This window comes from Neophocaena asiaeorientalis, unplaced genomic scaffold (genome assembly GCF_003031525.2).
Source record: "Neophocaena asiaeorientalis asiaeorientalis breed wild unplaced genomic scaffold, Neophocaena_asiaeorientalis_V1.1 scaffold132, whole genome shotgun sequence".
Taxonomy (NCBI): Eukaryota; Metazoa; Chordata; class Mammalia; order Artiodactyla; family Phocoenidae; genus Neophocaena; species Neophocaena asiaeorientalis.
In genome coordinates, this window is record NW_020173393.1 from 2,972,258 (window position 1) to 3,116,436 (window position 144,179).

General features: G+C 47.9%; 1 protein-coding gene across 2 annotated transcripts; it reads right to left on the bottom strand.

Moving 5' to 3' along the window:
* Positions 1–15,399: 15,399 nt before the first annotated feature.
* TOX2 (TOX high mobility group box family member 2) lies at positions 15,400–97,419 on the bottom strand. Of its 2 annotated transcripts, XM_024746905.1 has the most exons (8): positions 97,357–97,419; positions 61,592–61,837; positions 22,393–22,632; positions 19,794–20,021; positions 19,249–19,329; positions 18,033–18,428; positions 17,206–17,333; positions 15,400–16,382 (listed from the first exon to the last, which is right to left on the bottom strand). In XM_024746905.1, the coding sequence occupies exons 1-8, from the start codon at positions 97,393–97,395 to the stop codon at positions 16,346–16,348; spliced, it is 1,395 nt and encodes a 464-aa protein (XP_024602673.1). In that variant the 5' UTR covers positions 97,396–97,419; the 3' UTR covers positions 15,400–16,345. The 2 variants fall into 2 exon arrangements, with proteins under 2 accessions (XP_024602673.1, XP_024602672.1); XM_024746904.1 differs by lacking the exon at positions 15,400–16,382 and having other exon boundaries at positions 16,907–17,333.
* Positions 97,420–144,179: the final 46,760 nt, after the last annotated feature.

The following is a 144,179-nucleotide window of genomic DNA, read 5'->3' on the forward strand; positions in this document are numbered from 1 at the left end:
CCACTGGACTGCCAGGGAAGTCCCCAAAGAGCCTGCCTTTTGAGATTGGCCTCCCTGGGCTCTAGTCCTGCTCAGCGTACTTATTTCACTTCTCTGAGCCTCAGTTTCCTCATCTATAACATGGGGAAAATAATAATACTACCTCCTGGGGTTGTAGCGAGGATAACGTTAAATGTTGAAGCTTATGTAAAGCCCAGCTGTTGAGAGCAGTGAGAAGTGCAGACTTTCCATTTTGGGATCCTTATTGCTTTTGCACGAAAGTGCTGTCATCAGTCCTCTCACAAGCCTTTTGCATTTTGATAGAGACCCCAGAAGCCCCAAGGGAGTGGAGATGATTCACGCCCCCGTCAGAGAGTCACAGAATGTCTCAGTCAGAGGGGGGACCCAGAGACCATCTTCATACTCTACAGAGGCTCAGAGAGGAGAAGAGACTTGCCCAAGGTCACACAGCAAGTCAAGGGCAGGAAAGCAGTTATCTTGTTTGTGGATAAGTATTAAGGTTCTCTCAAAGCCAGGAGCCCCCAGTGAGATGGTTGGAGGGGAGGGTCCCTCGCCCATCAACTGGCTTGAGTGCAGGCAGGTCCCGGGGTGCTTTGGCGATCAGGAGCCCTGGCTTTCTGCCCAGTGTCACCACTGACTTGCTGGGTGCCAGTCAGCCCCTCTTTCTGGGTGTCAGCTTCCTCTTTTGCCAAGGAGACCATCGTTCCTGCCCTGTTGCCTTCTTCACAGGCAGTGCAGTTGTAAGAATCAAATGAGGTAGATTATGGGTGGTAAAGAGATTGTCAAAACCCTGGAATAATCCAGGGATCCCCAGGAAGAAGGATGGGTTTGGAGGGACTACGGGATGGATGGAGGGAGTGGGAGTGAGTGGTAATCTGCAGAGGTTTGGGTAAAATCCACCAAGAGAAGGGGTGTGGGGTAGGGTGGCAGGGCAAGTGGGCAGCCAGCCCAGTTGACTAGTCTGTAGACTGGATGTGTGTGTGTGTAAAGTGGGAGTGTGGGGTGGAGAGCAGGAAGACGGCTGCATTAGAATCACCTGGAATGGTTTGGAAAGAAAGCTCATTCCCGAGCCCCACTTTGGAACTTCCGAGTCAGGTAAGGTTGGTCGGAGTCGGGCGCCCCCTGGTGGCGAATCACAGCTTACAGCCTGGCTGGTCCCTTTTTCAGCCTTGGCCACTGGCAGCTCTAGAAGTTTGTCGTGTCCTCTGCCAGGTCCAGGATCCGGTTAAGGTGTCTTGTGCCATAGGGGAACTTAAAACCACCGCCAGGGTCTGTGATCACTGACCACTGCCTTGGGGTCTTGGCAGGACTCTTCCAGGGCAGAAAAAGGGAGGGGGCCTGGGAGCTGTGGGATTCAGACTGGGGATTTGTGGCAAGATGGGAATTTCCTTTTTTTTTTTAAGATGGGAATTTTCATAATTTCTGACGAACGCACAAAGGATCCGGCTGCGCTGGGAGAGATGCAGGCCCAGACTACGACCTATGGAGGCCTCAAGCCTGAAAAAGTTATATGGAGGACCTTCAAATAAGTAGCTCAAAATAAAAGCAATACCAAAAGTGTAAAACACAAAACTTGTATGTATGCTGAAATTAAAATAGCTCTTCATTTTTTTCTTTGTCCAAAATTCTGACTGTGTTTATGGAGGCTGAATTTCTCCCTCCCTCCCTCTCTCTCCAGTCCACCCGGGGAGGGAAACCCCACATTCAATGGGGTTCACTTACTCTATCCAGTGACAGAACAGCTGTGTGATTTAGTGCAATAACTCTGAAGTTAGGCTGCTGGTCTGAATCCTGGCCCCATCCCTTGACATCTCAAATCTTCTTGACTTCCTTTTCCAAGATGATGGTTATGCTACCACCTGCCTCTTAAGATTAAAACTATGAATGAAGCCCCGAGAACAGTGCCCAGCATGGGCTGAGCCCATGAGAAATGTACCCTTATTCAATTTTCACAACGACTCCACGATGTAGATATGTCTCTCCATTTTACAGATGAGGAAACTGAGGCTTGGAGAGATGGAGTTACTGGTTCAGGGTATCGCAGGGAGGGAAGGGCAGAGGCTGTGCTCTTTCCACGGAACTGCACTGCTTCCCACAGCAAAGGAGTGAGCTTCCCGTCACTGTGGATAAGCCAGCTAAGAGCAGATGGCTACCGCACAGGGATATGGCCAAGGGGATTCATATATCGGAAATGGGTGGGTGAGATAATTCACAGTTTCTTGAGAGACCTCGGGCACAGAAGGAAAGGTTCCCTTAAGAAGCTCGAGGAAACGACTTCCAAGGTGGCAGAGGTGGAAGGTCTAAGAGATCAGCTGATCTGGCGCCCTCACTTGTCATAGGGGAAAACAGGCTGGAGAGAGGCCGGTGACTTGCCAGGACCATACAGCAGGTCAGTGACAGACCAGGACGGAGGGGACAGTGACCCCTTGCTCACAGGCTGACTGTAGGTGGGACCCTCCTGCCAGGAGAGCACATGCCAGGCTCCTCCATGTGTCAGGTCATTTACCTGCCCACTTTTTAGCGATCTTTTAGAGATATTCATGCCCTAGGGCCGTGGGGTCAGCAGAGGGTACCATCCTGAGCTTTGTTTCCCACTTTCTCCATGAACCCAGCATTGCCATAGTAACCACTCTCTGGGGATGAGTTTGTTGATCATGTGAGGGAAGCCATGGTATTCATTATTTTCATTTTACAGATGAGCGGATGGTGGCTCAGAGTGGTGAAGCGACTTGCCCCTGGACACACAGGGCCAAAGGTGGGACTGGACCCCGAGTAGGCTGACTCTAAACCCGGGCTCTTCACCACCTTACACTTAACTGCCTTTCCATGATTGTGAGTGTATAACAAGGCTGGGAGACAGAACAACGGGGGCTGGACAATTGGGGATAGGAGGAGGGGTGACTTGGAAGCAGGGCATGTGAGCTGAGAGGAGGTGGTCCTGGAAAGGGGCTGGTGGGTCTAGGAACTAGAGCTGAAAGTGACAACTCGAGAGGATGTGGGACTTCCATGAGGCAATTAAAACCGTTGGAGACCTAGCCTTGACTGGGAGAGAGAGGAACTTACAGGGGATGGCACATGGGGACCAAACAGATGGGCCTGTCAACCCAGCCCTTGGGGGAAGCAGAGGTCCGCTCTGGCAGTAATGGAGGCCTTTGCCTATGGCCCTCTTGGAGCTTCTGGAGCCCCTTTGCAGAGGAGTTGAATTGGAATTAATGACTAAAATAATCCAAACCAAGTTACTTAGCAACTGTGTTTGATTTCTTGATTCATAAAGGCTTTATGTTACCTCACTTTTTAAAATAAGGGTTTCATGATCAGATGTAATGATACTGAAAAGTCCATGTCAAATAGAGATGCAATAGGGAGCTTCTAGCAAATCCAACAGGAGAATCACAGCACAGACCTTTGAGTTTTGGAGCAAAGTCATGCCTTCTTCCCCAGGGAAAAATATCAGGACTTGCTGTTGGGTCCTGTTGGAGACGAAACGCCTGGCTCTCAGGCCGCCAAGCCAGACATCTGGGCAGGTACGGTTGCAATCCATCATCGGGGGAGCTGGCACGTACAAGGCCAGGCTCAAGTTGGTCCTCAAGATGTAAGTTACATGAGCAGAAGTGTAGACTCCTGGGGCTCTTGCTTCTGTGGCTTTGCTGCCTGTCCGTCACTGCACAGGATGGGCTCAAGAAGAGTTCCAGCTGACTGAAGAAGAAAAAACGTGAACCCGTTTGCCGAGAGGGATAATTCCAGGAGGCCTGGAATTAGCCTGTTGTTTTGCTGAAGCAAGAGATGTACCTGCACAGGGCTGACCCCTGCTCAAGGCATGAAATGGACTGATTAACTGTGATGCTTTATAACCATGGGTTCAAGGTGAGCTTGGGGGCAGTTTATAACAGCTTGTCAGCATGGTTTATTGATAACAGTGAGACTGATGATTTGCACCTGGTCTCCCTGAGGCCCCTAGAAGGCTCTGCTATGGGGGCTGGTTACATAGCAAGAATGTGCCCATGTGACCAGCAGGGTACAAGACTCTATCTTAGGCTCCCTGATCCAAGAGAGAAAGCACAGCTAGTAGGACCCTGCAGAGGGGAGGATGGTTGGAGCTCACAAACAGCCTTCGGGACCTGGTTACGAGGCAGTCTTTGTCTGTGATGACTCTCTGTACTGTAGGGCAGTTGCTATATTGAATTCTTTTCTTGCAATGAACCTTAGATTATAGGTATTGTCATCTGGGGTCCTGTGAGTTTTCTTTAGCAATCGAGCCCTAACTGCCGTCGTCCGTGCAACCTGGTTTGCAGGTTGTATTCATTTTCCGTTGCTGTGTAACAATTACCCCAGACACAGGGGCTGAAGACAACCACCTGTCTCCCGTCTCAGCTTCTGTGGCTCAGGGGTCTGGCCCATTTTAACTGGGTCCTCTGCTCAAGGGCTCACGCGTCTGAAATCATGGTGTTGGCTAGCTGCATCCCCGTCTGGAGGCTCAGCTAGAGAAAGATCTGCTTCCAAGCTCCGTTGGGTTGTTGGCAGAATTCATTTTTGTGGGTGTAGGACTGAGGTCCCCGTTTCTGACTACCTCTTATCCAGGGACCTCTCTTAGCAACGAGACCTCATTAGTGCTTCTTGGCCATGCGGCACCTCCTCTGAGAACAGAACAGGTTACTTCCTTCGAGGTCAGCTTCGTCAGCGTGAGCTGTTACCCTGTTCTTATTTCGCCACCTGGCAGCGGGACAGGGTGCTCAGGGAGCAGGTGGAGGCCCCTCTTCCCAGGTTTCCAGACAGAAGGGGCTTGTAAGGAGGTGTGGGCAGGCTATGGGAAGATGGGCAAGGCTGACGTGTGGGGAGCTGGGGTGAGGGAGACCCTGTAGTCTGAGCCCAGGCATGGCCTCGGGTCTTCCATCTTGGGGCAGGGGAGGGGGGAGCTGGAGGGCAGTTCTCCCAGCCGAGGCTCTTCCTTCCCTCCTGGCCTCCGAGAAGAAAGGAAGTCCCCTCTCTAGGCAGAACAGCAAGTGGGGCAGAGGGTGGGTGTGGAGTGAGGGGTCTGGCTGGAGATAACGACCACACAGAGTGTCTCCCAGGCCCCTCCAGCCTGGGAGGAAAGCAGCTGATACACTCATTGTCACCTGGGCATTTGACACGAATAGTCATCCTTCCAGGGGAGTTTTCACTTGAAAAGAGAAGCCTGGAGAGAGCAATGCATGATCCAAAGGAATATTTTACTCTAGAAAAATTTCAGTTATCCGCAGGGGAGCTGTTTTTTGGCCAGGTGCGCCAAGCCAAAGTAACCCTTCCTCACCCCCACCCAAAAGAAGAAAAAATAAATAATCATACACCTGTTTCCCTGCTCACACGAGGAAGGATATTAGCAATGTGGGGCGCTAGGGTCATAGCCATCACTTATTCAGAGCTATTCATATCACTTGCATGCCAGTGATATTATATTGTCTCATTAAGCTGTCAGAGCCACTCCATGGGATCGTAATTGTTGGGAGCAGGAGATGCAGGGTAAGGGTGGAGGTGAATGACCCATGTTACTTACTTGTATCTGGCAGAACTGGATTCAAATTCACTGTCTATTTGACACTAAAGCCCACCTTGGCTACTACCCATGCTGTTAGGCCTGCAGTTCTTGAAAATGACCACCAGGAGGCGCCACCACTCCACACATGAATGTGCTCAAGAGAAGGCTGCTTTTATTAAGAAAATTCAGCGCCTTTGGACTCCCCTGGTGGCGCAGTAGTTAAGAATCCGCCTGCTAATGACAGGGCACACGGGTTCGAGCCCTGGTCCGGGAAGATCCCACATGCCATGGAGCAACTAAGCCTGTGTGACGCAACTACTGAGCCCGTGTGCTGCAACTACTGAAGCCTGCACAGCTAGAGGCTGTGCTCTGCAACAAGAGAAGCCACCACAATGAGAAGCCCGTGCACCACAGTGAAGAATAGCCCCCACTCGCCTCAACTAGAGAAAGCCCGCGCGCAGCAATGAAGACCCAACGCAGTCAAAAATAAATAAAATTTTCAAAAATTTCATTGTCACCATTGCTATTCTCTGATTCACCATAATAATAAAATCTACTATAAATTAAGCACTTACTGTATGCCAGGCCCTGCACAAGTACGCTACATGCATTATTTCATACATTCCTCACAACAGCTCTGTGTTTTCAAAGGCCATTGTGTTTTGCAGATTAGAAGCTAAGATTTAAACCTCGGTCTGTCTGTCTGTCTTCAACACCCATACTCTTAACCATACCCTCAATGGAAGGCACAAACTAGATGCTTGGAGGGTGCATTTGGCTGGCAAACTTGTCTTGTTTGGGCCAGCTTGGTGTTTTAAAACACATTGAATTTAAATGCTTTAAAACACATTGAATTTAAATGCTTTTTGGCAGGGCATCAGTCTCCGCTTAGCCACGGTCCTCACCATAGCCTGTCAAACTGTCGTTTCTTTCCTTTTTTGGTCTTATCTGCCCAACTCCGACGCCATTTGAATTTGCAACTTCATTTATGCCAATGACAGTGTGTTGACTCCCTTTATTCCAATAACATTTTGTGGACTGAAAAAAAAAAAAAAAACTACTGGGGGAGCTTGGAGGTTTAGGAAGGCAGAGATGACAAATGGTTGTGGCCCAATGTCATTCCAGAGACATGGGAGGCAGCCCTGTCTTTCAGTGCTGTCCCCTGACATGTTAGTAAATGTTCTTTGAGTAATTGCAGTGTGCATGGCACCACGTCAGATGTGTGGGTTTCCTGTGACAGACGATGGTGAGCTGGAGGTGGATGTTACACGTCTGGACTTCACAGCATCCTCCCAAGGGGGGTCATCAGAGTGATCAGCTACTTCATGGACCCATGCAGAATTTTTCCTGATTTGTGTGTCTTTTCTGATTTCCTTTTGCTTGGCCCATGAACCGGTAGTTGGACTTAACCAGCACTGTGGGGTTACTAATTAACATCAACCACCTCGTCTGTTAAGGAGTGAGTTGTGTCTCCCCTAAAATTTATGTGTTGAAGTCCTACCCTCCAGTACCAAAGAATGTGACTGTATTTAGAGACAGGGCCTTTAAAGAGGCAATTAAGTTTAAACGAGGCCATTATGGTGGGTCCTCAGCCAATTTGACTGGTGTCCTTATAAGAAGAGGAAATCTGGACATACAGGAGGGGGGACACGAGGAACTCTTACGCACAGAAGAAAGACCATGTAAGGACACGGAGAGAAGGTGGGCATCTGCAAGCCAAGGAGAGAAGACTCAGAAGAAACCAGTCCTCCCGACACTTTGACCTTGGACATCCAGCCTCCAGAACTGTTTAAGCCACTCAGCCTGCGGCATTTTGTTACGGCAGTCCAAGCTGACTAATACACTATCTTCATCAAAGGTGGTCTGGGTGGGGCTTTAGCAGGGCTGACTGAGCTCAGGATGTAAGTCTGTGGCCTAGAGCCAGGCTGGGAGAGAAGAGGAAGGAGCTCCAACACTCCCTGCCACGCCCCTCACCCCCGGCATGAGATGCCATGTGGAAGAATTAATTGGTGTGCTTTGTTCTTCACATTCTTCTCCTACTAGTCATTATAAGAGCACATCTTATCCTCATGGATAAGAGCACAGAGGAGCCAATCTCTTGCCTTCTAAGTTCAAACATATGGTCTAGGGCTAAGACAGAAGTAGTCGGTAGGGAGATGCCATCTAGCACTCTTCAGATTGGAAGAGTCTACCGAGCTTCGGACAATGAAAAAAGACCCACCTCAATGTACAGCATGGTGCCATCCCAAGACATACCAGACATAGAGAAAACCAAAAGCTACCAGAGAAGGGAGAAAATGCAAGCAACATATGAAGAAACGGGAAGCAGAATAACATTAGATTCTTCAACGGCAAACTGGTAGCTAGAAGGCAATGAAGCCACACCTTCAGAATTCACAGAGAAAGTTACTTTCAACCTTTACCCAGTTCAACTATCAATCAAGTGTGAGGGGAGAATAAAAACACTTGCAGAGCCCCAAATATATTTCCGATCTACCTTTTCTCAGAAAGCTACTGGCAGATGTGCTCCATCGCAACGAACATGCAAAACAAGAAAGGGGAATGAACAGAATCCAGAAGAACGAGGACCTTCATGGAGAAAAGCAAAGGGATTTGCTTCAGACGACAGCTGTGAGTCTGCCCGAAGAAGGAGAGAACACATTGGAACACCAAGTATCTGACCATATGCCGAACAGGTTCACATTCTGTGAGATTGGGGGAAAAGAGGGACAGAGGAAAATTAAGTACCCAAAGAACAAAACCCAAAAACAACGAAAATATTCGAGGAGAAGGTATAATTCAAATACACACCTTGGCCCATCAGTAAACATTTGTTCACATGATAGGATGAATATAAACGTGAAATGTTGATTTAACCACAATGATTATGGAGCTTCACGGGGAGGAGAGAGGAGGGGAGAGCAAAGATGGGGACATATGAGCACTAAATCCTTTTTTTTTTCCCCCACAGAAAGAGGTGAATAAATTCTTCAAGCTGATGTGTTAAAAATCTATGGCCTATGACCACATTCCCACCAGCTACACGCGGCCAGGGCCTGGAGCAGGCCAGCCCTGAGATTTGCAGGTTAAGACAAGATACAAATGGAGGCCCCACCCATAGCCCACCAGCCTTGTCTTCCCACCTCTGACAAGCAGCCTGCAGCAGAGGGGCCTGACATTTGTGTCCAGACCACCTAGTTCAAACGTCTGGCTCTGTCCACCTCCCTCCCCCGTCAATGACACACTGGGCCACCTCTCAGGGGTAGAAGCGCACAGTCTAACAGCCAGGAGAACTGGCCCTAAGCCCACTCAGGCCCTGGAAGATGGAACGTTGTTCAGAAAGGCGGAGGCTCTGGGTAGGCGTGTCTCCTTGGCTGCATGAACCTCTCACCCCATAGGGAGGGCAGTGGCCAGAGCGGGACCCTCAAAAGGCCAAGCCACCTAAGGCAGCACCGGTCCGCAGCAACCAGGAGACGAGCCCAAGTTTCCGATACATTGGTGGTTCTCAGCTGGGGGTGGTTTGGCCTCCCAGGGGTCATGGGCAGTGTCTGGGGGTATTTGGGGTTGCCATACATAAGGGAGAGGAGTGCTACTGGCATCTAGTGGGTACAGGTCCGGGATGCTGTCAAACATCCTGTGACGTACAGAACAGGACTCCTCCTCTGCTCCCCACTCCGGTCCCAAATATCAGGCCCCAAATGTCCACAGTGACACGGTGGAGAAACCCTATGACGCATGTGTGAATATTTCGGAGGCCACAGACTTGGGGTCCAAACCCTGACTCTGCCATGGACTTGTTCTGGATTCAATTATTGTTTTCCATCTCTCTAGGCCTCTGCTTTCTCAATTGTAAAATGGAGTTAATGGTAACTATTTCACAGGGATGCGTGAGAAATAAAACGGACTTTATATGTAAAATGCCTGGTACAGAGTAGGCCCCCAAAAGGTGTTGTAGGTGTTCTTAGATGGGGCAAAGACGAGAATAAATAATATTAAAAGTGGGTAAATCACGAAATAGCAGCGTATCTATCCATATTTATTTGTTGAGTCACAGAGGAAATACTAAAGGCATTGAGGGTCTGGAGGGAGGCAGTGGGAGGTGGACCTGGAAGGCGTGGAGAGCAGTGTTGTTAGAAGCTGTGTAGTGCAGTTTGACTTGTTAAGCTCCATACGTGTATGACTGGTTTAAAAGTTGAAGTTGAGGACCTTGAATATTAACATCCTTCCTTCCGCATCCCTGCTAATTGCTATTATAAGGTAGCATGAGATTACTGTGGGTGTCCCACAGGCGTGATTTCATGCCGCCCAGCCCGGCTTGGTCCTGCACGCTCCAAGCGCCGCGGGGTCCTGCCCCTGTTTTCTTGCCCCTCCAGAGTCCTTACTAATTCTCAGGGCATAGCGGTCAGCTTGGGCTGCCACGACAAGTACCACAGACTGGCGGGGGGGGGCTTCAACCACAGAAATTGATTTTTCTCACAGTTCTGGAGGCTGGATGTCCAAGATCAAGGTACCACCAGTGTCTGATGAGAGCTCTTTCTTCGGGGTGCAGATGGCTGCCTTCTCACTGTGATCTCACATGGCAGAGAAAGCGGGGGAGGGGAGGAGAGAGAGAGAGGGATGGGGGGAGACAGAGAGAGAGAAATTACTCCTCTCTGGGGTCTGTTCTTATAAAAGCACTAATCCCATCGTGGGGACCCCACCCACATGACCTCATATAAACCCAATCACCTCCAAGTACCATCACATTGGGGGTTACGCTTCAACATATGAATTTTGAGGGGACACAATTAAGTCCATACCCAAGAGCAGCAACCAAATGACAGGTGGCCTCGATGTCCCCTTCTCCCTCGACTGGAATGCCTTCATAGTGGTTTCTTTAACTGCTTCACGGCTGCAGTTTAGAAAGCTCTTTCCTGCCCGGTACTCTGTCTGATTCCCTTCCCACCCCTCAAAGGCGGTAAGAGTCCCATGTTACATGGTGGAACCGGCGAGTATATAGCAGGACAGAGACTGGGGCTGAGGTCCCTGCAGCCAGGGCTATGGACTCCTCGCCTGTGCTGCTTCTCTCGGCCAGCAGCTGTCCCTGTGCCACTGCACCTCGAGTCCCCGTCATTTCCAGCGACACAGTTCATCCGAGCCATCCGAGCGCATCCCTCTCCTCCACTGTCACCACCCTGTCTGGTGCCACCATCTTCTCTCCCCTGGATGACAGCACAGCCCCCTGACTCCTACTCTCCTCCCGACAGCCAGCGATATCTTGTGAAAATGCAATTGGGATTGTGTCCCTCCTTCACTTGAATGACTTCCTGCTGCCCTGACAACAAAGGCCAAACTCCCTACTGTGGCCTAGGAGTGCCCATCAGGCCGCTGGCAGCATCCTCAAACCCATCTCGTGCCACGCTCCCCTTTGATCACCCCCCAGCCACACTGCTTTCCTTGCTAAGTCTAAAACAAACCAGCTTCTTCCTGCCCCAGGGCCTCTCCATGAGCCTTTTCTTCTCTCAGGAACCCTGTCCTCTCAGATGTGGTCACTGCTGGTTCCTTTACCTCCTCAGGTAACCTCCATCCCCTTTCTGAAGTGGCCCCAAGCTCCCTCCACCCATCCCTCTCGTGTCATTCTATTACTTTGCCTTCTGAGCATTTGTCACCATCTCAAACTATCCTTCTTATTCATCAGTTATTTGTGTAAAAATATGTTGGCTGGAAGGAGCGGTTCCAATGGCCCAGTGCAGGTGACCAGGGCTGCCGCTGAGGTGTACGTGTTAGAGAAATTGATTCACAGTTGGGGCCAAATATCACCACCCCCAACACACTCATACCCAGAGCTCCCGAAGAGATGCGTGAAGCTGTGCCTCTCCACCGAGCCAGCGTCCTGGTGCCATCTACACCTGCGTCGCGTGGGAGGGGATGGTTGGAGCAGGGAAAGCCACCAGGATCCCTTCCTCAAGAGCCCTTCCTTCACCGCCTTCTCCCAATCTAACAGGGCCACCCGTTATTCTTGCTCAGAGCAACTATTTTGGGGCCCTTCTAAGCATCCTTCTCACTTGATGTCTTATATGTATTGGTGGGTATCCTTGTTTAATGCTTTATTTCTCCAAGAGGGTGGGGACCTGGCCTATCTTCTTCATCACTGTGTTGCAACACCACACACAGTGCCTGGCACTTAACAGGAGCTCGTTAAATATTTGTTGAACGAGTGCCGATTAACCCGCTTTGTGTTTAACAGGAACCTCTGGAGGGCAGCCTACCTCCACTGCAAAGCCTGGCTCCGACGGCAGAAGATCAAGCACGGTCAACGTCGGATGGGCAGAGATGGGCAGGTGGGCGGTGGGTAGGGGTGCCTTCTGGCAGCAGGAACACCCTCCCTCTGGAGAGGAGGGAGGATGGAGGCCCAGGTAACCCCTGCATGTGGCGTGAAACTGAGGCCAGACAGATGAAGGGCCATGGCATTGTGATGAGGGACAGCCTGCCTGGGAGAATCTTGGCTCTGCTTCCTGTGGGTCGCCTGACCTTGGGCAAGTTCCTTCCCCATTTCCTCATATGTGACTTGGAGTGAGTAAAAGTCTCCTCTTCCAAGAGTTGCTGTGAGTAATAAGGAGTTAATAAATACGTGTAAAGTTCTTCGAAATTATTATTATTGGTGTTATTTAATCTCTACACCGGAAGGTACAGTTTCCCGTATTATGTACTAGCCAGGATATAGTGGGGTGTGTGTGGGCATTGTGGGCGTGTGGTGTGTGACGTGTATGGCGTGTGTGCCCACGTGCTATGCATGTGTATATGTCTATATTCTTTTCCGTTATAGGGTATTACAAGATATTGAATACAGTTCCCTGTGCTCTACAGTAAATCCTTGCTGTTCATCTATTTTATATACATAGTGCGTATCTGTTAATCCCGTACTCTGAATGCAACCCTCCCCGCCCAGCTTCCCCTTTAGAGAATCACAGCCACAGGGCCAGCCTCTGGCGTCTGGGGTCAGGGAAGCATGGCACTCTCCAACCACGGGCCAGTCCTCCAGTTCAGTCCTGGTCACTGGGCAGGGCACAGCCCAGATGTCCCCTACCCGGGAAGCTTTGGCAGACGTCAGCCGGACTGGGGACCCCTCTTCTGCATTCTCCTGGCTCCCTCTTTTTGCACTGGCTACATAGTAGTTTTAATTTTATATTTTTGTGATTTATGAGATGAAATTATGACTTTACGATCAATTAAATATTACTGTTTTCCTCCTCTGCCTCCGCCGCTTGCCTTAAGCTCCTAGACTGGCAGAATCCGCGCTCGATTCCACTTGGCCTCCCTGGTGCTCAGCGAAGGGCCTGGCAGAGACTAACTCCTCGGTTATTTGCGTTCCTGCTGAATGAACACATCGAATTTTCGCATCCTGGACTCCGAAAGTTAATTGGAAGGCCCATCCGTGCCATGTTGCCCACAATCGGTCTAATGTGGAAATCTGTACGTAGCCCTGGAGGGAGGGGTTACCACTAGGCAATCTTAGGACCAGCCGTGCCTTCCTTCCGGGGTGGGAGGCTCGGCCTTTGGCCCCGCTGTGAGCCCTGCTAGGATTCCAGTGTGTTTGGGGGGCTGGGAGATGGATGCCGCTGAAGCAGGCACTTGGCACCAGGAAGGGCGAACGGTTTTGGTTCTGGGGCCAGTTTCACGGACAGGGGGTGGGCTGGGCGTGGAGGGTAGCTGCAGGCAGGAGCTGAGGGTCCTCACAGTGTCAGGGCCACTGCACTAGGGTCCAGGCGATAGCACGTGACCTCGAGGTACGGCTTGCCCAGGCCACAGACCGGCCTTGGCGTAGCGGGGGCGTAGTGGCTGCAGGGGTACCTGGTCTATTCTGAGGCTGCGGAGCCCGGGGTGCAGGTTTGGGAGCACAGGGTGAGGGCATCTGCGGCAGAGGCCTCAGTGCTTTCACGGCGGGTGAGGCATCGGGCTCCCGGGGACTCCGTGGGCTGTACCAACATCATCTCAGGACAGAGTTGGAAGAAGGCGGCAGACACTGCTTCCTGGGGAGAGGACTTCTTAGGGGAGAGGATTTCTTTGTGAGTATGTGGGAACCTAGATCCCCCCTTGCGCGAAGCTTCGGTTGGTTTCAGGGGCTGAAAGTCTTGCATTTGAAGGTAGGGCCGGAGCCAGTGAAAGACTCCGGAACTTTACTGGTGTGGCCTCACTGTGCTCAGCTAGGACGCGCAGGTCCATGGCCCGAGAAATAGAGCCTGAGGTGGGATCTCCGGGTCAAGAAGCTTACCAGGTGGGTGCTCTCAGAAGGGGGTGAGGCAAGCAGGGCAGGGCAGAGAAGCAGCTAAGCAAGGATGGAGACCTGCTGCGTCATGACCTGCCGGGAGCTCCGGAGCGTGAGTGGTACCAGGGAGCCGGCTGCTCCGTCATTCGGTCCCTAGCTGAGGATAGCTCTGGGGAACGGGGCATCCCCTCCTGGTCCAGGGCAATGACTGGGACAAAGGGGGCCGCTGAGAACTGTGAGTGGCCACCACTCAGGAGCTGGGAGATGGGTTCTGGCCCATAAAGCGATCTGGGGGAGGCACCAACAGCATCCACTGTAGTTAGCATCGTGGACTCCACGGCCCTGAAATCAGCCTTCTTGTACCTTCCACTGACCATTGGCCCTGTTTCCACTCTCTGGGGCCGCAGGACGCACCCGCTTGGCCACCTCCTGATATATGTAGGCAGAGTATTCAGACTCTCCTTGGGTGCCTCTGACTGTCCCTTGCAGCCGAGAGAGAGGCCAGCCTCGGCACGTGGATGTGTCCGAAGGGATCCTGAGCTCCTGGTGCAGCGATGGGCGGCGGGGCAGGTAGGAGCGTCCGCCTCGAGAGCAAGAACCCGATAGCCTTGCACTCTTGTTATCTGGGGTTGTCTGCACGGATCGCAATGATGCTGTTTTCTCCGATGTAGAAGCAAGAGTCGAATATTAAACTGTCATCGGTGTGTTCCTGACAAGCTCCACATGGGAAAGGAAATCGTGACCACATGAAATATTCATGCTTCACATTGCAATGATGCTACCGACATGACAGCGTGTTGTCTTTGTTTGGCTGGTTTTTCTTTTTTTCTTTTTCCAAAGTGGATTACAAAGTGCCCCCCTAGTGAGGAAACTGCCCACAGAGAAATTGTGCCTCATCCCGGGAGCTGTCGTCTGGGCGAAGCTGGGCTACGTGATTGGAGAACGAGGGGCCAGGCCCGTGGAGCCTCCTCTGTCTGGGTCATGGGCCTGGTTTGGGGTGCCAGCACCTGTCCCCCTCCTCAAAATAGCTGTGTCACGGGGCGCAAAAGCTGCAGTCTCCCCAGAGCTCCACGACACCAGCCATTGTGATTTTTCCGGATACAATTAAAGTAGTCACGTAATTATTACTTTTTTTGGAAGTATCACCCCCTAAAATCTGTCAGGAAACCTGGCTAGGAGCCTCTCCTTGTCTGGGATGCTGGCTACCCTCGGGCTTGGAGGAGTCCCTCTGCCCGCCCTGGGCTCCTGTTGCCCTGAACCCACCTCTCACTTCCACCAGACTGGAAGCTTCCAGAGGTCAGAGGCCCCATCGGTGGTGAGGAAGTGGTCAGTAGGGACTCACTGCGGTCACCTGCCCGTGAGGGCCCTTGCGTGGCCAGCACTTTATGCCAGAGTGCCTGGAATCATCATGAGAACCCTACGAGTTCACATCATCATTAACCCACTTCTACAGATGGGAAGACTGAGGCCAGCAGGGCTCTGTCACCCATAGAGACCCTTCGGGGTGGGGAAAGGGCAGGTGGGACTTTGCCCTCAATCTGACTGACACCAGGGGCTCTGTCCTGGTGAAGCCACCACCGAAGTCCACTCCAGAAGGTCTGGCCCTGGCTTACCAAGTGTAAGGAGAGACAGGCTTGTTGCCAACTTTTCAGAAGTTTTATTACAAAGAACTTCGAGAGAAGCACTGCACCGAGGCAGACATTTGCAGGGTCAGAAAACGGCTGCAAACATGAAGAACCCAGACCCAAACCAAGCCCCCAAAGCACGCACACTTTATGATAAACTGCAGTTTCGTTCTCAGTTGTTCCTTATAAATAGACAGAAGTCGTTGTTGGCCATTTTAAATAAACGTATGATCCAAAAAAAAAAAAGGAAAAAAAAAGCGCGACATCTCTGAGTGTGGCTATAAATTGTCCGGTTCCTGCTGTACAGACGATCAAACGGTTTGGCCGCTTCTTTCGTGCACATCTCCCTTAAGATAACACTTAAAAAAATGTGCTAAGGGTCATAGAAAATGCTTTTTACCTTAAAGGAATCTACTTTCCCCCCACCCCTGCCCACCCTGCAACAAAATAATCTTACAGGTGTCTTCAGCACAGTTTCTAAAACACTTGGTCAACTAGTACTTACATGGAGCCAACAGTTTATGTTTCATAATGTCTTGTTCGCACTGTAAAACCGTATTTGCACATCTGGGGCTGAGCTGGCCCCTGCCCTATGCATCTGGGGGCGGGTTTCTGCTGCAGTGATCCGTCCGGGGGCAGCTCACGTGACTTTGGGCTGGGGCCAGACGTCCCGACATGGGGTACGGTGGCAGGGAGAGGAGCAGGGTCCACGGTAACCCTGGAGCAAGCAGGTCAGGGGGCGGAAGGTTCCTGCAGGTTCTTTGGGCTGGCGGCGGGCGGTGCGCTGCCTCTGCAGAGTCTGGTGGGAGGTTGAGGAAGAGACTCAGCCCGGGGCTGTGGTCGTGTCACTGCTCTCTCTTCTCCGGCACCCTGCTTCCTGCCAAGGCCTCTTTTCTGCTGTCAGCCCTTCAGGCTCTGAGCAGTGCCCTTCCAGCAAGCCTCAGGGAGGAGAGGGAGGCGGGCTTAGGTGAGGTAGAGTGATTTATCCCTGGGGAGGAGGCTGGGGGAGAAAGGAGAGGCTGTCAGAGTGGATGTGACGCCTCCACCCCGCCCCAGGCGCCCCCCTGGCCCTCAAGGGCCTGGACACAAGGCCCGGGGCACGTCAGGACACCTGCTCCCTGGCCCTTCACGCCCTCCCTGGATTTGGCTGCCCCTCTGAGGATGAATGAGGGTCTGTCCTGGCCCCTCCCTGACTATCCACTGGGTAGAACCGAACACCCCTCTTGGAATCCTGGCAGGGGACCACCTGGTCCTCAGCGGATACAAAAAGCTCAAACCTCAAAATGAGACCAAGTCTGTGCTGTGATTGGTGCCCAGAGCTCCCATGGGATCGGGCTGAAGCCAGTCTCCAGCTGAGGCCACGCCCTCGCTAAGCTCCCTCCCTGCCCTGGTCTGCTTCCCTCCCCCACCCCGTATCCTGCAGGTTCTCCCTGAACACGTATACATCGTCGAGGACACCCAAATCCCTGCCTCAAGCTCTGCTTCTGAGGAAGCTGACTGAAGACAGATGGCTTAGCTACGAATGCCATGTCAAGCACTTGTGAAAAAAAAAAACAGGATATAAGGAAAAGCAGCAAGAGTGAAGACAGGCCTCAGTTTCCCCTGCGGGCCTGGCAGCAGACCAGCTGAGTCCCTCTGGGGCCTTGCTTTGGTCCTCTCCTGAGGACGACGGGCACCCGGTGCCCAAGAGGACCTCCTGCAGGGCTGACAGTGACCTGCGCTGTCCCCCTCGTCTTTTCCCACCCTGTCATCCCGTCCTCATGCTCCACGTGTAGGCAGGACAAGGGCAGCGCCGAGGGCGGGCGAGTGGGGTGAGGGCCGACCTGCAGGTGCCGATGCCACACTCCCCGCTGGGGTAGCTGCCGTCCCAGTCTCCGCTGCTCGTGGGGTTGGATGGGCCAGGGGAGCGGGATCCGGAACCACTGGGGAACTCAGAGATGTGAGGGAAGTCCTGCCGAGGTGGGGAGGAGGCGGTGAGCAAAGGAGAGAGAATGGGGTGCATCTCAGGCAGCAAGAGGGGACGGGGGCGTGTTCGCAGAGACACTTCCCCGGCTTATAAGAAATCTCCGCTCTGCCTCTCTGCCTGGACCGCTTCTTTCTTTTCCCTAGTAGAGCACGTTCTGGAAAATTCAACCCTTGTCTTAGCTACATGGGGGGGAGGGGGTGACGGACTTTCTTTTCCTGGACCTCAGTTTCCCACTCTGTAAAATGGATTTCTTGGGCTGAGTGACCTCCCAGGGCCAAGCAAGCCTTGTAATTACCAGTGTCTGTGGAGCAATTAGGGGGATCTGGCTTCAAAGGCTCTGGGGAGAGCCAGGAGCTAGGGTTGATCTAGCAGAAGCCACAGTGGCCTCAACCCCTCCGGCCAGAGAGCAGAAATGGACAGAGGCTGAGGGAGGAGGGTCTGAGATACCCTAAGAATCTGAAGAACCTGTCTGGCTACTTGCCAACTGTTCTCTGTAGCCAGAGCATCTCAGGCAAGGTGTACCGCCCCAATTCACAGTTGCAGTAACTGAGGCTCAGAGAGGTAAGGTGCTAAGGCTGAGGTCACACAGCCGGTGAGTAGCAGGGCCAGTATTTGGAACCCCAAGCTGCCTCCCCTTTCTGCAAGGGGTCCCCGAGGGGCACGTTCTCACTGGATCCTGCTTACCTGTGGCCCTGGAGGTGAGGGGCTCACGGCCAACTGCACCTGGAGTGCCATGGGAGCGGGCAGGATGGGAGGCTGGGGGGCTGGGGACATGCTGACAGGTGGGCTGAGGAGGGTGCCCTGGGTGTGGGGTGGCAGTGGCAGTTGCTGGTGCAGGGGGGTGCTGAGAGGGAAGGAGGGGGGCGGTGGCGGGGATGCGCTGAGGCCCGGCAGCAGTGACTTGGAGCCCAGCGTCCGGGCAAGGCTGGCGGGGGAGGCCCCGCTGCGGAAGGCCTGCAGGTCGGATGGCGTCAGGAAGGAGGCCAGGCCTGGCATGGCGTACATGGGCTGCTTGGGTGGGAGCATTTTGGCCGGTGGGTTCGCCTGAGTGTTCTTGGTCTCACCCTGGTCGGGGGAGCTCTGGAAGGAGACAGACACCAATCACTCCGGGGAAGGTGCATAAGCCAGAACTTGGGCCACGAGATCGTGTGGTTTTGTCACCCACTGGCGTGGCTCCTGGATGGCTCTCAGGCCCCTGGGGAAAGAGCTGGGGACTCACCAGAGATAATTCAGGGTCGAGCACACTTGGCTCTGACCATCCAACCACCCCTGCTTTAATCCCTGGGGGCTCCCCTGCCCACGGGAGAACCCATGCTTCTCAGCCTGACCCGAGAGGCCAGCACCGTCCAGCTGGGCTATCCTCTACTTAGGCTTCTCCCCAGCCTCTGTGCCTTAGTGTGGGCCGTTCCCTTGATTTGGGACACCCTCTTTGCTTGGCCCTTTATGGCCTAACCCAGAAGCCACGTCCTCTGTAGCAGCTTCCAGACCACCCGCTGCCCCCCGTGGACCACACAACCACTGCCAACGCTGAGCCTCCTGCAGTGCTGGTGCTGAGGAATGAGGCAGAGAGCGCAGGACGGGAGGAAAGGCCACATCTGAAGACTGGCAAAACTGGGCCTCAATCCTGGTACAGCCACCTAACAGGCTGGCTACTCGCAGGCAGGTCGCTTAACTCCGCCGTGTAACAGGTTCTTCTTGGAAGAATTAAATGAGATGCATGTATACTATGCATGTAAAGCATAAGCTTGGCACAGAGGCGGTGCACTGGAGAAGGGACCACATTGGTCTTATCCATCCCTTCCAAGACCTATGGTGTTGACCATTCCCGCCTTGGTTCTTGCTCTATCCCTCAAGTGGCCCCATTCTTATCAGGGCTGGGCCTAGGGATTCCAGGTGTTACCTTGGAGACAAGGCTGGCCCTGTAGGCTGCCAGAGCCTTCAGATACTCCTTCTTCGCTGCTTCGGTCTTCCTCTTGTAGGCCTGAAAGATCCAAGATGTGGGCAATATCGAGGAGAGGTCAGGTGGTCAGTCTGAGCTCACAGGGCTGGTAACTGGCATTTACCTCGGAGCTAGCTCTGCTCCTATTCTCCCTGCAGGCCCCTGAGAGGAGGCCACGGGCCTCTGGTCAGCGGATAAGAAAGCTCTGGCTTGGACCCCAGACTTTTAGAGTTGGAGGCCAAGATGGATGAAGACGCCTGTTCTCATTTAACAGATGAGGAAGCAGAGGTCCAGTTTTTTTCTCCACTTAACCAAGTGGCTAGTGAACGCAGCTACAAAACAGCCAAATCAGAAGGGTCCTACCTCCCCAGCTTACAGATGGGCAGACTGAGCCTAGCAAAGACCTCTGCAAGAGTCTCTAGTTCCAGAGGCTGGGCCTGGTTCCAGACCTTCCAAGTCTGACCTCAGAGGCTTGAGGGATGGCCCAGAAAGGGATGGAGGCTCACCTGCTTCTGCTCCTCTCCCAAGCTGTCCCACATGGAGGCCACGATTTTGGACACGTCCCCGAAGGTTGCACTGGGGTTCTGTCCCTTGATGGCGGCCTGAGTGTCTCTGAAGAAAAGCGCGTAGGCCGATACAGGCTTCTGTGGCTCGTTGGGGTCCTTCTTCTTCTTCTTCTTTGGGTTCTTGGCCTTTCTGCCAGGGTCGGCGGAGGGTCTCTTTTCTCCCGACATCTGCCCGGGTGAGAGGAGTCAGAAATCAGAGAAGCCTGGGACCTCCTGCCAAAGGGGACCCGACCCAGCCTCAGGCAGAGCTGGACTTTCCTCAGCTTTTCCCTGCCTGCCCAGCCTTGCTTATACACAGGCAGCACCTGCGGGCTGGCCACGCTCCCCCCGGGCTTGCACACACACACACACACACACGCACACATGCATGCACACATGTCCTGGGTATGAGCCCTGGGTTTTTCTGTTTTCTTTTTCTTTTTTTTAAATCTAGTACTGCATTTTTCATTTAACTCATCAATGAGAAGCAGCATGATGGTAAAGTTGATTCAAAGAAATACAAGAGAAAGAAACTGGTTAGTGCCCTGGAGAGCAATAAAGCTATCACCTCTGGGGCTTCTAGTCTTCTGTACCGGACAGAAGTCATTTGTGTCTCTACAGGGAAAAATTCATTTGCCTCGTAATCAGACAAAAATCGTTTACATCTTCATTGCTTTTCCTCCAAGTTAACATCTTCCTTTACAGAGTGTAAAACCCCCTAATCAATAATGAAGGAGGAATCAAAACAAAGGCACAATCTCCCAGAGAATCAGATAATTTTTGAGAGTCTGTTAGATGATGCTGTAATATGCCATTGAAAGAATGTGCATTTATCCGTTTTTGGACTATTTCCAAGTTTGGGACAGATATATTTTTCTTAACAGCTCTCCCTTCCTGTGATCACAAATAATCCCCAAAGATTATCCTTGATTACATAAGATCAGTCTCTTCTACCACATTTCAGCCGTGTGATTTGGGTCCAGTGGCTTAGTCCCCCTGACCCCCTTTGAAGTTGTTGGATGGAGTGAGGTTAATGGAACTGTCGCCAGGTGTGGCCTCACCCTGGACACCTGGCCTCTGATGCAGTCAGACGCCAGGACCACCATACTGTGAGCACCTCACTTAGGGCTTCCAGGATGCGGAGCGGATGGGAATACCCCCCCACAGACTAGGACTCCCAGGCCACCCAGGGACCAGGGATGTTGGTCAAAGGCCCTGGATCCTGCCATGGAGACCATGGCTCTATGCACCAAGGAAATGAAAGTGACACCATGAACTGATAAGGAAACTGTGGGCCAGTGGATAAGACTCAGGCCTGCACATCTGAGGGACGGGGAGAGGCAGTCTGTAGCCACATTGGTTCTGTTACTGAGTGTTTCTCTGCAGCCACTCACCTCCCCAAGCCTTAGTTCTGTCAGCACCGTGGCAAGGCTCTGACGGGATAGGAGATGCGGACGGATGCACCTTGTAATTGATGGAGAGCTGAGCAGATGAGGCACTGCAGGCGGTTAAGAGCACATATGCTGGAGCCAGATTGCAACCACCTTGGTTTAAATCCTGGTTCTGTGACACTTGATACATTACTTAACCTCTCTGTGCCTCAGTTTCCCCATCTGCCAATCGAAGATGATAAAGGCACCTACCACATAGGGTTGCGATGAAGATTACGTGGATTAATTCCTGTCGTGTCCTTAGAATAGTGTCTGGCCCGTGAAAGTGTTTTAGAAGGGTTTGTTAAATAAAAAGAAAATAAAATTAAAACCGCCCCCGCCTGGACTACAATAGAGACCAAGTTATCCTGAGGATGTAGCTGGACCAGGATCCAGAGGTGCCCACCCCAGCCTGGAGGTCAGGGTACCTGCAGGATGGCATGGGTGCCACGGTTACTGCCCAAGGCCTCTGCAGGGCCGCCACGTGGAAAGGGGTGAGAGGCCCTTAGGAAGAAGAAAGGGAGGGAGGTGTTGTGGAATCAAGCCTTGATTCTGCCGGCGACTCATTGGGAGGTTCCGGGCAAGCACATCCACCCTTGGCCTTTCGGGGCCTCTGTTTTTGTAAAAACAAGGTGCTCTACGACAGGGAGGGAGATCTAGAGTCAGTGCAAAGAAAGGATGGGAGCCTGGACACATGGTGAGTTCTCATCCCTGACGTGTTCTTGAAGAGGCAGCACCACACCTGGTTCCAGGGATACAGGGTGGGCCACGCCCCCAAGGGGGGGGGAGTCATTTTCCGTGCTCCATCCTGCAGTGCTGCCCAGAGCACTGCTGGACCACCCATCTTTGTGGTCCTCCAAAGTGGGCCAAAAAGGCCAAAGTGGTCATAGACATGGCCCTGAGGATCTTGCCAATGCCATCAATGCCACTGAAATGACCCATTGGCTATTCAGGAATAAGACGACATCACGTTTATCCAGAATTTTCCTCCTTTTTTTTTTTTCCAGCAAAGGGTATAGTTATACTCTTCTAGTCTTTTTTAGAAGTAGGTGATGACCATTTCCATGCAGGGCCTGTCCCCTTGCTGACAGGAGGGCACCTTAAGCCTTTGCATCTCCATCCCTACGTACCTTGAAATGCGCTTCCGACTCCTCCTCCTGAGTTGAACTGGAGGGAGACGGGGTTGCCGACTTGCTCCCTGGGGGTGACGGGGAGCTGTGGGCGATGCCACTCCGGACGCCCATCTGAGAAATGAGCTGGGACTGGCTGAGGGCGCTCATGTGGCTGGCCAGCATCGCTGGGCGGCCCAGCAGGGGCCCTGGTCGGCCCGAGTCATAGGCAGCAACCTCTGAGTGGACCATCTCCTGGATCTGAGAGAAGAGGAGATTGCATGTTGAGTTTGAAAGGACCAGCACATCTGCATGTGTATGTACCAGACTCAGAGGAGGGGGTCCCCTCTGAGTTGTGGCTTCCCCATGGATCACCCACAGGTGAGGGTCCATTCTATTCCGACCCCTGCACAATTAGATGCACCTCTGGGGGGTGCCATTCTGTTGATATTCACCCTGGACGGAGAGTCAGCATCTCAGCCCTTGCTAGAGAGCCCAGTCCAGCTGTGAAGAGATCATTTTATGATACTGGGTTTTCCTTCCTGGAACACGGTGTACCTTTGCATTTATTCACTATGCAGCGTGATAGCAAAGAGCATAGACGTTGGAAGCCGAGGGCATTTTGAATCCTGGTTCTGCTGCTTATACACTGGGTGACTTTGGCCAAGTTACTTAACCTCTTTGTGCCTCAGTTTCTTCACCTGAAAAATTTGGATAATGATTAAACTTATCTTCTAGGGTTGTTAAGGATTAAATCTGCCTGGCACATAGTAAGCCCTATCTTGTACAAGGGTTTGTTAAATACATAGAATAAATAAATCCCTTAATAAAGTTTGCACATTTTCCCCCCAGAGGTCAGTCGTTTTCTTATTATCTATTCCCCATGATATTTTCTAACTGGTTATTTTTAGAATATAAAGCAAGCTACTGATTTTTATATACAGGCATTTCTCATACTAAACACATTTAGAATAGTGTACCCTTTTTGCCTAAAAATTACATACACACACACACACTGTTCAGTGAGGCATGCCAATTTGCATAGTCTTACAATTATTTTTATTTCCTCTGAATTTGTGGTTAAATTCTAATTTTATTTATTTATTTATTGCGGTACGCGGGCCTCTCACTGTTGTGGCCTCTCCCGCTGCGGAGCACAGGCTCCGGACGCGCAGGCTCAGCAGCCATGGCTCACGGGCCCAGCCGCTCCGCGGCATGTGGGATCTTCCCGGACCGGGGTACGAACCCGTGTCCCCTGCATCGGCAGGCGGACTCTCAACCACTGCGCCACCAGGGAAGCCCTAAATTCTAACTTTTAATATCCAGTATCTGTGTTTTCCTTTACTTGTTCTTCGTTAGGGAGCCTCATCGGTTTTCTATTTTATTTTGTGGGATTTTTTTTTCCTCCTCAAAAGAATCAAATTTCAAATTTGTTTATCAGGTCTACTCCTCCGTTTTCTAATTCTTTAATATCTAATTTTATCTTTATTAATCTCTTCCTCTGATTTTTACATATTTATTAGTGTTGCTTCCCCCTCAATTTTGGGTCGCATTTTCAATTCAGTATTTTCATTCTCAATGTTTAGAAGTAGGTTTCATGCTATGAATTTTCCTCTGAACACGACCTTAACGTTTCTCAGACTTCATCACGTGAGATTTTCATTATTGTTCTTTTTGGTGTATTTATTTTTAAATTTCAGTTTTAATTTCCTCTCATCCAATCGATGTTTAAGAAGAGTTCTGAAATTTCTTTTTTTTTTAATTTAATATAATTAAAAAAAATTTTTGGCTGCATTGTTTCTTCGTTGCTGCACACAGGCTTTATCTAGTTGCAGCGAGCGGGGTCTACTCTTCATTGTGGTGCGCGGGCTTCTCATTGTGGCGGCTTCTCTTGTTGCGGAGCACGGGCTCTAGGCGCGTGGCCTTCAGCAGTTGCAGCACCCGGGCTCAGTAATTGTGGCTCGTGGGCTTAGTTGCTCTGCGGCATGTAGGATCCTCCCAGACCAGGGCTTGAACCTATGTCCCCCTGCACTGGCAGGCGGATTCTTAACCACTGTTAACCACTTGCCTGTGTCACCAGGGAAGTCCAAGTTCTGAAATTTCTAAGAGGTCAAAAATTTTTGTTGTTTCTTTTCCTTTTGCTCCTAATTTCTAGTAACAAACGTGATCTAAGAATATGATCTGTACTATTTGCACTTTTGAAAATTTATTGAGGTTTCCTTTAAGACCCACATATGTTTAAATTTTGTATGTATTTCACAGTATTTAAGGGCAAAGGGGAGCTGTGTTTGCAGAGTAATATAATAGTGTGACATTTCTCTGTCTTATCAGTGGTGATTATATTATTTCGATTCCTTTGGTTTGTCAAAGTTGCCTACAACTTTCTGCTTCCATCAAAATCTCCCTTTAATGCTTAAAGTTTTTGTTTTGGGAATTTGATGTTGGTTTTTATTGCAAAAAGAAAACTGGCAATTATATCTTCATAACGGATTAAACTTTAGTATTATTATAAAGTGTCTAATTTTTGCCTTGAATTCAGTGGAATCTGATATGAACATTGCTATCCTTGCCTGTATATATATTTGTTTGAATTTGTTTGGTGTTTCTTCATTTCTGAGGAACTTTCTTTTTTACGTGTCAGTTTCCATTCTTTTGGGTTATCTTTGTCAAATGTTGGTTTTTTTGTGTGATGGTCAGCTTTAGAAAAAGAACTGAGTTGTTTCTCTTTTTCATTATGTCCTGGAAGAGTATAAATAACAAAGAAATGATTATTTTCCTTAGAGAACTGAAAGAGTTTAGACATAAAAATATCTGAGGCCCAGGGCTTTTTGAAAGATTGATTTTCACAATATTTGCTATGGCTAATAGGTCTATTTTAGTTTCCACATTCTCTTGAGTTAGTTCGGTTTTATATATATATATATATATATATACACACATATATATATACACACACACATATATTTAGAAAATTGTATACTTCATCCAGATTTTAATACCAGTAGCATAAAATTAGGATAACATTACCATATTTTTAACCTACTCTATGGTTTTAAATCCCCATTCTCAATTGTAATACTGTGAATGCATGTTGCTTTCTAAAATTTTCCTTCTCAAAATTTATATATTTTTAACTGTCCAAAGAACCAGTTCTTATATTTAAACAAATTTATTTGACAACTTTTCTGATCATTATTAAATTTTGCTTTTCTCTCTATTAATATTAACTTCAGGTATCATGCTGCTTTTTATCTAGCTTTTCAAATTAAACAATTTACTTATTTTCACATTTTCTTTTTTAATAATAGATGTAGTAGGGCAGGGGTTCAAACAGGGACACTTTTGCCATGTAGGAGATGTTTTTGGTTTTTAACTGGGTGAGGGGGTGCTGCTACTGGTGTCTAGTGGGTCGAGGGGCCAGGGATTCTGCTCAATACCCTATAAAGCACAGAATGCTCCCCAACAAGAGTTATGTACCCAAAATGTCAACAGTGCTGAGGGCGAGAAGTCCAGCTCTGTAACCATGATTTTTTCCTCCTGAGGAGGACTGTAGCTGAATCACAGAAATATTTAAAAAATACTCTACAACTGAAGATTTGATTTTCCTTTTTACCCTAAAATTATTTGGAAAAGAATCTTTATTAATGTAGCCTTTTGTGACTGTGGCCAGGGAACATAACTCCTAGGATTTTATCTTTGTGGTACTGAAGTTTTCATTATGGCTTAAGATATGATCAATTTTTGTAAAACTTTCATGTGCCTCTGAGATAATGTTTACTCGGTAACATACACATTTCTCTATGTGTCTATTCAATAAACTGTTTTGACTACTTCAGCTGTGAAATCTCGAGAAAAATGAGTTTAAGCCTCCTACTACTATTGTGTTCCTATCAGCTTCGCTATAGAATTTAAACCAGTTTTCTTTATATTGATGTGGTTATTCATTCCCATATATGTCCCAGAATGCTATATTTTCACACGGCTTCTTGTTAATTTAAGAGTATGTTTGCCTCAATTAACGTTTCTATCTTAAATCCTAATTTATCTGTGGCAATTATCACTTTCTTGATTTCTCCACTGTTTTATTTACTATACTTCAATAAAAATTTTTTTTAAAAACCACAGTGAGATATCACCTCACATCTGTTAGAATGGATATTATCAAAAACACAAGAGATTACAAATGTTAGCAAGGGTGTGAGAAAAGGGAACCTTTGTATCCTGGTAGTGGGAATATAAATTGGTGTAGCCACTATGGAAAACAGTATGGAGGCTCCTCAAAAACTTAAAACTAGACTACCATACGATCCAGCAATCTCATCCCTGGGTATATATCCAGAAGAAATGAAATCACTACTTCGAAGAGATATCTGCACCCCATGTTTACTGCAGCAACATTTATAATAGCCAAGACATGGAAACAACGTAAATGTCCGTGAACAGATGAAGGGATAAAGAAAATATGGTACATTTTACAATGTTATTCAGCCATAGAAAAGAAGGAAACACTGCCTTTTGTGGCAGTGTGGACGGACCTTGAGAGCATTAGGCTAAGTGAGATGAGTGAGACAGAGAAAGACAAATACTTTATCTTCTCACTCATATGTGGGTTCTAAAAAAGCTGAACTCAAATAGAGAGTACAGTGGTGGTCGCCAGGGCCAGGGGGTTGGGGGAAATGGGTGAAGGTGGTCAAAGGGTACAAACTTCCAGCTGTATGATGAATAAATTCTAGGGATCTAATATACAGCATGGTGACTATAATCACCAATACTATATTATATAATTAAAAGTTGTTAAAAGAGTAGATCTTAAAAGTTACCACCACATACACACTTATTATGGTAATTATTTCACAGTATATACACGCATCAAATCATCACGTTGTATACCTTAAACTTAAATATGTTAAATCTCAATAATACCTCAATAAAGCTGGAAAAATTTTTGAACACTTTGAACAAAAGGTAGATTTTAAAATCTATTCTCTAAACATCCTTTACTATTCCAACATGTACACACTCCTTTTTCCATGAATCTTAAAGAAGGATCTGACGTTATTTCTTCAAGGGCAAATTGGCCTTGGGGCTCTGTGTTTAGGGCTTGTTTTTTCTTTTTCCTTCCCAGCTGCCTGTTTTAGAATTCTTCAATCAGGTATACCTGAACTCAGTAATTTAATATATGGCCAACACTTGATAATGGCAGATTTTGAATTTTTGCAAATCTGCTAAGTCTGAAATGCTCCCAAAGTTGTTCTAATTTGCACTGCCCTGTTTACTAGAGAAGTCAAACATTTTTTCATTCGTTTCCTGGACATTTGGGTTTCTGTTTATACTGCCGGTGGGAGTGTAAACTAGTAAGATACACATTTTAGGAAGAAATCTGATCATCCATATCCTATAACCTAGCAATTCTATACCAAGATATTTACTGTAAAGAACTTTCCCACATGCACAAGAAGACATATATACTGCAGGAAACTTTAAAGACTCTGAAATGGGCAAATGAATGTTCTTTCAATGGGTGTTGGCTAGTCGACCTCAGGGTTATCTGTTTCTATAGAAATGTGTGCCTTTGTCTTTGACTAGGCTATTTGACAACTTTGTAAGCTGTACAAAAATGATATTAGTGCAACTTATTGTTTTATCATTAAGTTTTTTTAAATTGTGGTAAAATACACATAAGATAGGATTTACCATCTTAACCATTTTAAAGTATTTCACGTTGTTGCGCTACCGTCACTACCATCCATCTCCAGAGCTCTTTTCATCCTGTAGAACTGAGACTTTGTATCTATTAAACCATAGCTTCCTGTTGCTTCCTCCCTGTGGCCCCTGGCAACCACCATTTTACTACTATGAAATTTGACTATTCTATGAATCTGACTGCTTTAGGTACCCTCCTGAAGTGGAATCATAGGGTATTTTTTCTTTTGTGTCTGGCTTATTTCACTTAGCATAATGTCCTTAATGTTCATCCACGTTGTAGCATGTATCAGAATTTCCTTCCTTTTAAAGGCTGAATGCAATTTCATTGTATGCATATAATGCATTTTGTTTATCCATTCATCTATCGATGGACACTTGGGTTGCTTCCATATTTTGGCTATTGTGAATAATGCTGCTGTGAACACAGATGTACAAAGATCTCTTCAAGACCCTGCTATCAACTCTTTTGGATATATACTCAGAAATAGAATTGCTGGATCATATAGTAATTCTGTTTTTACTTTTTGAGGAGCTGCCATATTGTTATCCATAGGGTCTACACCATTTTATATTCACAGCAACAGTGCACAATTTCTCCACATCCTTGCCAACTCTTGTTTTCTCTCTCTCACTCTCTCTCCCTCCCTCTTTTTCTTTTTTTTTGGATAGTAACCATCCTAATGGTTGTGAGGTGGAATGCAAATGATTCTTATCCATAAAAATGCAAAAAATGTTGTCTGGTAGAGGTACCAGTTGATCGCATCCTGTAGAAAAGAAGAACCCGAACACTGTATTCTTGCTCTATAGATATCAACCAGTTTTGCATTTATAAGAAAATTTATTTCAGCATTCTTTTTTTTTTTTTTTTTTTTTTTTTTTTTTTTTTACACACATTCTTGATTGCCTATATATGTACCTATTCATCAGATTGTTCTTTGAGCTGATTATAATACCTTACTGGCTTCCTCATTAGTGAATGAATTAAATAAATTGACATGTTTTCATTTTATATTTATATGAAAGTCATATTACCTTTCAAAAATTATATACTACAACAATGATCATTACAGCACTTTTTTTTTTAACTCCAGAAAAACTGGGAATAATCTAAATGTTTGCCAGTTGGGAAATGGTGGTAATCTGTGATCTATTCACAGAATGGAATTCTGTACAGAGTTGAAGTGAATGGCCTGGAGTCACACCTACCAATGAGGACGAACTCAAAACAATAATGAGTAAAGAGTTTCAGAAGGATACATACAGTAGAATACCTTTATGTACATGTTCAAAACATAAAACATTACTATAAAGTGTTTAAGTCCATATAAAAATGCAGTAAAATCATGAAACACCGATTACAGCCCCTTCCTCTGTCGTGCAGGCGTGCCCTGGGGCTCCCCAAGTCTCTGGCTGAGGTCACATCCTTGCTCAACTCCTTCCTCTGTGGACTCTGATTCCTTCTCCTTCGATAAACAGCATTCACAAGAATCTTCGTCTCAGGCTCTGCTTCTAGGAGCCTCACCTAAGTCTCTCTCCATCAGGTCAACGGGTCTCCCCTCTCCGTGGGCTGCACCCCACAAGCATCAAATCATGTTCACTTCTCTCCCGTCTTTACATGCAAAGCTCCCTTAGTTCCAAGTCTCCTAAAAACTGCTGTCCCAACTTTCTCCCCTGCACAGCCAATCTCCTGCAGAGAACTATCTATTCTCACTGTCACTAGGCGCCCCCCCCATCAGCAACTCATTTGGCGTGTACCCTCCTTACTACGTATACCACTTAAGCATCTCCATCATCCTCCCACCGTCTTCATCAGTAGGAAGAGGAGGGGAAAGTTTTATTAAGCATTTAATATGTGCCAGAAGCACTGCTAAGCTTTTCCATATATGGCCCATTTAATCGCCACAGCTACCATACCAGGTGGGTAACATAGTCATCCTCAGCTGAGGAAGCCAAGGCTCAGAGAGGTTCAGAGACTTGTCCATGATCGCACAGCTACTGCCGGTGAAGCTGGATTTCTACAGACCGTCATACTTCCTCACTAAGCTATGATGCCTTCCCCAAGACACCCCTTACTTAGTCCTTGACTCCAAGAATTACTGCCTTGCCCGACAGCCCTCTACCCTCCAGGGCCTGACTCCTGGCTGTCCAGCTACCTCACTAGTCACTCCTTCTTGGTCTTTTCCAGCCCACTCCTTCAACACTGGCATTCCTCCAGCTCTATCCAACTTTCCCTCCTTTCTTCCATGCCCCCTGGGTGAGTCGTGGCTTCTGCATGGATGCCTACAAATAGGGGGCATCCCCCACAGATGATTCCAAATTCCCATATCCCACCTAAGAAAGTGTTTTGTTGAAAGCCAATTTCAGGCTTTGAAAGAAAAATGGTGAGCTCACAGGAGCAGTACACAGAAGTGGTCAGACGTCAATCCCTCCACACATTCTAGAATTCTCTACCAGTTCACAGGGCCCCTTCCCCAATCAAAGTCCACCCTGCTCTGCCCAACACATTTGGCAACCATTGCCTTTTCTCCTAATGAGCTATAGCAGGTGCTGGCAGGGGTCAGCCCGCTTGCCCTTGGCCTACGTTGGAGGTCCCCCCGACACCACCAGTCCAAGGGTTATCGCCCCTGTTGCTGGTTTCCTGCATCTCCCTGCCTGACAGCATTCTCTGTCCAAGGAGGCTGGAAGTGCTGAGCCCTAGAAGTGGCCCTCTATCTCTGAGGGGCTGCAGTTTGTGGATAAAACCCCGGCTTCCCCTCCCCTCAAGAGGACAATTCTGAGTCTCATTCCATACGCCTCTTGGAGGGTCCACAACAGGCTTCCAGTTGGTCCAGGTGGCTACAGCTCATCACCCTGCCCTTTACTGGCTTTCTTCCCTTCCTGTCCCTCTTCCCTTCTTCCTTCCCAGACATCCTGGGATCACCCCTAAACAAACTACTTGCCCCGAAACCTTTGTGTCAGAGTCTGCTTTAAGGGGGATCCCAATTTAAGACACCAGCCCTCCTCTCGGCCCCCAGCATGGCTTCCTCAAGCCCAGGTGCTCTGCTGGCCACCACAGTGACCCTTCAGGAACATAATATGTCTCCTCCCTCCTCAGAAGCTTTTAATAGCTCCCCCATGACCCACTAGCCCAGTCCTGGCCTTGTAGGAGCCCACAAAGATCTGCACCATCTCTTTCCTGCCGACCTCTCCAGATCCTTCCCAGAGCTTCCCAGGACATGTGGGCTTCGAGCTGGAATGGATAGTTTCCCCTGTGGCTCACTGGTCTTTTCATCATCTTCAAGCTTACCTGAAATGCCACCTCCTCAAAGAAGACTTCCCTGACCTCTCCTCCCTCTTTTGGCCATGCCCTTTACCTGGGCCTTCCCCTGGGCTCACCCTGGTGGGTACGGAGCATCTGCTTATGTGCAGAGATATATAATGTGCTTCCCCAGCCCCAGGCAGGTGGCCCAGCCCTCAGCTGGCACTTATGAGGTGTCTGGTAACCAAATGAACCAAGCCTCCTACTTCTCTCATGGAAACATATGGTCACCTCCAGGAGCCTCTCCAGGAAGGATAAAACAGAGGAAATAGTAAGGGTGTCGCTGTGAACATAATTAGGTTCGCCTGGCTTAATAGATTCTCAGGGCTGCACACAAAGGTGTTTTTCTGCAGAGCAGCATTTGCGTTCTCTATGGAGAGTACCCCAGGTGCTGAGAGCAGCCCCACGCTGCAAGGAGAGAACAAGAAATCACACCCGTCTCCTTCCCACTTTCTGCTGATTCACAGAATGCACACCCACCCTGCTTCCTCTGAGGCAGGGACAAGGTGTCATTCAACACAGCCTCACGCTCTGCCCAGGGAATTGGAACTTTTTTTTTTCTGGAGGCAACAGCGGCTCCGCTCAATTCTCTCATTGAAGCCTCTGCCTCAGTTCCAGAGGGTCCAGAAACTTCTCCTTAAATTCCGAGCACAATCAAACCACAAAGGAAAATTAACAAGCCACTGACCAGCATTTTACAATCCCTTCCATAGCCTCGGAGCAGCTCTTTCTAACAGATAGTAATATTCCTGTTTTATAGAGGAATGGTAACCATAGTCACAGTGATACCATATACTTAACTATCATGTTTAGTGAGTACGCACTATGTCCCAGGAGCTTCATGAACAAACCTTTGACATAGACACTCTTATCATCCCCATTTTATAATAAAGACACTGAAACTCAGAGAGGGTAAGTGACTTCCCCAAGGTCACACAGCTAGGTAGTGGGAAAGTCAGAATTCTGGCAGTCTTCCAAGACTGAGATCTTTTTACTGCAGCCACAGACCTTAACGGCTCTAATATAGGTGGAGGGTAATGAACCTGCTCTCACAGGATAGCTGTAAGGATCAAATGAAAAAATGTTGTAGAGAACCTGGCACACAGTAGGTGTTCAACAGGAGAGGTTTCCTTTCCTTCATGCCCTCATGGACTTGCTCAGGGTATAACCTTGAACTGGATCTCAATTGGGCTAAGAGGTCAGAAACAATGGAAGTTTCTGGATTATGAAAGAAATATGAGAGAAGCCAAGAGGGAGGCTCTGATGACAATAAAAATAACAGCACAAGGCCTGGCAAAGGGGTGGTGCTTCAAAGATATTTGTTATATTTGTTAGATCAGGAGTTGGGACTTCTGTAAAAGGCCAAATATTAAATATTGTAGGCTTTTCAGACCAGAAGGTCTCTGTTGTAAGTACTCAATTCTGCCATTATAGCACAAAAAGCAGCAGTAGACAATATGTAAATGAATGGGGGTGGCCATGTTCCAATAAAACTTTATTTATAAAAACAAGCAGAGGGCCAGGTCTGGCTGATCGATAGCCATGGATTGCCAACCCCTTGAATATTGTTAAGTAAATAGAAATGGTGCTAGAAAAACTACCCTGTATTTGTCAGTTAACATCTGCCAGGCACTCACCTTCTGACTACATGTAATTCTCACCCAGTTGTGCGTGGGAGGAAGGTGTGTTTATCAGTAGCATGTTACCGATGAGGAAGCTGAGGCTCAGAAAAGTGCCCAAGGTCAGAAGTTGTAAGTGGTGGAGCTGGGATTCAAACCAAGGGCTGACTGGTTCCCAGGCCTGGGTCCTCAGGCACTACCCCACCCTCCTGCCCAGCCCTGCCCTAGGAAACAGCTGCTCGGTGTGCTGTCCTTGGGCACAACCCTGCCCTGGCCACCAGCTGGGCTCTTGCTCTGTCTGAGTCACATCACAGCCTCTCTTTCAAATCAGACAGACCTGGACTGGTGACAGAGGCCTGGTAGTTGGCCATTGTCCTCTGACTCTGAGCTTCCATGGCTTGTCTTGAGCCTCTTTCTCATGTCCTCAACTGGGCCTCTGCCTCCAGCTGCCCTCATGAGAACTACCTCTGTGGTCCTTTTACTTCTCGAGTCCTCCTCCTGTTATTCATTCAACAAACATTCTCTGAGGGCTTCTATGTCTGAGATCTTGGGAAGAAGCAGGACGAAAGAGCAAACTAAAAACACCCCATCTGGGGTGCACCGTCTGATGGCGGAGGCAGAGATGCAGCCACCCAGTTTCTTGTTTTTATAAATTTATTTATTTATTTACTTTTGGCTGTGTTGGGTCTTCATTGTTGCGCGTGGGCTTTCTCTAGTTGCGGCGAGCGGGGGCTACTCTTCGTTGCAGTGTGCGGGCTTCTCACTGCGGTGGCTTCTCTTGTTGCGGAGCAAGGGCTCTAGGTGCTCAGGCTTCGGTAGTTGTGGATGCAGGCTCAGTAGTTGGGGCTCACGGGCTCTACAGCGCAGGCTCGGTTGTTGTGGCGCACGGGCTTAGTTGCTCCACAGCATGTGGGATCTTCCCGGACCAGGGCTCGAACCCATGTTCCCTGCGTTGGCAGGCGGATTCTTAACCACTGCGCCACCAGGGAAGTCCCACCCAATTTGAACCAGTGCAAGAGCACAGGCGTGCAGTGGGATCTGGGGAGGGGGCTAGAGAAGGGCCCCTCCAACGGCTGGAGAGTTAGAAAGGCTTTCCACAGAAAAGACTCTGAGCTGGCTCTCGGAGGGGAAGTCTGCAGAAGACAAGGAGGGGGTGGAGGGCTTTCCCAGAAGCAGGAACAGCATGTGCGAGGGCGCAGAGGCATGCAGCAGTCTGATGGTTCATTTCCTGTGCCCACTTGACTGGGCTACAGAGTGCCCAGACATTTGGCCAAACATTATCCTGGATGTGTCTGTCAGGGTGTTCCTGGATGAGGTTAATATATGAGCTGGTAGACTGAGTAAAGCGGCTTGCCTTCCCCGATGTGGATGGGTATCATCTAATCAACTGCAGACGCAAATAGAACAAAAAGGCTGAGTAAGAGAGAACCTCGCCTCCTGACTGCTAGGACGTCGGTCTCCTCCTAGCCTGGAGCTACACCACCAGCTCTCCTGGGTCTCCAGTTTGCTGACTACAGATCTCGGGAAGAGCAGGAGATAAGGATAAAGGGGTAGCAGAGGCTAGGACGTGGAGGGCCGAGGTGGAGGACCATGCCTGCAGGTGCTAAGGCTTGAGGCAGAGGCGCGTCAGAAGCCAGGTCTGTGTGCCGACAGCCGCCAGGGAGTCCTGTGATTTGCAGCAGAACTGCTTTCCTGGGGGAAAGTTGTCCCAGGACTCAGAAGCAGCAGACACCCTGCATAGCAGTTTCCCATTGCTGCTGTAACAAATTACCACAGACCTGATGGCTTAAAAGAACACGAACTCATTACCTTACCGTTCTGGAGGCCAGAATCCATATCACTGTGCTAATGTCAAAGTATGGGCAGGGCTGGTTCCCTCTGGAGGCTCCAGGGGAGAATCTGTCTCCCTGCTTTTTTTTAGGATGGATGTGGTCCTTACTCCTTGGCTCATGGCCCCGCATCACACGGCCTTTTCTCTCTCTACTTCCATTTTCCCATTTTCCCAGCACTCCAGGTGTTGGACCCTCCTGCCCGGCTCTATAAGGACTCATGCTTACATCATGGGGTCCATTCAAATAATCCAGAATAATCTCCCCATTTCAAGATTTTAACTTAATCACATCTGCAAAATCCCTTTTGCTGTATAAGGTAACATACTCAAAGGCTCCGAAGATTAGGACACGGCCATCTTGAGGGGCATTCTTTAGTCTACCGCATCCGGGAATCAATGATGTGGGTGAGGCAGGAGATAGATGGGCCCAGGCTGAGCAGCTGAAGTTCGTCCCCTGTGGACAGATATTCCAAAATAGCAGGAGGGAGGAGAGGCTGGGCCCTCTTATCTTTGATAAAAGATAAAAGACTACATATTTCTCATTCTTGAAGTCAAGGGGACCTTCCTGACTATAAAGCTCCTTGGAGGTCAAAATGGGAGTGACATCAAGCTACCCATAGGCCTCTTTACTGGAATCCATCTTGGCTAAGAGATGCACAAGCACACATGGGAGGTTCCTGAGATATACCAAATATGGACTCAGAACCAGGCAAAGCAAGATGACTGGCCAAAGGACACCTGGGAGAAATGCCCCACAGAAGTGATTCAAACTACCACAAGGGCATGACTCTCTCTCTGAGCCCGCCCATATGTCTATCCACACGTACTCTTTTTCCTCCTAATAAACACTTTACTTGTTTCACTACTTTCCGTGCCTTTGTGGGAATTCATTTCTGCAAAGCCAAAGGGCCAGGGTCTTGTCACTAGATACTGGTGTGGCTAGGATTCAGCGCTCTCACTGCCACGGCCTGACTTCAATCTCTGGCCGGCAACCAAAACCCTGCTTCAAAAGCCAGTGCAGGCCGAGGCCACCCGAGATCAGGGGGAGTCACAACCAAAGCTCCCCCTATGCCAACCCTCCCAGGGATACACCACCCTCTGAAGTTTCCTCAGGCTTTAAGAGTCAAATATCGGAAGACTATTTTTTTTTAGGAAAATAACTCCAGCACAAAAGAGATAGAAAGCCATTAGGAAGCCTTCCCCAGTGCCTGCCTCTCGCCCCGAAGCCTCATAAGTAAGTATTTCTAATAAACTTTCATGCTTGGTGGGAGATCCCTTGCACACTGACACATTTCTCCTGAAATCTGAGATGTCTTGTTCAGAGTAATAGCTATAGTGCCCAGGTGCCCAGCTGCTATTGTAAAATCAGTAAGCATTTAATTGAAACAAATGACTATAATAATAGTACATTATCCCTGCAGGCTGAGCACCATCACAGTTTTAATTATTGAGTTAAGCGTCAGACTACTTTATCCTTGAGAGCAACAGCCCCATTACAGGTTACACTGATCATCCTGTATGACTATGAAGGCACCAGCAGGGAAGGATGTAAATGGAAAGCAATTTGTCCTCTTTGGGGCTGGTTTTGTCTTTGAAGAAAGGTTTGCAAACACAGGTTTCTGAGACACTGGGTCTGGGGTTGCCCTGCTGGGGTCGTGAAATTTCTGCTGGGTTGGGATGGCGGCGTGGTGGTCTTTAGGTTTCCCATCCCTGGGATGCGAGCTCTCACTTCTCTGCTTGGAGCCTGCACTAGACCCCGACTTCACTCTAAGTAAAGGCCTGAGTCTTTACCAAATCATACGCCCCTAGAACATCCCACAGCCACCGCCACTACCACCCAGACCTCTCTGGTCTTCTTCCCATTTTGCTTTCTCCCCATTCACTCCACTCCAGCACCCACACCTCCGGCCACCCCTCGCACACCCAAGCTGATGGCCCTCCTCTAGCTCTGTGTGATGCCCCCTAGTGGACAACAGGCAATATTTGGAGACATTTTCAGTTACAACTGGGAGATGCCACTGGCATCTAGTGGGCAGTAGGCCAGGGATGCTGCTAAACATCCTACTAGGCACGGGACAGACCCCCACCATGGTGAATTACCCAGCCCCAAATGTCAATAGTGCCAAGGGCAGGACGCCCTGCAAGTTAGCTGTTGCCTTTGAACGGGATGTTCCTCCCCACCCGCGGGGACACCTACCCGACTTATTCCCTCATCTCCTGTCAGTCTCTGTTCAAACCTCCCCTTACCTATGAGGCCTTCCCTGACCCTCCCACCTAATACTGCAACCTGCCCACGCCCCGCACCGCTCCTGCCTTCCCAAGCCCCTTCAGGCCACTGTTCTTTTTCTTCCTTCCAAAGCACTGATCACCTGTAAACACACCGTGTGACGTCTTTATTGTCTCTCATCTTGCCCTCCCTGCCAGGATGTAATTTCCACACGGGCAAAGATCTGTGTTTTGTTCACCATCATATTGCACCTGGAACAACGCGTGACACATAGAAGAACGTCTGTTGAATGATTTATCCGCCCAGACCCCTTCTTCCTTTTCCTCCCACACCTATTCTGCCTCTAGATCAGGCAAGGCCACCTCCTCGTGATCTCCCAAATCCACCCCTCTTGCCCAGGTTCAGAGCCTGCAACGATTAATTTCACGTGTCAACCTGGCTGGGCTAAGGGATGTCCAGATAGCTGGTAAAATGTTACTACTTCTGGGCATGTTTGTGAGGGTGTTTCCGGAAGTGATTAGCATGTGAAACCTGTCCACTGAGTAAAGAAGATGGCCCTCCCCAATGCAAGTGGGCATCAGCTGAGGACCCGAACAGAACAAAAAGGCAGAGAAAGGGCGAATTTTCTCTCTTCTTAAGCTGGGACATCCAACTTCTCTTGCCCTCAGTCATCGGAGCTCCTGGTTCCCTTTGGACTTGGACCAAATTATATCACCAGCTTCCCTGGTTCTTCAGCCAGTAGATGGCCGACTGTGGGCCTTCTATGTATCTATCGATATGCTATTGGTTGTGTTTCCCCGGAGAACCCTGACTAACACAGAGCCCATTTCTTTTTCCTGGACCGTGAAACGCCTCTTACTGGGCTGCTCAGAGGTCTCTCCAGCACGCGTTTTTGGGCTTACTCCCATGTGCCACATGGCACGTTCTCGGTTGCCTGAGGGCAGAAACCGAAGCCTGTGATCTGTCACAGTCCCAGGGCCCACACGGGACTGCCTATGAGCCACAGGCCCTGTCATTCAGGAAGGGCCACCACCTCCAGCAGGACGGACAAGTGAGCCAGCCATGTGAATACAGTGTGATGTGCTATGAATACACTCACCCGCTCCACAAATGCAATGTGTCCCCTGCGACCTGAGCTCCGGGGACACAAACTATCCCATCCCTGTGAACGGGTGAATGACGCACCACATGGACGCCCCGTTCAGTCACAGGTGATTCTTCCAGTGCATTAATATTTTGTGCCACCAAGGAACAGCCTGTCAATGCAGAGGACGCAAATCCAGATGAACTCAGCGAGCAGTGGAGGAATCGGCGCTATTCCCCTTGCCCATTCACCCCCCCTTCTTACCCTCATCCTGTCTGGCCACGTCTTGGCATGAAAGCGCTTTCCGCATGCTTCTCCCCAGTCTTCGTGCATTTTGCCATTGTCTCCGTAACCCAGCGGTGTTCCATCCCCTTCCATCAAGCTACTTTCCCAGTTCTTACTGAGAGTTTTTTCATTGTGCGGGAATATGCATTAGGATAGTTACAGTTTTCTGGCTACAAAGTTGCAGAGGTCTTGAGAGGTTTGCCCTAGCCCTATTTTTCCTATAAGCTCTGCTATATTTAGGATTTTGCAGCCATTTCAGGACTGTATCTCTCATATCACAGCAGAAACGTCTGTATTGATTAAGTATCTGCTATGTGCTCAGCCCTGTACTGGACACTGGAGATTCACAGTGACTAATATCGGTGGGGTCCCTGCCCCACGGAGCTGACAGTCTCATGGGGGAGACAGACATTGATCAATTCCACAACTGAATCAGTATGTAGTCACAATGGTGACGAGCGCTGAAAGGAAAGCCACAGGCCATGGGGAGGTTGTCAGAGGCAGACCGGGGATCCAGAGAAGCCTCTCTCTGGCTGCGGTGAAGGAGGTTGGGGAGGGGTGAGGAGGGCAGGGAAGGATGTCCTTGAGATGCAGGCAGGGGCCAGGCTGGGGTAGGACTTGAATGCCAGGTGAAGACGTTCGGATTTGATCCTGAGGGTCGCTGGGAACCCAGAAAGGCACATCAGCGACTTGAATTTTAGAAAGGCCAGCCCGGCAGGTACGCGGCAGGTGGCAGCTTCCAGGTAAAAAGTGACACCACCACCATCCCAGATTTGGGTAGATGGAAAGTAAGAGATGGCTGCGAGAGTTGCAAAGGGAGAGAGGCAGGATTTGGGACTGGTCATGGCATGGGGTCAAGGGTGGCACTGGATGGCCAATGAGGTTCACGGGCTGGTCAAGTGGGAGAAGAGGCAGGTCCAGCCAGGTGGGGAGGAGAGGTCAGCTGTGAACAGGTTGAGCTTGGGCCCAGCATCCTAGTGGGGTCTTCACATGGGGACGGTCGATTACATGGTCTGGTGCTTAGAGAAGGGGACCGAGCAGTGGAACGTGGCCTGGGGTCCTAGAGGTATCCAGCCACACGGAGAACCAGGTAGAGAGACAGAGAGAGAAAGAGAGAAAGAGAGAGAGAGAGAGAGAGAGAGAGCCTGCAGAGGAGGCCGGGGGGGCGCTCTGAGCAGTGAGGACCCCAGGAGCATCACCGTCACACTGAGGAAGCAGAGGAGGGGGAGGGTTTCAGGACAAAGGGGTGGCCAGTTGATCTAACACGGCTAAATGCCAAGTATGACAGAGGCAGAACATGCCCGATGACTTTGGCAACGTGGAGGCCCCCCCGGCCCCCCACGTGGACTCGTTTTGTAGTCAGGGGGGTTGGCAGAGGCCAGAGTAAATGCGAGGGGAGGGAATACAGACAACCAGGGCCGATGACTCCTTCTAAAAGCTCCGCTGGGACCACGAGGGGAGAGATGGGACAGCAGGCAGGTGTCGAAGGACGACTTTCTTTTAGATGCTGAAGTACAATTGTGGAGGATGGGTGCTCCTGTCACAGTAATGCCCCCATGGGGACCTTTACTGCAGAACTGATGGGCGAAAAACAAGGCTGGAGACGAAGTTTGGGGTCCAGAGTCAGCACGATGGTCACCCCTGGGCGCCAGGGGCCTGCTAGGACCCAGGTGCACCGGATTCAAGGCAGGGATAAAGCTGGGGGGCCCCCAGAGGACAGATCACAGGCAATGGGGGCTTGGTCCTGCAGGCAGTGGGAGCCTGGGTGGCTGTGAACAGCAGACGGCCCAACAGATTTCCTGCGCTCAGGTTAAGAGACCAGAGGCAGGATCACCAGGTACATGGGGCAGACGTCATGGACACGAGAGAGCTGAGGAAGGAGCCACCACCCTAGGTCACAGGAGGCGGATAACCTGTCGAGGCTGTGAAGCCTCCATCTTCCTGAATTTGATCTTCAGCTCCTCTTGGAAGGGGGCCTGGTGCTGCCTGGGGCTGAGCCACATTCTGGGAAGGTGCATCTGCTTAGCTGGCAGGCAGCCTCCGCTTCCCCAGCTGAGTGGCAGGAAGGGTGTAGTTTACGTCCTTATCTCCTTGTCTGTCTGTCTACCCCACAGGAATGTAAGCTCCATGAATCAGGGATTGTCATCTGCTCAGGGCTTGGGAGAGTGCCTGGTACACAGTAAGGGCTCAATAAAAGTTTACAGAATGAATGAAAAAGTACAGGAATGAATCCTGGTGAAGGGAAGCTGAGCAATTGCCTACGTCTTGTTTGAAGTCCTGCAGCTTTAAGCACCAGAGTCAAATTTAGGACTGGAAAAGGGGGTTATTTCTTTCCAGCAATGAGTTCCTTTTCTCATTCCCAGTCCAGCCTCCATCACTATAACCAGTCCAGTCCCACCCCCAGCCCAGACCACTGCCAGGGACTCCGCCAGACCACCGTCCTCAGTGCCTCCCTCTGGGGATGGGGCAGCTCTGATGCCCTGCAGGCCCAGCTCCCTCTGCCTGGAACCCAATTTGCCTCCCTTCTCAGGACTCCGCTCAAATGTCAGCACCTCCAGGGAGGCCTTCTCGGGCTCTCCCACCTCAACCAGGGTCCCCAGGTGACTGTCTCTCATGTACTTTGTTATTTTTTCCATTTGCCTTGCCATACTTGTAATCATACATTCACCAGCGTGTGGACGCTGTTCTGGTAGTGTGCTCCATCCATGAAGGGCGGGGACCGTGGCTGCTTTGCTCGGAGCTGTTTCCCCGGTGCCCAGCCCCAGGCCTGGCACACAGCAGCCACTCAGTAAATGTTGAAGGAGGGATCCAGGTAGCCCTGGAAGCTCTGGGCTCCAAGGCGGCAGCCTCCCGAAGCTCCAGGCCAGCCCCATGGAGACTGAACCCTCAGTGGGACCCGCCTCCCACGTCTTCCCTCTCCAGAGCATGGAGGTGCGTCACAGCTAGGTCCCCGCTTCCTTCAAGCCTCTCCCCACCCTGCTCCCCACTGGCAGTCCCCACACCACAGGTTCTTGCCTCTTTGCCGTTGTTTATCCTCTTCCTTCAGCCATTGATGCCTCTCCCATCCCCACACGTCTAGAGATTGGCTGAAGTCAGCTGGTCCTGGTGTGCCCCTTGGGACCCATGTGATTGACTGATTGATTACCCATTCCCTCTCTCTGGGCTTCCTCAATTGAGGGGCTCTAGGGACTCCCCTGGCACTCCAGTGGTTAAGACTTCCACTTCCACTACAGGGGGCACGGGTTTGATCCCTGGTCAGGGAACTAAGATCCCACATGCCGCGCAGCACCGCCAAAAAAACAAAGACAGAAAACAAAAACCAACCAAAGAAAAAAACAAAACAAAACCCAAAAGCAAACAAAAATAAAAACGAGGGGCTCTAAAGGTGGCCGAAGTGGAATCAGATTTGCATTTCAGAAAGCTACACTAGCTGACCCGGTGGGGACGAACCAGCTCATGAGTGAACCAGCGGGGGGGAAAGGCAGACGCAGGGAGACAAGTTCAGAGGCTTTGCACCAGCGCAGGCCATGACAGGGGATGCTGAGCTGGGGTTCGGCAGTGGGCCTGAAGCTGGGGGCAGTGGAAGTACGAGGGCTTCGGGAGGTGGGCTCAGCATGGCTCAGAGATTTCTGGCAGGTGGCGGGACCCCACAGAAGAGGGAAACACAAGGAAACAGAAGGGTTACTCACCTCCCTCCTCCTTAACGCTTAACATTCTACATTCAGAATTAGCACATGTGCTAATTAAAACCATCTTTCTGAAGAATTTATTATAGGATACTCCAAGCTAATTATAAATTCTCTGTAGCCGATCCTAAGTGGTGTTCTAATGAGGTGTTGAACTCTCTTTGGCCATGCTCCTTTCAATTATTCATCAGGTCCTGCAACAGCTGTGAACTGTAATTTAAACAGTCAGCTCATGAATATTCAATCAACACAACAAACACTGGCATGTTTTACTGCCTTGCCGCTCAATATTTTGTATCCTCACCCGTGTTTACATGTTTTTATGAACTCTCGAGAAAAGTGCTGCCTGTTGAAGTCCCTGGTTAAGTGGAGACTGAAACGCTGGGGAGGGCGCAGGAGGCAGCAGGCATTGCTTCTGACAACCTTTCTCAAAAGAGTTGTGGGTGATCAGGCTGGAAGGGGCCTGATCAGCTTCCAGATGGGAGGCCCAGAGAGGGCAAGGACTGGCCCTGAGGTCACACAGTAGATCCAAGGCACAGATAGGACTTGGAGTTCAGAGGTGGTTCCCACTGCCTAATCCAACACAAATTAATTGGCAAAGCGGGTCTGAGGACGTCTGTCTCTGAGTCAATGTTGGGAACGTAGAGGAGGCCAGGTCTTCCCTGCTCCCCAGCCATCTGAGGGCCATGGGCAGATGTTGCCAAATCAGGTACAGCCGTTCAGGGTAACAGGCTGTTTTAGAATCCAGGCTGGCTCCACCCTTGAAAATCAGGGCTCCCAGCCCCCTCCATGGCCAGGTCAGAGGACTATGTGCCTCCTCTCTCTGCCGTGAGCTTTAGGGCCCCTGCAACCGTAAATAGTTTTGAAGCTTCCATAAATGGCTTCCTCCTTTATCCTCACATCCTCCCATGAGGCAGGCACTATGGTGATTCCCATTTTTACAGATGAGAAGACCGAGGCTCAGAGGGCTTGCCCAGGGTAGAGCTCTCCTCTCCTCCCTCTCCTGAGACTGCACCCTCAAAAAATCATTTTCACAACTCCTAAGGAACCCATCCCAAGAGAGTTTCATAATAGAGAAAAGTCAGAAATAGCCTACATGTCTATCAGTAGATTACTGTTTACGCTCACAATGAGACAGCCATAAAATCAAATGTTATGCAGCCACTAAAAATAAGGGCACGACCTATCATTATGGTCATGGAAATACATCCATTACCTCCTGTTGCAGAAAATCAGCAGGTCGCAAAACAGCTCCGATAGAAGAGACTGGAAAGTACAGGAAAAGGCACCGTGTTATGGTCCCTTTTATGTAAATTATGTGTATAAATCACAAAGGTATGACTGAAAAGATACTTAGCAAACGGTCAGGCTAATAATGGTTATCTGTGGATGGTGCAGTTTTAATGATCTTTTATTTCTTCTTTGTATTTGCTTCTGTTTAATATTTTGACTGTGAACATGTGCCATCTTTAGAAAAATCAATAAAGCTATGTTTTTGAAAGAAAGAAGTTGAAGATCTAAGAACACTTCATTTCAAAATTTATAGGGTACAGCCAAAGCCACACTCAGGGAAAAGGCACAGCCGTAAAGCTTTTATTATTAAACAGTAAACAGTAAAAGCAAACGAACTAAAGGATCTAAAGTGAAAAATCTAAACATCCACAGGAAAAAAGGAAGAGGGATTAATACACATAAAAGGGAGGGATTAATACACATAAAAGGGAGGGATTAATACACATAAAAGGGAGGGATTAATACACATAAAAGGAAGGGATTAATACACATAAAAGGAAGGGATTAATACACATAAAAGGGGAAGTGAGTAAATGAAGAAAATTGAAACATAACTCTGATGGTTGGTTTTCTGAATAAAATGAATAAAACAAAGTTGACAAACCAATAACATGGTTAAGGATGAGCATAAAAAAAACCGGGAAACTACAATACACGACTTCAGGAATGTGACTGCGGTATAATCACAGGTACAAAGCCTATAAAAATTACATTATACTAAATACAATTCAATGGTGATAACTGTATAGATCTCAGTGTGATAAACTATTCATTTTCTGAAGATGGTATATAACCTGTATAGTGAATATATAGACTATACTATAGTCTGCATTTCAATACAGAAAAATGGCGAAGCTATCTCATAAAAAGAAAACTACAGAACCATTTCACTATTAAAAATATGTAAAAGAAACATCTTAAGTTACATAATAGGTACATTAAATCCAGCCTCATGTTAAAAAAATATATGTGTGCGTACATATGTTTAAATATGTATGTATACACGCATGCCATACCCAATTAGAATATATTAATATGTACTGGGAACCCCTTAATAAAATTTATTATCTCAGTATACTAGGAAAGAAAAACGTATATGATCATCTCAATACATATCTTGGAGCCATTTGATAAAACTCCACAAAAATTATGAGTAAGCTGAAAGATTAGAAATGTCTTTTAAAATATGCTAAAAAACTGACTTTATGCCAAGGGTGAATTTAATCCCCATTTAACTGGGGGAGAAAGCAAAGATCACTGGTCACTGATATCATCCCTATTAAGTGAAAGTTTGACCCAATGCAGTGAAACAAAAAGAAATGAGTTACAACCACTGGAAAGCATCTTCTCTGTAGATGTGATAGCATTTCTAGAAATCCTCAAAACTTCAAATTCTCAAGTTAGAATTTGAGACAGCCAGATAAAAGTAAATATAGGAAATACACTGCTTTCTTATTTACCCACAAAAACCCAGAAAACGTAATTGAAAAGTTCTAACCATAATAGCAGAAATATAAAATTCTAAAGAATGAAATTTATAAGAAATATGTTGGACCCATACATACGTATGTATATGCATATGGATATATACATAGATAAAACTATAAAGAAAGCAAAAATTATTGAAATAAATGGCGACTCACATTGTTCCTGAACGGGATAACTCAAGAGTATAATGATATAAAATCTCTCCATTTTAATTTGTGGATGTAATGAAATTCCAATGTAAAAATGTATATCCAGGATTAAACCCAAGCAAGACCAGAGGGCGTGAGTAAGTTGAATGGGAAACAGAAGACCACACATCATGTCACAAAACACAGTTGCACCAACATCTCAATTCACACCCGCGGCTGTGTTGGGGAGGGGGGAGTCCTGTACAACCTGCCGAAACGAGAAGGAAAGGACCAAGTACGACTTACAGATGCGCCAGTTCCCTATGTGGGTACACACCAAAAGTGGGTGATGACTCTCTTTTAGCAACATTCGCGGCAGGTCTTGAAAGAGAAGAGAGCGGTAAAATCTTCCCAGGGGATGGAATGTGAGCAATTGCACCCCATCATCCACTTTGTGCGGCAGGAGAGGTGGCTGAGGTGAGACTATACAGTCCATTCTCATAACTCATGGTGGTTCTGTTCTATAAAGCCACCTCCAACACTGAATCAGTGAATAGTGAACCACCACTCCTGGGAGAAATAAGGGATTAGGTTCCTGTGAGCCTCTGGTCACAGGAAAAGATGATATTCTCATCAACCTATCAATATACAACCTTGTTTTATGTGTGTTTCTGTTTAAAAACATCTCATCTGGTATGTATCGTTGACTCATTAATATTGAATTCCAGGCACTGTCACTCATGTCTGAACACACCCATTTTCTCTGTAAATAAATCACAGCCTTCCTGAGCTTAGGGACACCAGGCAGCACTTCGGCACTACAATTGGGGGCCACTTTAAACAGTGAAATCAGCCACAAAAGGCAAGAAAATGTGAAAAATGTGGCACTCAATAGACCTTGAAAAGGAGACTTGTTTACAGCATGAAAGCTGAAACAAGAAGGCAGAACATCAGCCCCTGTGACCTCAGCAGGGAATGTGAGATTTGGATTACAAAGTACCATGAGCATTGATTTGGGGGTTCTAAATGAATTTTGGCAAGTAGATGAGTTGGCAAACACAGAAATCTGCCAATAATGAGAATCAAGTGTATACAGAGTCACAGCAGGAGCCCATGGCCTGGCTGGCTGGTCAGAGGCCTGGATGGCAAGGAGCTGTGAGCTTTGGGGCCAGTTGTCTGGGGTAGAGGCATATGGATGGAGTTATGGGAGTGGGCACAAAGTGCGATTTTTGAATCACATTTTTGCCAACCAGAAGGCATTCACCACGGGAGAGGCACTGAATGATCACGTAGACAAGATGGTGCCCCCGATGCCTTAACCAGTCTTCATCACCAGCCACCGCAGAGCCGGCACTGGGCACGTGGATGGAATAGCCCAGGTGCAGAGATGAGGCTATACATGGAGCCGATGACATGAACTCCCATGGACCAAGGCCAGTTTAGCTGCTGCTGCCTCTGACTACCCACCCTCTCAGCCACAGAGACCAGTGCTGAGCCCCCAGCGTGGCACTAGTCCTTGGAGAGGTCACCCAGTCCTGGATGGTAAGTTGATTACATTGGGCCTCTTCCATCTTGGAAGAGCCAGTTCATCCTCTCAGGGACAGATATTTTGGGCACAGTCTGCCTCTCCTATCTGCAGTGCCTCAGCCAGCCCTCTGGGGGCTGACAGAAAGCCTGGTTCACAGGCTTGGAATCACATATGGCATAGCATCCCACCAGGGGGCCCACTTCACAAAGACAGAGGCATGGGGATGGGCCTGTCACCGCGGGATCTATGGGTCCCATCACATATCTCCCCAGGATCTGGCCTCTAGAATGCAGGAATGGCCTTCTACAGGAGCAGATGAAGCACTAGCTTGGGGATAACACTCTGAAAGGATGGGGTGCTGACCTTGAGGACGTGGTTCCTGCATTAAATTGGAGACCTCCACGTGGTTCTGTGCAGAATACGTGGGTCCAGGAACCAAGGGGTGGAAGCAGGAGTGGTCCTACTCTTCATCACTCCCAATGACCCACTAGGGGATCTTATGCTTCCTGGTCCAGTAATTCTGGGCTCTGCCCAGTTGGAGAACCTGGTCCCCAGAGGGGGACACAACAGATCCGGCTGCTGCCGGGGCCCTTTGGACTTCTTATATCTAGGGACGAGGAGGAGAGAGGGGAACTCACCATCGTGGCAGGAACTGGCCCTGCCTGGCGGGAGAAGGGAGGCCTGCCCTGTGGGTGCAGGGAGGAATATACATGTATCCCAGGTGACCCACTCGGTGCCTCTCACCCCTCCCTTCCCCACTGCGACTGTACATGGACAGGTGCAGCAACCCGGACCTGAGATGTGTATGTGTGAGGAAACAGACCTCTCGGGAGCAGATAAGACATGTAAGCCACCAGATCAGCGGGGTTGATAGAGGGGAATTGAACCAAGGACGGCACTGGAGGATGAGTACTGATCACATTTCCAAGAGCAGAGGCAGCAAGGAAGGCTGTCACTAGTTCCACTACATCTCCTTCAGGAACCGGGGTCCAGGGAACCGTGGAGATCCCGCTCCCTTGCCTGCACGGAGAAGCAGATCTGTGTGGCACAAGGAGTGGACTGTGGTGGCCACGGAAACGCACCACTCAGCTCTCCTGCTGTGAGAACCCAGCTGCTGCTCTTCTGGCTCCAAGAACGTGCTCTCGCCAAGGCCACGCTTTCCATGGGCCACCCCAAGCCAGTGACTGAGCACATGGGGGTACTGAGGCAGGGCCATCTGGTGAGACATGCAGCTCCTCCAATGGGGGTTTTGGTTCAAGGATCCCCCCTTGGCCTGGCCAAACCTTTCTTGAAACTATGCTGCTACCCAAGACTCTTCCTGCCCAATCCCTCTTCCTCCCGCCCTCCCTCTCTCCCTTCCTTCCTTCCATAGGTATAAAACCTGCATCACAGTCTGGAATTCCCCCCACCTCCCACCTTCTCTTTCTCCCTCTTCAACAAACCTCTTCCATGTCTAATCCTGTCTAGCGCTGCTTCTTGGTGGAGTCGAACTAATGCAACCAGAATCCCTGTTTGGGAGAAAACTGTACTTCTTTTGACTTGTATTGAGAAATATACCAATACCTTGCTCAGGGTGGAGGGTGGACCCAAGGATGCTCAGTTTAAACCAAAGGGGCCCTAGAGTAACCTCTAAGGAAGGCAGGTCCTATTCACGGAGGAGCCTTCATTCAGCTGAGCTCAGAGGTACGTCTACATCTGTAGGTCTGGGGACCGATGCTGAACTTGAGGGGATTATGGTGTGAGACCGAACCAAGAGGATCCTGACGCCGAACACGCCATGGGGGCAGGGATGAGACAGAGAGGTCATCACAGTGTCAGTGTGGCCAAGAGGGGACTCGGGAGCACAGACATGTGTCAACATGATGGGTACCCCCAGAAGACCCCCAGGGAAGCAACTTTCTCTACCAGTATTTGGGCAGGTAGATTTCTTGGGGGAAACTAGAAAGGATACAGAGTCCTCCGTGTGGGTTGGCAGGGAAGAAAAACAGCTCATACATGAAGTGCTTAGAGACAAATAATAGCATTGTTATGGCTACCATGCTGAGCATTTTATAAGCATTATAGCATTTAATTTTCAAAATAACCCCATAAGGTAAGGGTTATTAACATATCCATTTTATGCATAAGAAAGCCAATGATCAGAGGGGGTGGGTAACTTGCTCAACACAGCAAGCAGCTGGAGGGACTCAGATTTAAATCCAGGTCTCCGGAAGTCCAAAGCCAGTGATATTAATTTTTGCAAATTACTAACCCCTTTTCAGCAGTCACAGAGACACGGTGTGAGTATCCAGGGTAAGGGGCCGTAGCAGAGGCTAAGCTCCTATTCCCAGAGGACAGTTTTGTTTCTGGTGTCATTGGCTGGCCTTTGGTCACCTGCACTGTGGATACCTGCGTGGGTGGCAGGCTTCCGCTATGTGCGGAACCTGGGCACAGAACCTGGTCCCTACCACACTGGGGGTTATGAGAAGATACAGTTCCAGTTTACTGTGACCAAGGTCGCAATGGTGGGGACATGCGGAGAAGGGCACAGCCGATTTGCTGGCTGGAGTTAACCCGCTTCTCCTAGCAGGGGCAGCAAGTAAGAACACATCACGTACACAAGGCAGGTGAAAGGGGGCGGGGAGGAGGAATCTTATGTGCAAAGGCATAGGGGTCTGAGGTCTGGGGTTCCCAAGCGAGAAAAGGAGTCCTGTGGGATGGAGGAGTGACCGCCTCAGGCAGACCCTTTGGGCCCAGGATCTCGGGCAGGGGATGTCGCCCTGTGCCTTTAGCCGAAGCCTAATTCATCAGGTCTAGCTGCTGCCAGGGCTGCAGATGTCGCTTGAGTCTTTTGGTCCGACAACCCATACTCTGTCCGCTCTTGATTTCCGAGAACAGGCTGTTCCGATTGCCCTTAGCTGGCACACCGCACAGTCCCCCAGACACAGCTAGCAGAACCCTGCCTCCCGGTCACACAGAGGTCCTGGTGAGCCCCCCGGCCCGGGTTCCCTTTCTTTTCCCCCGGTACATGCTGTTTCTAATTCTGCATGGGCCCTTGGTGCACAACGAAAGCCTCGCAATCTAAGGAGATGTGGCCTGAAGTCCTTCTGATCCCAGGCTGCGGACGGTCCTCACACCAGGGTTTCTGCTTTAAAGCCTAGCCAAAAGGAGGCATGGGGGGCTGGGACGAGTCAGGAGCCATAGGCAGAGGTGTGGATCCTCTGCATCCTCTGGGGAAAAAGGTTTGCAACTGTCACAGGTGTGATGACATTCTCAAGGCAGACAGAAACACAAGTGACAGTTCTGTGTGTCCTAAAACAACGGAGAACTCAGGACTCAGCTGAGGATGATGGCGATCCAGTGGTTCTGAGCGGGATCAGAATCCCCTGGAGGGCTGGTTAAACACAGGTTGAGGGCCCAGGAGGGGGCCTGAGAATCTGCATCTCTTAACAACTTCCCAGGTGATGCTGATCTTGCTGGCCTTAGGATCCTGTTTTAGATGTACATACTGCCGGAGCCCCAACGAGAATAATTCCTGGGAGTGTTGACTGTGAAAGGTTCATGGCTGCCTCCTTCTCTAAGAATTGCCCTTGGCCAATGGGAGCCTTCCTGCCTAGGAACTTACGCACATGCCTCACCCATCCTGGCCTGTGACCAATGACTGACACCACACACAGGAGTATAATTCATGCTTAAGAGCTCCCTGTGGAACCAGGTAGACCTCCCTCTGGCACGGATCTGGACACCACCTGGAATCTCTCATTTACTCCTTGCAAATATCCCTTGAGGAAACGGCAGCACAGAGAGGGTGAGTAGGTGGCTGAGGTCACACAGCTGATCACACGTCTGACCTTGGAGCTCCCACCCGACTCTCCCCCAACCACTAGGCTCTGAGCTGCAATGTTGAGGGCACAAGACACTTGGGGTCAAGGGAACGAGGTTCCTGTCCTGCCTCCACCACTTCCTGGCTGTCTCTGGACAAGCCACTTGCCCTCTGAGTCTCAGGTACGCATCTGTTAAATGAGGCTAATTCCATCTCCCTCCAAAGTTGATGAGATAAGGTGGGCCGTAAGATGGAATAGACTATAGGGTCTCCATCTGGCTTACTTACCAACAATAATGTAGGCAGCACTCTACAGTTTGTGAAGTGTTTACACACACAGAATTTATTTTTCATTCATTTCTTCACTCACTCAGTCATTCAACAAACCCGTATGGGTCACCTGCTACATCTCACACAAGAAGCTAAGCACCAGGACCATCCATCCACACATCTGGTTCTCACAGCCACGCTGTGGGGTAAATAGCACCAGCTCCACCTCACCTGAGGCTCAGAGAGAGGGAGTTACACCCAAGGTCACCCACCAGGGCAGAAGAGACTCCATACTCCCGGTTAAGTGCTACCACTTGGACCCCGGCTGCCACCATCACAGCTGGGGCCACAGCCCAAGCCAGCTGGTGTGCTGAAATCTCTCCCAGGATGCCCTTCCTCTCGAAATGCTCTTGGTGTCTCGACTTCAGGAGTATATCGATGCTCTCTTCTGGAGCCTTAATATTTTGATGAGTTTTATTTGTGCTGCTGCCTTTTATAAAGACCCCGAGTTCTAAATGGACAAAGCCACAAGATGAGAAAAAGAGGGCATGGGACTGACTTTTTATTATCCGGCAGAGCAAGGGGAAAATGACTCCAATAGATCTCAAGTTTTATGTGCTCCAGACATTCTGCAGAGCCAGAGATGGTTTCTCAGCAATGCCGATGGTACATTAAAAGCTCATTTTCCCAAACGTGGTACTGAATATGCACTCGGAGGAATGAGCCATTATACTAGGTAATATCGAAGCTGCAGCTGACGAGTGTTGCTGAGATTTTCCGTGAATTCTCCCTCGCGACTCGGGAGCAGGTCTCAGAGGGAGAGGTACTCTGCTGAGCTGGGCATCTGGCCCAGAATGGAAGTTAAATGCCTGGCCCTTGCACCCTTCGCGGCCAGAGGGTCACGGCTCCAATTAGGAGCCTGGCAAGGGGTGGGGAGGATGGACACCAGAGGGCACCTAAGTGATCGTAAAACATCACAACCGTTTGGTGAATCTCGGCAGAAGAGGTGGCAATTGGGTCTGAGTAAGGACATCCAGGCAGGTGTGAAGTTTCCTCCCCTCAGGCTTCTGCTGCTGTTCTCTGGCCCCTAAGGCCCAGCCCCAAGGCCACCACCTCCAGGAAGTCCTCCCTGCTACTACTCTTCTCTGAGCTTGTCAGCACTCCTCTGCTCCTCACTCCAAGCTAGCACCTCACACTTCATGCTGTGGCTACTTATGAACGTGAATGGCTTGACTCAGAGTCGGTTGAAGGGGTTCTCTATCTTGGCTCATTCACCCCCTTGCTCATTCAATAATTAACATGAAGGCTGTACACGTTGGCTAATGGAGTGCACAGGCTGGGGAGTCAGCCCATCTGGGTTCAAATCTGGGTGCCACCACTTAGTGGTGGTGTAGCCAAGTGATTTATCTCTCTGTGCCTCTGTTTTCTCATCTGCAAAATGGCAACAATAATACCCTTCATCAAGATGAAGGATTAAATGAGATAACAAATAGAAAGGGCTTAAGTAGGTGTCAAGCATATAATAAATGCTACAAAAATGTTAGCAGATTACAGATAATTCATCCATTTATTTAGAAAAAGTTCACCGAGAGGATATAGGGGTCAAACAAGGAGTGGTCCTTGCCTTCCAAAGGCCAAGGTAAGGAATCCGTGACCACAGGGAGTGTGAGTGGTGCTCCAGGGGGCTAGCCATCATGGTTCTGTTCTTGGAGATGCTCCACATCAGTGAGCTGCTGGCTCTTGTCTGGCACAGGGGTTGTGGGTGAATAAGACAGCCACAGGGAGAGCCAAGCGGACACCAAGCTGAAATCATGGCTGCCATTACCCTTCCCCCTCCCCCAGGCTGTGAGCACCCCAGGGCATCTTTGAATCCCCTGTGACTTAGATACCACCCTGCAGGCAACCTCGATTCACCCCATATACGGCCTGAAGGGTGCAGAGAGCACTGGGCTTGGAGCCAGAGACCTGGATTCAAGTTCCATATCTACCCTTTTTCTCACTGTGTGACCCTGGACGACAATAATTTCCCTTCTCCCATTCATTCCGTCGATAAACAGAGATTGAGGGTTATCTGCGAGCCAGGCCCTTGTTAGATGCCGGTGCCAGAGAAGAGCATAAAGCACAGACCCAGCCTTCAGGCTGTGCCGGGCTGGTGGTACAGACGAGCATCTAAATGGCCAACCACATATTTCCATGAATTCAGACTGATCTCACCTTTATTTAAATTTTTGATACACAGTTCATCATATTTTTTGGTGGTAATTTTGGTTTATAAAAATACTGCTTGAAAAAAATGACTTATCTTGATTCCTGAGCTTTTGGCCACATCCTCAAGTTTTGTGATGGAGGCAAGTGCCTACACCCAGCCCAAAGGATCCAGAGAGCCTCCAAGAGAAGATGACTTCTGAATCGGGTGCTAACGCAGGAGCAGGAGTCCACCAGGTTGACAAGGGGGAAGGGGCTTCCAAGCAGAGGGGACAGCATACGGTGGTTCTCCCACAGGGGTGATTTTGACTGGGGGCCGCTACTAGAGGCCAGGGATGATGGGTAGAGGCCAGGGATGCTGCTAGACATCCTCCACCGCACAGAACTGCCCCCACAACAGAAACTGATCCGGCCCCCAACGCTGGTAGGTCCAAGAATTGTGAAACACCACGCTAAAGCACCAAGGGGTGAAACATCATGGCGTCATGCTACCTTGGGCTGATTCCTTGGCTTCTCTAAGCCTCAGTTTCTGCATCTGAAAAATGGGGATAAAAATGCTGCCTACTTTAGAGGGTTATTGGGAAGAGGCAATGGCACCACATCTGTACACAGCAGGTGCTCAACAAATAGTCCTATCTTTTCCTGCTTTGAACACCCCTCAAACTTTATAGCAAACCCTTCTCAAAAGAGACAGCTTCCCTGGGTTCCAAAGAAAACTGGGACATGGAAAAGAATATGTTTTGTTCTTTCCCGACCTTCCTCTTCGAGAAAACCATGAGTCTTATCTCTTAACGGACGTGAGCCTGTTCGTAGAGAACTAGCCCGTGTGTTGGCTTATCACTGGCGTGAGTTTTAACAGGGACTGAATTTTTATGGCTGCGTTATAAACCTTTGCAAAAACCATTTTTAAACTAAAATACGCTGACAGGTTCTTAACTACTATAGCTACTAAATTAAGCATGAGGGATGGGGGTGGTGGTGGGGTGCAAAAGGAAACAAAAGTGCCCTGAAAGAGTCAGTGGAGGTAAAATAATGTTCATTAAAAATAGAAAAACAAACACACAAAAACATCTTTTGTGTTCAACTTCATACTCGTACATCATAATGGTTCCAGTAAAAGGCCATTTCCCCCTGAGATAATAAAAGAATTGAATTTTTCCTTATCGGTCATCTATTTTTCTAGCTGAAGCTATTACTCCCGCTCTGGGGTTGCTAGGCAACAAGAAATATTAATAGCAGCTTTTATTAGCTTAGCTTTTGCAGCCGAGTACCAGAATGAGAAAATGGGAAACATAAATGTGTTACATAAATCTTTCAACCTTTCAGAGCTGGTGTTAGTCTCTGTTTTCATAATGATTTATTGAAGTGATGGTTCATTTATGAGAAAAAGGAGTACAGGATAAGAAAACGGAGCAGTCCCCTGCAGGAGTGTTTGAAAATAAATAATTATAGCAGGGGAGCAAAAGCTGTTTAAAGCCATTTTTCCGAGCTTTATGAAATGTAAAAAGACATTTCTTTCGCTTATTGCCTCTAAAAAACAGGGGGAAGGAGTTTCTTATGGACTCTGCGGAATATAAAGAAACCTCTGGACTCCGGGTCCCCCCGCCCCCGTGTAGGAGCCTCAGACGCCCATTTCGGACATAAGTACCCCACTCCCACCCCTGGAGGGAAATTAGCCAAAAACATGGCAACCAGGAAAAGTTCAGGCTGTAGAAGTCCTTGCAGACACCCTACTTTTTACTAAGATGGATCCTTCCCCTGGTCACGCAGCCAACAGGAGTTGGGTTCGGGGCCCTCACTTTCTTGGCAAGCAGTGGAACTGTCACTTTGCTGTTGCTCTCAAGCACTGAGCCTTGACCAAGGCCCTCGTTTAGTGAATATGCCCGTCCCCTGTCCACCCCCAGCCTCTCACCTGCCCTCCCCGACACCCACCTCTTGGACCAGCCCCACGCTGGCGACTCAGTCCAACAACGGCTCCAGCAAAGCCGACCCCAGGCATGTCAGGCTGGACAAACATAGATACCCAAACCTCATCAGTATAATGAATAAATTAATAAATAGAGTAGCTTACATTTATTGAATGCCCACTGTGTGCCAGGCAACTGGGTACTTGCCTACATCTGATCATTGAATCCCCATAAGCTCCAACAAGGCAAGTAACACTACCTCCATTTTACATATGAAAAAACCTGAGGCGCTGGGGCGATTAACCCCTTGCTCTGGGTCACAGGGTGGAAGGTAACAAATGGTGGAACTGCAGTTTTGAACTTAGGTTGGCCTAACCCCAGAGCCCACGTTCCTAAATACTGGGTAATACTATACATCAAGAAAACAAAACAAAACACACACACACACACACACACACACACACACACACACAAAATATGATCACAAATTCCTGCCCTCCCCTGCATTCATGCCCTTCTGCAATGTGACTCTGCCATTTCTCCCTTCAAGAGGTGGGGTCTATTTCTGGACATTAGCAAATACGACACAAGCTGAGGTTTGAAGTGGTTGCACATCGGAGCCTCTTTCTTGATGCTCTTGGGAGCCCTGTGGCCATCACCATGTGAACAAGCCTAGGCCACCATGTGAGGAAAGACCTGTGACCACGTCATCCCCATTGACCCCAGCCAACTGCTGAGATGTGAACAGGGCCATCCTAGACCACGCAGCTCCAGCCAAGCTGCAAGCTGACCGCAGAAGTCAGCCAAGCCAGTCGAGATCAAAAGAACTACCTTGCTGACCCACAGAAGCACAAGAAATAGTAAAAGTTCATTGTTTGCTTTAAGCCACTAAATGTTGGGGTAGTTTGTTACACAGCAAAAACTAACTGATTCAATTGTAAAACAATGACAACAATGAAAAACAAATCATGCATTAAGGGCAATAAAATGAATGAATAGGTTGGACTAGGCTGGGGGTGGGGGGGCGCAGGGAGAGGTGTCTCTACCGGTCCTGTGGCTCAGAAGACCAGACGACCAAAGGTTGGGGATCTTTGGTCCCTTTTTCTTAGACTCTAGAGGGGATCCCCTGCATCTCAATTTGTGAGAATCAAATAGAGGGAGACCAAGTCTCCTGGGTGGAGAAGGAATAAGTCAGGGAAGGGAGGAGGACAGAGAGAGGAGATTGGAGGAGAAGAGTAAGAACAGAAAGAGGAGGGGGAAGGAGGTGTGGGGGGGAATGAATATAAAGGGCCTTCCCCGGTCAATACACAGGCCCTGCCCATAAGCTCTGAGCCCTGCCCCCAGGCTCCAGACCCTAAACCAGGGCTGCAGGCTCTCTCATGGGAACCACCTCCAAGGCAAGGGGGTGAAATGCAACTAAGAAACTGCCCAGCCCTCTCCCCAAAAGCCCCTCCTAGGATCCTATCCAGGAAAGACCCTTCACTTGGTATGGCCTCCAGCCCTCTCTGTGCAGGGAGAAGATCCAGCCTTGGCGAGACAATTTGGGAGAGAGCCCTAGAACACAAAGGGTCTAAAACTACCAGTCTAGCACTCAGGATTTTAATCTGAGTTGATAAGTTTTGAGCCCCCCAGGCTAGTGGCATGTGTTGCGGTGGTAGCAGGGTCTCTCCAACCCCAAACCCATATCCTTATCCAGAGTGTCACAGCTGGCAAAGCAATTATCCCCATTTTCCTGTCTGTGAGTTCACCAGAGATGGAATCCCAATCCGCATTCTATAGATGGGAAAACTGAAGCTGGGAGAGAAGTGACTTATCCAAATTCCCAGAGAAAGCGGTAAACGAGAGTCGATGCTGGAGGAGAATGTTCGAACGACGGCTGTGCGCCACCCCTGTGCTAAATGAAGCCCAAGGCTGGACCACAGAATTTTAGTGACCCACAGGGCTCATCTTAGGGAGACCCCACATTTCCCAAATCACTGGAACCCATGGCTGATTCTGCCAGAACTCACTTCCCATCGAGCCCCGTCTCCACCTGCCCAAGGCTCTCCCAGGAGTGTCTCTAGTCTCGAAAAAGGTACAGGTTCCCCAGGAACTTATCTGGGGGCATCAAGCTTTGTCCCTTCCCAGGATAATTCCTCTTCTGGGTAAGCCAGGACCGTAAGCTCGAGCATTTCCCAAGGACGACTGCAAAGTAAATTATTTCAGACTTAACAGAGCCTGCGTAATAAATTCCACTCTTCTAGTTTCTTTGGGTATTTTAGAAACTGATTTATACATACAATATCTCTCTCAAAATGAGACAATCAACACAGGATAAAATTATTGAGTTATGAAAATAGGGGTCAGATGGAGGTGCGGTGCTTTAAATTAAACTGGCAAAATATATCTTTCATACTAAATTGACTCTTTTTGTCTTGGAAATGAATGTTTAATCAGTTAAGATGCTGAAGTCGAGGGAGAAGCCTTAAGCATATTTAATTTTGTAAAAGGAGCCCGCTGCTCCTTGTATAGGACTCCCGCCGGCAGCCATACCTTTAAAGCAGAAGAGCCGACTCCCATGCATGCTGGGAGACCACGCGGGCCGGGCAGGGGACCAAAAGGAATTGGTGGCCTCTGGCATCAGAGCCAAGCGGGCTTGGCGATAATGAGAGGGCTGTCAAACACCTTGGCCTCATCCACTGCTCCAAGGACCACATCCTTGACATCTCAGCCTGTGCAGAGAGCACCTGAGGCATCCTGGTCATTGGCGCATCCTCTGTGCCACTGGTGACCCTGCAGCCAAGCTGCCCCATCCCTTGGGCACCTGCTAAAACTGAGAGGTGCATGGTAGACAGCTGCAAATAAATTCTGGTTTTATGACCTAATAACTATGTTATACTCATTCATTCATAAAGTACATAAACTACTAGTATCAGGTCATCACTTCCTTCAGGAAGCAATAACCCCACATCTGAGCCAGCTGCCTCTTCTAGGGGGACAGAGCAACATGCACTGATTCTACCAGAGCATTTACTGCATTTTCGAAAATGGGCTCTTCACCTGTCTCTCCACCTGCACCAGGAGTTCCTCAAGGGCATTTTGTAGATCCAGAGTTCAGAACAATGCCTGGTACCTAGCTGGCTCTCAGTCAAGGCTGATCACTGTGGTTAAGTCCAAAAATGGCCTCTTCAAGACATCAGACTCTAATCCCTGGAACCTGTAAATGGTACTGTATTTGGAAAAAAGAGTCTTTGCAGATGTGATTAAGTTAAGGCTCTTGGGATGGGGAGATGATCCTAGATTATTCCTAAATGCCCTAAGTACTTAACCATCCTTATAAGAAAGGCAGAGGGAGATTTCACTGACAGAAGAGAAGGCGATGTGATGACAGGCAGAGATTGGAGTGATGCAGCCCCAAGCCAAGGACAGCTGGCTATCACAAGAGGCTAGGAGAAGTATGGGATGGATTCTTTCCCAGAGTCCCTGGAGGAAGGTCACTCCTCCCGACACCTTGATCTTGGTCCAATGATACAGATTTTGGACCTCCATCTTCCAGAGCTGTGAGAGAATAAATTTCCGGGTTTTTTTTTTGCGGTATGCGGGCCTCTCACTGTTGTGGCCTCTCCCGTTGCAGAGCAACAGGCTCCGGACGCGCAGGCTCAGCGGCCATGGCTCACGGGCCCAGCTGCTCCGCGGCATGTGGGATCCTCCCGGACCGGGGCACGAACCCGCGTCCCCTACATCGGCAGGCGGACTCTCAACCACTGCGCCACCAGGGAAGCCCAATTTCCGTTGTTTTTAAGCCACCGAGTTTGTGACAATTGCTAGAGCAGCCACAGGAAACTAATACAATCACCTACCTGCTCTGAGCCGCCATTTCCTCACTGCAGTCGTTCCTGCCTCACTCGGAACTTGGGAGCATTACGTGGGATAATGTTTGTAAAGCCTCCTGCATAATGCTTAACATCTAGAGGGTGCTGACACAAATTCCAGCATCACCCACATAGCATGCACATCCATACACACAGACACACACCTTCAAGCTTCAGCTCAGACAAATTTAAAACAATTGTCTTCAAGGGTGCTTTGTCCCTCTTTGCCATATAGTCCCAATGGATGGACACGTTCTTATTTGGTTTCCTACTTGGTCCGGCAGCCTTCCCCTGGGGAAAATAGTTTGGCTTATCTTTTGTTTCACAACGAGGGAATATAAAACCCAGTGAACCCTTGAAAACTCTCACTAATGGAAGAATTAAAGCTATCTGAATTTGTGAAGCATCTTAAACATGCACTAGTTTTTAAAGAAATCTGGAAAGTGGCTACAAAGTACCTATTTGGACTGAGCCCAACAAAAGCATTTTCTAGGAGGAAGGATGGGGGGGGGGGTCATCTCTGACAAACAGATAATATCCTTTGTAATTATCAGAGCTATTATAACCAGGTGGCCCTACCAAGGTACCTGCGAGTATCTGCAGTCTGTTCCTTTAGGTAAATGAGACTAATGGGAAAACACTGCCATTTGGTTACAGTGGGAATTCATTTTTATGACTAATAATAACAATAGCAAACATTCCCTGATTGTTTACTCTCTGCCAGACATTTGTTAAGACTTTACATACATTATCTCAGATACACGTCACTGCAAGAAAAGAGGACTGAAGCTCAGGATGTGGGACCAGGATTAATACGGGTCCGTGGGATGCCGGAGCCCACGCATTTATCACTAGCCCACACTGTCTCCACTGACCACCAGCATCCCAGACCAGTGACACTGTGGACCAGAACTGCAGCTAGACGCACCCCTTATCCACGGCCCTCCCCAGGGTACACACCAGAGACGTCTGCAGGGCCCCGCCCCTGCCTCTGTTACCATAAATCCCAAACCAGGACGGTCTGGAATTGTGAGGTTTTTGTTAGGAAATTAGCTGGGCAAGCAGCTAAGGTAAAAGCGTTGTAACAGTGGAATTAAAACCACATGGCTGTGGAATCCGCAGGTCTCAGAGAGAGAAGGGGAAGCGGAGAACCTGCATTATTGATGGGCTCGTTCCTCAACAAATGGAGCATCAATTTCCATTGAGCACTTTAGTCAGACCCTGAACAGTATAAAATGTGGGGCTTGAGTTGGCTTCCTCCCTCCCTCCCTCTCTCCTTCTCTCCTTTTACATCTCACTAGCTTCGAAAAAACAAAAGTGACGCGGCTCTCAAAAGTATACATAGAGTATACCAGGTTTTTTTTAAGCAAGGAGATTTGGCGGTAATAAGAGTAAACAATAAATAAATAAAATACAGTTAAGACTGTTAGACGATAAACTGTATACCTGAAGGTCCCAGGCATCTGCTAGAATTGGGCCACAAATTTGGCCATGACCTCTGAGCAGCCTCTGCAGAGATAAACATGATCCATCCAACATCATGTGATTCTGATAGGAAATCAATTTAGTGGCCCCTCCACCCCTCAATAGGTGTGGTTGTGACAAAATCAAGGACTGCTTCCTCCTGGACACAGTGGTGGGTCCGGCCATGCTGTCATGGTCCTCCCTGGAAGACCCAAACTGTCACCTGCCAGAGACATCAGGGAAGATGTTGGCTGCTGGAAGCCTTCATGCCTGCTGCGCAGATGACACTAACGATACTGCTGGAGTTCCTGGATCCAGCTATGCCTGAAACCCTTTGTCCACCCCTGGATATTTCAGTCTTTTTTCCTGCATCAGCTCATTTGAGTTTGATTACTGTCGCTTAGGAATGAACTTAAGGGTTGTGACTAGCTGTGAAGGAAAAAGCAAAAATAAACACACATCACAGTCATTCAGGAGAAGTACTAGAATTCCCTTAAGGAGATTTTCCCATTGTACAAAAAAATCTCTACTGATCTTCTATAGGTCTTGATTGTTCAAAGCAACCATGCATGCTGATGGATTTCCTTAGCATGGTATTCAGGATCTTTACGATCAGGCCCTGCTAGTTTTCACTCCTCTCTCCCTATATAGCTCCATGTCCTTTCTCTCCAGCCCAATAAAAAGAATGACCTACATGCCACTCCTAAGCACAGCATGAGGCTCCTGCCTCTTGCTTTTGTACATGCTGTTCCCTCAGCCTGGAAGGTCCTTCCCTTCCCTGGTCTGCCTGCCAAATTTCCACACATCCTCAAAACTCTAAGTCAGTAACCACCCTCCTCCCTGCTAGCTGAAGCAATACGATGTTTTAAAAATAATCTGATTCTATTTATATGAAATGTGCATAATAGGCAACTATATAGTAGATCAGTGGTTGCCTAGGGCTAGATGATGGGGGAATTTGGGGATGATGGTTAAAGGGCATAAGGTTTCTTTTGGGGGTGATGAAAAGGTACTATAATAGAGTGTGTTGATGGTCACACAACTCTGTGAATATTCTAAAAGCTACCGAACCATATACTTCAAATAAGTGAATTGTAAAGTAGGTGAATTATATTTCAATAATAAAGACTTTTTTTTTTTTTTTGGCCACACCAAGCAGCTTGTGGGATTCTCAGTTCCCTGACCAGGAATCGAACCCAGGGCCCCTGCAGCAGAAGCACAGAGTCCTAACAGTTGGACCGCCAGGGAAGTCCCCCTCAATAAAGTCTTTAAAAAATAAAAATAAAGATGAGACTATACTATTAAAAAATAATAAAACAAATAATACCAAGATATTATAAACTCAGCTTCAGAAATAAGTAGTGTGAGGACATAAATTTCCCTCCATGCCCACCCCCAATATTCTGCAGACCCCCATGCAAGTCACCAACCGAGCCCAGACCCTGCCCATGAGCAGAGGGTCCTCAGCAAGGCACTGGCATTCTGCTCCCCCTCAACTCCCTTTCCTGCTGTAACCAGCAGGAACAATGGCAGGTAAAAGGGACTCACCGTGGGCAGCTGGCCCGATAGCAGGTGGCTGTCCTGGGCCAGCATGTTGGACACCATGATGGCTGGGAGGTCCATGGCCTGGTAGGAGTAAGCAGGGAGCAGCCCGTTGGGCGTGAGGCCGTGGCACAGTGAGTGGTAGCCGGCTTCGTGGTCCCCCAGGTGCAGGAGGGATGGCTCGGGGAGGTTGGGAGGTGTTATTGGGGGGATCTCATAGTCTTCGTTGCTCTCGTTCTGGCTGTTGTAGGTCTAAAACATCAAAAGGCATGTTGTTGAGGGTCAATGTCTTACAGCTGCAGAACAGGTTTGACAGCACCAAAAATAGCAACAATGATAACCCCTTGGCAAAGGAGAGAGGGGATGATCCCTCTGCAAGGCACACAGTCAAGATGGCCCAGTCAGACTCCTGACCCATCCCCAAATGGGTGCTTCCTCCTACTATACAGCCTGTATACAGAAACCTGCCCTCCTGGAGAATGGGGTCAGCTCCTCTTCACCTGTTCTTCTCTGTTTTCCCACCAGATCTGGCCCCTGCAGCCCACCATGAATCCATCTGCCCATACCCACCCATTTTACAGATGGAAAAACTCAGGTCCAAGAGGAAAGTGGCCCATGCAGGGCTAGTAGAAGAGCTGGGAGTGGAGCTGAAGTATGCTGACTCCCTGCCCCATGGTCTTCCAGGGCAGCTGGGCGACCTTCTCTTATATGTTCCCAACTGGGTCCTCTCTTGGTCTTTCTCATCTTGGTAAGTGGTAAAAACATTCCCCCAGGAGCACAGGCTACGAGCCACACTGGACACCGTCCTTTCCAAACATTATTTGTTCATTTCTCCCACCTCACTGCACTGACCAGGAAGCTCCATTACAATGCTGAATAGAAATGGTAAGAGTGGACACCCTTGCTTTTTTCCTTATCTTAAGTAGCTCAATATTTTTACCACTAAGCATGATTTGCCATAGGTTCTTACAGGTATTTTAAAACAGGTTAAGGGCATTCCTTTTTCTTTCAATCATGCATGGAATTTTAATTTTATTGAATTCCTTGTCCCTGCATCGACTGAAAGTCTCAAGTGACTTTTTCCTTGAATTCAGTTAATGTGGTAAATTGCTACACTCGGTTTTTCTAATGTGAAAACAACCCTGCATTTCTGGAATAGACCCTACTTGGTCACTTTATGCATTATTAGATTTTGATTGCTGATATTCTGTTTAGGATTTTGGCATCTAGTTCACGAGTAAGATGGGCCTATGATGTTCCTTTTTCATACTGCCTTTGTTGGGTTTTAGTACCAAGGTTATGTTAGCCCGGGGAATCATTCCTCCTTTTCTGTGCTCTGAGAGCGATTAGACCTAGGAGAAGAGTTATGTGTGAACTGCAAGACGGATCCAAGAAAACATGAAAGAGAAGTTTCAAGATATAGAGGACAAGGTGAGGGTGTCTAATGGACATCTGTTCAATCAGCCTTCTGGAGGGAGAACGGTGAGAATGGGGCTTACAACAGTCATAAAATATAATGTGTAGAGAAGGAGAAAAACATGAAACCACAACAGCATACAGAAATAAATCTTCTCACATCCTTATATTCTTTAGTAAATTAAGTATGTGTATTAAAATAGCTAGGGCAGTTGAAGCCCATTACAATATCTGGTTCTTGGTGGGTAGGCTCTCAGTAAATATTTGTTGGATGAGGTCACTGAGGGGGTGGGGATGGGTAGGATTCGAGTGGAGTTATGGTGGGAAGAAGGCCCACATGGTCTCTAAAACACCTGCTTGTCGTTAATGCCTCTCTCCTCGGGCATCTGTGAACCTCACCACAATTCCTGGGGAAGAGCCCTAGACTGCCCTTTATAGCCACAGAAACATGCTCCGAGAGGGTAGTGCCTAGCCACACTCATGCCCCCACCTTGGACCCAGAGCCCAGGCCACCTCTTGCTTACTGGCTCCCTCTGCAGGGATCCTGTGAGATTATTTCACGGGTAGGCAAACAGCAGGCCAGGAAGCAGTGACCCTGCTGGTGGCAAAGGGCATCCGGAGCCATCAGGAATAGGATCCAGTCTTCTGACGCCAAGATCTGGCTCCTTCCTACCACATGAAGTTGCTTCCGAGAGCTGGACCAAGCTCACAGGTTTGGGGACCGTCCCCTGCCCAGTTGCTCTATATGCATACAACCAAAGTTATATATCTCGTACTGCACGATCTTAGCCTGTCATGGCTCTCTCTCAGCTCAGTCTCCACACTCGCACAAAGGGGGACAGGGGATGGGCTCATCCACCTTTCAAGCTCCATGGCTAAGTATACACATTAGCTGTTCTATCAATATCCATGGGATTTCAATCCAACTTGATGGGAGTCCCCCAGCTGGTGCCTGGGAGTAACAGAAGGACCAGGAGAGGGCCCAAGGAAGATCCAGTTTCTCCTGATCAAGCTTGACACATAGGTGGAAACCACGTCCTGGTAGGTCTCAGCTCTACCAAAAACAATTTCCTTGAGCAGTTTTTTCAATCAGGGAATATAAATATCTAACATTTATTGAGCATATAGTACGTGCCAGGTGTGAGCGCTTTACAAAAGTTTAATGCATTTAATTCTCACAACATCGTTGTGAAGGACGTTCTGTTATTATACAGCCATTTTATGGATACAGAAACTAAGGCACAGAGAGGGGAATTCACCTGCGAAAGTCACACAGTTAGAAAAAGGTCTCACTCCCTCCTCCCCTAATTTACACTGTCTGAAAAGGAAGGCAACATTTTCTAGTCTGTGACTTGGATCCTGAGACTCTGGGTCCTAACAATCCTGAGAGGCAGTGCCAATCAAGGCCAAACTGAGGGCTTGGGCACCAAGAAACAGGCTTTGGTCCAGCCTTGTTATTGATGAGCTTGGGAAAGTAGCTCCTCCCACTAAAAGGTGAAGATCAAAAGCACGTTTTCTTACACAGGACCCCAATCCAATGCTCTCCCTTATTGTCTCTTACCCAGAATATAGCCCCCATTGCTAGTTACTGATCACCCAATATATGGTGGGTGTTTTATGTGCACATCATCTCTAATTATTTTTTTCTCCGTAATTTCCTAGGTGTATAACAAATGGTATGTGTCTCTAATATCCCAGCTGTGTCTACAGTGACCTCCTATGTCTCCTTAATTACAAGTGTGTGTCACCTATGATCTCCCTAATTCCCCAAGTGTGTCTAAACTGACCTGGGACATCCCTCAAATTCCCCAGGGAGGGCTACCTTGATGTGGGTGTCTCCCTAATTCCCCAGATAGGCCTGCCCTGAACTATTTCTCTTCCAGCTTTATTAAGATGTAATTGACATATAAATCTCTAATTGTTAAACGCATCCTGTATTTATCCCCATTCACAGATCAAAAAAAAATCCCCATTCACATGTCAATGTAATTGACATATAAATCTCTAATTGTTAAACGCATCCTGTATTTATCCCCATTCACAGATCAAAAAAATCAAGATCTAGAGGCTTCGCCCAGGTTACAACTAGGAGGTAACTGGGTCTGATCCGTATCTTCTCATATTGCTGTGACAGTAGCAACCTCTTTAAGGACCCTCCAAGCATCAGTCTCCCCCTCTGAGTCTATGTCCACTCTGCTCCCAGTGCCCATTCCTCAAATAAAGACATTCTGAACACTCCCTGCCTAAACACTAGTATGTCTCTACTGAAAAAGAGAAAGAGAGAGGTCCCTCCAAACATCTTAACATGGTCCCCAAGGGTGATGAAAATGCTTCAGATTGCATTTTGATGCATTTGGGTGCATATATGCAGGTGTTAATGTAACTTCACCTTTACGTGCATCTCTTCCAAGACAAGATACCCAAAGGTCAAATGGTATAATTTTGTGGTTAAGGATATGAATGGTACATAAGTTGGTGAAGGGAGATGGATTGCTCTAGGGAGCAGAGAGGGGAAAGGGAAGAAATACCCCCAAGAAATCAGAAATGGCTGGAGAGAAAGCACTCTGTACCCTTCTACGCCTGGCGCCTCACTAGTAAACCCCCCACCCCTGATGTGAATGCAACCATCCACCCCGTCTGCACCCTCACCAAGACAGCTGAGCAAGGCTCTGGCCAAATTTCACCAGAAATCACGCTCACCAGCTCTGCGCGGGATCTTCATCCTGCTGGGAACCGCTCCCTTCCACCTTGTTAATTTCCACGATGATTCTCCCCTCAGTAGTCCTCTAACTCCCTTTCTGCCCCTTGGCAGATGACCAGTCACCTTCTACTTCATTCACAGGGAAAACAGAAAACAGCTTCCAAAATGTCCTGACACCAGAACGACAAACCTGCCCATTTGGCACCACCTTGCCTCCTGTTTTGATGCCAGAAGAGCCATCCCTACTTCTTCCGAAGGCCAATCTCCCTACGTGTGTATGAATGGTCCTACCCCCTCCTTTCTCCCTCTGCCCCGAGGACCTTGGTCATTCCGTTAACCGTTCTTGTTCCTGGCTCTTCGGCCTCCCCTCCCTGCTGGACTGACACAGGCTCAACTCTCTGGTCTTACACACTCCCCCATCCCTCTGCAGCTGCCACCATCTCTCCTCCGGTCCACACTCATCTTCTGGAAAGGGCTGTCCTCACCCATCGGCTCCCCTCCCTTGTCTCCCATTCACTCCATAGCCCACTGCAACCTGCATTCTCTTCCCTCCATGCCCTCACCAACCAGTGAGCTCCATGGCACCAGATCCAACTGGCTTTCTTTTCCAGCCACGTCTCAACTGTCCCCTCAGCAGTGACAGTCCAACGAATGCCTTTCCTTCATCTTGCAAACATCCCTCCTTTAGCCTCCAGGACCTCGTGCTTTCAGTTATCTGCCCACCTCCTTGCTTCTCTGTCTCTAGTGTCAACTCCTTCTCTGCCAGCCACGTTGGAGTTTCTTGGGTTCAGTCCTGAGCGTCCTGCTCTTTGTGCCCTACACCTTCTCCCCAGGTGGACCTCACCCAGTCTCAGTTTCAACTTCCATCTTGATGCTGCATTTCCACCTCCAATTTTGGTCACTCATCTGAGTTCCAGATCTGAGCGTCTAAATGCCTACTCAATGCTCCCACTTGATGTCTCACAAGCATCTCAAAGTCAACATGTGCAAAGCTGCAATCACGATGCCCCTTCCCCCAACCTGCACCTGTGTCTCCCTCATCCTCCACCCAGTTAATAAAGCCACGAACTTGGGGCTTACCTTCAGTCACCCCTCAAGTCCAATGAAACTCCTCTGAAATATCTTTTAAACCTATCCATTTCCCTCCATTCACACTATCTTGGTCCAGGCCACCAGCATCTCTTACCTGGGGAACTGCAACAGCTTCCTTACTGGTCTCCCATAGCCCACTCTTGTCCCCACCAGTCCATTCCCTTCATGCAGCCAAACGGGTCTCTAGAAAGACGATCATCTCACCACATAATGACCACGCTTACAAGGCTTTGACGGCTCCCCTCTGTCCTAGTATAAGGTCCATAGAACCAAACATGGCTTGTAAGTCTTCACCTGGCCTGGCTCCCGTCACCCTTCTAGCCACAGGGACCTTTCCTGCCTCCAGGCCCTCACGCAGTCTGTTCCTTCTGCTAGAATGCTTTGCCCGTCACTCGCTCTTCCTTCATCTGGCCCATTCCTACTCATCCCTCCACCATAGGTTTGGTTTAAATGTCTTCCCTGACACTCTCTAGAGTGTCATACACCCTGCATTTCTTCTTGGAAGTACTCATCAGATTTGTAGCTAACTTCTTGTATAATTATGTGTTTAATGTTTAATGTGAGTTCTGCCGGGACAGCCCTTATATGTCCTGTTTTCCAGCAACTGGCACAAAGTCAGAGCTAAATAATTAGCTGGATGGGTGAATGAGCCAGGTCCTATGGCAGGTGCCATAAGCATGCATCTCACTCGACCTTCGTGACTGCCCTGGAGGTGGCCATTACGCTGCTATGTAGCAGTAGCCATTATGTATGTAGCCATTACTGCTGCTACAGGAGGCAGTACAGTGTAAGTGGTTCAGAGCCTTGAATTCTGGCTCTGCCACATACTAGCTGTGTGGCTTTGGGCAGGTTACTTAACCTCCCTGTGCCCCAGTTTCCTCGTATGTGAAAAGAAGGTAATAACAGTATATACTGTAGGGCTTCTGCAAAGAGTAAATGAATCAACATGTGTAAATTGCTCACGACACCTCCTGACACACAGCCAGCCTGCTCAGTGACAGTTGTTATTGCTGTTGTTATTGTCCTTGCCAGGAGTTTCAGAGACATTAAGGAACTTCCCCAAGGACACAGGACAAGTAAACAGCAGCTCACCCAGTCGGTATCCTCACTGTTTTGCCCACCGTGAATGTTCCTAACTCCTCACACCACAGGTCTGTGCAGTACAGGGTGATGTCTGGCTTCAGCCTGACCACCGAGATGGGCCAGGGGCTGACTGCCTTTAGATGGCACTCAGCCATAGGTATCATATCATCCCGGAAAGCAGAGTCCCAGGAAGCCTTCCCCAGACTCTCCCACAGCAAGACTCCCCTCCTCTCATTCCCCCTCCACAGCCTCATATGTGTTCCCCATGGCATCCTTATCGCCTGCAATGATTTGTGACTCTTTCCTTCCCTTTAGCTTGTGTCCCCTCCCCACAGACTCCACGGGGGCAGGGGTTAAGGCTGTCTTGTCACCAATGCCTAGCACACAGTAGGTGCTCAATTAGAAAGTGATGAATGAGCACATGAAATGGGAGGACGCACCAGGCTTTGGGTTTAGACTTGACCTGGGGGTTTCCATATCTGCCCCTCCCAACAGACTGGAAGTCCCTCAGTCACCCACTGTTCATGTCTGTGGACTGTCACCTTCCTCTCTACTCCCTGCACCCACAACAGGTGCTGTCACATGGCATGTGACAGTAAATGCCAAATGACTGCACGAGTCCATGCCTTTCATTTAAAAAACCAAAACCTTAACACACTGGAACCAGCCCAAATGACCAGAAGCCTTTTTCAAAAATAAGCATATGTTGCATCAAAATATTGGAATCACACAATTATGACAATTCACTTAAAGAGGCAATTAGCACACTTAAAAATAACTAAACATGCAAACACGTACATGCCTCCTCTGAATGCAATTAAATCCTAAATGCGTGACACCTGAATACCACCCCAGCCTGCTATGGATTTATACTGTGTGCCAGTCTCTGGACCCGGTATTTCCACACTCATTCTCCGTTTAATCCATATGAGCTCCGCAGGGAAGTGACCGTTCTCTCCATTCTGCAGATGAAGAACATGAAGCTCAGAGAATGAAGGTGTCCCAAGTTATTCTTGGGATAACAAGAATTATTGCTGGGATTCAAGCCCATGTCTTGTGACTCTGAATCCATCATTTTCCTACACTGGGTCAGAGACCTATTCAAGACTCATATTCCTCACTTCCTCTAAGTAAGAAATGGACCACTCAGTGATGCCTAATTTGATCTCCAGCACGAGTGTCCTCATGAGAATATAGAAAGAGATGCCAAGTTGTAAGAGCTCTAGAAGCTAAAAAGATCAGCAAATCTTACAGGGAAACTTCTGTAAAGAGTTGTCTTTTCCTATCCACCCATCCTCTCTCAAACACACTCCAGGGACTTCCTTGGTGGTGCAGTGGTTAAGAATCCACCTGCCAATGCAGGGGACATGGGTTTGAGCCCTGGTCTGGGCAGATCCCACATGCCGCGGAGCAACTAAGCCCATGTGCCACAACTACTGAGCCTGAGCTCTAGAGCCCGCAAGCCACAACTACTGAGCCCGCATGCTGCAAGTAGTGAAGCCTGCATGCCTAGAGCCTGTGCTCCGCAACGAGAAGCCACCGCAAGGAGAAGCCTGCGCACCACAACGAAGAGTAGCCCCTGCTCGCCGCAACTAGAGAAAGCCCGCGCGCAGCAACGAAGACCCAACACAGCCAAAAATAAATAAGTTAATTAATTAATTTTAAAAAACGCATTCCAATCACATTTTCATCCCACCATCCACCAAAACTGTCTGGCAAGGTCGCCAGTGACCTCCATGTTACTAAGTCCAATGGTCAGATCTCAGTCCCAACTGCCCACGTTGACCTTCTCAGAAGCATTTGACATACTTGGCCACCCTCCTTCTCCTGGGAATAAATTTCTTCAAGTGCTTCTAGGACACCACACATGTTGATCTTCCTAAATCACAGGGCTTTTTTTCTCCATGTCTTTTGCTGGTTCCCATTCTTTCCCTCAACCTATTAATGATGTCACAGAGCTCAGATCCCAGACCTCTTTACTAAATACACTCAGTCCTTGAGGATTTCATCTAAACTCCTGGCTTTAAATACCATCTATATGCTGCTGACACCCCAGATCATATCTCCAGACCAGACCTCTCTCCTGAACTACAGATTCATAGACCCCACTGTATTTGACACCCTTGTTTGGATTTTAATAGACATCTCAAATTTAACATGTCCAAAAGATAACCTGTCAATCCATAGTTTTCTCCTCCTCAGCTAATGGCAAGTCTATCCTTCCAACTGCTCAGGCCAAATGCCTTGGAGCTATCCTTTGACTCCTCTCTTTCTCTCATACCCTACACCAAATCTGTCAGGAAATCATATTCACCCCACTTTCAGAACAGATACAAGATGGAACGTCTACGGTCCAAGCCACCATCCTCTTCACCCTGGATGAGTGCAGTAGTCTCCCACCTGGTTTCCCTGCCTCTGCCCTTGCTTTGGTCTATTCTCATTCAGAGACCAGAATTATCCTGTTAAAATGTGAGGTCATGTCATTCCTTTGCTCACCACCCTCCAGTGGCCCCCTTCTTACTCAATTATAACAGGGTCCTCAGCAATTCCATTCCCGGGTATATATCCAAAAAATAACAAAAACACTCATTCAAAAAGATACATGCACCCCAATGTTCATAGCAGCATTATTTACAATTGCCAAGGTATGGAAGCAACCTAAGTGTCCATCAACAGATGAATGGATAAAGAAGATGTAGCACATGTGTGTGCGTATACATATATACACACACATACTACGGAATACTAGTTGGCCATAAAAAGAATGAAATTTTGCCATTTGCAGCAACATGGATGGACTTGGAGGGCATTATGTTAAGTGAAATAAGTCAGACAGAAAAGGACAGACTGTATGGTATCACTTATATATGGAATCTAAAAATACAACAAACTAGTGTATATAACAAAAAAGACCCAGACACACAGATACAGAGAAGAAAGTAGTGGTTACCAGCGGGGAGAGGGAAGGGGGAAGGGGGAGTATAGGGGTGGGAGTGGAAAAGGGTTATTATGGGATTATATGAAACTATGTGTGTGAAACTTTTGAAAACTGTAAAGCACTGTAGAGTTTAAAGAATCTTTCATTCAATAAAAAAAGAAGAGGGTCCTTATAATGGCTACATGGTCTACTTCCCCACTCCCACGTACATCCCTTTCACCTTCCCGACATCACCTCCTAATATTCTCCTCGTTCATGCCAGTCTGGCCACACTAGGCATGATTCTGTCTCAGAGCCTTTGCACTGGCTGTTCCCTCTCTCTAGAACATCCTCTTAAATATTCACACAGCTCATTCCTTCACCCCTCAGGTCTTCACTCAAACCCCTGCTTCTCAATGAGGTTTAACCTCACCGCTCAATTTAAAGTCACAAACCATCAGCCATACTCTACTGTTCGTCTGTTTTTATCACTTGTTACTTCCTAACATCCTGTATATTGGGCTGGCCAATAAGTTCATTCAGGTTTTTTCGTAAGATGTTAAGGAAAAACCTGAACGAACTTTTGGCCAACTCAATATTTTATCAGTTTATTATGTATTACCTGTCTCATCCCACTAGACGATCAGCTCCACGGAGGAGGAGATTTTCACCTGTCTTGTTCACTGCTGTATCCCCAAATTCTTCAACAGTGCCTGGCATGTCATGAGTACTCATAAAGTATTTGATGAATGAATGAATGAATGAATAAATAAATAAACAAATGAACTACTCACCAAATGCCAGAAGAAAGAGTGGTAAGAAAATGAATGGACTGGCAAACCATGAAGATACCCCCTTCTAAGGAGAAGGCTTACTTTTGGCTGTGATCCAAGGGTAAGACACAGGTTGAATCAGTCCAGCATTCCTCCCTTCCTGAAGTGGTGCATGAAAAACTGTTATCGACTGTCCTTTGTGGGGAGCGAGTGGGAGTGGGGAGGAAGAGGCACTGAGGCAAACAACAGGGCAAGACATAGGGCTTTACCAACACGTGACGTCTACCATACAGACATGTGTTAGGAGGCTGCTAGAATCACCTTATTTCTCAATTCGTCCATTTGTGCTTTTCTTTCCAAATCAACTAAATAATGAGAACTCAGAGCAAAGCAATATGGCTGGGGGAGAAGGGGCATCCAGGAGACTGGCAGGTTTCTCATGCACCAATTCTAGGAATGGAAGAGTACTGGACTGGTCCAAATGACCTTTGTGGCTTGTGCTTGGGTCAGAGACGGGTGAGCCTTCTCCTGGAATTCCTAGGAGGAAAGGTCTTAATTGAACATCAAAGCCAATGACTCCTTGAGATAGGGGAATAAACAAGCAAGGGAGCAGCCTCTGGGCCTTGAGAAAGGGATGGAGAAGAAAGAATCTAAGAACATCCATTGGACCAGAAGCCTGTTGCAGTGATAAGCTTATGTTCCATGAAATTATCAGAATAAACTCATTTGCTTACCGCAATAAGTGAATCAAAAATTCAACCATAAGAAGTAACAAATACATATATATATAGATAGATAGATAGATTCTTTTAAATAACCCTTTCTGAAGCAAATACTTAAAGCTCAAACCTAGAGAATGAAAAGAAAATCAAGAAAGGGATTCTAGAAGGAGTGGTGAGCTGAAAAACTACTACAACTTATATTAATTCCAAATTCCAAATAGCTGTTGATACTACAATTTATATTAATTCAAAATGGCTGTTGATAAGGTGACTGCAGGAATCAATGTGACTATCTTATAAGGATTCCTAAAATAGAAGAGGTGTAGGACAGAATTATAAAATTAAAAATGATCACAAACTAAAAATCGACAGGATTTTGCTAGAAGCTATGCCTTCCTTAAAGAAGACTACAAATACTGATTAGTTATTTATAGTGTAAGGAAAAGTTAAGTTTAAATATTTTGTTCTAATTATTTCCACGTATTGAGTTGAAGTTCGCATAACACAAAATTAACACTTGCGTGGCATTTAGAACATTCATGTTTTGTGAACACCACCTCTATCTAGTCCCAGAATATGTTTGTCATCCCCAAAAGGAAACCCCACACTTATTAAGCAGTTTCTCCCTACTCCCCTGGTCCCAACCCCTGGTAATCACCAATCTGTGTTCTGTCTCTGTGGATTCACCTATTCTGGATAGTTTCATATAAATGGAACCATACAATATGCGACCTTATGTGGCTTCTTTCGCTTAGCATAATGTTTTTGAGGTTCATCCATAATGTAGCACATATCAGTAGTTCACTCCTTTTTAATGGCTGAATAATATTCCACTATATGTGTAAACCCAATTTGTTTATCCATTCATCCACTGATGGATGTTTGCGCTGTTTCCATCTTTTAGCTACTGTGAATAGTGCTGCTATGAACAAGTTTGTACATACATTTGTTGGAGTTCCTGTATTCAGTTTTTGGGGGTATATAGCTAGGAGTGGAGTTTCTGGGTCATATGATAGTTTGATGTTTAATTTATTGAGGAACTGTCAAACTTTTTTCCACAGTGGCTGCACATTTTACAGTTCCACCAGCAACCTCTGAAGGTTCCAATTTCTCCACATCCTTGCCGCCAACACTTATGTTGTGTTATTTTTATCATAGTCATCCTAGTGAGTATGAAGTGGTATCTTATAGTAGTTTTGATTCATATTTCCCTAATGACGTTGAGTATCTTTTCGTGTGTTTTTTGCCATTTGCATATCTTCTTTGGAGAAATGTCTTGAAGTCTTTTGTCCATTTTTAAATTAGGTTGTCTTTCTGTTGCAGTATTGTAAGTGCTCTTTATATATTCCAGATACTAGACCCTTATAAGATGTATGATCTACCAATGGTTTTCTCCCATTCTCTTTCTTGATAATGCCCTTGATACACAGAAGTTTTTAATTTTCATGGAGTCCAATTCATCTATTTTTTCTTTTGTTGCTCATGCTTTTGATGTCCTATCTAAGAATCCATAGCCAAATCCAAGGTCATGAAGAGTTACTCCTATGTTTTCTTCTAAGAATTCTGTGGCTTTAGCCCTGAGACATAAGTCGTGGATCCATTTTGAAATAACTCTTGTATATGGCACGAGGTAGAGTCCGACCTCATTATTTTGCACATGGCTGTCCAACCGTCCCAGCACTGTTTGGCGAAGAGACTGTTCTTTCCCCATTGATTGAAAATCAATTGACCACAGACGTAGGAGTCTATTTCTGGACTCGTATTTCTATTCCATTGGTCTATATGTCCATCCTTATACTGTTCTATTGTGAACCACACTGTTCTGACTATTGTGCTTTTGTAGAAATTGGGAAGTGTTCTCCAACTTTGCTCTCCTTTTGCAAGATCGTTGTGGCTACTCAGGACCCACTGCAATTTCATATGAACTTGAGGATCAGCTATTCCATTTCTTCCTAAAAAGGCCGGTGGAAACTTGATAGAGATTGCACTGCATATGTAGATTGCTTGGGGAGTACCGCAATCTCACCAAAATTAAGACTTCCAATTCATGAGCACAGGATGTCTCCCCCATTTGCTAAGGTCTTCTTTAATTTCTTTCAGCAGTGTTTCATAGTTTTCACTGTTCAAGTCTTTCGCCTCCATGGTTAAATTTATTCCTAAATAGTTTATTCTTTTGCATGCTGATTGTTTTCTTAGTTCTTTTTTTTTTTTTTTGGATTGTTCATTGCTGGTACGTGGAAACACAACTGATTTTTGAATATTGATCTTATACTCCGAAACTCTGCTGCATTCATCTATTATCTGTTTATCATAATTTTAAAGAAAAGCAGGAATTCCCCACTGCTGGAGGAACAACGGTAATAACCACAACAGATGGAAAAGAAAATAGAACCTGATCAAACCAACAAAGATATGAAAAGAAAAAAAGAACATAGAAATGAACTACGAAACATGATAGAGAACCTTCAAAAAATGACAGCATTAAGACTAAATACTAGTACTCACAATAAATACAAATGATTCCAATTCTTTTATTAAAAGATAAAAAATTAATATTTTGATTAAGATAAATGAATCCAGCATATGACATTTATAATAGGCATGCGTGAAACAAAGTGACACAGAAGGTTAAAACTAAGCAGATATATCAGGCAAATAAAAAGCAGAAGTGGCAAAATTAATAACAAGTTAAGTACAATTTGGGGCAAAAGGCATGAAAGAGACTAAGAGCAATACTTAAGTTGATAAATGACACAATCCACTAAGAAGAAATGACAGACATAAACTTTTATGTAGACGGATAAACCACAGGAATATAAAACGTTGAAAAACTGTGAGAAGTACAAAGCGGATTTAACCAAACCATAAACATGAAGAGATGCTAACACATGTCTTCAAAAACTGACAAATGAATCACAGAAATGAGTAAGGACAGAAGATTTGAATGACACAATTTCCTCTCTTGATTTGTCTCAAATTTAAAGAACACACATTCTTTTCAAACGTCCATGGAACACTTAAAAAACATGAGTATGTAATAACTACTCAGATAACCTCAAACTGTTCAAAAGGCAGGGATGATATAAGCCACATTCTAGGATCTAAATGCACTAACCTAGTTTCTAATTAAAAAAAAAAAAGAAGGGAGAGAAGGAGGGAGCAGAAAAACATGAAGGGAGACAGATGCTCCTAAATACTTGGGCATTTTAAAAGCAATCTTCTAAATAACTTTTGGGTTAAAGAGGAAATCACAACTGAAATTACAGACAATGAGAACACTACCTGACAAAACCTGTAAGAGGTGGACAATGGAAAATTTACAACTTTTTACCTAAGTGAATTTATTGGAAGATAAGGAAGACAAAATAGATGAATTCAGCACTCAACTCAAGAAGCGAGAAATAGAAACAAAAGAAACCAAAAGTCAGTAGAAGACTAATAAACTAGAAAACAAACTTTAGAGAAATACAGGAAAGAGATGGTTTCTTGAAAAGGCTAACAAAAGAGTAAACCACTGACAAGAAAAAGGAAAAAGGACACCCAAAAAAGGAATGAAAAATACATTGATTCTTTGAAAGTTGTTGAGAATTCCTTTGTGACAGAGTATAAGGCTATCATAAATGTTTATTATTTTCAGCTTCAATCTGTTGTTTAAATCTTCTAAATAACTATTAGTTTTCTTTTTGTTTGATCTATTGGTTTCTGAGACAGGTAGGTCAAAAAATTTCCACGATTGTGATGTCATCAATTTCTTCCTGTATGTCTATTTTTGGCTTCATATATTTCAGAGCTATGTGTTTAAGTATTTACATATTAATGATTATTGTATCTTCTTGGGGAAGGGTACCTTTCATTATTCAATGGTTTATCCAATTAATGCTTACTAGAAAGTTCTCAGACTGACATTTGGATTACCCACTTCCATCACCCACCCCGATGCTGTATAGGCAGAAGATTCACTGAGGGGGGATCTATAGGAGTAGAGTGTGATTTGGCTTTCCTTCCATCCTGAAACCCCACTTTCGAGCCAAGTGAGAAAGACCCCAGTAGCACAGCTTGTTGGGACTCGGAATGCAACACAAAAGGGGAGGTGGCACCTCATTCCTTGATGAGTCTGGTGAGAAAGAAAGAGCTCTCAGGAGGACCCAACTTGTGTCCCCAGAGTTGAGAGGCTCTGAGACTAGAAGGTTTTGAAAGATGGGAGGAGAGCAGAAGCTGCCTGAAATGTCAGAGATTGAGAGAATGAGAGTGAGTCAGAGAGCAATCTGCATGTCCCTGGTTTGGCAAGTTAAGGATATGTGAGTTGCTGGGGGCAGGTGAAAGCTAAGGACAGCGGTTGGCTGAAGGCATCTAAAGAGGTCCCACCCAAGATGGTAGCCTGACAGGGCAGGGGGATCTCAGCAGCAGGAGGTATGTCAACAGGTATACCACCCACAGAGCAGGTCACAAGAGGTGAGCTGCAGAGTGAATCCCCAGCTCAGTATGCCCCATGGAAAAGAGCCAGCGTGTGAGAGCCTGCTATAGCAGCAGGCACGGAGGGTAGGACTTCAACAGTACCAGTCAGCAAGAGGTTTTGACCCTAGTCCTTAATCCTGCCTTACCCTGTCCTGACCCTGGAGTCTCCAGCAGCATCACAGGAAATGGAAGTGGATGGAGAGGTAACGGACCACCCCCATGCCCACTGCAGGTTTCCAAGACAATGAGCCAGGAAGGAAAGAACATGGGATGGACCGCTGCTTTCTTGTATCCTGTGGAGTCCAGTCCGCTGAATAACCCAGAGTGACAGCAACAACACCTTATGTTGACACAGGACTTTGGGGTTCCAAATGCTTCCACATATTACAAATATTTTCCCATAAAAGCCTGAAGATTCTTGGAATACATAATCAGTGAGTACTTTTTTTTTTTTTTTAATCTACAGAAAGAACGCTGTCTTTGGACTTAGACTGACCTGGGGGAATTCCAATCCTGCCACTTACTTGCTGAGAGACCTTTGGCAATTTATCCCAACTACCTACTCCCGAGTGTCTTTATCTACAAAACCCCACCTAACAGCTGAGAGAATTATATGAGGAAACAGATGTGAAAACACAGGAGCAGAAGTCAACACAAATCCCCTCCCCCGCACCCAAGGAGGGGAAAAAAGCAAGATCTCAGGGTGTAAGCAGAACAAGTGTTAGGTATCTTTTCCGTTTTGGAAACTGAGGTTCGAAAAGGCAAAATGACTTATCCAAAGTCACATGGGTAGCATTTATGGTAACAAGGACAAGAAGCCCTGTCTGGGGCCAACACATCCTCTACCATTATTCATGCCCCTCCTCACACGTACATCAATCCTGATTAGCCCAGGACAGTCCTGTTTTATGCCTCTTGTTCTGGGGTAATTTTTAATAGTGCCTTCTTTCACTTTAAAATTGTCCTGGTTTGGACAATAAACTATATGGCCACCTACCATCCTAACAAATTAAACCTACACCCTATAAGAACATCTCAGCTAGAGGACTGGCATTCAATTCAGTGTTTCCTGACTCTGTTTTCAAAACAAGGAAAATGGCATCCTACCCAAACCTGAAACCCCATCAACTGGATCGGGGCACCCAGCACCATAACTTCTTATTATGTGTACAGTAATTTTATGGAATTCAGTGGGGACTGAAATGCAATTTTGTCAGGATTGTCTGTGTCCATAATGACCGAGTCAAATTAATCATCTTGGATAATACCCCTGTGTCACCCGTCCCAGAGATGTTTAATAGAATCTTTCTGATTCATGTCTCGCAGACCATCAGATCTGGAGTATTGCCACCCTTCTGAAAATCGGTACAATTATGTCTTCTGGTTGGGCTATCATTTTCCAGGACTAAAAAATGCTTCTTAAAAATAAATAAATAAAATCCTATGCCACATATAAGCGAAGCAGGAGTGAAAAAGCCATATTGTTAAAATTAAATGTGGATTCTGGAGGTGGTGGGGGAGAGGAGTATGTAATAGCTTTTTAAGCCTTTATTTACAGGCAGAACCTCCAAGTCATGGCAACAGGGAAGGAGGAGAGTGTAGAAAACTCTCCCACTGGTGAGTTGGATCGCAGCAGACAGAGGCATCATAATGTGACAATGACAACCAGTCACACGTGACATGAGTTTTGTTTTGACTAAAACTATGTCTGGGAACAAACATGATAATCCCTGTGTGTTTTTTTTGCTCAGAAAATTATCTGAGTCAATTTAAGTTTCCAGCAGCTTTCCAGACTGATACACTTGTGGGGAATGTTTCTGGAAAAATGAGGAATTAGCAGTGGGGTTCCCTTCTTTAGGAGGAATCAGTCCCAGCAGAACTGAAGTAGCAAGGCTGGGGATAACTTGGGGCCACAGCTTTTGAGTAAGAGGGAGTGGCCTGAGCAGCAGGCATTACCCCATTTTACAGATAAGCAAGCTCACTTTTCCAGTAAGTGGCAGAGTTTTATTTTCATAACATATTTTTTTACAATCACATATCCAACTGCCTCTTTGACAGTTCCCTTGGATGTCCTAGAGGACAGGTCTGCAAATTTTTTCTGCAAAGGTACAGATAATAAATCTTTTTGGCTTTGTGGGTCAGTCTCTGTTACAACTATTCAACTCTGCCGCTGTAGCATGAAAATAGCCATAGACAATATTGAAACTAATGAACAAAGCTGTGTTCCAATAAAGCTTTATTTACAAATGACAAGTGGTGGGCCAGATTTGGCCCATGGGCCACGGTTTGCTGACCCTTGTCCTAGAGGTGGTTTTTCTTCTCCATAGAACTTTTAGCATCTAACACACAATATTCTTGACTTTTTAAAGGTACTTATTGCCTGTTCCTGTCACTAGAATGTGAATTCTGCTGTTTGGTCACTGATTATCCCAAGGGCCAAGGACAGTGCCTTGCACACAGTAGGGCCTCAATAAACATTTGCTGGATGAAATAATACATGAATGAATGAGAATAGGGGTGGTGGACTATTGCGTTTGCTGCTGTATCTCCAGCACCTAGAACACTGCCTGGCACACAGTAGGTACTCAGTAGACTTTTTTTTTTAATGAATGAATGCATGAAGGAATTTACTGATGGCCCACTGTGGTAGAGGGCTGGGCTCTGCACTATTTTCCCTGTAAGCTCTAAGAAATCAGCAAAGGTCTAAGGTGGTCTTCTCCTTAGAGATGCTGCTTAGTACAAAGTAATTCTAACTTGACCCATGAGGGTCTCTTGGTTCCCTGTCCCCATCTTAGAAATCATCTTCCCATGAATGTGTCTGAATTCCAGCTCTACCCTTGGCAGTCTGTGTAACCTTGGGAAAGTCACTGCTCCTTTCTGGGCCTCAGTTATACCACCTGTGAAAAGAGGGATTTGGACCAATGGATTTTTTTTTTTTTTGTGGTACGCGGGCCTCTCACTGCTGTGGCCTCTCCCGTTGCGGAGCACAGGCTCCTGACGCGCAGGCTCAGCGGCCATGGCTCACGGGCCCAGCCGCTCCACGGCATGTGGGATCTTCCCGGATCGGGGCATGAACCTGCGTCCCCCGCATCGGCAGGCAGTCTCTCAACCACTGCGCCACCAGGGAAGCCCCAATGGATTTTTTAAACCCAAATTTAATTAGGTGTGTGCCACCAATTCACAGGTACACAGGCAGACATGAGGCAGTGATGATTTTAAAAGCACTTTTAAATGATGAGTAGGCTCTCCAGTTGTTTGTGTTAAAATAGCTTCTGGAAAAAAATTATGTCTATTTGCAGCTTTTTTTTCTTTTCCATTTCTACCTTTTGAAAACCACGGAAGTAGCATCACCTAAAAATGTGCCCAGCCAGCTGCCTGGGGATGAACGCACTGAAGTTCTCAGTGCCTGGCCTTTGTGAGTGCTCTGAGGTCCTGTGACACTGGGATAAGCAGGGAAGTCCCCCAGTTCATGCTGCTCCAGGCACAGTGCCCTGCTCAGACCCTTCCAAGGCTTACTGCCTTCACAGCAGGGTCCCGGTATCTGTCTGGCATCCAAGGACTCCTGCACCCGATCCTGCAGCATCACCTGACACCGGGCACAGTGAGTCACTGAAGACCTCAGGCACTGATGATAACGTTGGTGATGCCCTGGTATCACCAGGCCCCTGGGCGTGCTGGACCCTCTGCTCAGGCCATTGTCCTCCCAGGTGACACTTGCTCATCCTCAGAACTGCCACAATACTCTTCCGCCTTCCCAGGCACGGAGTGGGCACAGCACTCTAAGCCTGCTCTGTACAGAATGGAGCAAGGCCTCCTTCTGTGGCCTGGACCACATGCTCCTGTTAATATGCTCCAAAAGTTCCATCAGAAGACTGCAACCCAGAGCTCATCCACTCCCCTAAGGTTTATTGTGCCTCTTCTGTGAGCCAGCTTGTGCTGTCCTGCTTCTCTTCAGCTTTGTTCAAATAATAATAACAGCAAAAATCTACATAGTACTTACCACGTACTAAGTGCATCCCTGTCCTATGTACTTTTCATACATGACTTTATTAGTCTTTACAACAACTCTAGGAGGCAGGTCCTATTATTAAACCTATTTCACAGAGGAAGAAAGGGAGGCACTGAGATGTAAAACTTGCTGAAAGTCACACAGCTGGGAAGGGTTAGAGCCAGGATGCCAACCCAAAAGGCTACTAGCTCAGGGGATCTGAATCCTTCCAACAACCACCGATGACCTTGGAAGCAAATCCACCTTCAGCCGAGCCTTTGGATGAGACTGCAGCCCTGATCAACATATCAACTGCAGTCTCATGGCAGATCTTGAGCCAGAGGCACCCAGCTAAGCCACAACTGGATTTCTGACCCACAGGAATTACGAGATAATTAATACATGTTATTATTATATTTAAAAGCCTAGCTCATGAATTGGTACTCTTAATAACTGTGTGATTCTGCCTCTTTATAAATAGGAGGGGGAATTCCCTGGTGGTCCAGTGGCTAAGACTCCACACTCCCAATGCACGGGGCCCAGGTTCGACCCCTGGTCAGGGAACTAGATCCCACATGCCGCAACTATGAGTTCACGTGCCGCAACTAAAGATCCCACATGCCGCAACTAAGACCTGGCACAGCCAAATAAATAAATAAATATTTAAAATAAATAAATAGGAGGGATGGGCTCCCTCAGGAGCGATGCCGAAGTTCTGTGTTGATTCTGTCTCTATGGGCAGCTCCCAGCTGCCTCGTCCCTCATTCTCTGATCTCTCCTCTTTAGCAGTCCTCAGGTGGGCATATGCCTGTGCTCTGCTTATGAGTCCCCTGAACGTGGACCCTCCCTCTTAATGCTTTAGGGAGACACTGTACCTCACGCCATGACTCTCAATCTGTAATGTGCACACAAATCACCTGGGGACCTTGTGAAAATGCAGGTTCTGATTTAGGAGGCTGGGGTGGGACCTGAGATGCTGCATTTCCAGCAAGCTCCCGGGGATGCTGCTGGCCCATGGGTCACACTGTGGATAGCAAGGCCTTAGGTATTCAAAGCATAGACTTTGACCCAGACAGACCATGGTCCAAATGCCAGTTCTGTCACATCCCGGCTAGGAGTCCTTAACCTCTGAGAGGTAAAAAGACTTACCCAAGGTCACATAACAAACCTGGAGCCACAAACAGAATGCTGTGTTCTGACTTCTAGTCTAGAGTCTCAAAACCACAGCTAAACCCACCCTCCTGAGTTCTGGGCCTGGACATGGGTGTCTGGGTTTGTGCATGTATATGCCCTGTATTATGTGTCACATATGTAAATGAGTGTGTGTGCAGACACGTACACATGCTTCAAAAATGTGTACGTGAATGTGCGTAATGTCAGCACATGTGCCAGGGGATTTATGAGAGTTTTCATTTATTCATTGACTCCCTCATTCAGCTCCTACTATGTGCCAGGTCCCCACTCCAATGAAGCCAACAGTCTAGGAGGAAGGCAACCATAACGCAAATAAAAAACTCATTTGTGTGTGTCTGTATGTGTGTGTATTGCTCACAACAGCTCCAACAGCTAGGTGCCCTTATCCATTTCACTGAGGAAACCGAGGCACTGAGAGGTTTAGTAACTTGCCCAGGGTCACAGAGTGATCCTTAACGCATGCAAAGGTGTGTATCAGCAAGCATGCTGGGGTGAGTGTGATGTGCACATATGCTTGTACTTGTGCATGAATGTCTGCAAACAAGCATGTGTGTGTGTGTGTGGAGTGTGCATGCACCAGGAAGCACTTTTCCACAGATATCTCCAAATACTCCATAAACAAGATTTTCTAGCACCACAACATAGCATCACAACAAAACACACATGCACGCACATTGTTTTTAGATGTTCGTCTTTTCAAAGTTTTCCTAAAATTCTGTCCACAGAGAAATGGGGGTGAAGGTGGGGGCCCGCAGAGCAGAGCAGATCCAGGGAAGCCTACACCACCTGTTTCCCTGGGGCAGCCATGGCTGGAGCACTTTCACAGCCCATCATCCATTATGAGGCTAAAAGAATTTTTCCCCTCCCAAGAAGTTAAATCAATTGCTCAGGCTGTAAAGGGCTAGTCCAGCCACACCCCAAGTGGGAATGCACCACCCTGGTGAGCTGACTGACACAGATACAGATGACCAAATCTGGCTAGGTTCCCTTCCGCATCACACCACCTCTCCCAAAATAGAGACATCTACACAGATGCCTTGATAATTCTTTTTCCTCTTTATGGAAGCATAGGATATCAACAGAAAGTGCTCAAGGCATAAAGGGACAGCTCAATGACGAATCTTCACGAAGCAAACAGACTTGTGTAAACAGCACCCAAATGAGGGGAGAAAACCTACCAACATTTTCAAAGCCCCTCAAGGCCCCTCATTACCACCCCCATCAGGACACCACAACTCAGATCTCTATCATCATAAAATAGTTTTGCCTGTTCACGTGCTTTATGTAAATGAAATCATATGGAACGTTCTGTTTGGGTGCTTGGCCTCTTCCACTCAACCTGGTATTTGTAAGATTCATGCACGTGGTTATAAATCACTCCTCGTTGCTACGTAGTACTCCACTGTGTAAGAATATTCTGCAATCATCTATCCAGTCTGCTGTCGATGGGCGTTTGGATTGTTTCCAGTTTCATGCTTTTAAGAAAAGTGCTGCTGTGAACATTCTTATATGTGTCTTTGGGTGATCCGATGAATGCATTTCTGTCGAGTGAACACCTAGTGGTTGAATTACTGGGTCACAGAGCTTTAGATACTGAGAACTGTTTTCCAAAATGGTTGTACCAATTTTACACAGCAATGCATGAGGACACCAGTGCCTGCACATTCTTGCCTGACCGGGTATGTCTGTCTTTTCCATTTTCTGCATTTTGAGGGGAGTATTTAATAATGTCAAAATGCTTCCTCACCCCTTTTCTTGTTCTTCTTCTCCCATTGCTATGTCCGGCAATGTTTATTAAGGCCAGCAGGAAGAATAAAACTACAACTGCTCCATGTTTATACATCACACAGATACAACCACCAGCCACAACACACCCACCCTTGAGGGCCATCCCAGCACATTAAATAACCCAAAGTAGCACAGAGTGACGCGAAAGGCCTTGAGCTGTTATAGACAACTTTATTTAAGGTTTTCTTGAGGGGGCTTTCAACAGGACATTCCACCTCAGAATGCAAAGCAAGGCTTCCGCAAGGCTCTCCGGAAGCCATCTCTCTCCCCAAAGCCAACGCTCATTCCTATGGCTTATCTCCCCAGCCTTCCCCAGCCAGGCACACCCTCCCCTCCAGGCTGTGCACCCCAGCTCCCCCAGGTTCCTGAGAGCCGCCCTCTTCGCTCGATGCCCTTGGGTAGTTGTTCAGACTCTGCCACCGGCAAACAAGTGCCTCTCTGAGGCCCCAGTGCTGGCCTGGCTTGAGGGTATCTGGGCTGGATTTCTGTTTACCTGAAACACAAGCCTCATCTAACTCATTCCACCCCAGTCCTATGTTAAAAAAAAAAAAAATGTTCCCTGAAAACTGGAGCCACCAAACATTTACCTAGCTCCTTCACTTTTTGCTTCTCTTCCCTGCACTGCAAATTCTATCAACAAAAACAAAAACTTTATCAAGTTCCTATCATATCTAGCACTGATTGAGCTGGTTACCTTAAACCCATTCACCTGGTCCTCTTAACTAACCCACACCCACTTAACCAGTCTAACTCAACTGAACTACTTAACTAAGCTACACCCACTTCTGGTTTTTTTAACCTGCAAGATAGGTAATAATACCCCCATTTTACAGAACTAGAAAGTGAGAACAAGAGAGTTTAAGTAATTTGGTCAAGGTCACACGGGAGAACAAGACAGAAGTAGGAGTCCCATGGAGCGCAGACCTGCCACTCACTGGCACCTGACTCACATCACGCCCGCACCTTTGTTCCCCATCAGTCTCAGGCTTTGAGTATATGAGAGACAGAGACACTGGCTGTCTAGACCACACAAAAGCCTTTTAGTGTTAATGATATGTGAATCAAGGAGGCTTGGCAAGCCCAGCTGTTCCCTGGAGCACTGGCTTAGAGGGTGGTCAAAGCGGGGAGAGTGGGGAGGGGTCAGATATCTTCAATGCGCTGGCGATTATCAGGAGGCATCTTCTACTCTTTTTGTGATTTTTTTGGGGGGGACATTTATTGACACATTTAAAAGCAACATAATTCTAATATCATCTATTCAATTTCAACCCTTCACATAATTTGATTGGCATTACATTAAATAGCTGACTTGTCTCCTCTTTGCTGATATTTCTTTTTTTTTTTTTTTTTTTTTTTTTGTACACAAACCCGTGTCCCCTGCATCGGCAGGCGGACTCTCAACCACTGTGCCACCAGGGAAGCCCTGCTGATATTTCTGATGCTGTTTTTAATCTCCTGTGCCCAGCATGTCCTGGGTGGATGACTTTGGCAAGCTGTTTTACCTTCCTGAAAGTCAGTTTCTTCATCTGTAAAATGGGTACTTTAATAGCACCTCATGCTGACTACCATTTGCCATGCACCAAGCCCTAAAATAAAAACTTTGGGTATAAACGTATCTTATTTACTTCCTCCCACATCATTTTGAGGAACTTCTAAAGACAAAATTGAGGCTCAGAAAAGTTGGTTGACTTGTCCAAGGTCGCCCAGCCATGAAATGTCAAGACCAGAATTTGAGCCCAGGTCAGTTTGTTTTCCCCTGTCATTACCTTTATAACTCATCTGACCAACAACATCTCTTTATTGCTGCCCATGATGGGCTGAAACCTCACTCAGAGCCACTAGACTCCATCTCAGGGGCCCCTTCAGCCTAGGGGCGACTCAGCCAGGTGGGGGAGACCAGTCTCTGGCCACTTGAAAAGACACTAGGGACTTTCCTGGTGGTGCAGTGGTTAAGAATCCACCTGCCAATGCAGGGGACACGGGTTCGAACCCTGGTCCAGGAAGATCCCACATGCTGCAGAGCAACTAAGCCCACGTGCCACAACTACTGAGCCCGTGTGCTACAACTACTGAAGCCTGCGTGCCTAGAGCCAGTGCTCCGCAACAACAGAAGCCACCGCAATGAGAAGCCCACGCACAGCAACGAAGAGTACCCCGCTCGCTGCAACTAGAGAAAGCCCACACGCAGCAATGAAAACCCAACACGGCCAAAAATAAATAAATAAATAAAGAGACACCAGTCCCTCCTAGAGTCTCAGGCAGGAGGTGGAAGAGGCTGACCCATCAAAAGACATAATCTAGAAGGTCCCTCAGAGGCACCCATTCAGCCCACATTCACAGATGCAAAAACCAGGGCTCAGAGAGGGCGCATGACCTATTCAAGGGCACACAGTGAGAGAGGCTGAAGAGGGCCAGAGCCAGGACTCAGCACCATCCTGGAAAGGTCCCCCATCTGGCCCATTTCGACTTCCTGATCACTGAGTGATCTTGCATTGCAGCAATGAACAAGTGTGTTAAATCAGGGACTCTCCTACCCTCCCCAGCAAAGACTCAGGCCCTACAGAGGATGCTGAGTTGCAGGTGGCTGGGAGTGGCCGAGGGGTGCTGTTTTAAAGAAAACCCTTGAAATTATGTCTCCAACCCAATGCTGTTCCCTCCCCCAACCCATAAACTTCCTGCACCATCTTCATTGTTTCCATCCCATTTAGAGAGAGTGAACGTTTCCTGGGATTCAATTTCTCTCATAATAGTTGGAAGGAAACAAAACTACATGCTGTAAACATTCACTGCATTGTACGAGAAACCTCAGCATTACGGGGGAGGTGTAATAAGTGCAGACCCAGGTCTCCCACCCCCAAGCCCCCACCCCACAAATCCATCCCCTAATGCCTCCCATGCCTGTGCCCTCAAATATCTAAACATCTCACAGCCAGGAATCTAGAGCTTTAAAATAAATATATATTTTTTAGCTATTGGAATACATAATTAAGATTGGTGAGGTGTAAGTACCGACTCCTTCTCAGCGGTTTTCTCTCAATGAAAACAAGAGAGGCTGGGCCATTTTTCTGAGCACGTGTGTAGGACAGATGAGGGAACATTCCTTAGTTCAGCCTGACATATACTCAATTCTCTCCATATACATATCATGGGTTTTTTCTTTTCCTTCCTTGCATTTTCTTCTCCAGCTGCGAAGTGATATTAAATTTCATCAGATTTGAACAAAATCTGTGGTCTTGAAACAGTTTCCCTTAAGGCCCCTCATATTTATTCAGAATTCATGAATCATGTTCCGATAACAGAACCGTAATTATTTTTAAAGTGTGATGTTTGTGGCTTTAATAGGAAATGCTTGCAAAAGGCCTTTTCTCTTTGCCTGTTTGTAATCTTAGCAGTAATCACTGCTGTTCCCTTCTCTGCACCACAGCAGGCAGAACACAATTTCATTTTCATATGAATCGGGAGCTCTTCACCCAGGTTTTAATTAAAGCAATAAAAGCCATGTCATCTTTGCCCTTTACGATGCACACAGATTCAGAGGCCAGAGTTACTAAGCCTAGAATCTGAGATTTCAACAGTGGCAGGAGGTCTCTGGGTCCCGGGACATTTGCTGGAGGTTTTTTTGTTTCAAAAAGACTCAACCACCCCTCTCTCTGTGGCTGCAGTTTCCTTCTCTGTTAAACAGGAAAGCAACCATACCTACCTGAGATGAAATGAGACCGGCCATGGAAAACATTTAGCCCCAGTGCCTGAGCCCAAGGAAGTTCCCAGTAAATGTTCATTAGCAGCAGCAGCAGCATTATTTAGGGCTGGAAAAAGCCTACAGACCATCTGCCTTCATTATTCTCAGGAGGGTACTGAGGCTCAGAGAGATACCAACACCAGGTGAAGGGAACAGGGCAGAGCTGAACCTGGAACCCAGAGCTCCTGGCTCTTTCCGCCTTCTGGGCATCCTACACTGCCCCCTGCTGGAAGGAGGCTGCGCATCGACCCAGTCTAGGTCTATGTTTGACCCAAGTGGTAAGAAAAACAGACCAGGCACCCCTGGGGATGGGGCTGGCATCCTTCTCTTTCTCCAAGGTCCCATCCAGACCACTGTCTACCTTCCCTACAAATCCCACCCCAGCCCACTCAGCTCCATCAGCATCCAGCGGCTCATGCATCTCCAGCTCACCTCCTTTCCCCATCATGCTCCCAGCCTTCAGATCTAGGCTCTGACTTCCCATCCATCGCAACCCAGCACCACCCCAAGTCCCTTCAGCTCGGCCACCACGCTGATGCTGGGCTCTCAGCTCCTCACTCCCCAGGAACGTCTGCTCCACTCTGTCAACACCCCCTCCCCAGACACACCCAAGACTCCATCAATGCCCATGGCTGCTCACCTTCGAATCACCACCCGCTTCCCACTCCGTGACTAAGGTGTCCTCACTGTCCAGCTCCTCCCTCAGGGACTCTCTGAGCCTGGGGTTCCCTCTCTTCTGTCCTTACCCAGCTTGGACTCCCTGGTCCTTCACTTCAGTCTCTCTTGGGCAACGAAGCTTGAGTGTCCTTCTGGTACACCTGCCTGGCAAATCCTTGCCCTGGATTCACCCAACCGTCTGCCCTTACAGCACCTGCACCAAGAACTCAGTCTTCCACAAGCCATGACAAATATCGCAGACCGCCCCCATCCCCTTAGGCCTCCAGTGCCCTGACTGTCAGCAGGTGACCCAGCCACTCACCAACCTCTCTGAGAAGACAGGTGCATACAGGGGCGGACGCCCTCTGCTCCAAGCCATCCCATCTACAAAGCCACACTCCTTTCCTCCTTGGTCCCTGCTTCTGGCCAAGGCCAGAGCTTCTACCTCTGGGCAGGACCCACCCCTCCCACCCTCTCCCAAAACTTAAGCCATCAATTAACTCTTTCCTGTCCTGAGCCCTGAGCATCACCTCTTTTCTGGATGCCTTCCATCAAGATTAATTCTAAAGACTCTATCATCTTTAAAAAATCCTTCCAAGGAGTCCTCATCTCACTGAGTTATGGCCCTTGCTCTTGTCTTCCCCAGCTAGACTTCTTAGACATTGTCTAGACTTGCCATTTACGTCCTCACCTCACACTCCCTCCTCCATCCACCCTGGGACCTGTAGGACATCCCCTACACATCAGAACTGCTTTTTCTGAGGTCCAGGATGACTTTCTCTTTGCTAAAACTATTGGACGTATCTCAGTTCCTATTCCAACCAACCCCTCAGAAGCATCGACCTTCTGCTTCTTCTTGTTTAAATTTTATTTAATTTTTTGAAGTAATACTAAATCCTCATGGTTGAAAACCCCTGAAAAGGTCAGTGAAAAGTCTTTTTGCTACTCTTGTCTACCTCCCAGTAACCAAAACACACACACACACACACACACACACACACACACACACACACACGATGTACAATGTCACTTTTACTAGTTTCCATATATCCTTCCAGAGTTATACAAGCACACAGAAACATACATTCTTACTATCCTTTTGGCATAAATGGCAACATACTGTACTTACTGTTCACCATCTTGCTTTTTTCAGGAAATAATGTATCGAAAGAACTCTATCACTTCCAGCCACACAGTATTCCATTTGATATATGTACATAATTTCTGTAACTAATCCCATATTACTGCACATTTGGGGTTTTATTCCAATTTTTTTGCCACCATAAACAGTAACAAAATGAATAATCTTGAATATGTCATTTCTCATATATGCAGATATATCTGTAGGATATATTTCCAAAAAGGGAATTACTGGGTTAAAGGGTAATGCGTTTGTAATTTTGATAGATGCTGCCAATTATCCTTTCATAAGGGTTATACCAATTTACTCTCCTTTCAGTGATGTATAAAAGTGCCTCTTTCCCCTCAGGGGTTCCAACACAGTGTGTTATCAAACCTTTGGATTCTTGCCAATCTAATAGGTGAAAAATGGTAGTTTTGCTTCTCTTATGAACTATTTTTAGCATTTTGTCATATATTTAAGATCCATTTATATTTCTTTCTCTGTAAACTATTAGTTCATATCTCCTGCCCATTTTTCCACCAGGGTTTTGAATTGATTTCTAGGAACTCTTTATATATGAGGGCAATCAGTCCTTTCAGTATACCATAAGTTGAAAACATTCTTGCCCAAGTTTTCATTTGTCTTTGACTTTACTTATGGTATTTTGAACATACCAAAGTTGTTTTGTATTTTAATTTATGGTCAATTTTTATGTCTTCTCTTTTAAGACTCTGAGTGGTGGAAATGCCTTTCCCACTCTGAAGCTGTAAAGTATACTTTAAAGATTTTTTTTCTGGTGCCTTTATGGTTTCCTTGAGTACATTTAAATCTTTGATTTATTTAAAGTTTATCCTTTGATAGGGAAGTAGCTGGATCCAATATCATTTTTCCCCAGATCCCCTCCCTCCTTCTTGGAACACTGCTATTGGCTTCTAAGACTCCATGTTCTCCTCCTACTTCTCCAGCCACTGCTTCTCAACCTTTCACAGTTGTCTTCTCCTCTACTTTGCCTTCAAATATTAGAGCTCAACATTTAAGAGTCATTGGTCCCCTACTCTTCTCACCCTCCTCTCTCTCCATAAATTTCGTTCTCTCAAGGTTTTAATACCATAAGCTGAGGACTTCCAAGTTCAGTTCCCCAATGAGCTCTAGACTTATACAACCATCTAGCTACTTAGACATCTTTACTTGGATGAACATCTCAAATGGAACATGTCCAAGTCTGGCCTCATCAAACCTGCACCTCCCTAGACCATCCCCAGCTTAGAAAGCTGTACCATCATGCTGGGAAAGAGACTCATCATTGAAGCCTGGGAGTCTCCTTTACTCCCCTATTTCTCTCTCCCTCTGCATCCATCATCATCAAGATCTTCCGGCTTTATTTCCAAAACACATCTCAGATCCATCCACTTCTTCCCATCTCCTCTTTGCCTCTACACAATCTAGGACAATACATCATCCTTCACTTGGACTATTACCACACCCTCCCATTTGGTCTTCCTTTATCCACTCTTGCCACTGAGAGCTTTTAAAACTGCATATCTGATCACATCGTTCAGTCTCAGTCTCTCTCTGTCTCTCACTAACAAAGCCCAGTAACTTGCTTTGACTAATAAAATATGCTGGAAGTAGTCATGTGCCAGTTTTCTCTCTCTAACACACGCACGCACACATACACACACACACAAGCTCTTTCAATAATTCTTTTTAAAATTTATTTTATTTATTTATTTTTGGCTGCATTGGGTCTTCGTTGCTGTGTGCGGGCTTTCTATAGTTTTGGAGAGCGGGGGCTACTCTTCGTTGTGGTGCACAGGCTTCTCACTGCGGTGGCTTTACTTGTTGCGGAGCACAGGCTCTAGAGCGCAGGCTCAGTTGTTGTGGCGCACGGGCTTAGTTGCTCCGCAGCATGTGGGATCTTCCCGGAGCAGGGCTCGAACCCGTGTCCCCTGCATTGGCAGGCAGATTCTTAACCACTGCGCCACCAGGGAAGCCCCTCTTTCAATAATTCTTAAAACAAAGTCTGAAATATTTAGCAGAAGTGGTATTTATAGATGGACAATAGGCACATGAAAAGATGCTCAATATCTCTAATTATTAAAGAAATGCAAATCAAAACCACAATGAGGTATCACCTCACACTGGTCAGAATGGCCATCATTAAAAAGCCTACAAATAATAAATGCTGAAGGGAGTACGGAGAAAAGGGAACCTCTTACACTGTTGGTGGGAATATAAATTGGTGCAGCCACTATGGAAAACAGTATGGAGTTTCCTTAAAAAACCTAAAAACAGAGTTGCCATGTGATTCAGCAATCCCAGTCCTGGGCACACATCCGGAGAAAACTCTAATTCAAAAAGATACATGCACCCCAGTGTTCACAGCAGCATTATTTACAATAGCCAAGACACGGAAGCAACCTAAATGTCCATCGACAGATGAATGGATAAAGAAGATGTGGTGCATATATATATATATATATATATATATATATATATATAATACAAATGAACTTATTTACAAAACAGAAACAAACTCACAGACATGGTTACCAAAGGGGAACGGGGTGGGGGAGGGAAAAATTAGGAGTTTGGGATTAGCAGACACAAACTACTATATATAAAATAGATAAACAACAAAGACCTACTGTATAGCACAGGGAACTATATTCAATATCCTGGAATAAACCATAATGGAAAAGAATATGAAAAAGAATATATGTGTGTATATATATATGTGTGTGTGTGTCTATATATATATAGCTGACTCATTTTTCTGTACACCAGAAACTAACACAATGTTGTAAATCAATTATACTTCAATTAAAAAAAAAAGAAGTGGTATTTACAGCCATGAGAGTGGAAAACTCTACCCACAACTCGGAAGGCTGTAATGAGGAGGTGACATTTGCAGTGGCCATGAAAGAACAAATAAGCATTTGCTGGGTAAAAACGGCCAGGGGATTCCCATCAGAGGAAACACCGCACACAGAGGCGCAAAACTGTAAATGAGCACAAGAAGTGACCAGAGGTTCGTCTCGAGTGACCAAAGCATTATTTATGGTAATAAAAACAATAAAAAGAAGACATAGGCAGTTGTTTTGAACACTGGCACTTTACATACTATCTTAGGTTAGATCCTCTTGAAGTAGAGCTGAGATGGGGATTCCCATGAGAGTAACTTACTGAGAAGTGACTTTAGCAAAGGGGAGGGAGGGAAGCAGGAGAGGGCATGTGATGGAGCTGAGTAAGGATGTGGTCTCAGCTAGAGTTGGCTGGAACTCCATGGGGAGTGGCCCAGTTGGTCCCCCTTGAGACAAGGGGTGGGGCCTTCTAGACCATCTCCCATTCCCCTTCCTGGTTCATGGTTCCCGTTTGGCAGAGAATTCTCTAAGGAAGGGTCAGCTGTGAATAGGTAACAGCCAATACTCACAATAGCTGGATAATGGATGTCCTGAGCTGATGAAGGGAATCTGCAGGGGAGGTACCAACAGAATCCACATCGTACTCCTCGTTTACTTCTCAAAACACCTTAGGAGGCAATCATTACTCCTCCCATTTGACAGAAACCTGACATAACTTACACAAGGGCATCTGGCTGGGATGTGGAAAAGCTGGAATTTGAATCCAGGACTGCTAAGACCCAAGCCTAGTTCCTTTCCTCTTCACCCTCATCCCAGGAAGAGGGAGAATCTTTCTGGATCACTTAACCAGGAAATATCAATCCCTGTAACTCCTGAATGGGGAACCCTCTCAGGAGGGGAACGAGCTGATCTCTACTGGGCCCTCCACCCCTAGAAGTTGCTGACGGGCCAGAAACCATGCCTGACAACTGCATCTTGAGCTCAGACTACCCAGGAAAGTCTGGTACAAAAGAAACTCAAGGTCCAGGGAGGTAGGAAAAGTGATAATATATGAAAACTAAGGCAGCTATTCAGGAATTTTGGAGAGACTTGCAAAAAGCAAACAATGAAGCGAGCATTTGCAAAAGAAACTTCAAGCCCATAAGAACTCGTCTGAAAGTTTTTACAAGGGGACACAGTTGGCTAATACATATCCTGTAGGAACCTCTGTCTCAGCTGCAGAGATAAAGAAGATGGTGTTTCAGGAGGTTAAATTAAAGAGCAGGTTTTTAACACGATAAAATTGCACTTTCTGGAAGCAAACATCTTCCAGAAATGGCTTCCTGCTTACATAGAGAGCTTTGCACATAGAAGGTGCCCAATAAACATGTGGTGAATAGATGAAGCTTGCATTTAACTGTATTTATAAAATGCATTTCATGTCATTTAGAGTGTTTATCCTCTGAATCCTCTATCAGCTATGAGACCTTCATTTGCCCACATGTGTATGTCAATCCTTCAATAATTGGGACAATACAATTCCTACAGCTGATGAGCCTATACAACATGACTGGGTATTCACGTACAAATGTGCATGTGTGGGTTCAAGCAAGCATTCCAGGGAAGAGACTGGAAGGAAAGGTAGAGAACTTCTGCCATTAAGAACTACAGGCCTTGTCCATCTACAGATGAATGGATAAAGAAGATGTGGTAAATATACGCAATGGAATATTACTCAGCCATAAAAAAGGACGAAATAGTGCCATTTGCAGCAACATGGATGGACCTAGAGATGATCATACTAAGTGAAGTAAGCCAGACAGAGAAAGACAAATATCATATGATACGACATATATGGAATCTAAAAAAATGACACAAATGAACTTATTCACAAAACAGAAATAGACTCACAGACATAGAAAACAAAATTATGGTTACCAAAGGGGAAAAGGGAAGGAGGGATAAATTAGGAGTTTGGGATTATACACTACTCTATATAATATAGATAAAAAACAAGGACCTACTGTATAGCACAAGGAACTATATTCAGTAGCTTGTAATAACCTATAATGGAAAAGAATCTGAAAAAGCATATATATACATATATTTATATATATAAAATAACTGAATCACTTTGCTGTATACCTGAAACAGGAGCTGCAGGTCCCAGAGGAGTCTTACTCTTCAGTAAAATCAGTGTGAACTACGTGGCACATGCTTCCCATACGTGATAGTTTGTTAAAAGACCACACTGCTTGGCAGCACCTCCCATCAACAGAGTCTATTTCCCCATTCCCCGACTCTAGACTGGCCCTTTGTCTTGTTTTGACCACATTCTACAATATGTTAGAAGTAGTCATATGCCAGCTGGAAGCCTAGACCTCAAGAGGTCTTGCAGTTTTGGCTCTTGCTGCTCTGGGAGCCCTTTTCCCACCACGTGAACAAATTCAGGCTAGCCTGCTGGAGCACAAGAGACCATCTGGCATAGAAGGGAGTCCTCCATACCAATCAGCCCACAGCCTACCTGGCTGCTGACTGCTGCCACTTAAATGATCCTAGCCATGACCAGAAGAGCCACCCAGCTGAACTCAACCAAATTGCCAAGCCATGGAATCATGAACTAGATAAATATTTATTGTTTTAAGCCACTAATTTTTTGGGGTGCATGTTATGCAGCAAAAGCTAACTGATACGGGGCTTCCCTGGTGGCACAGTGGTTGAGAGTCCGCCTGCCAATGCAGGGGACACGGGTTCGTGCCCCAGTCCGGGAAGATCCCACATGCCGCAGAGTGGCTGGGCCCGTGAGCCATGGCCGCTAAGCCTGCGTGTCTGGAGACTGTGCTCTGCAACGGGAGAGGCCACAGCAGTGAGAGGCCCGCGTACCACAAAAAAAAAAAAGCTAACTGATACACTATAATAAGTCTAGATTGTAATTGCTAAGTCTGCTCACGTCAAGGTTGGCTTGTGCCACCACATGGACTCAGAGAATCCTGATATCTTCTCTATAAAGTTCTAAGTTAGGGAGACTCTCTGAGTGACAGCACAAGAGACTTGGAAGGACCCTTAGGGAGTCCAACCACCTCGTTACACTGTTAAGGAAATGCATTCATTACATAAGTATTTCCTGAGTGCATCCTTTGTGCCAGGCATTATGGCCCAACAGGGGGGCACAACAGTGAATAAGAGAGACCAGATCCTGCTCTCAGGGAGGCCACAGTCTAGGATAGAAACCAGATGTTATTCAAGTCAACCCACAAAGCAGACAACCACAGTGACAAACGCTGTGAACTAAAAGGACATGGTACCATGAGACAGAATTACAGAGAAGGGACCTAACTTGGATTTGGGGGTCACCAAGAGCTCTCTAAGGAAGTTACATTTAGGCTGAAGCAAGTTGGTGGCAAACTTGCGGTGGGAACGGAGCTCTCCACAGACACAGCAAGCTGTGTGGATCTTTGAGTCCCATCACTGCAGGTTCAAATTCCATCTGTACTGCCCCCTGGCTGAGTCAGTCAACATCCTTGAGCCTCAGTTGCCTCATCTATGAAATGGGGTTAACGATACTGTCTTACTTCTTCATGGTATGTCTCAAAGCGGTCGTGAAGGTCAGCTGAAATAACCACTGAGAAAAGGGCAAACTGTCGAGTGTTGGGTGAACAGCTGAAGCTACTGTTAGCAACTTGGCGGGGGGTTATTTATTTGTTCTCCAGCTACCCTGAAAAGGACTGTGCCCCCCTCTGCCCAAGCCTAGAGGAGACGCGGAGCCCCACTGAGTCCCACTTGCCCTTCTTGGTGGAAGCACAGTACCAACCGTCTCCACTAGGGACTGAGCCAGTGCCGACTCCAGCACAGCACGGTTCTGAGAGCCAGGGCTCAAGACGTTAGCAAAATGCAGTTGAAACATTGTGAAGGGGCTCGGATATGGTGTTCAGAAGTAAACTCTGGTCTTTTGAGACCATCACATTTCCAAGTGGATTATGGACAATTCAGTGACTTCTGTGATCTCTTCCAAAATGAGCATTCCCAGGACTGGAGTCTGGCTCACCAGTTCTTGCAGCTTGGCACAAGTCAGAGCAATATACCGGCAGCTTCTCAGCAGGCCCCCTGGTGCTCACACGGTCACAGGCCATAGACGGGGTACGGCCTGGCGGGTCCACAGGCACACCCCTGCAGTGGCAGAGGAGGGGGCTGCAGCGCCCTGTAACAGAGGAGCTTCCACGCCACGCTGGGATGATAACAGTATCTCCCCTCACCGGCAGTGTTCCCTAAGGGCCACAAGCCCATGTCTCTCTCATCTGTGTCCCCTACAGTACCTCTCACAGAGTGGGGCACATAAATGTTTGTGAATTAATAGGCTTCTGTTTCCCCAGCTGGAAAACGTGGTCCCAGCCACCCAACTTGGACTGCCATGACCTCCATGACTACATAGCCGGGGGCGGGGGGCAGCAGCTCCAGGGACAGGCTTGTCCTCCAGCTCCCAAAGTTTCTCAGCAGCTATGAAACCCCTCTGCCCTCCATCCAGCACCCTGAGCTGCTGCCACCCAGCAGGCACCACTGCTTTAGGGAAGCATCTTCCAGGATGTTTGTGGGACCCTCCATGGGGCCCCAGACTATAGTGAGGACCTTCTCTGGCATCTGAGTCTCTAGCGAGGATACTCCCAGCTGAGAGAAACCTTAATTTCCAGAGACCAGGCTCTCAGTGGCAAATCTGTCCAACTGGCATCTGGGACTCCCAAGGGGCTGGGCTGGAGCTGGGGACAGTCTTGCCCGGGGATGACTCAGCCCCTTTCACCACCAAGAAAAGCTGCACAGAAAGCCTCCGCTCTCCTCCCTTTTCACCATGTCCACAACCCTCCCCAGCGGGCAGGAGAGCCCCGAATGCTGATACGTGGGTGTGAGCACCTCCACGCCAACATCTGCCCCCATGGGTGCTGTGTGGTGACGAGAGGCAGGCAGCACCAGACAGCATGTGACATCTTTATTCGTTGCTGCTGAAAACTTCCCCTCTGTGCATGGAAAGTGCAGACAACACATTTCGAGTTTTATCAAGTTTTCAATGATGCCCATTGTAAGCCAACAGTAGCCAGGTAGTTGATGCACAGAAAACACTACAGTCCCAGTGTGATTGCCCAGTTGAGGGAGACTCAACTGATATTCTTGATCATTCTAAGAGAGGACAACAGTGGGCTGAGCTACCTGCTCTGCACCCCTCCCATCCCACCCCGGGAGCAGCTTGGCTCCAGCCAGCCCAAGGCTGGACAGGGAGGACGGGGCACCCACCTGGCTGGTTGATAGAAGCTCTGGGTTTCCGTCACTCATCCCCACGTAGGCACTCTCACCATCAAACTGGAACAGAGAAAGAGAGGCAGCTCTGATGAAAATGTTCTCAAGAAGGGCCCAGGAGAAGCCAGGGGAGGTCAGGGGACTAAAAGCACTGAGGGGAAAAGACTCTGGAGCCTGGAGAAGCAAAGACTGAGCCCAAGATGCCCAGTCCCCATTTCAGTAGGACTTCCTCTAGGGTAGAAGAAGCAGTCCTCATTCTGTGACCTCTGATGGCTTGGGTTCATCACACTTAGGATGCAGAGAGGAAAATCTTTCTGCCCTTTATACCTTGTCCATAGATGTGTCAGGCTGCCCTGTCAGATACTGAGCTCCCCATCTCTGGAAGTATGCAAATATTTCTCCTGGCCAAAATGACATCAGGCTCTCAGCTAGAGCTGGAATTCCACAAGCTGGAGAGAGGCCAAGGTCTCCAGAGCCTTGGGATCAGGACAGCCTGCCCCGACCCATCCTCTGGGTCTTACCATCCCAAGTGGCTCTGCCCCCTCACCTTTGACCCTTAGGCAGTGAGGACTGTGGTAAAAACCAGGTATAGGAACTACACCCTGTGTTCTGAGCAGCTGCCAAGGCTGGAGTTGTCTGCAAGAGGGAGCAGGTGAAGTGGGAGAAGCAGGGGCTCCGGGGCCACTGGCTCCCCTTTTCCCTGATGTGTGATCTTGAGCTGGTGTCTGAACTTCTGAGGTGCCACATCTGTCAAATGGGGACAACGACAGTAGGCCTCTCTCCAGGGGATGCTGCACTGAAACGTGCAAAGCACTTGGCTCAATTCCAGTTCCCTTCACTAGAGACAAGTGTCTTGGGTCGGGTCCTCTAGAAGCAGAGCCTGAGACAAGGGTTCAAATGCATGTGATCTTTGAGAAGTGCTCTTCAGAAATAACCTGTAAGGGAGGGAGGGATCAGGATAGGACAGGGGAAGGAGCTAAGCCACGGTGTGGTCCCAGCTGGAGAGTCGCTGTAGCCTGATCCCACCACAAGCTCTGGGGCACGGATGGTACCACAGAGTTAGTCCCAGCAGGAAGCACTGCACTTTTGCAGCCCACGTACATCAGTCACTGGCTGTGGGCTGCCCTTAAGGGACCGAAGGAGTCATAACCTGAGAAGGGTGGCCCCCACTTGGCCAAGGACAGTTCTCCAGAGAATTGTGCCAGCTGTGAGCCATTTTTAGCCAGTGCTCACAGCAGATGGGAGTAGGCCGTGCTGGACAGTAGAGGGATCTGGGGGAGGGGGGGCACCAACAGCAGCTGGCCAGTTTACTGTAACTGAAAAAAACCCTTTTATTAGGTTATATTCATATGGTTCAAAATTCCCAAAGTACAGAAAGCAACAGAGTGAAAAGTCGCCTCCCCCCGCCTCCCAGGCATTCACCGCCCCTCTCCAGAGACAACAGCTGCATCTACCAGCTTCCTATACATCCTTTCAGAGATAGTCTCTGTATATACATTAGAGTCATTGCTCTCACATAAATGACAGCATACTATACACACCATTTCGCACCTTATTTTTCTCCTAGCAACACATCCTGGAAAGTGTTTTATGTCAGGACATAATTTTGTTTTCTGGTACCCAGTATGCCACAGCATGCCTGTAACATATATATTTAACTAGTTAAGCACGTGGGCAATTGAGTTGTTTCCAGGCTTTTGCTATTTCCACATTGCTCCCGTGAATATTTTTGTACATCCATCATTTTGCATGGGTGTGAGTCTATCTGTAGGATTAGTCTGTATAATCACGGCATCTAACCGTGTGTGCGTCTGTAATTTGGATGGACATCACCAAGCAGCACTTATGGAGGTTGGAAAAGTCCACAATCCTGCAATCATCAGTTCATCCAGACCCTCTTCGCTCAGAGAGGTTTTCCTAACAACGGCTCAGATGCCAGCCTCCTACCTCTGTGTGCTCTGAAGCCCGCTACCCCCCATTCCCTTGCCCTGCTTGCCCTTGTTCATCGTTCCACAGCCCCTTTACCTTCTAGCTTTCTACATAATTTACTTATTTACCACGTTCATTGCTCACAGTTGGATTTCCCCTATGAAAATGGAGGGGACTTGAGGTCGGGGTCTTAGTCTGTCTGTACACTGATGCCTCCCAAATACCTACAATAGTGCTTGACACAGAGCAGATACTCAATAAATGCTTGTTGATTGAATGAAACAGCCACTACATCACTCACATTGTCTTTCCAACGGGGTAGTGGGATTAGGGTTTATACCCAAGTGCCTTCCCAACACAAGGATGGGCAGAGTCCTTTGGTGACTGCTGGATTTGCAAAAGAAAAGGCCATGCCATGCCTAGAGTCTGGGCATGACCCCAAATGCAAGGCTCCATCTACCAAACTGTACCCCCGGAGCTTAGGCTTCAAGGCTCTGCTCAGAAACACCTCCTCCAAGAGGCCTGCCATGCTTTCACCTCCTTTGGCTTTCCCTCTAACAACATAGATTGTCTCCATAGCTGTCTTTTGCCCCAGAGTGGGAGCAGCATGGAGGCTGGAACTGTGTCCTGGTCATCTCCAAATCCCACAACACCTGACACAGACTGGCATCAGGAACGGGACTACGACTTAGGCAGGGTAGAGTGCTCTCAACAAAAGCTCCTGGGTACTTATCAGATGTGTCACCATGGCTACATATTCTTCGATAAAAGTAAGACCTTTTTAAAAATCACATGTAATTTATATGTATGTTCTAAAAGAAAGAATGATGGGAAGTGGAGGGGGAAGAAATTTAACCAGGTATTTGGAACATTTTATAAAGCAATAGTCATCAAACAGTATGGTATCGATTAAAAGTACAGGGACGTGTATTAAAGGAGCAGAGGGAAAGATATTCCCCAAACACTGTGTAATATCCCATTTATTAAATGCTGGCTAGAACGAAGCCACCCTGGTCCGCTCTCTCCTCCGACATGCACAGCAGGCAATGAACAAATATTTGGTGAATGAATGAATGTGCTTGGCACCGAGCAAAATGCTTTCCATAAAAGAGCTCATTTAACCCTCACAAGAACCAGTGTTTCAAACCAAGGAAACAGGTCGAGAGAATAAACAGTTGCCCAAGATCACGCAGTTAGGGAGAAACTGCACTGCAGAGTGGTCTGTTTGCTTCCTGGGCTTGGCCTCTCCCACAAGGCTGTAAGCTCCTTGGCGGCAGGGATCATGGCCTGGCTGCACCCCCCCACACACACACACATAGCCAATCATTTGCCGGGGCCTTGCACATACGAGGTGTTCGATGTGTATGTGGTTGTGCTTCGCCGAGGAAGGAACTCCCTGCAGCGAGCAGTGGGGGATGGTGCGGAGGAACAGAGACCCTGGATTTTGAGGCGTGTATGCTGGGGATAGTGAAGAGGTTGAGCAGTGGGTCCCCATGAGGTCATCAGAGCCCCCTCAAGTGGGCTTCTGCATTCACTTGTTTATTCAAACAAGAAAGAGCAGCCACATGCCAGAGCAAAGCTTGCTTCCTGTTTCAAGGAAAATCTGAGAAGTTGGCAGAGGTTCCCAAGGCAGGGCCTGGGTCAGCCTCCATCGGGTCGCCCCTGCGTGCTTTGCATGCTGTCCTGGAGCACAGGACTCGGCTGCTGAGCAGCTATGAACAGAGGCCCCAAGGTGGTGACTGGGTGGGTGATGTCTGCTCTCTGCCCACCTCTGTCCAGCGCTCCACCACCTCCGAGCCCTTGTAGGGGGACGGAAGGAGGGAAGGGGACTCCAAAACCTCCCAGGCTTCCCCTGCCTTGGCCGCCAGGGCCCTAAGGCCTGAGACTTACCCCCTCAGCCCTCCTCTTGGGGTGGGGGGCTTTCTGGGGGAAAGAACCTGCATGCCAAGGGGAGAAGTCACAAAGCCTAGACACTGAAGAGTCCCCTCCTCCTCCACGTGCACAAAACAGACTGAAAATGCCCACATGGACACCCACTGCACAGCGGTGATGCTGAGTGAGCATCACACAAAGGTATACGAGGGCTTCCCTGGTGGCGCAGTGGCTGGGAGTCCGCCTGCCGATGCAGGGGACGCGGGTTCATGCCCCGGTCCGGGAAGATCCCACATGCCGCGGAGTGGCTGGGCCCGTGAGCCATGGCCGCTGAGCCTGCGCGTCCGGAGCCTGTGCTCCGCAACGGGAGAGGCCACGGCAGTGAGAGGCCCGCGTACCGCAAAAAAAAAAAAAAAAAAAGGTCTACGACACACGGTGTGCCCAAGCATGGTGACAACATATGCATCACAAACTGGTGGGGGCCCACGTCACACACAACAGAGTGTTCAAGACAGCACTCAGTTACACACATACCACATGCATGGGTAGCACCAACCATCACAAAGACGTCCAGAGCACAAGCATGAGCGTACACAGCACAGACCCTTCCCGGGACTGGCACGCAACCGCCGGACCCTGCACACACGGAAGGGGGGATGCCCAGATGAGAGTAAGTACCCCAGCCATCTGCAACTGAGTACGTATATAACTCAGAGAAACGTGCACACAAACACATATGACCCGCGCGTGTAGAGACACACAAAGGCACCGAAGAACTTAAATTCTGTGCATATTTCAGTTCTCAGTCCCTCAGTCAAAAATCTTTTTTCACACCACACAACCTTCCACACGCTTTAAAATGTGAAAAAAAAAAGTGTGTGTGTGTTTCAGGAGGGTGGGGAACAACGGCCTAAGAATTTCCACGAAATGCCAGGAGAATATCTTTTACCACTGACTGGAATAGATTAATTTTCCCCATTTCATATTCTAATTATAATTCCTTTTCCCAGCGCCATCTTCAGTCGTCATTACAGCTGGAAGATTGTTCTGCGAAAGCCAGCCCTTCATCTTCTCTTCCCAAGAGTTTTGTCATGGAAATGAGTTTGGGAATCTGAAAGAATCCACATTTTTGCAAATAGCGAATGTGTGGGGATAACCCTTTCATGACGGCCACCAAGGAGAGGCTTCTGAAGGGTCTGTCTCTCCCCACAACGTGTGGTCCCCTTGGCGAGAGGGGCAGCTGGTCCTCTAGTCCAACAGCTACCCCCCCCACACACACACACACATGCACAAAGAAAAGGATAAATCCCTTTTCTATCTTTAAGCAAACTTAGCAAATAGGCAACCAAGGTGAAAGGTGAGACGCCCTGATTTTAGCGAGTCAGATGATGCTAGCTCCATCTGTGCCCCTTGGGCAAGCTCTGTAACTGCTCGAAGTCTCCGTTTCCTTATTCTGATGACCCACAGAGCCACTGATTCACAGGAGGTGGAAATTAAACATCTGTGGCATGGACAAATGTGGTAACTGGGTAGATGAATGGATGGAAGGAAAGGAGGGAATGAAGGATGGGATGGATGGATGCATGTATGGATGGATGGATGATGGATGGTACAAATCAGCACAATCCCATAGAAATATAAAGCAAGCCACACGTGTAATATAAAATTTTCTAGTAGCCACAGTTAAAAAAAAAAAAGGGACTTCCCTGGTCATCCAATGCTTAAGACTCTATGCTTCCTGGAATATTACTCAGCCATAAAAAGGAATGAAATTGGGTCATTTGTAGAGATGTGGATGGACCTAGAGACTGTCATACAGAGTGAAGTAAGTCAGAAAGAAAAACATATCGTATATTAACGCATATATGTGGAATCTAAACAAATGGTATAGATGATCTTATTTGCAAAGCAGAAATAGAGACACAGATGTAGAGAACAAATGTATGGATACCAAGGGGGTTGGGTGGGATGAATTGGGAGATGGGGGATTGACATATGTACACTACTGATACTATGTATAAAAAAGATAACTAATGAGAACCTACTGTGAAGCACAGGGAACTCTACTCAGTGCTCTGCAGTGACCTAAATGGGAAGGAAATCCAAAAAAGAGGGGATATATGTACACATACAGCTGATTCATTTTGCTGTACAGTAGAAACTAATACAACATTGTAAAGCAACTATACCCCAATAAAAACTAAAAAAAAAAAAAAAAAAAGACTCCACGCTTCCAATGCAGGGGGCGCGGGTTTGATTCCTGGTCAGGGAACTAAGATCCCACATGCCGCACTGCGTGGTACGGCCAAAATTTTTTTAAAAATTAAAAATAAATTTAAAAATAAATAAATAAAATAAATAAAGTTAAAAAGGTATAAACTGGTGAAATTAATTTAAAAGACATATTTATTTAACCCAATATATTAACAATATTGGTTTCAACATGTGATCAACAGAAAAATTGTAAATGAGACGGTTTACAGTCTTTTTTTGATACTGTCTTTGAAATCCAGTATGTATTTTACCTTACGGTACGTCTCCGTTTAGACTTAGCCTCATTTTGAGTGCTCAAAAGTCACAGGTGGCTGGTGGTGAATAGAGAAGTAAACAGTTGGGATGGAGAACATGCGTGGGTGGATTGCGGGTAGGCATATGGGTTCAATGGACGGATGAGTGGACGGACGGATGGATGATGGATGGAAAGGGGGGTGGGGAGATGAGTGGTGGGAATGAGTGGGATAGATGGGTCAGTGGACAAAAAGATGACTCAGTGGTTGAACTGATGGAATTAGAAGGTGGGATGAATGGACGGATGGGCAGGTGGGTGGCTGGGATGAGAGCAGTTGGATGAATGAGATGGGATGGCTGGGTAAGTATGAAGAGACGGGTGTGACGGGAAGATGATTAGGATGGTGGATGAGATAAACAGATGGCTGGAATGGGTGTGTGGGATGCCTGCGCTAATGGAATGGGCTGAATAGTGGGTGGATAGATAGGTCTGGGATTCACACTTTTGTTGGATGATGCCATGGCTTCTTAGGGTTACAACATGTCACTGACTTTCAAACACTCACCTGCAATGCACCATTTCCCCTGAACAGTTCCCCCATTTGGTCCACGAGCACCTCAAGTTCAACACACCCAACACTGAACTCACGACATGTGTAGAAGCCTGCTCTCTCTCTGGCGGTGTGCCATCATGAGAGATGTCACCTCTAGAGAGTACACTGTCAGTACCTCTGGGGTGACTCTGGACCCCTTCCATTCTACCTCCTCCTGATCCAATCACCAGCAGAAGCTTTCTGCTCAGCTTCCTCCAACCCAACCCATCTTTCACCCTGGCTATCACTAGCAATCTTTCGGCAATCATTTCACTGCTCAGATCAAAACCCTGCAGTGACTCCACATCATTGACTCTGGCATCCAGGACCCTCTATGACAACCAGCCCTGAGACTCAGCTCCCACAGCACCCCTCAAGGCTGCAGGAACCTCCAGCACCCTTGCCTTTGCACACATTGCCCCATCATCAGCCTGGAGCACCCTCCTCCTTCCTTTCTCAATTCACTGAAATCCAACTCTTCCTAGGTCTTTTTTTTTTTTTTTTCTGGCTATGCACTCCAACCTTAACAGTCCTGCTTGCTTCTATAAATCCATATTCTTGGGCCCAATCTTGAAGCCCCCATCTCAAGCCAGCTTTGGACTTAATTCAACGTCCATGTATAGTGTGATATACTGGGCAACAGCATTGATTCTTGAATAGGAGTATCAGCTCCACCACTTACTTAGCTGTGTGTGACCTTGGATTTAACTTCTCTTTGCCTTAGTTTCCTCACCTGTAAAATGGTAATGATCACAGTTAATTATTACTGCCTCATAATGTTTTTGATATCTGTTATCAGATATGAGTTAATATCTGTAACATAATACTTAATAATGGTAATGACTTTTGACAAGTGTTTAATAAATGTTATCTTTTATTACCATATGCTAAACTATTATCCCCTCATCAGCCCCAATGCCCCTCAGTCTTGCAGAGGACTGTATCTCCTATGTCTCTGAGACCATCAGATCCTCCCTCAACTCTCTCCCCTCCTTCACATTATTAATATCACACCCATCCTGACCTCCTTTCCTTTAGTCTAAATAGGTGAAGCGTCTCCCTCCCGTTCAAGGTGAGCCCTTTCACTTTGACCCCGTCCCTCTCATGTCTTTCCCTCATTCATTCCCACGCCTAGATCTAAGACCTAATTTAAATGTGCTGAGTAAAATGAAATCAGTCGATGCCCTTATATCAGGCACCAAGCACCTACAAAGTACTGAGTAACACACTCCCGACATCGGCGGTTTACCGTAAATAAACCTTGTCACAAGGCACTGAAAAGAGGTAAAAGCAAAGGGATTCTGAGGTCACAGAAGGGGCAACTGTCATTGTTCGCTGACTGGTATCTAGCGATTGTTTACCATGTGCCTGACATTGTACAGACACCAGCCATGCTGTAATGATAATGACACAGCTCCTCAAGGAGCCCCCAGTCCTTTGGAGAAGCTTGGGTGAATAAAACGTTCCTATTCTCCAAATCTGAGAAAGGAAGACAGGCCATCCTTCGGCCGTAGTCCCACAACAGGAACAAGTAACCGCAAACCTTGTCTGACGCTCATCTCAATTGGTCAGTGACAGTTTGGTACCCACCCAGACTCTGAAAGTCAAGCGATCAATAACTCCAAGAGCTACATGTCCACAGCTGGGGGTCAGCCTTTCCCAGAACCTCCTGCTTCTGAAAGTACCCCCATCCCTGGACTCCACGCTTCCCCAAACGCTACAAAACTCAGCTCTTGCTTGATTTGGACAGACTAGCTTTGCAAAGTACAGCAATGAATTCAACATCTTGTTTCTGATATAAAATGATGGCCTCATCTTTGACAAATGTGACAATGGTAGGATAAAGTTGTCACAGAGGAGTGAAAGAAGGGAGAAGGGCCTTTCAAGAGAAGTATCCTGAAAAGGATAACTTGGAAGCCCCATGATGGAGAACATATAGGAGTTGGCCAGGCAAAGAGCAGGGAACATGACATCTGAGGCTGCTGTGAGCACAGGCCAGTGGGCACCTACTCTATTCCAGACCTCATCCCAGAGCTGTGTCTGGTCATCTCACTGGAAAGCCCCAGAATTCCCAAGGTTGCATGACCAGCCCCATCGTAGACATGAGCAAGAGGGTGGTTGGGGAGCTTGCCCAAAGCTACCCAATCAGTTCCGAATCTGCCCTTGATGTCAGGTACCAAAGCAACAGTTGTTCTGTAGAAGCTGCTGTCCCTCCCCTCTGTACAGAGACACAGATGAAAGACCAAAGATGCACAGTCCTCAGCCCGGCCAGTTGCAGACACCAAGAGATATGCCTCATGGAGATCTAAAGAGGAAACAATCAAAGCAGCCTACACCGCTCCCGCCTGCCCCCACAGTGGGCCGTGAGAACACTCGTTCTGCACAGATAAAACAGTTCAAAAGTACAGAGGCAGCAAACGTGGCAGCTGCACCCTGGGCCCTGCCGAGAGTGCGGTTTTATGTGGAAGTCTCACAGAGAGATACACATCACATCAGGGAGATCGTGGGGGAGGGGCAGAAAGGCGCCGCACCGATGGAGCAGGACAGGGATAGGGCCTCAGGCTCAAACTCTGACCAGACCCCGTATGCTTAACTCCAGGTCCACCATCACTCAAAAAAGGATGACAAGCACAGTGGTTACAAACGTGGGCTCTGGTGCCAACCTGCCTGGGTGTAAAGTTTGTGCCTGCTTTTCAAGCTGTGCAACTTTTTAAATAAGTTACTGTGTCTCAGTTTCCTCATCCAGAAAATGGGCATGACTATCACTTGGATTAAATAAATTAACTTATGTGCTTAGAACTTTGCCTGGTACAGAGAAAGCACTCAAAATTGTTAGCTATTACTTATATTACTACTTAAACCTTACAACAACCCCAGAAGCTTGCTATAATTGCCTCCCTTCTGTAGATGAAGAAACTGAGTGGGGCTTCACACAAACCTGTGAGGTCCTAAGTGTGGGAAAAACCCCTTATGCCTCCGCCCACCATATGTAATTTGAAATAAAATTTGTAAATTAAAATCTTTGTAAGACAGTCCAACTAGGGGCTAATTTTTTCTATGATGATGACATTCGCACTTTGTTCCTAAATGTCAAATATCAATTTCTCTCCAAAAACAAGGTTTTCTCTTTAACAGTGCTTTGCCAGACGTGACGCACATTCTTATTCTGCCCACCAAGAAATCCAGAGCTCTGAATGAGGCCCAGAGAGGTTAGGGGATCTGCCCAAGGCCACACAGCCAAGACGTGCCCAAGCTGAGTCTGCAGTCCAGGCTGCTGGACCCCCAAAAGACCACACTGGCTTCCCACCTCCACTGTTTCCAAGCTGTGTGAACCAGAGCAGGTAACCTCGTGACTCTGGGCCAGGGGCCTTGTCTACCAGGAAGGAGAGATAATGCCTTGGGCATGGTCTGCCAGAGGGGCTGGGGGTCTCGTGAGCAAGCCCAGTGTTGTAGCCACTGCAAGACCTGCTTTCCCACCACTGACCAGAGCTGGCTTGGATGGCGCCACGTGTTCTATCAATTAAAAATATTGGAAGGTAATGTAAAAAGACTGTGATCAATACAACTTCAGTGGCAGAGTGCTACCAGGCACCTGGCTCCTCCAAGAGGTGGGAATCACTGCCCCCGTTTTATAGACAAGGAAGCAGGGCCTTCCCAGCTCGCTCTAACCATCCTCCTTCTAGACCTGGCCTGTCCAGCGTGGTGGCCATTGAACACTTGGAATACGGCTGGTCCAAACTGAGAGGTGTTTACATGTAAAACACATACCAGGTCTCAAAGACTTAGAACAACAACAACAAAAGAATACAAAATGCCTCATTGGTATATTTATATTGATTACACGCTGAAATGATAACATTTTGGATAGATGGAGTTAACTAAAATATATTATTAAAATTAACTTCACCTGTTTCTTTTTACTTTTTAAAATGCGACTACTAAAGAACTTGAAATTATGTAAGTGGTTTGCATTATACTTCTATTGGACAGTGCTGGCAGAGATGCTGCCCCAGCCACTATCTGCTCCAGACCCAGAATCTTGGAGATAGCAATAGCTGAATCCAATTCTCCACGAGAGATATGGGGAAACTGAGGCCCATAGAGGGAGAGTGATGTTTAAGGCAAGCAGCTGGTACAGAGGCATTCATTCACTCAACAAACGTTAAGTTCTAAGTGCTGGGATACAGCAGAGGACAAAGTGTGGAGCCACATCCCAGACCGGAGGTGACACGGTGATGTTGCAGGCTTCCTTGCCCGGCCAATACACCTGGGGACCAGGGCAGCTAGACTTGCACCAATTCCTCAGTTCCCCACTGTCACCTCAGATCACAGAGCTCAGAGACAGGAAGACATGGTGAAACTCCAGTTCCAACCCAGAGCAGATCCACCTCAAAGACCGATACTGAGCCCCCCAGCAGCTGCCAAGACATCCTGATGGGCAGGGTCTCTCAGAGGGCACAGCATGGCCGGGCAGGCCTGTGATTCTACCACTGGTGGCAGCGTACACACCGTCTGCATTACTGCAGATTTATGGCAAAAATTATCCTCTCTCTCAGCTCCATTTAAAGCCATTTGGAGCTTGCTCCCATCCCCGATTATAAATCTAATTGCACATTCCAAACAGACAAGCACTCATTAAGCTTTAATTATGCACATGTTGTTTTCAACAAACATTTTCATTTGGCCGCTGTGAGGGGGAATGGTTCCAAGGGGGCTGCCAACGCTGCCTGTGGCTGGAAGGAGCTGGGGCCCGAGAAGTGGGTCAGGGTGTGGTCTGTCCAAGAGCAGGACCAGGACTCCATCAGATCAGACTGATCAAGACTTTGATGGCCTTCCACCAGGCTTCTGCTGCTGGAGATGCCAACACGCATATTCTCAGCTGGCCCCACCTGCATCCCCAGTACGTCAGAGTCTCATCTAAGCTGGAGCCAGCGGGCCTCTCTAGGGTGGGGAAGGGCGACCCACGCTCCCAGCTCTGAATGATAAACCCTCCCCCATCAGGAGCTGTCCCTGCTCCCACCCCTCTCCCCCTGAACTGCAGCTGGCGCCATCTTTCTCCAGCACCTTCCATCCCTTCATCTGTCCACTCATTTATTCCACAGCGATGGACCAAGCACAGACTTGATCAGGCAGTGAGGGGCCAGTGGGGATCATGACAGATAAGCCCCCTGTCTGGTTTTGCCCAGGTCATTCTCCTTCAAGGTCCATCTCACTACTGGGGGAAAAGTCTAAATTCTTTACTGTAGCATTCAAAGCACTTAAAAACCTCCATCCTGCCAAACCTGACTGTCTAGGCTGGCCTCCCATTCCTCTCTCACAGTCCTTCCCTGTTCTGCCTTTCGAGATGTCCTGAGGTCCTGGCATGGACCACACTCTCCCACACACCTTGGCCTCTGCGGCTCTGTACTCTCCACCTGAATCTCCCTTCTTGTTCTGTTCCTTGCGGTTAACTCCCAATCACTCCCGCGCTGTTCCCCTCCAGGAAGCCACCGCTGATACCCACTCCTGGATCCAGCTGACCACCCCTCTGCTTGGGGGAAGCTCTGGAAGCGTTTGTTGGACCCTATAATGCTGTTACCAACTGCCACACGTCTGGCTCCTAAGACCAGACTGCCCCGCTATTTCCCCATAGCACCCTCTGCTCCAAGGGTGGGGAGGAGAGGTATCCACTCACTGTGTGGCCTCGAACAGGGCCTTCCTCTCTCTGGCCTCAATTTCCCCATTTGTACGTGGAACTGCTGAATGGGCGAGGCTCTCTGGGCCCTTCATAGTTCAGTCAGTTTTAAGTTTTGTGGTTTGTTCAGCAGCTAGACCTTTCTCTTCCCACCTGAAGAGGGGTCCTGAAGCCGCCGACGCACGTCCAAATGTTCACCCAGGACCCTCGGAACAGAGGGAGCTCACCAAGCCACGTCTAGAGTGTACAAATGGCACCCACCCAGAGATGGGGATCAGGGATCGCGGAGAACTCTGAGGCCACGCCTCAAAGAGCTTCTGGAAAAATAAGCAAGGAAAATAAGTGTGTGTTTTAAGATGGTTATCGAGGTCCATTCACATCTGATGGTGACCTGCTGTTTTAGGGCAGGTTCCCTGGAAACAGACTCAGAGTGAAATCTGCCAGTTCGAAGTTTATTGGGGAGCATAACAGCAGACAGAGGAAAGCAGGTGGGCAGAGGGCAAGTTGAACTGTGATGCAGTCACAACAGAGGTCTCAGCCTGTCCCAAGGAGACTCTGGAGCTGCGATGGCTCTGTAGAGATGTCCTAAACTGAGGCAGGAGCCACTGCATTCCCAAGCAGCCCAGCCATTGGGTCCAGGCTGCCCTGGAGGAGGGTGACTGGTAACCTTGGACAAGGTCCCTCCTGCCACCAAAGGCAATACCCAGAGACTCGGCTGCGAGTGGCAGCAGCCACAGCTGCAAGAATAAGTGTCTCAATCGGGGAGGGATCTGGGTGACTTACAACAGCATCCACTACAGCTATGATCGTTTATTCATTGTAACTAATCTGTGCAACATTTACAGCCGGCTTGCCGGCTTACGATATGTCAGGCGCTCGTCAAAGCGATTTACGAGTTTTAACTCATATAATCCTTACAACAACCTACAAGGTGAGTTACTGCTTCTAAGGCTCCCATTTTACAGATGAGGAAACTGAGGTCAAGTGAGGTTAAGCAGCTTGCCCAAGGCCACACAGCTAGTAAGTGGTGGAGTCAGGATTCAAACCCAGGATGCCCACCTCCACAGCTGACGCTCTCACGACTGGGCTGTGCTACTTCCGTGGCCTTGCCCTGCTACTCACGAAGACACAGAGCTATCCACCCGCAGCCTTCTGCCCAGAGGCTGGGCTGCGGTCAGCGGTCTAGAGCCTCAGGCTGCCCAGAGTGGCCAGCATTTGTGCTTGACAATTATCTATCATCCAGGCGGTTGGGAACAAGTCCCAAAACTGATCCTTGCCAGAGACAATTAACTAAAAGCCACATGAGTGTGCGCTGTGGGGACTGTGGCTTGGGGGGAATGAGTGTGACTGAGACAATGAGAAGCAGATGAGTTGGAAGATATTTTCTCCCCAGTGCTACAAAACAAGCCCTCAATCATGCCACAAAGGGCTGGTATTGTTGGAAGGGAAACATGTCAACGACAGCGTTCAATCGTGGGGCGGTTAAAAAAAAAAAAAACAAAGAAAAGAAAAGAAAAAAAATCTTTTGAAATCGTAATTTGACCTAGAAAGGTTTTCTAGGTCACCTGAACTTGACACTTATGCCTCTAACCCCAAAACCTAACATAGACAAAGTACCAAGTTCACTTCCTTCTGTTGGTACCAGATAACACAGGAAATGATATTTGTAAACACTGCTACTATATTTTTTAGTGCTGTATTGAAATCAGCCCTTGGACTTGGGAGCTGAGAGAACACTGGAGCAGACCAGTTTTGGAAGCTTAGGCTCTGCACTTAGCTTCTGTGTGGCTGTGTGGCCATGTGGCTGGGACAGGAACCTCACCTCTCTGATTCTCAGATGCCTCTCCTGTAAAATGGGAATGGGACTGGCAGGGCTGTGCGTGCCTCCTGTCAGTGTGTGGGCACACCAAGGTGCCCGAGAGACGCTGGATTCCCCTATCACCCCTGCCATTTGCCTAGGCTGAGGTCCGCTCCTCTGTTCTTCACTACGGAAGCCCTACGTCCTAGGTCTGGGCTCTCCCTGGGGACCCTGCAGCACAGAAGCCAGGAGGGCAGTTAGGACCTCTGGGTTTGGACCTTATTCCCGGATACAGAGAGAGAGAGAGAGAGAGAGAGGGAGAGAGAGGGCAAACCCCATTCCAAGGCAGAGCACATGCCAATGAGTTCTTCAAATTCATCTTTACTGCCAAGCCACCCAGTTTAAAATAAATTATAGAACCTCAGGGCTGATAGGCTCTTAGACTCCTTCCCATTATCCCACTGGGGAAACGGAGGCTAGGGCTGGTAGACTGCCCCCAGTGACTGGCCACAGCATGCCAACGGTTAAAACCATCACAGTACTGGGGTTCCCGAGCCTGTGCCTCCAGAAGATAACAAAGACCAGTTACCTTCAAAATCCAAGATGGTGGCAGCATCCCCGCCTTCCCCAATCCCTGATCTGAGAATCTATGATGTAACTGGCCATGTGCCAGGCTCTGAAGGTACCAGGGACACAGAAACGATCCCCAGGGAAGCTTGGGGTCCAGAGGCAGTACAGACACCAGCACTAATGACAGCTGGCGTGATGAGGCATTAGGTAGAGATAGACCAGGTGAGACAGTTGATACACACCTGCCAGGTAGAGGGGCCAGAGTGATCAGAGAGCTGGGAGGCGAGGCAGCTGGGAGGGTGAGAAAACTGGTGTGTGTGTGTGTGTGTGTGTGTGTGTATGTGTAGGTGTGAGGTGGGCTATAGTGCAGAGTGCACGGGAAGACTCAATATTTACTGAAAAAAAACAGTGAGAGTTTGAAGCAATATTCCTAACAGAAGAGTAATTGGGGAGGTGTCATCTAGTTTGGCCAGAGATAAAACATTCTGTGAAGCAACAGTTAAATAATTAAAGCAGTGGGGCAGGGATGTCATGGGAGAACTTTAAATCAATGAAACAGAAGAGAAGGTAGAGAATTAGACCCAACTCTGTACAGAAACACATTATGGTTAAGGAGGGCACTTACTCTATGCCAGGCATCACGTGACGTGATTCACGTAAGATATTTCACTCAATCTTTGCAATGAGCCTACAAGGGAGATGCTACGACCCCCTTTTACAGAGGAGAAAAGCTCGATGTAAGCAGCGTGCTCAAAGGTTACACGGCTAGAAAGTGGCAAAGCCAGAATCAACTCTGCGAGCTCCTGCCCATAACAACTACTCTATTTTGTCTCTCCTTTTGGAAACAAAGAGACAAAGACCAATTATTTCATAAACAGAATGGGGATAACAGGGTTACTCTGTTCCTACTTAGGAACACTGGGCTAGATACCCATTGCAAGCCACCTACCAAAACGTACTCTAAACAGATTCAAGAGTTAAGTCTAAAAAGTCATGTTATAGGGAAATAGAAAACAGAGCAGAATGTTTATCAGATCCCTGGCAGCAGGATAACTTCCTCAGCCCTTGAAGCAATCACGGAGGAAGGGAGATTGACAGATTCAAATATATACGCATTAATATCTTCTGCAGAAGGAAGCATAATAAAACCAAAATGAAAAGGACATCGGACTAAGAAAATATCAGCACCAACTATGAGACAGTTAATAAATACGATGCAGAAACGGCTCAGTCAAATTAAAGAGAGCAAGATGCCGACAGACAAAAAGACACAGGACACAAACAGGAAAGTCACAGAGGAGGCAATCTACCAAGAGACAAATACATAGGAAAAAATGTACTCTTGATTCTATGGAAATGGGAGAAATGTACATGAAACACACCAACTATAATGAAACTGGGATACTTCCCACCATTGCTGACATGGAAAACAGCCTTCTGGAAAGGAATATGGCAGCCACCACCAGGCAGATAGCCAGCCAGAAGCAGGGTAGATGAGTACCCAAGACCCCTGCCTGCTGTCTCAAGAGTCATCCCCTCACCACACTGCTCATTTGTCTCGAGTCCACCCAGTCTGAGCATCTGGTGCAGTGAAGAGGACAGGACCAGGAATTATAAGTGGGTGATAAGTGCACTGGGAGCCAGAGTTCATGGGAGCCTAGAGACTTCTCAGAGGAGGTGGTTTCTAAGCCAATCTACCTGCAGGCTGAGCAGAATTCACCAGGTGAGGGAGAAGGCACCAGATGGACAGGACAGGCAGGCTGGTGGGAACAGCATTTGCCAAGGACAGAGGGCTGGAGAGGAGGACCCACTTACCTAGGGGAGGCAGTGAGAGCTGAGCTGCAAAGGCAAATAGGACCTTATCACCATGGGGCTTTTCAGGGCTACAAAGGGTGGGGGTAGAAGGTTGAGACTGAAGCCCAGATTGTGGGATGCATTTTAGAAACTGGCTTCTTAGCTTCAGGTGAAGAATGGATGGGGGAAAGTAAGACTGGAGCCTGTCTAGGAAGCCAGGCAGAAGCTCCTGTGATGATCCAGGGGTGGAGCCCAGAAGCAGGACTCTGAGCAGGGAAGAAACACTTGCTAAAGCAATAATAAGTAAAAGAGTGTGGCAGTGATTCAAAAATAGAAATTTATATTGATGGTTAGAAAGGGAAGCAGGGTTGAAGCCAGAATAAAACCACGACAGTCTCCAGTATATTTTCCAAAATTCGGAACTAAGAGTCTCAGAGATGAATGAAAACTGCCAAGAGCAAGGGATCACCCAAGAGTCAGAAAGGGGGTGACTCACGCAGTTTGCAAACCCTAATTTCCTCTCTTTGGTCACACACTTCCTTCTGATTTCTTTTTCTGATGATTCATAAGAAAAAAAAAATTTCCCCTTTTAAATTCAAACCAGAAATGCTTGAGCACTGGAGCTTACCCTGCCCAAGCCTTAACCTTGGCCCCTCAGTCAACAAAACCCAACTTAACCCCAGGTGACTAAAAAGACACTGGCTGCTAAGAAACCAAGAGGAAATGAGGTTTCTGGCTCTGCCACGGCTGTCAAAGGTCCCTGTGGACCCTCCCAGACCCCAGGAGGGTCTTCGGCAGCAACTCACACACCCAGGTCCACAGCCCCTTAGCCAGAACCCAGGGAGTTTCAGAATTCAGAATCTGTTTGGATTTCATAAAAGTGAGAAAGTGAAGATTCCACAAATTAGGTAGTAGCCTCTGTGGGGTCTGGGACAACACCTGCAGTTAAAACACATTCAGATTTCTGCAGTGAATCCTATGAATGTTCACGCAAGAGGGCTAAGTGAAACTTATATCTGTTAGTTTAGATCAGGCTTGGGGGCCGAATGAGTTTGCAGCATAGTTACAAGATAACTGCTGGTTGCAGAGCCTTTTGGGTTTCAGATAAGGGAGTTTAGAACTGAATCAAGCACTGGGCACACATGCACTAGGCCCTTGTGGGACACTGTCCCTCTGTATGCCCATTTTACAGATGAGGAAACTGAGGCTCAGGAACATAAAGGAAACTGCCCAAGGTCTCACAGCTATTAGATGACTCAGCTGACATCTTTCCACAGGTACACATGGATCCACCAGGATGCCGAAATGCCAGGCAGAGCATTTACCATTACAGGGAATGTGGGCATCACTGGGAGCGGGTCAAGACCAGGTGCAACAGGAATGGGGTCCCTGCAAGGTGTCTGTCTCCTCAGGCAGGCCTGGGAGCATCAGCCATCCCCACAGGCCCAGAGCTCCCTGAATCCACCACAGACATGGTCCTAGCCCCTGAAGGCCTCAGAGTCACCTGGAGGAGGCAGGTGACAAACAAACACACAAAAGTGTCTACAATTGTGACAAATGCTGTGAAGCAAACAGAGTGCAGAGGCAGAAGATGGAGAGAAACACAGAGTACTTGAAAAGGTCTCTGTCTCTCGAGGTAACAGTTTAACTGAAGGAGCCCTGAAGGAGGAGAAGGGCCCTGCCATGTAATAAGTGTGTGTGTGCGGGGGGCGGGCAGCCAGTGCATAGTCCCTGGGGTCAGCCAGCAGAAAGTTCTGGCATGAGGGGAGGCCTAATGTGGCTGGAACACGGTAAGCAGAGGGGCAGGAGCAAGGATGAGATCAGAGCAGTCGGCAGGGGCCAAAGCATGTGGGGCCCTGGGGTCGTGGTGGGGACTTGGATTTTATCTCAAATGTGAAGTCACTGGAGAGTTTCTGCAGAGAAGCAACGTGCTCTGATTTCTATTTTAAAAGATGACTCAGGCTGCCACATGGAAGACGGATTCCATAAGACTCCATTCTCTGAGTCTCAGTTTGCTCATCTATACAATGGGTTCATGACAAACCTTGTGAAAAGCATAACCAAGGGCTGTCTGGCAGACACCTGACTCTTGGAAAGTAGAAGAGCAAAGCCTGGGTTTTCCCACCTAATCACAAACCAGGAGAACCCAGTCCTAAATCATCCATACACAAGTCACTCCTCTGCTCAAAATCCACAGTCCTCAGGATAAAGACTCACCTCTTTCCCTCGGTCCCGCTTGGTCTGTCTCCTGATTTCTCCAGTGCCATCCCTCACCATCTCCCACTGGACCTCTACTCTCCTGCCAACTCAACAACTCGTAGAATATGCCAAGGTCTCCGTTCCACTGGCATTACTTAGTCTCCCCCTCCTTCCTACAACTATTGATGAGCACTTACCCCGGGCCAGCCGTGTCCCGAACATTGAGAGGCTCAAAAAGGGGCTGAGGGCGTGTGTGCATATACATGGAACGAGAATCCAAAATACCCATCCTGACCCTCTTCTCATTGCTGGGCTGGTTCTTATCCCCTCTCTCATGCATCCACTTCCTGAAGGAATATTTATTGAGTGTGTGCTTGGTGTCAGACACTATTGCAGGCCCCTGAGATACAGCAGTGACCAGAGATCCTCGGAGCTTCCCTTTTGCATTGGAGACAGAAAATAAACGATAAACGTAGTAAGTCATTTACTTAGTATGTTGGACGGTTCTAAGTCTTATATGGAAAGAAGAAAAGGTTGGGCAGGTGAGATGAATCAGGAGTGGTGAGGTGGAGGGTATGAGAGTTTAAACAGGGTGGTCACGGTGGGCCTCACTGAGAAAGTGATAGTCGAGCAAAGACTGGAAGGAGGTGAGGGAGTGAGCCGGGCAGGTAGGTGGGGGAGAAACAGCCCCGTGCAAAGGCCCTAAGGTGGGAGTGCGCCGGTGGGGACCACTAAGGTGGGCAGAGCAAGCGAGGGGGGAGAGGAAGAGCGGCCAGAGAGGTAACAGGGGATAGAGTGTACCCCACAGATGGCACTGAGATTACCCCTCCCCAGAGAGAGGAAGACAGCACTTTTTCCGCCTGCTTTATCTGATGCTGTGGTTGGAGGAGCCGGCAAGGGCAGGCGTGAGGGCTGCATAGCTCGGCACATCCGAGCAACCACATGGGGCCCCAGAGCAGCTGACATCCGCTCGGCCTGTGGCTTCTTCCTGTGGCTTCTGCATCTCAGGTTGCCCCGACGGCTGCTACTGTTTGCTCCTGTTTGGGGTTCGATGCAGGGCTCCTCTGTGTACGGGACTGGGGCCTGCTCTGGGCCTGGCCCCCCTTTAGGTTTGCTGTGCTCGGAGAAATGGGGAGTGGCCATTGAAATGTTCCAAGTGCCTTTGGGGACACTTACTGTCCAGCAAGTGGGAAAGGAGAGGGAATTTGTTACAGGTGTCATCTTGTCAATCCTCTTGACCCTCCAAGCTCAGAGAGGTTGGGGCTTTCCGAGGTCACAGAGCCAAATCAAAGCACAGGCTGAGGATTCTGATCCAGTCAGTCTAGGTCTGAAGGCTGTTAATTTGCAAAGGATTCTTCGCATTTACTATCTAAAGTAATGTTTCCCAAGCAGAGAGTCTGTGCTATCCAGCCTTCCAGAAGGCATGAGGATAAAGGTGCATCATACATGGCTTCAGTCCCCTCCGAGCATCACAGCGCCGACGGGAAGGGCACAGAGAAGGGGCCCCTGGCTCAGTCTGTTGGGGGTGGGATGAGGTGGCAATCAGAGAAGGCTTCTAGAAAGCAGTGATGCCACAACTCTGTCTGCAAGAATAAGCAGCAGCTCGAGGGGTAGAGAAAACATATTCTGGGCAAAAGGGTCTGGGTGTACAAAACCGAGAAGCATGATAGTTTGGTTAGCAGGGGAGGGGCTTTAGGCAGCAGCAGGGCAGTGATTCTGCCCAGGAGGGAGGAGACAGAGGCTAGCTCTGACTGCAAAATCTGAGATCCGACAGATGCCCCCACCCCGAAGCAGGCATATGAAGGATTTTGAAACAGATCCAGTGGGTACAAGTGACCAAGGCTTCAAGCAGGGGATTAGTTCCCGGAGATCCCACCGGGGGCTGTGAGCAGAGCAGACTCTAAGAGGGAAGGTGGAGGCAGGGAGGCCTGGGTAGAGGCTCCAGTGTCACCCAACCACAGGTAAGAGTGAAGAAGGGAGACGTGGTTGTACCCTGAAGACACAGCCAGCAGGGAGTACGGCAGAGAGAGGGGTCGGGGTGGCTTAAGCCAAGGAGTGGACAGTCATGATGTTTATCAAGATGGGCGTAATGGGGGAGGGCAAGTCTGGGGCTGGGGGCACGTGAACCAAGATAAGGACCATTTAGAGCCACCGTCTCCTTCAGATGAACGCTCTGGGGTGAAGACGTGCAGATCAAAGCTGCCTTTCTACACTATTCCCCCATCCTTAAGGGGCATCCATTCCCCTGGCCCCAATGGCTCTGCATAGCAAGTTAAGACCCGCAGAAGGTAAGAATGTTGCCGCAAGTCTCATGGCCAGAAATCACGAGAGCGAAGCCTGCCCACCCAGGCCCCCAATTCCCATTCCAATGCCCATCTCCACAGACACCCGACAGTGGGGGATCCCTCACACCCTCCCTGGAAAATGTCACCGCAGGGTCTCGGAGAAGCTGGGGAATCCACTCCCCATCTATGATTGTTCAGAACTTCGTTTGCTGTTGTTCACACATGTGAACATTTGCCAGGCCTCCTGGCTAGACAGAGATGGTGACTCCTGGGCAGCCCTCGGGCCCCTGAGGCAATCACAGTGGGTGCCACGGGGACAGGCCAGCTGTGCCCAAGCCGCCTCCTCGGGAAACCCTGCATCCCTGCTTCTGCTCCCAATTTCCTTAATTACTGGTTTGTGGATGCACGAGGCAGCGGGGAAAGAGTCGTTACGGGTGCCACTAATGATGGGAAGGAAATTAATTTCAAACGTGCAGTTCATCTTCCTCTGGAGGGTCCCCACACAGCCCTGATTTCCAACAAGGAGTAAAACAGTAGGGGCTGCTGGGACCCGCCTGAATTATTTCTCTGAAGGAATCAGAGACCAAAAATGGTGAAGAACTTGCCCTAGATCACAAAGCAATTACAATAGCAGGGTACATACTTGCAACTTGCGGTTTCCCACTCCCTGGGCACCTTCGTTCTTTCTGTAAATATTCAGTGGGTGCCTGCTGTGTGCCACACCCTGTCAAAGGCTCTGCATGGTCCCTTCCTCAAGAGAGATGAGTATTTTTATTTACTGAGCACCAACAGAGTGCTTGATAGATCTTGTTTAATCCTCCTAACAATCCATCATTTTGTAGGAGAGGAAACTCTGGATCAGAGAGGTAAGGTGACCTGCCGGAGATCACACAGCGAGCGCAGAGTAGAGCCAGGACTCAAAGCCAAGTCTTAAACCTGGGTTCAGCTTCTGTTCTCCAGGTTCGGGAGATGTGTGGGAATGGGGGTGGGGGTGGTGATACTCCAGCCACACCCTCCCTTCCAAGACCACTCCCTCCTCTCTTCCCAGGCCTTCCTCCCTGACCCAGGGCTCTCAGCAAACACTGGTTTACTAGCTGGCTTTTGTCTTGAGATCCCAGTTGTATTATACAACGCTGGTGACTGGTATTCAGTAAGCTGTTCAGGAAGTGTTAAAAATTAGAGTCAGTTCTGTTTCAACACAGCGAGTAAGCCCCTGTCATTTACTCCTCTCCCTGTCAAGAGCCCATGGACGTCACCAGAGACAGAGAAATTCATATCAGCCAGGGCTGCAAAGCAGACTGTGGCCGTGCATTCAAGCTCCCTAAGAAGAGAACCAGAACACAGAGCCTCTGGCTACAAGCACAAGGGGAGAGCTCCCCAGGTCATACACAGATATGCTCACACACACACACACACACACACACACACAATTATCACAACACAGAAAAGCAGCTATCAGTGTCCCCATTTTATGGATGAGGAGACTGAGACTTTCCAGGCTCAAAAAGCTTGCCCAGGGCTTCCCTGGTGGCACAGCGGTTGAGAGTCCGCCTGCCGATGCAGGGGACATGGGTTCGTGCCCCGGTCCGGGAAGATCCCACATGCCGCGGAGTGGCTGGGCCCGTGAGCCATGGCCACTGAGCCTGTGCGTCCGGAGCCTGTGCTGTGCGTCTGGAGCCTGTGCTCTGCAACGGGAGACGGCACAGCAGTGAGAGGCCCGCATAAGACAAAAAAAAAAAAGTTTGCCCAATGTCACAGATTGTATTTGAGGCAGAGCTGAGATTTGCAACCAGTACCTAACCCAGCCCCGGGTACACAGCAGGCACTCAATAGCTATTTCCTCAATGGCTGGTTGGCTCCAAAACCTTCCCAGCAGACTGGGGTCTGTGACTGCCTGCTTTAAGACCCCGTGTGCAGAAAGTGGAGATCACACACGGGGCACAGAAGCTCCTGTTTCTTGGTCTCTCTCAGTTGACCTGGGATATTTCGAGTCAGGGAAAGCAGGCCTGAGAGAGTGGCGTGGCTTCCACTTCTGGGACACACGTGCACGCAGCCAGATTTGCAACAATGACTACGACTGTGATGAATGGGCGCCAGAAGAGGTCAGGCCTCCCACTCTCTCTCGGCTCAGTTGGGTGCAGCCCTGTCAACTGTAACAAGCCCCGCCCCCAACTCAGCCAACTCTCATCACAAAGACTGTCTCCCCAGGGTCGGCAGGAAAATGCCACGAACGTTGTGTTCCTTCATTCAAAATCCCTGTCACCTATAATGCGCGTGTGTGTTTGCCCTTAAATCTGTGACAATGTCCTTTCTCATTTTTTGCTGTCCTTTCTTCTACAAAAGGAGGGCAACTGGAGATCCCAACTGGTTATCTTTTCAATATCATTAATGGAGAAAAGGAAAAGGTGGCACTCGCCAATCGGGAGAGGAATTTTTGATTCCACAAACTCCAAAATCCAATGGAAGAGGCAGGCTCAAACTTTGTTCCTAGTGATGTCCCCAGCTACTTCTCACCGCCCCCTGCCTTGAAAGGCCCTTCCCACCCCTCATCCCGGGTATCTTCTGGGCCAGCTCCATCCTTGTTTCAATCTGAGTTAGCCAGACCGCACCCGCCCCCGCCATCACACCTGGTCAGGCCCACTGCAGGGCATATGCTAAATGGATGTACGAATGAGCGAACAAATGCCTTCTGAGCATCTGGGCACCAAGACCTGCTCTTCAGGGGCTGGTACCAGCCACTTCCAGAATTTCTTTTCAAGAAGGAGCTGCCAACTGCAGGCCTCCTGGACCTTCCAAAGTATCTTCATTCTACAATGTGACAGACACCTGTCCAGGTCCCTGCCTGCCCCCACCCAGACATCGTCTGTCTTCACCCCGCAGCGCCAGCCTGACCACTTCCACCCCAGGAGGCAGCGAGCACCCGCTGCTTACCTGCTGCTGAAACACACCTGCAATGCACCAGCGTCTTGTAAGTAGAAGGAACCCGAGTCTCGTTCCACAGAAGCCCCAGCAGCGAGAGAACGCACCCGCGACAGCCTCTGTGCGATTCTACTGCTTGATCAGCAGAGAAAGGAAAAAAGGCCAGAAATAGCAAAGCTTTATAAGCCCTCCTGACAGCTCTTGGTCCTCTATTGGCTGGAGGCCCGGTACCCCAACCCCCCCATCCCATTCCTATAAGGTGAAATGGAACAACCTGTTATTTAACCTCTTTTATCAAAATCCATCTTCTATCCCAATTTGGGCCTGTGTGTTCAGAGCTCCTGGCGGCGGTCTCCACGCCGGGTCTCAGGGCGCAGAAGGGGAGGCAGCTCAGCTCTGCATTATTTGTGGCTTAAGGGCCTTCCCCACTGCCCTGGGAGTGGCTGTTGGACCAGAAGGGCTTTAGGAAGGCACTTTGGCAGCACCTGTGTGAAACCTGCATGTCATTTCATTTGGCAATTAGACTTCTGAGCATCCATCCTGCAGAAATATTAGTACCTGCGTGCACCATGTGTGCTCACTCGTGTTGCTCGTTACAGAGAAGAATTAGGGGCAAGCTAAACGTCTAAAACAGGGTCAGGCTGAATCGACTGAAGTATATCCGTTCTGTGGAATATGATAGAATGAGGAAGGTCTGTAGGTGCTGACTTAGAACCGGCTGGGAGCAAGTCAAGCACGTGACCCCATTTTTATAAAAACCATAACGATGTGTGTTTGGATTTGCACTGTAAAAGGTGCCAAACTGTTCATAGTGGTCACCCTTGGGAGTAGGAGAAGGAGGTATTTTCAGCTGCTGCTTTTTCCTTTCTTGTTTTTTTTTTTTTTCTTTTCCACAAGCATCTACTACCTTTGTAGTTTAAAACAAAAACATAAGAGCCTCCCTGGTTCCTTTCCCACTCCTCTGAAGCCAGTAAGCCAAGGGCCAAGGTCACCCACCACAAGGCTGGATCAGGTCTGGGACAGTGCTGGCCCGAAGCACTATGGCTCCCCTGGCAGTCTCATTAGCTTTCACACAAATCCAGCTGAATTAGGGCTCCGTGAAGAAGGTGGACTTTGGAATAAGACAGAACTGGGTTTGAATTCTTGCTCTGCCTGCTGGAACAGTTAACTCCCCTGAGCCTCAGTTTCTTCATCTGTAAAATGGGGATGGTAGCACCTGTTAAGTACCATGTACTATGCTGGGTGCTATTAAGCCAATTTTAATCTTTTGGACATTTCAGAAACATCAGAGGCTGCTGAGGAAGCATCAGAGAGCTGAGGGCATCTAGAACTAAGTGAGAGGAGTTCTGGGGGGTCGCCCCACTTATAACAATAATAAACTAAGTGACAGAGAGAAAGGCCTGGGGAACGGCAAATGCCACAAGATAAAGGGGGTTGCTGCCCAGCATGACAGTATGAGGAAGGATTGAGGGGATTAGAAAAGGCTCCAAAGGGAATTCCCTGACAGTCCAGTGGTTAGGATTTTGCGCTTCCACTGCAGGGGAAATGGGTTCGATCCCTGATCAGGGAACTAAGATCCCGCATGCTGTGCAGCGCAGCCAAAAAAATTAATTTAAAAAAAAAGAAAGAAAGAAAAGGCTCCGGAGAGGAAGAAGTCTCGCTTGTGCCTCTGCACCTTTCTCGTGCTGTTTCCTCTGCATAAAATGCCTTTGTCCAGATCTCCACAAAACCCTTGTATCCTGCTCAAGCTCTCCTTCCTCCCCAGAGAGGGGGTCCACTGACTCACCCACACCTGAATTATTTTCTTTGTAGCACACTCCTCCAGCTGATGGCTTCTGGTTGCTTGTTTTGATGGTTTTTATTTCTATGTTTATCGTTCATCTTCCTCCCTAGGCTGTGAGCTCCTTGATGGCTGGGACCATCTGTCTTGTTCAGCTCTGGGTCCCAGCTCCTAGCACAGGAACTGACTCACAGTAGGTGCTCAACAAATAGAAAGTACACACAATCTGTAGATACAAGGCCAAGATCCAAGCACATGAAGTTTGTCTGAAGGAAAGGGAGATGCAGGTTTTGCACTGTGATAGAAAGGGATGAAAATTTCGGACATACTGAAGACTTGGAAATGTACACACACAAAGCTGGAAGGGTGCAGGAAGAAACCATCCATAAATAGTCATATAAGCTTAAGATGGGAAAGGATTTTCTAGGCCCAAATCTGTATGAACAAGGATGTTTACTTCTTCATTGCAACATTATTTATGAGAACATGGAAATGACAACAAAATCCACTGAGAGGGGATTGGTTAAATAAATCACAGGTCTCTGTACAGTGGAATACTAGGCACCTATGAAGTGATCAGCATTTACTGCTATGGAAAGAAGCTCATGCTGTTTGTTGGAAACCAGAGATGCTGATAAAAGGTGTAACTGACTGGCACACGGACAGTGTGAAGGCAAAAATCCTTCAATTATCATTTATTTATTCATTCACTCACCAAGAATGTTCTGTTCCCTCTGCCTACTTCCCACGCCATGCAGGGCGGGGTTCCAGACACCAGGGCAATGTGTGAGCAGGACACTACCCGTGTCTTCAAAAGACATCCCAGCTCATGCATGTGGTGAGACAGTATGATGGAAGGAAGTCGGTGCTCACAGCTAAGGGCCCCAGGGTCATCGGCTGAGCTGTCATTTGAGCTGGGATTTGAAGGAGGGGCAGAGCTTGGGTGAACAGAGAAGGGAGGAAGCATAGTTAGAGATGGGACAACACAGGACAAATGCAGGAAGTCCCCGTATTCTCCATCAAACACTTACTGAACTCCACCATGTGCAGGGGGAACGGAGGCTGAGTCTGAGGACAGAAGGTTCTGGATGTACTGGAAGGAGGAATTCTGGGGTGTAACCATGTTGTCCTCAGTGTGCAGTGACAGAGCAGCGTCCCAACGTGACTGACTCACCGTGAGAGTCCCAGCCCAACAGGGCACACGGGGCCGAGGCAGGAGCGTCCACCTGGCAGGCTGGGTACCTGCAGCCGCCTGCGGGTGAACCTGCAGAGCGTGGACTCCAGAAGGAGGGCTCTTCCCTTTGCACTGAGTACTTGGCCAAGCAGCATGGGGTGGCGGGGGTCCCAGCTCTACAGACCCTCCGCTCAGCTCCCCCTGGGGTAGAGCCAGGGAGGGGCCCCTGCACCTTGACAGAACTCAGCATTTTTTAGCTTTATTTTTATTTTTCGAATTTGGAGGCAGCCCGATGGTTATGGTTCAAAACAAAGACAGATGACTCAGCTTCCTGTGGAAGGGCTGCAGCCTTTTGGAAAAGGTATTTCTGTTCTAATGCTTCTCTCTCCTCGGCCCTCCAGGCAGCTCATCCAGGCTGCCTTGGTTTTTTTTGTGATGGTCAAGTGTTCCCACAATGGGGCCAGGGACAACTGCCAGGCTCTGGGGGCCAGACTGCCTGAGTTTGAATCCCGGCCCTGCCCCTTACTCGCTGAGAGGACCTGGACAAAATTAAACCCTTTCTGAGCCTGCATTTACTTAAGAATTCCTTGCAGGATCTCTGTACAAAGCAGTAGTCGCCTATGGAAAGGATCCAGTCCGGTGCCTGACACAGAAGAGGTGGACAATAAATATCACTGTTAATAACAACAGCCACCTGTGCTGAGGTCCTACTGTGCCTGCCTTACCTCACTGAAGCCTCACACCTGCCTAGCCCAAGTTCCCATTTTACAGATGAGGAAACTGAGGTTCAAAGCAATGAGTTGACTTGAACTGCCATCTTCCCATTCCTGAGAGTCAGGGCCCACATCCCAAGTCAACTGAGAACTGAATCTGTACAAGCTTTTCCTTTCCATCTGACTCTCTCAGCCAAGCACACACCGGCCCATCACTGTCTTTATCTGCAACATGGGGACATTATTCTGAGGTTGTTGAAATACTCTAGCCAAAGCTTAATAAAAATAATTCCACGAAGGGCTCAGAAACCTTCAATAATAGCCTTCAATAACCCTCCTCTAAGACTAGGAGTCAACAAAATCTGAGGTCGTCATGTGCGACATCCCAAGGAGAGGCAAAGACCTGTTAGGAAAACCCCTTCACAAGTGTAGAGGAAACTGGAAAGCTGAGAAAGAGGTGTGAGTTCACGCAAATAAAAAGAACAGGACTTTAAAACGACCCATCATTCAAACGGCCACCCTGCACCACGACATGAACACGGGGTCTCTCAAACCTCTGTCCTGGAACTAACGTAAAAAACGAATCTGGTGCAGGTGAGCACAAGGTAACCCAAGAGAGCCAAAACCCAAGTTTCCATCCCCCTTCCCCTGCATCACCCCAATGCGTACGCTGACAGAGCAACCTGAAGAGTAACTGACTAATTTTTAGCCCTGTGATCACCAGCGTTGATTTCCATGGAACCTTCTTTTCACAGCACCGGGAACCTCTCACGAGTAGTATTGTCAAGTTCAATTTTAGCTCTGTCATGCCCAACCATCAGTGCTAACTAAGGTGGCTGCTCCCTCCCCAGGTAAGCTGGTAATGAAGTCGGCTTCGCTGCTGAATTCCACAATATTTTGAAGCCGCCATCAGCACCTGGAAGTGCTGAGAAGCTACAAAGCTTCTTGGAGATGAAAACAATCTTGCCCGAGGGAAGTGACCGAAGCCATTTGCACCTCTAAGGTGCCCTGTCTGGATCCTCAAGCTCACTGGGATGTCGTGGTCGCTTAAGCCGCAAACGCTGATCACCAAGGGGCCACGTCGCACACTTGAAGGTGCTCCGCACCCTGCCTCCCTCCATCCTCTGCGACTGCCTCCCGTTTCCCTCTCTCCCTCCTCACAGCCCTCCCAGCATTCGAACTCCAACCCACGTCTGATTGCACAGCCGGTCTCACCAAATGGGCCCTTGCTGGTCCTCCAACCCCACCGTGTGTACTCACTTGGGGGCTTATGCACCACGCCACGTGCCAGCCTCAATTTGTCAAAGTGCCCATTGGCCTTGGCATATGTCCTGTGATTAAACAGCTTCCACTCCCCGTACACACAACCTTCCCCCTTGCTGGGTTCTGACAGCAGAACAGCACTCTGAACTCAGCTGGCTTTGTTTGCGCTGACCCTATGCTGACTTAAACTTTTGCCCCAAAATTGACAGGCGCCAGCTATGATGGGGCAGAGGGCTGGGAACTATGCCCTCTGGGTGCCCACTACACGCCAGGAATGCACAGGTACATATGCCCACAATCAGCCAGACAGAGGAGCAGGGTCTCATCCCCCCATTTTACATTTGGGGAAACTGAGCTCTGAGAACATCCATGAAGCTGGTGAGAGGGAGGGATTTCTTTTAGTTCCAAATACCAGTTAAAGCTGTGCTTCCCGTGAGGAGCTGCCAAGCATCTTCCCTTTGGATAAAGAAATCCTGGAGTAAATCTATTTCCCTTTTCACTCGTCCACCAGGAAGCCCACAACCAGATGTGCAGGCCAATTTCAATAACTATAGAGCCCAAGGCCAACATATCTGTTTTCATTTTCCACCTGGAATTTGTTCTATTTTATATTTTCCTTGGCTCTAATTTTTAATGTATTATCTATACTTTTATATCTTCGTGTGTGTTCTTGTGAATGAATGACGAAAAATAAGCAACCACCAAAAGCCAGACACGGAGTGGTGAAGTGGGTGTTCCAAGGTCCCAAAGCCAGCCCAGGGGTCTGTCTACCCGGGTACCCTCCACACTGATCCCATCTCCTGCCTCCTCTCCTCAATCAAAAAGCTAACAGTGTCTGAGCATCTGCTTCCTGCCGAGCATGACAGGTCCTGCCACATTCACACTAACTTCCCAGCAACTCCAAGAGGTAACACTAGGAACAGCACATACTCTGTCCCAGGTACTGTTTCCCGCGTTTACAAATATTGGTCCTCACGATGACCCCATTAGGTAGGTGCTATTATCATTCCCATCTTACAGAGGCATGAATTGAGAGGTTGGGTAACTTTCTAGATGTGCACAGCTAGTAAGTGTCCCAGACAGGATTGGAACTAAGGTTCTGGGCTCTATCGTCCATGCTCACTGCCATGAGGCTGTCAACTGAGTCAACAAGTCCCTCACTTTACAGATAAGGACCTAAGGTTCCAAGAGACAAGGGGTTCCCCAAGCTTGGCTCTGACTGTCCAGTCTGGATGGCCGCAGACACAGAGGGAGAAGCCAGGGGTTCCAGAAAACCCCTTTCCCAACTTCCAGCCAAGACAAGGCCATGCTTCTAGAAGTCAGGGCATAAGTACTGACATCTTCTCCTACCAGAGATGCAAAAGGAGGCTGCCAGGCAGAAACACAAGGACTGGAAAACCTTCCCAGTCTCCAAGACCAACTCAGCTGCCTCTCTGCCACCACCCTGGACCGCTCTGTGCTAGGGGCAGGCATCACAGGCTCCCCACACGGGGGGCTGATAAACTCCCTCTGCCCTGCCACACTGGTGGCTGAGCGCCCAATTCAGCCACATGCAGTGTGGAAATGAGTTGTGAAGCATGAAGACCCAGGTTCGAATCCCAGCTCTGCCACTTAGTGGCTGTGAACCCTGGGTGACGGTGAGCCTCTCTGTCCACTGGGGTGTTAATGTCACCACCTCGCTGCGCGTCTGGGGAGACTGGCAGAGACTACTGGGACCCTGCCCTCCCTCCTAGGGTAGCTTTGCCACCATGTTGGTGCCCGCCCCCAGCATCGTCCTGGCAAATCCTTCCAAGAGATGAATCTGCAGATGACAAAGGGATAGGGAGGGCAGGGAGGTTTGCTCCAACTTACCTTATTCAAGACATGCTTTCTGGAACAAGAAGGAAAAATAAAATTAAATAATCAAATTTGAGGTTGACTAGAAACCCAAAATCAGGACTGATTTTTCCAGAACTTCTCAGTCCTACCTCAGACAGGGAGGGGGGGCCAAGAAGGTCCCTGGGGGTCACTGCACCCCCGGGGGACATCCGTGACGGGCCCTCCTCCTGGCCATCGGCAGTGGGATGGGCTGCTGGCCCACATGATGCATACTGGTTGCCATGGTTTCTGTTTATTCTGGGAAAGACGGCTTCCCTGACATCCAGGCCTGGTAAAGACGAGTGTTTGCTGCGCTCAGACTGTGTCGTCACCGAGGTCCCTTGCACTGTCCTCGGCTACACACAGACAAGAGCCTTCATGCACAGAAGCAAAGGCACTAACGTTAACTCAGCCCCACTGTCCCTCCTCACCCGACCCAGGGTGGATGGGACCAGGCCCCCTTTTCAGATGAGAAAACCAAGGCTTGGGGCTGGGCAGTGACCTGCCCAGAGTTTCATTGTGATGTCAGCGAGGAGCAGGGATTCAAACCTGGATTTGTCTGACTTGTTGCATTTTACCAACTGTGTGCTGGCTCATTTATGATCATTACTCTGTCTCCCAGGGAGCTCAGGCCTTTTCCCAAAACTGTACCTCCTGATAAGCCTTGAGAGAACCTGTCAAACGCTTGGGGACATCAAAGGCAGCTCATGGGAGTAAGCAGGGAGTTCCCCAGGGGGACCCAGTACTCACGTCCCCACCCCAGATCTGACCACATCATTCTCGGTTCATGGTTCAAAGACTGCTGGCCAACAGAACTAAATCTAAGCCCCTTACTTAACGCAGCGCCCCCCTGCCCCTGCAGTTTTATGCATCTGACCCTTTTCTCGCTGTCTCCTCGCCCTTTCCAATGCTCAAATCCCTCCTCTTCCACAAGGACTTCCTGGGTACCCACGTGAGCATCACTCTCTTCCTCCTCCCAGAGACCACCAAGCCCAGCTGCCCCTGTGAGCGAGCCACCCATGGAAAGGTCTATCCCCACCTCCCTCCTGAGACTGGGTCACATGGAGGCTGCTCAGGGGACAGCTGTGAACCATACGTTCCTTTCTCAGCCCAAACCAGCTGACACTTAAAGGGAATTGGCACTTCACTGGATGCTCAAATGTGCCAGGTCCCTCCCTCCACGGGGCCTTTGCACATGCTATTCTGGCTATCTGGAATGCTTCCCCTCTGTCCCTATTACCTAGTAACTCCTGATCTCCCTACAGGTCTCAGTTTAAGGGTCAAGAAAGTCCTTCCTGACCCTCCCTGTTACCCACAGCACTTGTGCAGCTCTCCTAATCACACTTGTCATGTTCACATTATGTGTTTTGTTACGTGATTATTTGTTTGCTAGACTAGAGGCCACATAAGTGCAACACTAGGTCTGTCTTGTGCTGGAGTCCCTGCCACAGCACCTGGTGCACAGCAGGGGCTTGATAGATGTTTGTGGTCTGAAAGAGCTAGGGGAGCTATGGTGGATTAAAAAGATGACCACAGGTCCTCCAGTTTCTGCATGCTCACCTTCTGTGTGGTGGTGTTGCACCTCCTCTCATCAAGAGCCAGAGTCTGTTTCCTCACGCCTTGAAGCCAGGCTTAGCCATGTGACTTTATCTGGCCAACGAGACAGCAGTAAATGTGCCTCAAGCAAAGGCCTGAAAAGCGCTTGTGCACTGGCGTGAGCTCTCTCGCTGCACTGGGAACCCTGGAGCACCAGGTGAGCAAGCCCGAGCTAGCCTGCTGGAGGATGAGAGGCTCTGGGAAGAGCTGACCCAACAATCAGCCCCCAGCCAGCAGCCTGCCAAGTGCCACACACACACACAGGGGTGAAGCCATCCTCTATCACCCAGCTGTCAGCTCACTGGCCAAGTGACCAGAGATGCAGGACACAGCCCAGCAGAGGCCAGCCCAGCACAGAAAGCCCTCCAGCCAGCCCACAGATTATAAGCAAATAAAATGGTGGCTGTTTTAAAGCACTAATTTTGGGTGACTTGTTACACAGCAAGTGATAACTGATAGAGGAGCTAACAAAAGAGTATGGGCCATGATATGCTCACAGTCAAAGAGCATAGGTCTGATCTATACAACATCAAGTTGAGAACAACAAAATCTTCTTGGGAGGTGGAAAGCAGCTGGGGGGTGAAGGTCAAGCACCCGGCTTTGAGCCCTGCTGGCCTATGACTCTGGCTTGAGCTTGGACAAGATGGGCACTGCCTCTGTGCCTAGGTCTGCCTGTGTCTGCAGTGAGAATGACACATCCTATGCCAGATTTCCCCAGGAGGCGTGATCTGAGTCGAAACAGGGAGCGTCTGTGAAAGGGCGTCCCAAAGGAAGCTAAAGATTCTTTGTACAGGACACGTGCTGCAGAATAAAGATCATGACTTCAGAGCAGACAGATTCCGGTTCCTGATCTACTCTGCTACTAACAGGTGAGTGACCTTAGGCAAGTTTCTTAACCTCTCTGAGCTTCAGGTGTCACCTGACACACATCACCTGACAGATGTCAGGTGTCTGTGACACGGTAACAATACATAATGTGAAGGGCTATTGTGAGGGTTAAATAAGACAGTGTACATAAGACACCGAGCACAGTGCCTGGCACATAGGAATTCAATAAATTCCCACCCCCACCCTGCTGGCACCTCTCACTGCCATCTTAACCCCACAACCCTGCGTGGCAGGAAGAGTTTCCATGTTTGAGGTCAGCATCTTGTGCCAGGTGCCAAGTTGTGACTGTAGCTTACATAACATGAGACACAGAGAGAAAGAGCTTTACTTGAAGGATAAGAGGGAAAGAGCTGGATGCTGCCAGCTCTGACTGGGGGAGAAAACTCAGGCCTTGGGGAAGAGCAGGAAGAAGCATAGAGATGATTCAGAACTGAGTCCTCGCCCTAAAGGCTGACACACCCCAAGCCCACATCTGTCTTCATCCGGGATGATTATTTGTGGTCCTTCCTCCATTCACCTCCAAGGCACCAGCACGCAGCCTGGCGGTGACCTCTCAGGAAGGACAGAGGCAGGAAGGTGGGCTAGGGAGCTCAGCCTGACACAAAGTCCTCAGTTCTCAAATTGTGGTCCACTGACTAGCAGCTCAGCATCACCCGGACCTTGTAGGAAATGAACAGTCTCTGACCCCTACCCAGATCTACTGAATCAGAGTCTGCATTTTAACAAGACCCTTACATGATTCCTATTAAGAGAGATAGTTATCCCATTTGGGGGATCATGCAACCAACGTGGTATTAACCAAATCTGCCCATCTGTTTTGGCAACCATATAGCTAACACGTGTGTTACCCAGCCCTGGCCATCGACTATGGAAGTGAGCCGACCAGTGTAGCCATAACCATCCCAACCACCAGCTGTGCCATCTCCATGCTCCATGCTCTGGGTGGATGTGAGTTCCAACGTTACCAAGGTAGAAGCTCCGTGTCCTTCTGATTTGAGCTCCAGTCCCACACACTTTACATGGTCACCAGAATTCTGTTTCTCTTTGATGCCCCAGGAACCAGTCCCAGTGTTTGCATTAGGCAATTAGAGTGTTTGCCTCTACTGCCTTCTTGAAGGGACCCCAAACCCCAGCACCAGACAGCTAGGAAAGGTTCTCCAAGGGCACCTTTGGAGAAGATGTTGCAAAGAGGACAGACTCCCCAGGGTCTTGGAGGATGAAGGGAGGGGAAGCAAGGCCACTGATGTCTCTGCCTTGGAAGAAGAAGGTTCCTGACCTGCCCTGGGTTAGAAACTCCTCTTCAGAGGCCCCACTCTAGCCCACCCCAGGGAATGAGCCCCTTCAGAGTCCCTCCAAGGGGATGCCTGTGACCTTTGCAAAACGAAATGCAATAACCAAGTCCTATGTGCCGAGCAGACCCCAGGGCCAGCCACAGAGGCTGCAATAATCCAGCCGGGTGTTTGGACAGGAGGAGCCCTGCAAAGCTCCATCATCTCGGCCTGTTGCCTGAGGAGGGAAGCGGTTCACCTTTTGCTAATCACCCTAATTCATTTTTTATTACTAACTTTCCTGTTTTCTATTTGCCATCTCATTGAAGATATTACCAAAGGCATTTAAACAGCATCAGACCGTACCACAATGGCAAACATAACTCTTTTTATTGAAATCTGCATTAATATACATATAATTCCCTGATCACAAAGACCTCACGGTGCACATGCTAGACCCCAAGTGAAGGCGGGTTTGGCAAGAGGCATATACACGATTGAAGGTTTTTCAAAAGACAATCAACTCTGCCAGGAGGGTGCGATAAGGTGGGTGCTTTTGGGACTTCCCTGGTGGTGCAGTGGTTAAAACTCCACGCTTCCACTGCAGGGGGCACGGGTTCAATCCCTGGTCAGGGAACTAAGATCCCACATGCTGCACGGTGCAGCCAAAAAAAAAAGGGTGCTTTCTCGTGCTGTTGGTGGAAAGTGGATAATCCTTCTGACATGATGCCCTGAATCAAGAGCCATAAAAGCGCTCACTGCTTTCAGCCAGAAGTTCTACTCTGGCCGTGGCCAACAGCCTAGTCTTAGCCTTGACACCCCCTCTCTAGCACACCCCACGGCCAACCCGTCCCCAAATCGCATACGTTCCACCTCCCAACATCTTCCATATCCCTCTACTTCTCCCCATTCTCATCCCACCAGTACAGTCCAAGCCAGAGGGGGGTCCAAGAGAACTTTGTGCAACGACGGGAATGTTCTATATGCACGCTGCCCAACGGGGGCTATAAAACACTTGAAATATGGCTGGTGTGACTGAGGAACTACATTTTATTCCATTTTACTTTAAATTTCAATAGCTACATGTAACTAGTGGCTACCATATTGGAAAGTGTATCCCCAGCCATCACCAGTCCTCTTCTAAACGATAGTAATCACCTCCCCACTGTCTACTGCATCCATTCTTGCCCCCATCCATTGTTTTCCCCTTAAGACAGCCACAAAGATTCTTCTCAAATGCAACACACCTCAACTCTCACCACCTTTGAGACAAAGTCCAACCTCCCAGACACAGCCTTCGAAGCCCCGTCTCTGGGACAGAGAATACTCCAGTCATCAGGGAGCCTATGGTGTGCCAGGTGCTGGGTACAGGGGCGGGCAGCAGGCAGCAAAGGCCACCCAGAGGGGGTAGCACTTGAGCAGAAACTTAAAAATGTAGGAGCCTGCCAGGTAGGTCAGGAATGCCAAGACTGAAGGCAGAGCAGTGAGAACTGCTCTGAGCTACATCCATGAGCCACCAGCAAAGAGTCAGCCCTTGTGAAGCTGATAATTTAGTGGGACATAAACAATAAAAAGAACGAATAAGTACATTACACACTGTGAGAAGGGGAAAGAAAAAGATGGGTAAGGGGTTTCTGGGGGACTGGGGTGGAGGGGAGACGTCTGCAGCATTAAATAGTAAGGAAGGAAAGTGCCCAAATAAACCCTGTTCTTGTCTGTGTGGTAGGACAGTAGCGGGTGATTTCCCCAACTTTTTGGCAGGGAACACAGTCTTCATAATTTACAGTTTAATAAGCAAAAGGGGTGATAACTTCAGGAGAGAAGTGACCAAAAAGTCCTACTTGCCCAACAGAAGCGTTCCCACAGGCTAGAGAGAGATTTCCTTATCTCCGAAGGTCAGGCCAACTGTGCCCCAGATACCCCAACCCAACCAACCAGGAGTGACACCTCCCTCCTGAAAATGGCAAGGTCACTACCCACAGGGAGATGGGAAGTGGACAAAACAGGGGGCTGAGGTCTGCCAGCCCTGCCCCCAGAGAGTCAAGCATTGATGAAAAATCCTAAGGGTTTCGACCATCAACCCTCTTGACTGCCATTTCAACTTTCTTCCTTGGGCTCTGTTGTTACAACGGGAACGCACATTTATTAACATCTGCAAGGCCCAGACACTGTGTCTCTCACATTTATGTGTTTCATCCTCTTGGCAACAATGTACAAATATGACAAGTGAGGCCCAGAGAGGGTAAGTGAATTATTCTTGGAAACACAGCCTGGGATATGTTATGGTGGCCATCTCTGGAAAGTATAACCACCACACTGATTCATTCTTTCTTTTTATTGAGCACCTACTACATAGCAGACACCACGCTAAGGTGCCAGGGACTAGGGAGTGAAGAGAACAAGCATGATGCCACTGGTTGGAAAGCTTACTGTCCTCAAGGTGGAACAGACACTCAAGTCATATCATAGATATATCATGCAAGGCGGAAAATACACTGGAGGCTGAAATAGAGAATAACAGGGTAACTGCATAGATTAGGGGGGTCGGAGTCTTGGAGGAGGTGAGGATAAAGCTGAGACCTGAAGGGTGAGCAGGAGCCAGCCTTGTGCAGAATGAAGACAAGGACATTCCAGACCAAGGGAACAGCATATGCAAGGCCCCTCAAGCAAAAAAGACCATGCAGGTGGAGGTGTCTGGGGAAAAGCAAGAAGGGTGGGGTAGTTAGAATAAAGTCAATGGAGGCTGGCTTTGCTCCCCACCGTATCCCCAGCACAAAGCCTGGGGCCTTGGACAGAGCAGCTGGGAGTGAGGCTGGAAAAGCAGGCAGGGGCTAGATCACACCGGGATGTCTGCACCAGAAAAGGCATTTGATGTTACCTACACACCAGGGGAAGCACTGGAAGGTTTTAAGCAGAGGTCTGATTTCAGTTGGGCAGAGTTCACCAAGCCACAACAGAGACCCATGAGGGATCCTGCCCAGAGAAATGACAGGATCTAATTTACACATCAGACAGAGCTCCATCACGGGCGGCATGGTTCCTCAGCTCATTGTGATGTGTGACTTGTGGTCACTGGATAGTGAATGTCCCCAAAAGCTAAGTGCCTGCAGCTTGTATGTGGGAGGTGGCTACCTCTCAGAAAAGCAAGACAAAGCAGCAAGTGACAGGACATGTTGACAGAGCATCGGACAGACTCAAGGCTGTCAGCAGAGGGAATATTGTCCCAAAGACGCCACAACAGGGTGGTGGCTTATTGTTAACGTGGAGTCTTTAGGAAAACACAATTATGTGCTTCACTGATACTATAAGACATAATCCAAGACAGCACGCAAACATTTAGCAATCGATCCACAAGACAAGTAAAAGGACTAACACAAGAGCCAGCGGAGGAAATGCTTGCACTGCACAGGTGGGAGGCCAGGCCCTGCAGGTTTGTTTTTTTTTTTCTCTGTCTCATTTAAAATCAAAGTTTGGCTCTTAGGCACCCATAGACAGTTCTGGAAAGGGAATTAAAATTAAGTATCCCAGATGCTTAAACACACATTATTATCTCATTTAATTTCATCAACAGGTAAGCACAGTTAATCCCATTTTGCAGATGAGGAAACTGAGGCCCAGAGATAATAAGTAGCTTTCCAAACGGCCTTGCTCCCCTCTCTAGCCACATCTCTTGACACTCCTGGCCCCTTCGATGGCTTTGCATGTGCTGTTCCTTCTACCTGGAATGCTTTTCCCTATCTTCTTCACATGGCCAATTTCACCTTCAAGCACAGGCCAGGTGTCCCCTCTTCAGAGAAGACTTCCCTAACTCCCCCGCTGCCTGGCCTGGTAGTCTCACACCCATTTGGAATTGTTTCTTTCTGCCTGTCTCTCTAATATATTAGACTGTGGCTTCTCAAGGACAAGGACCAGGTCTTCATCGCCTTTCCATGCCTGGCATATGCCTCCAAGCCCTGCATACAGCAGGCAGTGAATGTTCTTTGCATGGCTGAATGAATGAATGAGTAAATGAATTAACTCTTAATAAGTTTCAAAGCCAGAATTTGATCCCAGGCCAATATGACTCCAAAGCATATCTCTTGGCCAGAGTGTGAGTGTGTCTTATATAATCAATCAGAAAACGTACACAAGCATGGGATACATTTCAAAACATACCAAGGGCTTCATTCATCCCTCCAAAAAGAACTGCTGAAAAGCGCCATACCTCAGGGGAAAATAGGATGGCGAATATGGACAAAGGGTTAACCAAACCCTTTCCCCTTTTGCAAAAGCATTTCAGCTTTTTTAACTGTCTGGCATGACTCCCTTGGAAACCTGATGTAGGCAGGATGCTAACTATATTACTAGGTAACTCTGCTTGTGGTAAAATGACCCTTGATTGGTAAGTTGCATCTGGACTGGAAGGAACTATAAATAAGTTATAAATACATTATAAAGATTTGATAAAGAAGCCATAGTTAAAGTTGCCCAGAGTGTAGTGACTCTTGTAACTGACATGCCCCTTGCAGGGACCCTTGATGCGGATACTATGGAATTGTTACAAGAGATGTTCCTTTGGCAACTAAAGCTTCTAAGTCAGGGTGGCTTCCAAACCCACCCATTGTGGGTCTCGCTGCCTTGCATCTTTACCAAAACCTGGCAGGGCGGGGGCTGACAAAGAGAAGAGCTGCTGGCCACCTCTGTGGGCTCCCACAGAGCCCACTGCTAGAAGTACTCCCGCAGAAGAGGGACAGATCATGTGCCCTGCTGGCAAGAGGTGGTTCCTGTCCCAAGTCCTTCAAGAAGACAGGTACCAAGGGTAACCTGTGTGAGTCTTGTGAGTCTGAATGTTTAATTGAACTTTAAAGGGTTCCTGTGAGAGCTTCAATGAGAAAGAAGAGAACTGATACAGAGGAGAAACAAGACCACCCCAACCAGAAACACCACTACACTTAATTCTGAACTCAAAAGCTCCTTAGACCTCCAATTTATAAAAAGACATAAAAAGCTGGGATGACATCTATGCTCACTGTCCTTCGAGGGCCCAGCTGACCTGAACAGCACCTGGCACAGGAATGAGGGAGGGAACGACCTACCTGATCTCCCAGAGGCCTCACCACAAACCTGAGATGCAAATGCAATTATGTGAGATAACTGAGGCTCAGAGAGGTTAAGTGACAGGTCCAAAGTCACACAGCTTATAAGTGACAGGATATGAACCCAGGCACTTCCATAGAACACAAAAGTTATATTTGAATCCACTATCTGGTTTTGTATAAAAATTAACTTACAGCTCTGGTGGACATATAGAACAGAGAATGCATAGGGGTGGGGTGGGGTAAAGAGACCTCCTTAAATAATGTAGGTAGCACCCAATAGGCACTCGTTAAATCTTTGCGGAATAAATGAGCAAAAAGAAAGGCCCCAGGTCCACCTTCCACATTATCAAGTTCAGTTCGAGTCAAAACATAGCAGTGCGGAACAATAAAATTTATGCATGAGATTGACCCTGGGTTATACTACTGAGTTGGATTCGTTTCCAACAGGTTTCTATATCATTCCTACAAATTAGGCCCAACTTCGACATAAGCACATTTGAATTAGCTCTAATGTGAAGGCATTCTATTACCAAATGATGTTCGAAGTTGAAAACCAAGGCAGAAGGCCCAGCTGGGAACCCCCCAGCCCCCAGAATAGGCAATGCATCAACAGTAAAAACAAGGGGTGGGCTGGTCCATTCTTGCATCCCTGCAGAGGGTGAGAGCTCCAGCGGCCACTACGGAGGCTGCAGGGGCAGGGAGGGCATAGGCCAAACTCCAGCTCTGCCAACCAGCTCCTCTGCTGCCCTTTGTAACCTGACCTATTTGGATCTCAGTCTTCTCAGCGACACGATGGGGACACATGTGCCTAGCATAGTTCTTACGAAGATTCAGCGAGATGATATGAGTGCGTGAGCCTGACGTGCAGTAAATGCTCAGAGAATAATTTGTGCTTATTTCTACCCTACTTTTCTCCATAAAACAGCACAAATTTTAGAAATAAAAATCTGTGAGAGGGGGCTTTTTGTTCAAGATGATGGGTAGAACACATACTTTTTCCTTTCCCCTCTTCTAAACCCCACCAGAATGACAAAAAAGGGGAGGTAGATACACCCACATATTCATAATTCATATGTACACACACACATATATTCATAATTCAGATAGGGAGATGAAAACTGAATAACTCCAAAAGAGCCCATAAGAAAACAAGAAAGGGCTGGGCACCAGAGGGTGCTGGAAAGTAAGAAGTCGAAGAGACAGACTGACAATGAAATCTACCAGTTCTAAGGCACCAGCACACCAACACAAGACCTCCAGAAAAGCTATTTTCCTAACTGAACCCCAGAAAATCCCAAAGCAGGGGCAGCAGGGGCTGAAAGCCCTGGGCAGGGGGAGATGACTTGACCTTTGTGTTAGTCTACAGTCCTCAGAGAAGCTGACTGTTGGTTTTGCCCTGAGGCTAAAGCCAGGAAGAAGAACTCTTTAATTAAATGAGAAATCTGTCTCAGGGATTCCCCCACCATGGATGGACATGATGCAGGAAAAACAAAGTGCACCAGTGCCCATGGGTAACTGCTGGCTAATAAGAGAAACAGATGTCCCCAACCTCAAGTGAGCTGGTCCCATGCTCTAGTAGAAGTCTCCAGCTTTAAGTGTCTACACACAGGCCCCACCCAGGGCACCGAAAATCAACATTCACATTGCCTACCCACATGCTCCTGGCTTTCACAGATGTTGAGGAAACTTACAACGACAGAACAGATCAATCTGGACCCTTGTTCACAAAAAAACGTCAACCAAGAATCACCAGGCGTTTGTAGAAAACATAAGCATAAAAGAGAGACCAGGAAGTGAACCAAAGACCTAACCAGCAAGAAAACAGAGTCAATGCAGCAAACAGAAGATAACTTTTTTAAAAAACTGAAACATTATCTTCAAAAAGATTCAAGACATTCCCACATCCATAAAAAAAAGAATGGGCTACTAGAACATAAGCCCAATCAAGAAACAATACAGAATTCTGAGAAATGAAAAAGTGATTACAGAAATAGAAACAATAAACTCATTAGAAGTACTGACTGAAGAATGGTTAGGCCTGGAAGTATACCCACCACACTCCCGTCAGTGGTTAGCCCTGGGGAGCAGGGCTGAGAGGGCAGTGGGGAAAATGAAAGAGAATGAGAGGGGGCTCTACTTTTTTTTATTCTAATATATTTCTGTTTATTTTATAGAGAATAAAAACATTAAAAAAAAAAAAGAAGAATGGCAGGACTCAAGACAAAGGGGGAAATGATAGAAGAATGAAATGAAATTGGGAGTGAGTTAATGAGCAAAAGATGTCCCATGAAGGCTTCCCTGGTGGCGCAGTGGTTAAGAATCCACCTGCCAATAAGTGGTGCTGGGAAAACTGGACAGCTACATGGAAAAGAATGAAATTAGAACACTCCCTAACACCATACACAAAAATAATCTCAAAATGGATTAGAGACCTAAATGTAAGACCGGACACTATAAAACTCTTAGAGGAAAACATAGGCAGAGCACTCTATGACATAAATCACACAAGATCCTTTATGACCCACCTCCTCGAGAAATGGAAATAAAAACAAAAATGAACAAATGGGACCTAAGGAAACTTAAAAGCTTTTGCACAGCAAAGGAAACCATAAACAAAACGAAAGGACAACCCTCAGAATGGGAGAAAATATTTGCAAATGAAGCAACTGACAAAAGATTAATCTCCAAACTTTACAAGCAGCTCATGCAGCTCAATATCAAAAAAACAAACAACCCAATCCAAAAATGGGCAGAAGAACTAAATAGACATTTCTCCAAAGAAGATATACAGATTGCCAACAAACAAACACGAAGAGCAGCCCCCGCTCACCTCAACTACAGAAAGCCCGCGTGCAGCAACAAAGACCCAACTCAGCCAAATGCCAAAAATAAATAAATAAAAATTAAAAGAAAAAAAAGATGTCCCATGATATCCTATGTCATGCCTACAAGTGACACGGGCATTTGCCCCTGAGCTTCCTGGTTGCTCAGAAAAGCTGAAAGATTGATAAAGGGACCACCATGGATGCTGACCTACCCTGAGGTGGAGGCAGGGCAAAGAGGCTCTTGAAGAATGTGACAGGACTCCAGTCCAAGTAGAAAGCCACGGTCCCCTGCCCAGATGTGACTGACTCAGGCATGACCCAGAAACTCCTCAGAAATCAATGTGGAGTCCTCCCTACCACACAGGAAAATGTGCGACATCTCAGCGCAAGAACTCTGGAATCCTACCTAGGAATGTGTAAGAGAATCTCCTTGGGCCCCAGAAAATTCCATTAATTATCATTTTTCTTCACTCGGACCTAAGAAGCAGTTATCTCCCAGCTCTCCCTCACAGCATGAAGCAACGAAGAATCTAGTAAGTGACTCAAACGTCTCTAAAATTTAATCATCAATATGCTGACCCTTGATTTCTTGGGAAACAAGAAGAAGGTGAGTTTTCTCCCCCAAATGCAGCTCCGTGAAATGGACACAGTGGTGCTTCCCTTTCCACCCATTCATTCCCTAACTTCTGGGCTCACAGCTATACCCTGTGGGGGCCACCTGAAGCCAGTGACCAGAGGATGCAAGAATCGAAGGAATGGGCGGCCCCCTTGCCTCAGTTTGAGACAGACTGAAGTCCAGTTCCAAAGGTCCCTGTGGGATGCTTTCATCATTAACTGTATCCCAGGCCAGCATCTCCCTCTGCCCAACCATGCTTCCATTACTCCCTTCAAGGTGCACCTCCTCAGAACTTCCCCCCAGATACACCTTCCACAGGCAACTCTCCACATCAGAGTCTATTTCCAGGGAGTCCAATGTAAGATTCTCTCCAAGGTGAAGGAGACGCTCCCCATGACCCACAGGGGTCCTGAAAAAGGCAGGAGTCTCTGGGACACCTGACCACGTCCAAGTTAGGGCTACATGCCCCAGGCCAGCAGTACATCCTTACTGTTCTAAGCCAAGGAGGGAAAATCCTCCCATATTCTAGACGAGAGCTGAGCTCTCTAAGTGTGCTTCCCAGGCCAGCAGCAGTGGCATCACCAACTTGTTGGCACTGCACATTTTCAACTCCTCCCCAGACCTACTGAATCAGAACTTCTGGAGGTGGCACCAGCATTCTGTGTTTTAACTGCCCTCCAGGTGATTCTGTTGCACTAAAGTCTGAGAAGCACAGCATCCCTGGCTACTGGGGGAAATCAAACACAAGTCATTAAACTTTCCCATAGCAGAATGTAAGTTGGTGAAGCCACTATGGAAAACAGTATGAAGGTTACTTTAAAAACTAAAATAGTGTTACCATATGATCCAGCAATCCCACTCCTGGGTAGATATCTGGAAAAGACGAAAACTCTAATGCAAAAAGATACATGCACCCCAATGTTCATAGCAGCATTATTTACAGAAGCCAAGACAATGGAAGCAAGCTAAATGTCCAACAACAGGTGAATGGATAAAGAAAATGTGGTGTGTGTGTGTGTGTGTGTGTGTGTGTGTGTGTGTGTATACATATATAACGGAATATTACTCAGCCATAAAAAAGAATGAAATATTTCCATTTGCAGCAACATGGACGGACCTAGAGATTATCATACCAAGTGAAGTCAGAAAGATAAATATTATATGACATCACTCATATCTGGAATCTAAAAAATAATACAAATCAACTTATTTACGAAACAGAAACAGACTCACAGACATAGAAAACAAACTTATGGTTACCAAAGAGGAAGGGGGAGGAGGGATAAATTAGGAGTATGGGATTAAGAGATACACGCTACTACATATAAAATAGATAAACAACAAGGATTTACTGTATGGCACAGGGAACTATATTCAGTATCTTTTAATAACCTATAATGGAAAAGAATCTGAAAAATATATATATACATATAAAACTAAATCACTTTGTTGTACACCTGAAACAAAAACAATATTGTAAATCAACGATGCTGCAGTAAGAAAATAGGATGCCTACTTATGATAAACCCCAGTTTCATACAAGTGAAGGATATTTTGTAGGCATTTATAATAATATTAAAGTCTCTACCAAAAAACAAAAGACCAAAAAACTTTCCCACAGCAGAAGACCAAGAGACAGTGACCGACAATGGTCTGGATCCAGCAACATGAAACATTCCATACTCTGAACCATAACTCTGGCTCCAAGGCACCTTTCTACTTAAAATCCAACCAGCTGGGATGCGACCCTCCCTCCTCCCTCCTCCCTCCGTATAACGATTCCTGCTGTCATCCCTCTCCCCTGCAGGCAGCACTCCCTGACTTAGGCTGACAGTATCCCCAAATCCCCTCCAAGCCACCTTGCAACGGGTGCCCCTCTGCCTAGAACGCCTTCCCACCACTCTGCATGCCCCGCATGTGGCCTGCTTGGTGTTCCCCGTAAGACTCTGCCATGTGCAGCCTTCCCACACCTCTGACACTATCACTTCCCCAGACAATTATATATTTAATTATGACTGCCTTTCCAACCAGTATATTCCACACAGCCTTTCATCTAGGAAAGCCGAGTTTCCTATTGAGTCCCTGCACCTTCAGGACAGGGCTGAATCCCCTAGCACACAGTAGGCACTCACTAAAACCTGCTGAACATCTGAAAAACCCAGCAGGAAACAGGTCATTACGCACGGAAAAGCCACAACCTTGCTGCTCATTCTAGCAGGCACCAGAAATCACAACTGTACAGTAGCAAGTTTAAGCATCAGGGTAATTGAACAAAATTTATTATCCCTTGTTATACAACATGTTTTCACTAAGATATAAAATTACAGTTTACCACGACTCATTAAGTTAATAATTACTTACCACATGTTTTTACTGCTGCTCCCAAACGATGCTGAAAAATCACTATGTAGGTTTTTTTGGTCCATGTAAATAAACAAACAGGATAACTGTCAACCACATGGATACAGGATTTGCTGACAAGGAGACACAGGACTAAAATACCGAACAGAAAGCACGAGCCCCAAAGCTCTGCCACTCTCATCACCATCATCTCCTAGTTTATCTGTACCACACTTTCCAGATTAGTGGTTCTCAAACAGGGGTGATTTTGCCTCCCCGCCCAGGGAATACTTAGCAAAGTCTGGAAACATTTCTGATTGTCATGACTAGAGTGTGGGGTGCTGCTAGCATCTGGCTGGTAAAGGCCAGGGATGACGCTCCACATCCTATAATGCATGGAACAACCCCCAAGACAAGGAACTGTCAGGTCCAAAAGTCGATATTGCTGAGGCTGGGAAACACTGTTCTACATTAGAGGGAACTTCCATGTCTGTTACTTTAATCTGAGCTTCATAGCTACAATATGAGGAACGCATTACTGTCCCCTTGTACAGATGAGAAAACTGAGACTTGGAGCAGTTGAATGATGTGCACAAGGTCAGCGGCCCATGCCGATGAATGGTGCAGCTGCAGTCTGAACCAGTCTTCTCTGCCTCCTAAACCCACCTCCCTCCCACACAGATTCAAGAAGGAAAAAGAAAGATGTAAAGGAAGTGAGCAGCTCCTTGTCTGTCCAGAATGCTGTGCAGAGACCTCTTCAAACCCTAGGCCCAGGAAAATCAGATCCAGAGACCAAGGCATGGAAAGGCCTGTTGTTAGGAAGACACTTCCCCCAGCAGCCAGTGCTGAAACTAGATTCCTCTTGCATTTTAACTTTCAGTTGTGCTGCTCTTTGTGAATAGAAATGAAGGCACTTCCTGCTGGGGCTGAGTACCTTACAGGCAGGATTTCCAGCTCTGATGGCAACCTTGTGGAGGAGGTGTTGATGTGCCCATTTTCCAGATGCAGAGACTGAGGCACAGGGAGGTGAAATAACTTGCCTGCACTGAAGATGGTAAGGTAATGTTCAAACCGAGGTCTGCCAGGTCCCAGAATTTACACTGCCTTCCTAACCTGAGACCAGCGCTGGGAAATCCGAGAAGCAAAATAAACGCCCTACAGAATCACACGGAGCTGGCAGCCACCCTGCAGGGCGATCCTTGGGATGCGGGTGAGGCTCTTCCCAGTTTACTGGCTGCTCTCCATGCTGGGCTCTGCTCCCTGGGCCTACTCAGGGAAGTT

Coding starts and splice junctions, on each gene's coding strand:
- TOX2 (XM_024746904.1), bottom strand. CDS start 97,395: ATGAGTGACGGAAACCCAGAGCTTCTATCAACCAGCCAG. Junction 61,838..97,356: donor AGCTTCTATCAACCAGCCAG/GTGGGTGCCCCG, acceptor TTGATGTTTTAG/ACCTACAACAGCCAGAACGA. Junction 22,633..61,591: donor TATCGGGCCAGCTGCCCACG/GTGAGTCCCTTT, acceptor CTCTTCTCTCAG/ATCCAGGAGATGGTCCACTC.